This window comes from Telopea speciosissima, chromosome 7 (genome assembly GCF_018873765.1).
Source record: "Telopea speciosissima isolate NSW1024214 ecotype Mountain lineage chromosome 7, Tspe_v1, whole genome shotgun sequence".
In the NCBI taxonomy this organism is placed as follows: domain Eukaryota; kingdom Viridiplantae; phylum Streptophyta; class Magnoliopsida; order Proteales; family Proteaceae; genus Telopea; species Telopea speciosissima.
The window spans coordinates 54860333-54969659 of NC_057922.1; the positions used below are offsets into that span (position 1 = coordinate 54860333).

At 38.8% G+C, this 109327-nt stretch overlaps 3 protein-coding genes across 7 annotated transcripts; all 3 read right to left on the reverse strand.

Annotated features, from left to right (window-relative positions):
- Positions 1-22623: 22623 nt before the first annotated feature.
- On the reverse strand, positions 22624-28151 carry LOC122668703 (cation/H(+) antiporter 15-like). The gene is made up of 5 exons (XM_043865238.1): positions 27954-28151; positions 26806-27807; positions 23898-25215; positions 22893-23173; positions 22624-22749 (listed from the first exon to the last, which is right to left on the reverse strand). Exons 1-5 carry the CDS (start codon positions 28149-28151, stop codon positions 22624-22626), a joined length of 2925 nt encoding a protein of 974 aa, XP_043721173.1.
- Positions 28152-39416: 11265 nt separating this feature from the next.
- On the reverse strand, positions 39417-40523 carry LOC122668704 (probable carboxylesterase 8). Its single transcript, XM_043865239.1, has one exon. It carries the CDS (start codon positions 40467-40469, stop codon positions 39417-39419), a length of 1053 nt encoding a protein of 350 aa, XP_043721174.1. The 5' UTR covers positions 40470-40523.
- Positions 40524-47905: 7382 nt separating this feature from the next.
- LOC122666998 (ATPase family AAA domain-containing protein At1g05910) lies at positions 47906-96132 on the reverse strand. Of its 5 annotated transcripts, none has more exons than XM_043863138.1 (11): positions 96076-96132; positions 94917-95195; positions 88973-89077; positions 87012-88826; positions 86739-86927; positions 86469-86611; positions 78260-78505; positions 73498-73684; positions 49373-49438; positions 49032-49281; positions 47906-48432 (listed from the first exon to the last, which is right to left on the reverse strand). In XM_043863138.1, exons 2-11 carry the CDS (start codon positions 95133-95135, stop codon positions 48029-48031), a joined length of 3624 nt encoding a protein of 1207 aa, XP_043719073.1. In that variant the 5' UTR covers positions 95136-95195; positions 96076-96132; the 3' UTR covers positions 47906-48028. The 5 variants fall into 5 exon arrangements, with proteins under 5 accessions (XP_043719073.1, XP_043719074.1, XP_043719071.1 ...); XM_043863139.1 differs by having other exon boundaries at positions 94917-95144; positions 96076-96105; XM_043863136.1 differs by lacking the exon at positions 96076-96132 and adding an exon at positions 95586-95655 and having other exon boundaries at positions 94917-95144.
- Between the last annotated feature and the right edge of the window lie 13195 nt (positions 96133-109327).

The window sequence follows — 109327 nt, forward strand, 5'->3', positions numbered from 1 at the left end:
TTTCTCCGATTAAGGACCCACTGGATTTTGTAAAGAGAAACATTTCTTTTTGCCTTTATAGCTGTTCCTCCCTTCCTAAACCAAGGCTGGCGAATCAGATCAACCAAGAGACGTTTGAAGGTTTGAACTAAGAGATACGCTCCACACACTACTACTGAATTGGAATTCATCGATGAAAAGCCCTTCCACTCAAATCCACCATCAATTTCCCTAGTCCACTTAAAACATTACTCAAAGGTTTCAAACCAGATAGGATATTTTAGTTAGGATTTGGGAGGTGATGATGCTGGTGGTGGAGGAGGAAAGATAGTTATGGTGTTTTAGGTTCGGAGGCATCAAACTTCTCGAGTTTTATATTGAACGCCATCTTCTTTGCAGCCTTTGAATCGATCGTCGCTGAGCCACTTCTTGCCTCCCCAGATACCGATGATGAATCAAAACCAGCGATTGCAGGTCCATATTTGTTCAAACCTAATTTAAATCTGAACAAGATTGATTAATCATGCCTTTCGAGCTTATTCAAGTCCAGAAGCTCGTATACGATTCTCTCCAGCTTCTGCCATCTCGTCTCAGCGGTGGTGGACCATAGTGAACGGTGGAGAACTCTGATACCTGAAAGGAACTTCAACAGGGCCTAGTTGTTTGTCTTGGCTCTTACCAAAAAAATAAAGGGTTATTTCCAAATGCCTCCCTAAAAATGGCCAAATTTATAGTTGCCCCCTGAACTTTCACTAATTCCACGTGCACCCCTGCTTTCTAAACTAAGTACCACTATAGTCCCTGCCGTTAGACAGGGACGTTATGTTATAACGGATCTCAGTTTTTGAACATCAATGGACCATTCTGCCCCTTGATAGGGTAAAATGACCAAAATGACCTTACCTGGAGAAGAAAAAAAAAAACTGCAACTCATCTTCCCCAAATCGGTTAGGGTTTAGGGAAGATGAGTTCTTGAAGGCCATAGAAGGAAGAAAAGAGAATAAATTGTGCTTTGGTTTTTACCCAAGAGAAGGCTTCTTCTATTCTCTGTGAAAGTTGATTCTGGCCAATGTGAAAGATTGGCAGATCTCCTAGGCGTATTGCAGGGATTCCTGAGATGTAGGTTATGATATCATCTTTCCTTTCTATGAACCAAAAGAAAACCCATTAGTTTAACAAAATATGTTTGAACTATCAACCATTCCAATGGTAAATGTTTATTGGATCAATTGTAACTAATTAAACCCTAGCTAGCTAGGGATGTGAATGTTTTGGGTATTCTAGGGTATTTTAGCCAATTCCGATGAATTCGGATTTGGTTGAGGCTGATTCGACCTACTTGAATCATTGTAGAATTAATAATTAGAAGTCTAGTAACACACCTGAGAAATTTTCAAGTGTAAGAGGTAGATGGCCATGAGCATAAAGGAGGTGAGAATGATAGCGCAATGAAAACAGGGACGGTGCCATCGGCCAGAGCACAGCCACCGGAATATTCCTCCGGTCCCCAATAGCTACTGCCCATGACAATAAAGTGTCAGCCATATTACAAGTTGCAGGTGGTTCAAGCCCATCAAGAAGGTGATCAAATGGAGCTTCCATCTTGGTGTAGACAACATCAACGAATCCTTCTCTTGGGTAAAAACCAAAGCACAATTTATTCTCTTTTCTTCCTTCTATGGCCTTCAGAGGAATACTTCCAATACCTTAAGGGGCATACTTCCAATACCCATTTACCCAATTGGTCCCTCCATTCCTTTCATGTTACTTCAAGAACTCATCTTCCCCAAACCCTAAATGATTTGGGGAAGATGAGTTGCAGGTTTTTTTTTTTTTTTTTTTTTCCAGGTAAGGTCATTTTGGTCATTTTACCCTATCCAGGGGTAGAATGGTCCATCGAAGTTCAAAAATTAGGATCCGTTATAACATAACGTCTCTATCTAACGGCAGGGACTATAGTGGTACTTAGTTTGGAAAACAGGGATGCACGTGGAATTAGTGAAAGTTCAGGGGGACAACTGTAAGTTTGTTCATTTACAGGGGGCATTTGGAAATAACCCAAAAAAAAATGTTGTTTCTCTCGGCGGCGGTGATGGTAGTGGACCAAAGGAGGAGGAGAAAGGGTAAAAGGGTCATCTCACAAGGACCCAGGGTTAGTTTGGGTATTAAGAAAAAATATTACTAACCCACATCACTACTTGACTGTTCTAATCCAACGGTAAGGGTACGGTTGTAAGGTTTTTCCAAAATATAGGGGAGGTTTTTGAAATAGATTAATTTATGGGGGTGATAAACATAATAGATTCAAATTACAGGGGTGGTAAATGTAATTTTTCCAAACAAAAACAGGGTAAAACCTGGTCATACCAGTATGTTTCTCTTTCATCCCCTATAGAAATTACCCCTCTACCCTCCCCATCCCACACCCAATGGCTACTAACTCTAGCAAACCAGTGGTGTGTCCAACCCTCTCCAAAAAAAAATAAAAATAGTCAGATAGACTTATTATATTTCATAAGGGGAAAGTGTTTCCTATGGGAGAGTGTGGCTCTTGCGCATACAAGGCTAATGGAAGCACACACGGGAGCATCAGGCGGCCTGGCGATCATTTCCGCCTTTCATGGTTTGGTGGGATGGTCATTTTGCCCCTCCCTCTGTGTCTAGGTGTGGGCGGTACACTCCTCCCTACAAGAAACATTTCTCCATTTCATAATGGGAAAAGGTTGGGCACTTTGCCATGGTGCCCAACATGGAAAGACCCCGATGACATAGTGGCATTGGCCGAGGTGATAAAACCCATGGCCGAGCTCCTATAGTTAGAAGAATTATTTACTCTCTCTCGGCCCTATTCATACCCAAGGAAGTGGGGGGCATCTGATACACATAAAAATCGCCCATTGATGGGAAGGTGACACGTAGCAGAGGAGACTGAGATTTGAACTTCCCATAACTGGAATATACCTATTGGGACTGAACTCTCCACAATGCAAGGAAACGATCTACATGGAAACTTTTCCTACCAAGACTCTCCTCGCGTATCCGCTTCTATTCAAGACTTATATCAGGATTCACCTTCTTTTCAGGGATCTTCTACTAGGAATCAAACTTTTCCACCGCCTATCTTATATAAGTAGGGAGGTAAAACACAACGTATAGGATATTCAATTTCACGCACAAATTTCTTCAAGTTATTGTTCTTTCAACATCCCAGCTGTTGCTCTACGTTCTGACTTAAACATCAGAGAGTCCTCCCCGGAGTCTGCTCTGGTCCTCTTTGTTGTTCATGTTAATTTTGGTCTACTGTGTGCAGGTCTTCGCGTCGGTGTAGAATTCAACGACAACAATAACTATAAATTTTCTCCGATTCTTAGTTAATATGGGCCAAATTCCTGAAAATTAAAAATGCCCAGAAAATATCATAATTATGAAGCAGGGACATGGAAGCATGCATCAGTGTGGAAAATATACTCGATTAATAATTCGAATTAGAAATGTGAAATCATTCTTAAGAGTGTCATTTCCCTTAACCTAGAGAAGGTCATAAATCAAGGAGTCATATGCTACCAACAGCTGCCTAGTGCAGTTGGTGAGCTGTGGTGCACTTCATGCCCATGCTCACCAGGAGGTCTCGAGTTCGAGTCTCCTAGCTCGTACCTTCCCCCCTCCCTATCCCCCCCTAAAAAGTAATTATATATAAAAGCTCCCATTTCCAAAAAAAAAAAAAGAAAGACATATTTAATTCCTCTTATTAATTAATTAGAGGTCACGAAGAAAGTAGTCCCAAGGAATTAAATTCTAATCCCATAGCTAAAGCTAGTTCATAACCAGTCAAATTCAGCACCATAAGTTTCTTCAGCATGTGTGGCAAGAGAGGAATTTTAGATTGTTCTGTAATAAGATAAGAATAAGACCCCAAGTTGTTGCTGCAATTAAAGAAGATGTGCTTTCTAGGTGTGCCTCCATTTCTCTTACTGGGACTTACACCCCTAGAAATTAGCTTCTTGTTGATAGTTGGGGAATTAATGTGCATTGGATTTCTACTGTTTCGAAGGCATGTTCATGGTTTCGACCTCCTCAGTGTATGTTTGCTTTGCATTCTGATGGCTCTCTATCTCAAGAAAATGCAACTTATGGAGGGCAGATTCGTGAGGCTATAGGTCTCCCCATTATTGCTTTTGCAGGTGTGAGTGTAGATAGATCAGTACTTTCTATAGAGTTGTACGCTATCTTCTGGGGTATGACTTTATGTATTGAAAAAGGTTTCTATGACGTGTCTATTCGATCAGATTCCAAATTGGCTGTGGACTTGCTAAATGGAAAGATTAAAGGTCCTTGGGCATTACAATGGTTGAAGAGCAAAATCCACAATTTGAGTGCCTCTCTTTCTTCGGTGGAATATAAGCATGTGTGGAGGGAGTTGAATCAACCAGTAGATTACATTGCCTCCTTACCTACGGGTGATGTGGAGACTATTCTCCATCCGATTGACTTCCCAAATGATCTTTGTAAATTGGTTAAGGATGCTGATTTCTGTATCTACTATCGGTTGTAACTTTCTTGTTTTTGGCACTTTGGTTGATTCGGGGCCTATCCCGTTTTAGTTAGGGGCCTCCCATTTACCTCTTTAAGCCTATTTTAAAGGGGTTCTAGGTGACTTCCTGTTTTTTTTTTTTCTGTATATTTATTTTTTTATTTTAAAAAAAAATATAATTTACTTATCCAAAAAAAAAACTTGGACCCCCACTCAAGTCCACTATACTCTGCAGCTCTAGAAGCTAGTTGTTCAGCTCACCCCTTGTGCATATTGGTAGTCTCTTCAAACGCACTAACCTCGATCTCTCCAATAATATTATTTTCAGTGTTCTGCCTCCCTTAAGTAAATTAACCAACCTTCGCTTGTTACGCTTCCATACCAATGAAATCAGTGGTAGGATTCTTTAGAAATAGAGAGTATGAAGAATCTGGTTAAATTAAAGATGTAAACGGATATAATTTGGTCGGATAGTGGCATTATCATATTCATATCTGATAATATTCGGCCGGATTTAGATAATATCCTATTAGTTTTCAGACAGATTCAGATAATTTCCGGATAGTGATTTTTTTCCCTAAATGGATCGGATATGAATGCAGATCTTATACGAATTTTCTACTATCCATTGACATCTTTATCGTTTTGTTGATGAGGGTTAGGGTTGAGACTTGAGAGTTCAACAACTACACTTTCTTCTACTCTTCTTAGTCTTTGATTTTCTTACATTTTTTACTTTTGATTTTATCTTGAATTTATTTTAATAGATATGTGATTCCATGTATCACAATGCATAAAAAAATATATATAAACCAAAAGAAAATATAGAAAAAGAATCACATTATCTTAAGTTATAAAATTATAAAAATAAGAAAACAATAGACGGGCACTGAGATATATTTCAAACCTTTATTACCATCGGATTGCTAAATGAATCAGATAGTAATCAGTTGGATAGGGGGATTATCATATTCGTATCTGATTAGTTTTCGGATTCTCCTAAACGAATACGAACACAGATCGAATACGAATTTTTGAATATCCGTTGACATCCTTATGTTAAATTATCAATAGTTGGAATAAATTCCCTGGTACAATCCCCTCTATCCTTGCTAATTTAAGCAGCCTTGAATATCCATACCTCTGTGACAATGAATTCAATGGTTCAATACCATCAGAAATTGCAGATATGGAAAATCTAGTTGACTTGGATCTAGAGCACAACAACCTCAACGGTCCAATCTCTCATTTTTTGACTAATCTAAATAAACTGGAGAATCTCTATATGTATGAGAATCAAATATCTAGTCCAGTGCCATAAAAAATTGGAAATATAGAAAATCTGGTTGACTTGGAGTGGTCCAATCCCTCATTCTTTGGCTAATTTAAGCAAACTAAAGAAGCTCTTTTTGTTTGACAATCAATTATTTGGTCTAGTGCCTTAAAAAATTGGAGATATTGAAAATCTGGTTGACTTGGATCATCTCAAAACAACTCAATGGTAGGGATGTAAATGGTTAGCTGAAAATCCGAATCTGATCCGGAACCGTATCCGTTTAGGGACATTTGTATTCGTTTAGAGATATCTGGAAAAAAAATTGAATACATGGATAGAAATCCATCCGGAAAAAATCCGAATACTTAATAATAAAAAAAATTAAGTAAATAATGATCTTGAGGGTTTTTGAAGATTCAACAGGTTCTAGAATATGAGGAAAAGAGAATCATGATCTAAGAGATATGGATTGAGAGTGAATTGTATCCGCTAGGGAGAGGAAGGTCTAGGTTAAACAAAGGCAGAGATGTAAATGGATGGTCAAAAATCCGAATTCGATCCGCATCCGTTTAGAGGTATCCGTATTCGATCAGGAAATATCTGGATCCGATCACATCCAATATGTATCCTAGTCGAATCCGATCCGTTTACATAGTAGGTTTGATCTATATACTTTGCAGTTCTAGAAGCTAGTTGTCTCTCAAGGTCACTTGTAGCCTTCTTAGCCTCTTCAGCTCGCCCCTTGTATTTCAACACAAGTTCTTGCTTGAAGTTCTTTTTCCTCTCATCCCTTAGGTCACTTGTGCATCCATGTTCATCATCAGACTCTATGCAAATTAAGTCTTCACCATAATTACACTTACTGAACCTATCATAATTTGGTATAGTATTTCTAATACAAAGCAAAGCAAAGTAAGGCAAAGCAAAGCAAAGAGAAAAAAAAAAATTCAATCTTTCCCACCTCCACTAATGTGGTTTTTTGCCTAAAGAACCATGCCATTATCCTTGTTGACGGTTATTCCTAATCTCAATCACATGGATTTATAAAAACATCAATCCTTCCCAGCCCCATTAAATCCTTGGGTTGTCTAGAGAATCTAAGGCTGTGCTTGATATGCATTCTAGGTTGATTTTGTATTTTTGAACGATAAAAATAACTATTTTTATCATCCAAGAATTCAAATCGACTTATAATGCATTCTAAGAATGTATACCAAAGGCTACGGAGTATTTACATTTACTTTTCAAAATTAAAATCATTGTCTTTCCTCGAAATCTTTCGATAATTCTTCTTCTTGTGCTCTTTGTCCTCTCCAACCATCTCTGGGAGATCGACGTAACAAACATCACAGAAGCATAGTCAACTTGCCACATTTGATCTTTCATGCATGAACATGCAGAATAAACAAAAGTAAGAGAGAAAAATTAACAAAAATAGAATACCTTTTTTTTTTTTTTTTTTTGGTAAGGATGAAATTAAGTTAAACTATTGCATGATCTGTTTGTTAACAATAATAATAGGCCATGCTAGGTAATCCCTCAGTTCAGACACATTAATTTACCTCTAATTAAGAGAAGTGCTGGCCTCTTACATGATCAGTAGAAGAGAGGTGTCCTTTAATGTGTTCGTTTCTGGAATTAATATTTGAGGTCTAGGGAGGGGGTCTTACATGAGAAAGAAGAGAGCCAAATACAGCCAAGGATAAATTGCCAACGAATTGCTATCATGCAACGACAGTGCCACACCCTTCATCTATTAATTAATTGGATGAATACTGACGGCGGCAAATCATCCTTGGCTGCATTCCACTCTCCATCTCTTCATATGCAAGGCCTTTGGACCGATGATCACCATTGATCACAGCTTCTATTAATGATCTCTCAAGTCCCTAATGATGCATCATATATATATATATATAGGCAATTAATAAGGTCACTAAGTCCTTCTTGGACGATATATGCATGAGGGGTGCTCATATTCTCAGCATTAGTCTGATCAACTGAATTGGGTTCCATCACAAGTTCCAAATGAAGCAACTGACTTTCATGTCATCCAAAGGAAATGACTTTCTTTTCTTTTAATCACAAAATCATCCACATTTCTCAATGTATGAATCTTTCCTAATTTTGTCAGAGAAGGCCTTTACAGGTCAATGCATTGGGTCCCATTTTCCGGATTAATGGTGGATGAAGAGTATGGAGCTCTAGAAATGGTTAGTTGGCTATTGAGAGAGAGAGAGAGAGAGAGAGAGAGAGAGGGGGGGGTTGTCCATTTTGGTGACAACAAATACACCCTAAGCAAAATTCTGAATTTTTGGGCCTTAGTCCCTTAATCAATTTTGTTTGTACAAATATCTAAATCCTTCAACCTTTGGGTACCAAATGGTCCTTGTTATAAAGTGAATCATATCTCTTTATTATTAACTGTTCAATATATATATACACAATATGTAAATACACTTGGCTAAACAACTGGTGGAGATGTATCCTCATCAGCCCCCCTCAAGCACAATGGCGGTGAGCCGGCAATGAGCTTGCCTTTGAGCCAGGTAAAACGCTGGCAAGAGAGCTCTTGTGAGGACATTGGCAATTTGATCAACCATAGAGAGATATCCAACAGATAATTGTCAAGAGGTAACCATGTCATTGATGAAATGAAAATCTATCTCAATGTGTTTCATTCGAGCATGGAACATCATGTTGGCAGAGAGATAGGTTGCCCCTACATTATCGCACTAAATTAGTGGTTGTATCGATACAAAACACCAAGCTTCTGAAGAAGAGAGCATAGCCAAATCAGCCCAGCTGCATCAGAGGTGACAACACGATACGCAGACTCAGTTGACTAGCGAGAAACACTTTTTTGTTTCTTGGAACTCCATGAAATCATATTCAAGCCGAGAAAAATAGCATAGCCCAACATTGATTTCCTAGCATCAGGGCTACCCGCCCAATCGACATCGGCATAAGCCTGAAGAGCCAAAGAATGGCTGGGACGCATATGGATACCCTCAATGGACGTATGCTTAAGATAGCGAAGAACATGTTTGACAGCATTCCAATGCAAATAGGTGGACCGATGCATGACTTGGGCTAGTTTATTTATTGCAAAATTGAGATCTAGGCAAGTCATGAGAAGATATTGAAGAGCCCCAATTGTTAGATTAAATTGATCTGAATAGGGACAAAATCCCAAAAGCCAGGATCTCCATAGGGCGTTCAAGAACACAATCAAATAAATAATAGAAAATAGGGATAGAACCACTGACCTTGTTTCGCATCCATAGTGATGATGATTGCAGCGGAAAATAAAGAACAAAGATCTAGGTGCTTCCCCTCTATTCCCAAAGTAACTGGCCTGATGAGAATACCGAATGCGTAGGGACGACGAACACTGAATATCTCCCTCTCTTTCAAGAATGCACTCCTCAATAGTAATTGAGAATAATAAGTTGTGATGGGTAGAGGGGGGACCTAGCTCTCCTTATATATTAATCCCTATAGGGTCTGACTCTTCACAGTCCCAATAGGAATCTATCTGGCCCACTAGCAGAGTCCTCTTAGTATTTGGAAAACAGGCCCTTAAGCTATCCAGCATCGCCATGTCTGCCATAATACTCACCCCCACGATCGGATTTGACAATCTTAATAACTTTCCCCAACTGTTTCTCAACTTTAGTCCCAAAAATCTTGAACTTGTCAAGAAATTCAGACTTTTCTTTAATTAAGAACAGATAGCCATATCGGGAGTAGTCGCCTGTTAAAAGTGATGAAATAAAAAATTTCTACACAATGTGGCTGAACAGGGACCACTGATGTCAATTTGAATGACCTCCAATAGGTCAGAACTATAGACTACAGTTTTCTTCTTTATCTTGGTCATCTTTCTCTTACATCAGTCTACATAAGTTTCTAGATCACTTTCGAGAGTAGGTAGGATGTCAGACTTTATCAGTCTTTCCACTCTTGCCTTAGAAATATGACCTAACATCTTATGCCACAATGTGAAAGACCGTTCTTTAGGTAAGGGTCTTTTGGAAACAACGTTTTCAATGTTATGGAAGGCGTAGATATCATTGGGAGATAAACACAGTCTGTACAATCCATTGGACGTAATGCAGGAACCAACTTTATTTAAAACAAATTTATCATACTGTTCTTTATTTCAAAATGGTAACTACCAATGTCCAACACTGAAATCGAAATTAAATTTTGCCTGAAGGATGGCAGACATGGCGATGCTGGATAGCTTAAGGGCCTGTTTTCCAAATACTAAGAGGACTCTGCGATAGTTAGTCAATTTACTATGCCAGGAAGTCCTGAGAAAAATGGTGTCGCCGAAAGGCATAACCGCACTAGTGAAGAGTATGATTAGTAAGACAAATTTTACCTAAGTTCTTATGGGAGAAGTTTTTTGAAAACTACTCATTGTATCCTTAACCATGTAGTTACTAAACCCAGAAATCATCTTAGAGTTTGGGGGTGCCCTGCAGAAGTAAAACTATATTATCCGACTTTGAACAAGTTGGATCCCAGGACTACTCATTACTATTTTGTTAGCTACCCAGATCATTCGAAGGGATATAAATTTTATAACCCCTGCGGAGACACTAGAATTATGGACTTATAGGCAGTGAAGTTTCTGGAATTTGATATGGCCAAAAGGAATGATTGTTCTCAGACTATTCGAGATAGTGACATGGTTGGTACATTGGTACATGTTCTTCTACCTATTCAGACGGATGTGGGGCATACCACGCCATTAGTTACACCTGCTGGAGTTCAGGAGCCTGATATTGATAACTATCCTTGACATTCATGTAGCACCTGATGAGATTCCTCTCAATCAGGATGCGATTGAGGATCCTATCATTGATGCAGTTCTAGCTGAGATTTCTCAGATTCAGGGTGAGGCAATGGTAGCACCATCACGAAAATCCATCAAGGGGAGAAATTTAGAAATACCATCTATCTATGAGGTCTATCTGAGAGAACATGACTACGACATTGGTTGTGTGGTTGATCCAGTTACTTATTCAGGCGTTGTTTCTAGTTCTCAGTTAGATTTGTGGTTACATGTAATGAGAGATGAGGTGGAATCGATGAAACATAATGATGTTTGGGAGCTTGTTGAATTAAACCTGAGGGTCTTGCGGTGGATGGTTCAGACCATCTTGCGTGGACTCAAGAAGTCTATTTACGGTCTCAAACAAGCTTCCAGGCAGTGGTATTTGAAGTTTGACAGTGTCGTGACTTCATTCGATTTTGTGGAAAACAAAGCGGATCAGTGTATATATCACAAGGTCAGTGGGAGCAAATTCTATTTTCTCATATTTTATATGGATGACATCCTGCTTGCTAGCGGTGACCTAGGGATGTTGCATAAATGAAAGCAACTATTATCTAGGGAATTTGACATGAAGGACCTTGGTGAGGTTTCTTTTGTCCTTGGCATTGAGATCCATAGGGATCGTTCTCGTCGTTTACTAAGTTTTTCTCAGAGGGCTTATGTTGATCGTATTCAGGAGAGGTTCAGTATGCTGGATTGCAAACCTGAGAATGTTCATGTTCTCAAACTGAGCTCGACACAGTGCCCGAAAAATGAAGCTGAGAAGGATGACATAATGAGGTGCCTTATATTAGCGCACTAGGTAGTATCATGTATGCTCAGGTCTGTACCAGACCGAATATTACCTTTGTGATGGGTCTTCTTGGCAGATATCAGTCAGATCCTGGTCTTAGCCACTGGGTTGCTGCCAAGAAAGTATTATGGTACTTGTAGGGGATAAAAGATTATATGTAACATAAAGACACATTCCTGAACTCAAGCTAGTGGGTCATACAGATTCCGACCTTGCTAGCTGTGAGAATGATAGGAGATCCACATCTGGTTAAGTTTTTCTAATGGCAGGAAGGGTAGTATTATGGAACAGTACAAAACAAACATTGGTAACCACATTGACTATATAGGTAAAGTTTGTAGCATGCCATGGGGTTGCTACTCAGGTTATTTGACTCAGGAATCTCATAAAGTAGTTGACCATTTTAGATTCTGTGGATAGACCCATCCAGACATATAGTAATAACAGTTTTGCTGTGTTGTTTATAAACAACAATAAAGAACTTAGAGGGTCTAAGGACATGAAGGTCAAGTATTTGACCATAAAGGAGACAGTAAAGAAAGGTGACATTGCAGTGGAGCATATTGATACAGATGATATGGTTATAGATCCCCTAACCTAAGGTCTTCGCCCTTGTGTTTTGAAAGACATGTCATAAGCATGGGTTTAGGTGCATCATGGGATGCGGTTGGTTAGTGGGAGTTGTTTTGCTCCATTGTAAAATAAAGTTTATTTTCATCTGTAATTTTTACCGTGTGGTAAATCTTGGCTTATATGTATCAGTTGTCATTGCATGCAAAATTCTTTTGAACACTTGGGTGTTTCATTTATTGACATGATGTATATATATCTAGTTTTAAAGACTTAAGGAATGTGTTAACCTTAAGCAAGGCTGGGGCATTAAGTTATTAGCCTAAAGGTATGTCTTGTAACACATAAAGTAAAACTCGAGTTATTCAAGATGAGACATACAGATTCGTTAGAATCACGAAGTTTCATCTTGAATAACTCGAGTTTTACTTTATGTGTTACAAGACATACCTTTAGGCTAATAACTTAATGCCCCAGCCTTGCTTAAGGTTAACACATTCCTTAAGTCTTTAAAACTAGATATATATACATCATCAAAACCAACTACCTTTCCCAGGACGATGTCTGGAGTATCGATGACCTTATTTCTAGGGTTGTATCCGAGGAAGAGAAACTACTTGTTATTTCCAAATCCCATGAGAGTGAAAAGTCTAAAAACCATACTCATAAGTCTGCCAATAAAGAGTGCGATCGGATTAACAATTTGGGACCTAAGAAAGACTCTTTCAAGAAAGAGAGTGATCGCTGCTTCTTTTGCAAGAAGAAGGGTCCCATAAAGAAGGACTGCAACAAATACAAGACTTGGTTATCAAAACCCAGGCCATCAAGTAACGATTCTTTGGCTTTTGTTTGTGAGTCCAATCTATCATAAGCCTCATCCAGTACTTGGAGGCTAGACGGCGGGGCAACTAACTAAGTTGCTTTTACCATAGAGGGATTCATAAACCGAAAGAGGCCAAATCAGGATGAATCAAGACTTGTCATAGGGAATGATGGATATGATTGACGTAAAGTTCGTGGGAGATATCATTTTATTACTAGTTTCTAGTTTTAATTTGACTGTAAAGAATACTTTTTATGTACCATCCTTCAGGCGAAATTTAATTTCGATTTCAGTATTGGACATTGGTAGTTACCATTTTGAAATAAAGAACAGTATGATAAATTTGTTTCAAATAAAGTTGGTTCCTGCATTACGTCCAATGGATTGTACAGACTGTGTTTATCTCCCAATGATATCTACGCCTTCCATAACATTGAAAACGTTGTTTCCAAAAGACCCTTACCTAAAGAACGGTCTTTCACATTGTGGCATAAGATGTTAGGTCATATTTCTAAGGCAAGAGTGGAAAGACTGATAAAGTCTCGACATCCTACCTACTCTCGAAAGTGATCTAGAAACTTATGTAGAGCGATGTAAGGGAAAGATGACCAAGATAAAGAAAAAAGCGTAGTCTATAGTTCGACTGTTGGAGGTCATTCAAATTGACATCGTGGTCCCTGTTCACCACATTGTGTAGAAATTTTTATTTCATCACTTTTAACAGGCGACTACTCCCGATATGGCTATCTGTTCTTAATTAAAGAAAAGTCTGAATTTCTTGACAAGTTCAAGATTTTTGGGACTAAAGTTGAGAAACAGTTGGGGAAAGTTATTAAGATTGTTAAATCCGATCGTGGGGGTGAGTATTATGGCAGACATGGCGATGCTGGATTGCTTAAGGGCCTATTTTCCAAATACTAAGAGGACTCTGCGATAGTTGAGTATTATGGCAGACATGGCGATGCTGGATAGCTTATAAGGTTTCAAGCTGTACTTGCATCATGCTGATTATTGTACTGTTCATTGTTTAAATTTTCAGTCACATTTTCTGGCAATAATAACATGGTCACTATTGAGATTCTTACTGGGTCAAATTTTAAGAAGTGGAAAGAGGACATTATGTTTGCCATGAAGATGGCAAATGTGCATACGTCCCTTGTTATAGATAAACCAATGGACCTAACAGCTGATAGTACTGAGGATGAAAAATTTGTGCATTCGCATGGGAAAAGAGTAATCGCTTAGCTATACTATCTATAAAGAGGTCGATACCGGAACACCTTAAGAGTGGTCTACGATAAATGTCTTGCTAGAGTATTTTGGATGCAATTTCCAAGAGATACCAAGTTTCATCGAATGCTAAGATTGGGAGACTTCTGCAAGGGCTATTTAATATGGAATACCATGGTTCTGGGGGTGTTAGGGATTATATTGTTTGGATGATTGACTATCAAACCAAAATCAAAGCCTTGAATATTGTTCTTCCTGATGCCTTGATTGTTCATCAAGTTCTTAATACCCTACCTTCTGATTTTGACATCATCAAAACCAACTACCTTTCCCAGGACAATGTCTGGAGTATCGATGACCTTATTTCTAGGGTTGTATCCGAGGAAGAGAAACTACTTGTTATTTCCAAATCCCATGAGAGTGAAAAGTCTAAAAACCATAAAGAATCTAGGTTTTGCTATCGTGCGCCTGATGCTATTTACAGGCGATGCTAACGTGCGCCTCTCGGGTCGGGTCGACCCAATTTCTGACCCAAAACCCGACCCGTTAACCCAACTACTGACCCGAGTTGGGTTGACCCAAAACCGATTGGACCGGGTCTGAACCGGTTCGTTCGAACCGGGGTTGACCAAATTGATTTGGTTTGACTTTCGGACCGGTTTGACCAGTACAGTCAATCGAATTTGGACTTAAACTTTGACCGGGCTTTCTGGGGGCTACGAGACTCCGTTTGGGGTCCCGTTTTTTGCGTTGGCTCTGTTTTTCTGTGCTCTACACAGTGGTACCCTCTGTTTTGATCAGATATGAATATTGTAAATATTTTTGGTATTCTTTTGATGCATGCCCTTTATGTAATTTATCGGTTCGTTCTATTGGGAACCGAACTAATTTCTGAATTGCTGGAATACCTACCTTGATGAACAGAATTATTATTATTTTGTGTTAATTTTAAGACATTTAAAGCCCCTTATCATAAATTATAAAATAACACATTGTTTAAGGATGTAAGTAATTTTGGAAAATCCCGAAAGAGGGCTTCATGTTTTCGACAGGATGCAGCCGCCAAAGCGACCTTCCTTGTTGGATTTGTGAAACACCGGTCTTATACAGTTGTGGGATGTCCTTCAACGCTGATGTGTGGTCATACACCCAAAGGTGGTGGTCATGTATTGGTATTTGAAGGGGTACATATACAGTATGCATGTGAATAGGTTGACCCTAGAATTCTGCACACCCAAAGGTGGTGGATTTTGAAAGTTGAGCTGTATTCCCATGGCCACTGGTATGTAGGGACTTTTACAATTGCATATTGAGAATTCAGCCCAAAGGTGTTTTCACAACGATGTGTGTAAAATTCTCATTAGCTTATAAGGTTTCAAGCTGTACTTGCATCATGCTGATTATTGTACTGTTCATTGTTTAAATTTTCAGTCACATTTTCTGGCAATAATAACATGGTCACTATTGAGATTCTTACTGGGTCAAATTTTAAGAAGTGGAAAGAGGACATTATGTTTGCCATGAAGATGGCAAATGTGCATACGTCCCTTGTTATAGATAAACCAATGGACCTAACAAATGATAGTATCGAGGATGAAAAATTTGTGCATTCTGCATGGGAAAAGAGTAATCGCTTAGCTATACTATCTATAAAGAGGTCGATACCGGAACACCTTAAGAGTGGTCTACCTGATAAATGTACTGCTAGAGTATTGCTGGATGCAATTTCCAAGAGATACCAAGTTTCATCGAATGCTAAGATTGGGAGACTTCTGCAAGGGCTATTTAATATGGAATACCATGGTTCTGGGGGTGTTAGGGATTATATTGTTTGGATGATTGACTATCAAACCAAAATCAAAGCCTTGAATATTGTTCTTCCTGATGCCTTGATTGTTCATCAAGTTCTTAATACCCTACCTTCTGATTTTGACATCATCAAAACCAACTACCTTTCCCAGGACGATGTCTGGAGTATCGATGACCTTATTTCTAGGGTTGTATCCGAGGAAGAGAAACTACTTGTTATTTCCAAATCCCATGAGAGTGAAAAGTCTAAAAACCATACTCATAAGTCTGCCAATAAAGAGTGCGATCGGATTAACAATTTGGGACCTAAGAAAGACTCTTTCAAGAAAGAGAGTGATCGCTGCTTCTTTTGCAAGAAGAAGGGTCACATAAAGAAGGACTGCAACAAATACAAGACTTGGTTATCAAAACCCAGGCCATCAGGTAAAGATTCTTTGGCTTTTGTTTGTGAGTCCAATCTATCATAAGCCTCATCCAGTACTTGGAGGCTAGACGGCGGGGCAACTAACTAATTTGCTTTTACCATATAGGGATTCATAAACCGAAAGAGGCCAAATCAGGATGAGTCAAGACTTGTCATAGGGAATGATGGATATGATTGACGTAAAGTTCGTGGGAGATATCATTTTATTACTAGTTTCTAGTTTTAATTTGACTGTAAAGAATACTTTTTATGTACCATCCTTCAGGCGAAATTTAATTTCGATTTCAGTGTTGGACATTGGTAGTTACCATTTTGAAATAAAGAACAGTATGATAAATTTGTTTCAAATAAAGTTGGTTCCTGCATTACGTCCAATGGATTGTACAGACTGTGTTTATCTCCCAATGATATCTACGCCTTCCATAATATTGAAAACGTTGTTTCCAAAAGACCCTTACCTAAAGAACGGTCTTTCACATTGTGGCATAAGATGTTAGGTCATATTTCTAAGGCAAGAGTAAAGACTGATAAAGTCGACATCCTACCAACTCTCGAAAGTGATCTAGAAACTTATGTAGACGATGTAAGGAAAGATGACCAAGATAAAGAAGAAAACGTAGTCTATAGTTCGACTGTTGGAGGTCATTCAAATTGACATCAGTGGTCCCTGTTCAGCCACATTGTGTAGAAATTTTTTATTTCATCACTTTTAACAGGCGACTACTCCCGATATGGCTATCTGTTCTTAATTAAAGAAAAGTCTGAATTTCTTGACAAGTTCAAGATTTTTGGGACTAAAGTTGAGAAACAGTTGCGGAAAGTTATTAAAATTGTTAAATCCGATCGTGGGGGTGAGTATTATGGCAGACATGGCGATGCTGGATAGCTTAAGGGCCTGTTTTCCAAATACTAAGAGGACTCTGCGATAGTCGGTCAATTTACTATGCCAGGAAGTCCTGAGAAAAATGGTGTCGCCGAATGACATAACCGCACTAGTGAAGAGTATGATTAGTAAGACAAATTTTACCTAAGTTCTTATGGGAGAAGTTTTTTGAAAACTACTCATTGTATCCTTAACCATGAAGTTACTAAACCCAGAAATCATCTTAGAGTTTGGGGGTGCCCTGCAGAAGTAAAACTATATTATCCGACTTTGAACAAGTTGGATCCCAGGACTACTCATTACTATTTTGTTAGCTACCCAGATCATTCGAAGGGATATAACTTTTATAACCCCTACGGAGACACTAAAATTATGGACTTATAGGCAGCGAAGTTTCTAGAATTTGATATGGCCAAAAGGAATGATTGTTCTCAGACTGTTCGAGATAGTGACATGATTGGTACATGTTCTTCTACCTATTTAGACGGATGTGGGGCATACCACGCCATTAGTTACACCTGCTGGAGTTCAGGAGCCTGATATTGATAACTATCCTTGACATTCATTGAGCACCTGATGAGATTCCTCTCAATCAGGATGCGATTGAGGATCCTATCATTGATGCAGTTCCAGCTGAGATTTCTCAGATTCAGGGTGAGGCAGTGGTAGCACCATCACGGAAATCCATCAAGGGGAGAAATTCAGAAATACCATCTATCTATGAGGTCTATCTGAGAGAACATGACTACGACATTGGTTGTGTGGTTGATCCAGTTACTTATTCAGGCGTTGTTTCTAGTTCTCAGTTAGATTTGTGGTTAGATGCAATGAGAGATGAGGTGGAATCGATGAAACATAATGATGTTTGGGAGCTTGTTGAATTAAACCTGAGGGTCTTGCGGTGGATGGTTGAGACCATCTTGCGTGGACTCAAGAAGTCTATTTACTGGCCTCAAACAAGCTTCCAGGCGGTGGTATTTGAAGTTTGTGATGTCGTGACTTCATTCGGTTTTGTGGAAAACAAAGCGGATCAGTGTATATATCACAAGGTCGGTGGGGAGCAAATTCTATTTTCTCATATTTTATATGGATGACATCCTGCTTGCTAGCGGTGACCTAGGGATGTTGCATAAATGAAAGCAACTATTATCTAGGGAATTTGACATGAAGGACCTTGGTGAGGTTTCTTTTGTCCTTGGCATTGAGATCCATAGGGATCGTTCTCGTCGTTACTAAGTTTTTCTCAGAGGGCTTATGTTGATCGTATTCGGAGAGGTTGAGTATCTTTGGATTGCAAACCCGAGAATGTTCATGTTCTCAAACCGAGCTCGACACATGCCGAAAAATGAAGGCGAGAAGGATGACATAATGAGGTGCCTTATATTTAGCGCACTAGGTAGTATCATGTATGCTCAGTGCATGCGGACGAATATTACCTTTGTGATGGGTCTTCTTGGCGATATCGTCGGATCCTGGTCTTAGCCACAGGTTCTTGCCAAGAAAGTATTATGGTACTTGTAGGGGATAAAAGATTATATGTAACATAAAGACACATTCCTGAACTCAAGCTAGTGGGTCATCTGATTCCGACCTTGCTATTGTGAGAATGATAGGAGATCCACATCTCGGTTAAGTTTTTCTAATGGCAGGAAGGGTAGTATTATGGAACAGTACAAAACAAACATTGGTAACCACATTGACTATACAGGTAAAGTTTGTAGCATGCCATGGGGTTGCTACTCAGGTTATTTGACTCAGGAATCTCATAAAGTAGTTGACCATTTTAGATTCTGTGGATAGACCCATCCAGACATATAGTAATAACAGTTTTGCTGTGTTGTTTATAAACAACAATAAAGAACTTAGAGGGTCTAAGGACATGAAGGTCAAGTATTTGACCATAAAGGAGACAGAAAGAAAGGTGACATTGCGGTGGAGCATATTGATACGGATGATATGGTTATAGATCCCTAACCTAAGGTCTTCGCCCTTGTGTTTTGAAAGACATGTCATAAGCATGGGTTTAGGTGCATCATGGGATGCGGTTGGTTAGTGGGAGTTGTTTTGCTCCATTGTAAAATAAAGTTTATTTTCATCTGTAATTTTTACCGTGTGGTAAATCTTGGCTTATATGTATCAGTTGTCATTGCATGCAAAATTCTTTTGAACACTTGGGTGTTTCATTTATTGACATGATGTATATATATCTAGTTTTAAAGACTTAAGGAATGTGTTAACCTTAAGCAAGGCTGGGGCATTAAGTTATTAGCCTAAAGGTATGTCTTGTAACACATAAAGTAAAACTCGAGTTATTCAAGATGAGACATACAGATTCGTTAGAATCACGAAGTTTATTTCTCTAGTGAGCCTGTGCCACTTAAAGAAGAGAAATTTTGGACTGATAAACGAATAATACATAAGGAATCACTACGTGAGTATTATCTCGTTGCCACACTACCACATTGTATCCATGTTAGTAGAGTTGAGGGCTCTCGTGACCATGGAAGGCTCGTGTCGCTTGATCATAGATGCGATTACGCCATGATTCGGTGTCTAAAACTCTATGAGATAGGATTAACTTTCTAATATGACCTCTAGACCAATTTATTTTAAAAAATTGTGCACATAAAGTTTTCTTAAAGAGTTGTTAGCCTGTGATTTGTTTTGGTCAAAACTGTTTTTAAATCCTTTTAAAAATAAGGAATTTAATGTAAGTCCAAGTGAGAGAATGTTAGAATTTTAGTTCTAATAAAATTCTATATGGACATAATTAAATCCCTAAACCAGGCTAATTAGGGTTTTGGTCTAATAAAGTGAGGTCATTAAGTTATATTAGAAGTCTAATGTGGACTGGCTTAGTGTGGGCCAGATAGATTCCTATTGGGACTGTGATGAGTTAGACCCTATAGGGATTACTATATAAGGAGAGCTAGGTCCCCCCTCTACCCAACACAACTTTTTATTCTCAATTGCTATTGAGGAGTGCATTCTTGAAAGAGAGGGAGATATTCAGTGTTCGTCATCCCTGCGCATTCGGTATTCTCATCAGGCCAGTTACTTTGGGAATAGAGGGGAAGCACCTAGATCTTTGTTCTTTATTTTTCGCTGCGATCATCATCACTATGGATGCGAAACAAGGTTGGTGGTTCTATCCCTATTTTCTATTATTTAGTTGATTGTGTTCTTGAACGCCCTAAATTGATCCGAATAGGGACAAAATTGTTAAATCCGATCGTGGGGGTGAGTACTATGGCAGACATGGCGATGCTGGATAGCTTAAGGGCTCTGATACCACATGTTAGAATAAATTGATCCGAATAGGGACAAGATCCCAAAAGCCAGGATCTCCATAGGGCGTTCAAGAACACAATCAAATAACATAGTCATGTTCTCCCAGATAGACCTCATAGATAGGTGATATAGCTGACCTTCTCTCCCTGGTGGATCTCCGTAATGGTGCCACTACTGCCTCAACCTGAATCTGAGGAATCTCAGCTGGAACTGCATCAATGATAGGATCCTCAACCGCATCCCGAATAAGAGGAATCTCATCAGTGCTACATGAATGTCGGGGACGGTATCAATATCGGCCCGAACTCCGAGTGTAACCAATGGCACAAGATGCCCCACATCATCGAATAGGTAGAAGAATGGGTACCGATGTACCAACCATGTGACTATCTTGAACGATCGAGAACAGTCATTCTTTTTCGCCACATCAAATTCCGAAACTTATTGCTCGTGACTCCACAATCCTAGTGCCTCATGAGGATTATAAAATTTATATCCCTTCGAATGATCTGAGTAGCTGACAAAGTAGCAACGAGTAGTCTTGGGATCCAACTTGTTTAAAGTTGGATTATACAACTTCACTTCTGCAGGGCACCCCCAAACTCTAAGATGGTTTAAACTGGGTTTACGGCCGGTCCATAACTCAAAAGGTGTAAGAGGAGCGGCTTTAGTAGGTACACGGTTAAGGATATAAAGAGCAGTTTTCAAGGCTTCACCCCATAAGAACTTAGGTAAATTTGTCCTACTAACCATACTCCTCACCATGTCCATAAGGGTACGGTTACGCCTTTCGGCGACCCCATTTTGTTAAGGACTTCCTGGCATAGTAAACTGACTAACTATTCCAGAGTCCTCAAGGTATTTAGCAAACGAGCCCTTAAGCTGTCCAACATCGCCATGTCTGCCATAATACTCACCCCCACGATCAGATCTAACAATTTTAATAACTTTCAACATTACAGGTGACGTAGAGTTCGTGGGAGATGTCATTTTATTATTAGATTCTAGTTTTAAATTGACTTTAAAGAACACTTTTTATGTACCGTCCTTTAGGCAGAATTTAATTTCGGTTTCAGTTTTGGACATTAGTGGTTTCTATTTTGAAATAAAGAATACTATGGTTAATTTATTTTTTAATTCATGACTCTATGATACTCAGAACCATCAATCAATGGGGACCCTGAGTCCATAGTAACTTGTTAGCTAGCTGCCATTCATTCCAAAAAACCCGAATAGTAGAGTGACTAAGTGACAGTGAAGCAGCATGGAGATGGATCTCGTAAAGGTCGTTATTACTCTGGCCTTGATATAATATTCGGCCGGTCACTTGATCCTTAATCAAGAAAGAGTCAGGATAAAACTCAAAGAAAGTACGGTTATCAAAACAGAAATGTTGAATAGAGAGTAAATTCCTATGAATTGCAAGGACACATAGAACATGAGAGATGAAATCTGTGAGTCAGTGTAAATAGGGAAGTGAAACCAGAGTGTGTGATTGACAAACCTTGCCCATTCCCAATTATGTTTTGTTTAAGGCCACAGAATGGAGTACTGAGAGCTAGATTCCTCACATTTGCAGTCAGATGATTGTTAGAACCAGAATCAAGTAACCAAGTAGTGGAAATTGAGGAAATTGAAGAAGAGAGATAGACATTACCAAGAAATGCATGATTGAATCGTAGAGGGCATGAAGAAGCCAGATGACCAACGTGAACACAAGTCTGACATGGAAAATGATGGAGAGAAGAAAAAGAAGAACCAGTTTCCAAATTTTACTTGATGGACGAGGGCGAGAATTCTGATAAAAAACGTGGAGGATAGTTATGTTCATTGGACCACAGAGAATAAGAGGGATCCGGAGGCCTTGAAGAAGTGTAGCGGCCAGAAGGACGATGATAACCACAAACACGGATAACCACAAACACGGGGAAATCGAGAATTGACATAGCATCGATTGCTCTGAAAGAGAGTACCACCAGAATCAGAGAATGATTGAGTAGCATCAGTCGTAGATGCTACATTCGCCATCGTCACCACCGATGTAACCTCATCAGAAACAAAGTGTAGAAAACTCTCGTGACTCAGGAGTAGATGAATGAGATCCACAAACGAAACTGGTTCAACACGGAGACGTATTGATGTCGTAAAATCTCTAAAATCAGGACCTAATTATCGAATAGTAGAGAGAATAAGATCCTCATCTCATCACTAATTGGATGATCAATCACAACAAGAGAATCAGCTACAAATCGAAGCTTGAGAAGATGAGCAGCCACCGATGCAGAGTCTTTCTGTAAACGAGAGAGACGATCTTTAAGATCAAGAATCCGAGTACATAGATCCGAGCTAGGGTTTCCCAAACATGTTGAGAGGTTGGAGAACTAACAACAAGAGAGAGCGCCGTTTTAGACAGAGAAAAGACGATCCAGCTCACGATGAGCTGATCTTGACGATCCCATAGTGTGGCCACCGTAGACGAAGAAGAAGTAGGACAGACCACCGGGCAAGGGAAGCTTCCATCAACAAAACCAAGTAGATCGTAACCTTTCAGCACAGGAAGAAATTGTTCACGCCTTAAAAGGTAATTGGTTGAGGAAAGCTTCAATGGAAGATGTGGAGAGATGTTGAGAGCAACAATGGAAGAAGAGGAAGAGCCATTACCAACCAAAGAGCTCGCCGTCGGTGAAGAAGTCACCATGAGAGCTGGAGAAAACCCTAAAACAAGAACCGAGAAAGGGATACAAAAAGCTAAGCATTAAAGGGAACTTGATGAGTCAATCCTCCTGCATGTCTTGCTATTGAACCCCAGCCTTCCTTCCTCCTCATTAGTTGATTAAGTACCAATCCGCCTAAACTCCACTGACTACTTCTCTTGCCGATGCCAATCATGCTTGTCCTTTTTCTGCCTTTAGGGGGAGTAAATGATTTGATATCTCATCCAAGAGAAGGGGTTTTTGGGAGCATTACAACTCTTGGGAATTTATAGTCAGCATGTAAAATTAAATTAACAAAAACTGATTAATTTGAAAGAAAGAGTTCGATTGAGGGTGCAACTATGGAAAAATATGATGATATGAAATAAGAACATTACATGTAAGTGTAACACAAAATTGATTGTGGGATTATTAGAAGGTTCCATAAGATTGAAAACTTTGCTTATTGGTCTATTTAACATAAATTAATTTGCATTTGTATTTCCAAATTGGTGCCTTACTCTAAAATCTTTCTAGCCGTCTTGGTATACAAACATTAAATGAGTAAAAACTCTAGCACTCTAAAATCAATCTCTTTTGAAATTTATGTAAACAAAAAAAAAGAAATTGTAAATGAAAATGAGAAGGAACCATTGAAGAAATAGTCTATTATTAATAGAAAAGCTAGCTAGCTCCTAGTTGTGTTTATATCTCTTTTTAACACATTCTTTCCAAAGTCATTCTACTTGTTTCATCATTCTCATCCATTGGTACATCATGAATTGATAAGTCTCTCATATGAGATTTTGAACCATAATTTAGTAGACCAAAGCTTCCTCCTCCTCCTCTTCTACTAGTTTTGCTTTGATTACATATTTGTCTTTGTTGTTGCAACACTAAAATAGAAGATGTAGTACCAAAATCTGGTGAGGCCAACATATCTCCTATTAGTCCAAGTTCTGGGCATTCATTCCACTCAGTAAGACCCAAGAAAACTGGTGAATTTCTCCCTTGTCTTCTCCCTACAATTGTAAGATCATAACCTTCCTCTAGAATATCTCTAATCAGAACTGCTAATTTCTCCCCATCTGTAACCTCTTCCTCTCTATATTCCATCTGCTCATTCGTCCCATTGATCTGTTTATAGCTTTCCATCTTCTTCTTATTGATCATATTGATATCATTAAAGAAAATGACTGTGACTTTAACATGTCGATGAAGGGCTATACGTGAACCATAGGCAAAAGCTTCGTCATCATCAGGTCCACCAATTAAGAGAACAGCAACTCTGTAGATGGAAGCCCTACTTGTAACAACAGAAAAATGACCAGCTTGTATTATTGTTCCGCGATCAACTAATATACCAACAGAACAAGGTGCCCTCTTTAGAATGTTTCTGTTCATAGCCCTAAGACCATAATTCACAGAATTAATACTACCATCTATTGCCCATTCTTTATGAAATGGAACTATTATGATGGTTGCTCTCTTATCACATGCCACTTGACATACATCATCATGCATTGTAGCAACATGAGATATGGAAGTGAATTGTTGAATGTTTATGGAATCTTCATTCAATAACTTGTATTGCTTAAAAGCATTGAAGATCATTTGATCTGATCTAGAGCAAAAGATGTATGAATTAGTAATATTAATATTATTGGTTGTGTTGTCGTTGTTGTTGTTATTGTTGTTGTTGTTTCTGCTGCTATTGCTGCCATTATTATATGAGGGTTGTGCTTCTTCTTCATTGTGGACTACTAGTATAGGAGAAGCACGACCCACTAGTTCTACTAGTCTGAGAACTATGATCGAGATAGGATTCTCTCTGCTAGCATGTGAAACTTCTATAAGGTTGATCATGGTAGGTACATTCTCTGGTTTTCGAATGCAAACCAACATTCTAAGATCAGAATTGAGTTTCATGTCTTGTATGGTTCTTCTATTTGTTGGTGTATAACTTTGTGAAGGATCATGAAGGATTCTCAAAATTGGTGTTGTGATTGCTGTTATCAGTAGAATTGTAAGGACAGCAAGTGCATACTCTTCATCATCAAATATCTGTATTAGCACCACACACAAAAACAAAAAACAAAAAACAAAAAACCAAAAACCAATAAGCATCAATAAATGTTAATATCAAAGAGAAGAGCAAACTGCTTGCCAATTTAAATCCTTCTTTCGGATAATTTATATATAGGGCAAGAGATCGCTACTGGGTCGTGTATAGCGCTTGCACCAGCGTAGGGGTCAATGAGAGCAAGCGCAAGGGCATCAATACAGATGGGATTTTGGCGCAAGAGCCACAAGATCAAGCAAAATTCTTTTTCCCATATAGGGCAAGTATAAATTTGTTTTCTATATCACCATTTGTCAATTGGAAGAAGGAGACAATTGTGTTTTGTCCACAATGGGGGATTTCTTTTAGCAGTGTTGAGAATTTAGTCCCACATCGGCTACTAATTTAGCCCCAATTTATATAATTAGGAGTCCCTCCACCTATCAGTTCGAACTTTTGAGATGGAAACTGTACATGGTATCAATAGCTGCCCCATACACAAAGAATGTAGTAGAAAAATTAGGATTAAAGGATACCACTTTTATATGTTTTCTCTTAAAGGAATAAAAAATTTGCAAAATTAATTAGTTAGAGTCCAAAGGATATACTTGATATGTGAGCATGACCTTTAGGTTCTCTGCACACTCAAGTAGCAAATCAGAGCTTTGACAAATAAATCAAAGACCCTGGGAGAGTGAGGCATGCATGGGCATACATTAATCTAGTCAATGTAGGTAAATTTCCCAAATCTATCTAAATCTGATACATGCCTAATCCAGACTATAGCCTCTCTTTTCAATGGTAAAAATATTTACATATCTGTCCATGTGGCACAATGAGGGTTGGGGTGCCAACGGGCCGGGATGGGCCAGGGTTGCCCTAAACCCTAGCCCAACCCTGGGAGCCAACCTAAACCCAAACCCAAGCCTAGCCCAACCTTGGCATCAGAAAATGGATTACTTTAGCTGTGAGCCCGGATAGCAGGAATGTTCCTGCAACCTGGGTACCAGAAAAAAACTTTGTCCACAGAAAATGTCACCAATGACGGGTGGATTCAACCGATCCTCTGAATCCAACAATATTTTTGTATTACTACCCTATTAAAACTATGGGAAAGAAAACGCTACTTGGTCTCGCCGTGCATTGCGCAGCCCCTACACCCAGACATAGGGTCGCGTGAAATGATCTTTGGCCACACCCTTAGGATTTTCGCCTTTCCATGGGGGCACGACGGTCATTTCACACAACCCAGCCCAGCTCAGCCCTGTGTCTAGGTGAAGGACCTACTCATCGCACATGACCAAGGTAGCGTAGGGTTCTTTATCAGAATTAGAGAAAAAGATCTCCACTTGGTGGTGTTTCCTACGCCCTCTCATAGGGGAATGTGAGATGACGCCTCTGCCCCTAGGTAGATACCCAGGCGTGCTCACCCATTGAGTCAGACGTTTGTGTAGAGACCATGCGACCAAGTAGAGATCTCTTGCCCATAGAATTAACTAACTAGTTTCATTTTTTTTTTTTTTTTTTCTATTTCAAGAAATTCAAATAAGAAACAGAGATGATGAGCATAAGAAGGGAATATACATACTTACCGCTGCTTCATTCAATATCTTAAAAGTGATGAGTTCTGCTATGCCTCTACTGTTGAGCATGAGTCCCACCACCACACCATCTCGCATTGGTATATTGTAGTAGAGAGCTGAAAAGAATACCGCAGTCATCCTTGCCAAAAAACCAAGCAATGCAACAATCCCCACAACCCCTGCCACCATTGGCTTTATTGTAGACAAGTCTATGTGTAAACCACACATAAGGAAGAAAGATGGAAAAAACACAGCAGTAACCATTGTATCAAGTTTCTGATCTAATGCTGAACCCAATGGTGGACCTTTTGGTATAACCAATCCAAAAATCAATGGACCCAACATAACATTTTGGCCATTAATCAGACTTATAAGGCCAATTATAAACATCAACAACAATACAGCACAAAAATGTGAATCTTTCACTGGTTTTGCATCAGAAATCTGATTATCTACCCAATTCATTAATGGCCTTAGAACCAAGAAAATAAAGGCAACCAATGCAAATGATGAGAGTAAAGCCCATAATGGTATCAAATAAGAACCACCTCGAGAAATTCCAAGATTATAAGCAAACAATGTAGCTGAGAGACCAGCTAGATCAGCATAAACTGATGAAGATACAGCAAGGCGACCAAGATCAGTATTTAGGGTTTTGAGTTCAGTGAGAAGACAAGTTACAACAATGAATGGTATGAGACATTGTGACATGGCAATGTAAGGTAGTGAAGAAAACAAATGTGAATCTGAAGGGACATAGTGTCTTAAAACGAAGGAGATTATTAAGCATGAAGCCAATGGAAGAAGAAGGGTTGAGAAGCCTATAACTATGGCTTTCCTTCCTGCTTGTTTAACTATAATCAAATCCATCTTTACACCATAAAGAAAAAGGTATATCATCACACCAAACCATGATATTGTATCAAATACCAATTTAGCTTCTTCAGGGAATAGCATTGCTAATACTTTCTTATCGCGACACAGACCTGAAGGGCCTATTATTATACCTCCCTGCAAAACAGAGAATGATTGAAAGAAACATGGGTAATTAATTTTCAGGCAAAACAGAGAGGGAGAGAAACAGAGAAACAGAGAAACAGAGAGAGAGAGAGAGAGAGAGAGAGAGAGAGAGAGAGAGAGAGAGAGAGATTACATACAATGATCTGGGAGATGATGAGAGGTTGACCGAAAGGCTGGAGAAGGAGAGATGTGATTCTAGTGGTGATGCAAATTAAAGTGATTTGAAGGATGAAAAGAGGAAGTACGAAATACAAAGGGTTATCTCCAATAAAAACACCTCTGGAGTTGATGGAGCGTAAGGAATCGCATATTAGTGTATGATTTGCTGCTGGCATGGCCAAAGCAAGTTTGGAGAAAGAACAAGCAGAGATAGAGAGAGAGAGAGAGAGAGAGAGAGAGAGGTAGGAGAAAGGAATAGGAAGCTTAAGGGTGAGATTTGTGTGGGAACAGAGAGAGATAGAGAGAGTGAAGGAACGACCAGCGAAATAAGAGGTCATGCAATATCCTTGACTCCAACTGTAACCGTTAACGGTATTGGTCGTTAATTTCCTTCAACTAACTTAGACCACAAAACAAAACCTGAATATGAGAGGGAGATTTCTATAAATAAAAGTTAAGGGGGGCAATTCCTATGACTTCAGATCCTCAATTTGAATCCTCTGCAGCCAACTGCCCGTGCGGCCGGCATGCCCTCACACAGACAGGGCAAAATGACCACCCTACCCACGGTCCAAGCACCCTGCCCGGGTGGGTAGGGCGGTCATTTTTGACCCTGCCTGTGTGAGGCTGCATCCCGGCCGCACGGGCAGAGGCCATAGAGGATCATGATCCCAAATCCTCTGCATGTATATTCACCTGAACGTATGATTCATGGAGTGAGTCCGGCTGAGCTCCTCATACGAGGAGGTAGTTGTTTCTCCTTGTACACTGGTTACCTGCCATCTACACCACAAAACTGAATACTTGCTCTTATGTTTTCTCCTTTATGAATTGTTTCTTTAACTATTAAATTTAATTTCCTAATTTTGTTTCACGAGTTACTGATTTTTATTGTCTTAATTTCTCTTCTCCTCAATTTTCCTCCGGCCTTGTTTGTTTGACAGAGAAAAGTGGAAAAGGTAAAAAAAATGGAAAACTTTACTTTTTTCCCACAAACTACCACAAATGTGACTCCCTCAGTTATTCCCTCAAAATGTCTACATGTGTGTAGCCAATTTTGAAATGTCCAAATTTCAACCCAATGAACAACCCCTCCCATTCCCATCATGGATGTTCCCTAGCTTAAAGAAAGTCCAAATTGTATGTGCCCTTAAAACCCATAAACCTATAGCATCTAGGGATGCAAACGGATTGGATTTGGCTTGGATATGGATCGGATGTGATCAGATTCGGATATTCTCTAGCCGAATACGAATACCTCTAAACGGATTTGGATGGATTCGAATGTAGATTGAATTCGGATTTCAACCATCTATTTACATCTCTGCCTTGTGTAACCCGAACCTTCCTCCCCCTAGCGGATACAATTCACTCTCAATCCATATCTCTTAGATAATGATTCTCTTTTCCTCATATTCTTGAACCTGTTGAATCTTTAAAAACCTTCAAGATCATTATTTATTTAATTTTTTATTAGTAAGTCTTCGAACTTTTTTTTTGGACAGATTTTTATTAGAGTATTCAGATTTTTTTTCGAATATCTCTAAAAGAATACGAATATAGATTCGGATTCGGATTTCAGTTATCCATTTACATCTCTAATAGCATCTAATCTCCATGCCAATATCTATTCTCACTGGATGATTTTGTGGTTCAAATAAGAAAATAAAGTCATGTCCTTTAGAAGACATGAAAGTCAGTTGCTTCATTTGGAACTTGTGATGGAACCCAATTCAGTTTATCATACTAATGCTAAGAATATGAGGATCCCTCATGCATTTATCGTCCAAGGACTGATTGACTGACCTTATTAATTGCCTATTTATATATATATATATGTATGATGATGATATGAAACACTGAAATAAGATGGATCATTAGAGACTTGGGGTGGGAGGGGGTCTTCAGTAATAGTTGTGGTCAATGGTGATCATCGGTCCAAAGGCCTTGCATATGAAGAGATGGAGAGTGGAGTGCAGCCAAGGATGATTTGCCGCCGTCAATATTCATCCAATAGATGATGGCCGGGTGTGGCACTGTTGCATGATAGCAATTCGTTGGCAAGTTATCCTTGGCTGTATTTGTCTCTCTTCTTTCTCATGTAAGACCCCTAGACCTGAAATATTAATGTCAGAAACGAACACATTGAAGGACACCTCTCTTCTACTGATCATGTAAGAGGCTAATAAAGATGATCGATGGGACATTATTCAAAAAACCACCACTTCTTTTAGAGGTAAATTAATGTGTCTGAACTGAGGGATTATCTAGCATGATCTGGGCTATTATTATTATTATTATTATTAACAAACAGCTTGCAACAGTTTAAATTAATTCCATCCTGTAAAAAAAATAATAATAATAAAAAAAAACCTATTCTTTTCGTTAAATGTTTTTTTCTCTGTTTTGTTTATTCTGTATGTTCATGCATGAAAGATCAAAAGCTTGCTATGTCTTCTAGCAAAAAAACAAAAAAAAAATGATGTTTGTTATGTCAATCTCCAGAGAAGATTCAAGAGGACAAAGAGCACAAGTGAAAAATTATCAAAAGACATCGAGGAAAAACACAATGATTTTGATTGTGAAAAGTAAAGTAAATGTATATTAAGCGCTTAGTATACATTCTTAGAATGCATTACAAGTCGATTTAGCACTCTTGGATGATAAAAAATTTTTATCATTCAAGAATACGAAATCAACCTAAAATACAAATTTGTTCAAACTCATTGCCTGGAGTCCTAACAGTGTCTGTTTAACTATGAAAATTTGGAAATAAATGAAATCTGTAATATGTTGGGCTATTGAAATCCTATATCAAATTATGATAGAAATTTGTGAGTGATGAGTTGATAATTAAGAATAAATTGAAAGTCCCCTACTTGAATGGCCGACAAAACACTTGGTGTTTTGCATTCTTTGGCCTGATATGGTATGATTTCTATTTCAATTTTATGAGGTGATTTTTATTTCGGAAATTCCTTAATTTGATTTTTGCATCTTATTTTAATGAATAGAAATTTTGAAATAGCTGAGGAGTTGTTTCAATTTTGAAATTGATTTCACTCTTGCTCTTCAATGAGCACATGGTTAATTTGATGGGCAAAACAGTAATTTCATATTAAAAAGTAAAACACCATCCTTTCTTCTCCTAATGGTCATACCACGACCATGCCCCCACTGCCACCAACACCACCCTCTCCCAATGAAATATAGAGAATCTATTCTCAGAAATTGAATTACCAACTAGAATTTTTTATTTTTTTTATTATTTCAGATTGATGCAACCAAAACAATTTCAATTTCTTGACAAAAATCTATTTGTTGACTATTTCATGAAATCAATCTAAAATCGAAATAGAAATCATACCAAATATAGCCTTAGCTAACCTATGTGCCAGCTCTACCTCGTTTCAATATACATGTTTAAGGCACCGATTGGTAGCATTCAGTGTGAGTAATTCTTGAGGAACAATATGAGAACAAAATTATGTTTGACAAATCCAATTTGATTTTTTATGCTCCCATAAATCGAATCAGTCCAATTTTTAGTCTAGAATGAAGGGATTAGGAGGAAAACAAAAACTTTAATCCGCACAATCCGGATCAATTGTATATATCAATCATCAAACCAGCAATTTTAATAAAGGTATGCTCCTATATTTTTTTCTCCAGAAGTAATTGAACGCAAATATTGTGTTAAACGGATCTCTCAAACAAGGAGAAAAGTATGTAGTTTTGCTCTAGACTAGGAGAGTGAGTTGGGAGAAGAAGACGCAAAATTGTGGAGAACCCAAGGTGTTTATTTCATCCATTTTGAATCAAAAGTAATTGAAGGTAATCTCAGTTTGTACAAGAAGGAAGTGATCTCTTCAGTATAACTACATTGTTGATGGGGATATGAATACAAGATTCTATCACTCAATCTCCAAATCAAATATCAAGAAACGAAGTATCCTTTTCCTCCTTGATGACCTAGGCAACAGGGTAGAGGACCCAATGGGGATTGCCAAATTTTTTATCAAACCACGTAAGTAACATTTTTATTACTTCTAACCCTTTGGATACAAGCTTCATTGAATGTCTCTTTGACAATGTGTTTGAGCATGGTATGGCAAATTCTCTCACAAGAACCCCTCTCCTTGAGGAAATTAAATCAGCAACTTTTTCTATAGGAGCTTATAAGGCACCTGGATCAGATGGCTTTCAAGCATGTTTCTACCAAAAGTTCTGGGATGTCATTTGGAAGGATATTGAAGTCTTGGTCCATTCTTTTTTTGAAACCGGAAACCTCCCCCCTAGCTGTAATCACACCCTTTCATGCATGATTCCCAAAAAAGAAAATGCTTGTCATGCGAATGAATTTCGGGTTATAAGCTTTTGTAATGTTTCATACAAAATTATTGCAAAAATCCTGGCTAATAGACTCAGGCATATCCTTTCCAATTTTATTTCCCTTTTCAAAGCAGCATTCATTCCTGGAAGACAAATCATTGATAACATCTCTGTGGCACAAGAAACTTTTGGGGTACCTAAAGAGACTGAAAGGTAAAATTGGGTATATGCTGCCATAAAAATTGACATGGCCAAAGCATATGACAGAGTGGAATGGAACCTTCAACAAAATTTATTTCAGTTCCTGGGTTTCAATCTCAAATGGATATCTCTCATTAACTCCCTCATTTCAACAACTTCCTTCTCATTCAAGATTGACGGTAGCTCTTTTGAATTCATCAAACCTTCTCGAGGGATAGGCAAGGTTGTCCTCTCAGCCCCTACCTCTTTATCTTTGCAATGGAGGTCCTCTCGCACCTGTTGGCTGCATATAGAGAAATTGGAATGTTTAAAGGTATCAAAATTGCCACAAATGCCCCAAATATCTCTGATCTTTTGTTCGCAGATGATACCTTCATTTTCTATAGAGCTTCCGAGGATGATTTTCTGACAATTAAATCTATTTTGGATCTGTTTTCTGACTTTTCTAGACAACAAAATCAATTTTTCCAAGAGTGAAACTTTTTTTAGCAAAAATGTGTATGGTTCCCATCATTGGAACCTGTGTTCCCTCCTTAAAATGAAGGAAATGGCTCATGATTCCCTCTATCTAGGGGCTAGACTTTGCCATTCTTGGTCCAAGAGCAAGGACCTGACTTTCATTGTTGACAGGGTAAGTTCTAAACTCTCTCGATGGAAAGCAAATTTTTTATCATATGCTGGTTAAAAGGTTTTGATTCAATCTGTTTTACCATCTACACCTTCTTATCTTATGTCTTGTTTCCCAAGAATATTTGTTGGATTCGTTTTACTTAAGACTCTAGAATAATGACAATGAAACCAGGAAAAAAGGCCATCTGATTGGATGGTAAAAAATCTGCCAACCCACTTGCCCTGAAGGTCTTGGACTTCACAAATCAGCAACACATAATAAAGCCCTCATTCTTAAATTTGGGTGGAGGCGTCTCACTGATAAGTCTTCCATTTGGGCCTGAATCTTCAAGGCCAAATAGTTCCCCAAGGTATCAATTTTTTACCCTGAAACACTAGCCAAACGGGAATCTTGGACTTGGAACAGTATACTTTCAGTCCTTCCAGACCTAAAGAAAATGGTGTGCTCTCGGATTGGTAATGGGAAAGATACTCACTGTTGGTTTGATCCTTGGATACCATCAGAACTAGGTCATACTTTTCCCTCAATGAATTTTTTTAATTCAAACTTTGTGAATGTCAAAGATTTGATCTTTGATGGTAATTGGAATCAACATGCTCTTTCTTCTTGTTTCCCTAGTCATGTTATTAATAATATTTTGAGAATAAATATTTCAGAATCTAATGATCTTTGGAGGTGTTCCCTTTCTAATTCAGGGTTATTCTCCACTCAACTCGCGGGCAAGTTCATTTCTTCATCTAGTCAATCTTGCCCCATGATTATCAAATGGTGGCATTTTTTTTGGAAGATTAACATTCATCCGAGATTTAAAATGTTCTTTTGACGTGTCTTACATGTAGGACTTCCTGTTAAAGCTTCTATCTCGAAATGGATGGCCGTCGAGCTTACTTGTGTTTTCTGTGGTTCTTGTGATGAATCGATTGGGCATCTATTCCTATCATGTGATTGGACTAAGCGTATATCGGCATCTGTTCCTCTCGAATTGAGAACCGAGCATCTATCCAACCCTTCATTGGCACATCTGTGTGCTTCTCTCCTTTGCTCAAAAAGCTTTGACAAACAATCTGTAATTTGGTTTTTTATTTTTTCAATTTTTATTGTTACCTGCTATTTCATCTGGTCTATTAGGAACAAAGTTGTTAAGGGATCGGCCAAGGCCGATCCCATGCTGGTTTTAAGAGATGTATTTTGATAGATTGTTGATTTACATGTTCAACCCTTCTCTCATACTATACATGCATCCTCACCATGCACACACTCATCTCATGAATTGAACCAGGATTCTAACCCTGATTTGTAATTCCCTGGTTTAATTTGTCTAGGCATTTATGATCCTGAACTAAGATTAACCAGTTGGGCTTTTTCAATTTTGCTAGCTGGCCAGCATGTACGTTTTAACATTTGCAGGTAGTCCGACAACCACTGATGAGAATGAAGCAGAACTATACAGACTCTTGCAGAGGTGGAAACATGCTGTGAAGGCTAATATTAACCTCGAAGAAGTGTGGTGCAACAACAGAGATCTCTATTCTCTTTTTTATCCAAGTGACAAAATGTGTTTTACCCTGGAACTTACTTAAACAGTATTTTACTTTAGCTGAAGAAACTACAAACTTCTCTAGCGTTAGTTTCAAGTGGTGTAGTAACAAAACCTTCTATAATACGGTTTTGGGTTTGGCTAGGACTAGTTTCAATAGCAATTGTAATATTCCATATCCCAGTGATGTACCTATTTCGCTCTAATTAATATAAGGTTTTATCTTCATCAAACCTAAAAAAAAAAAAAAACAACATTAGAATTAAATCAGAGTTTATAGATCTAAGAAACTATTTTGTTTGAGATTAGAAGCAAGATTCTTCATAATTGTGTTATTTGTCCTAATAATAGCCAAAATAGGCATTTTGCCTCGGACCTTCCTCTGATTTCTCCTCCCCTCCAGTTTTGTTGTATCATCAGCTATTCTTATGGTTGTTACTACACCTGATTTTGGTGTATTTCCGCTTTTTCTAGTTGTTTTGCCCCCTCCGTTCCCTGTATCCCTCTATCCTTGGACTGTGGTGTTTGGTTGGGATCTTTTCCCTTGGATAGCCTTTTAAGCTCTTGATTTGTATTTGTTTTCCTTCTCTTTAATATATTTCCATTCACCCAAAAAAAAAAGTGCATAGACGTAAATTAACCTAATTAAAGGCATCGTTCTGCTGATGTAGTTATGCCCACCATGCATGGATGGAAATTAACCTAATTAACCCTTTTTAATAAAATTGATATAGAAATGGAGATGGAACTCATTTCTTGAGCCCAGGCATGACACAAAGCCAAGTAAGAGAACAAGGTCCATCAGAGGACCTAACATGTACATGTGATGAAGAAATCAACTTGTGTTTCACAAGCCCGAAGAAGATGAGGGAAATAAAAAACCAACAGAAAGAGCAACAAAAGGGACAATATCCCACACTCTCACTACAATAAAACACACTTGTAGCTATGGATAGTGTTAATAGCGGTTTTTTAAAACCACAGCTTTAAATGTCCTATAACAACGATTTTGTCATGTGCAGTACTATGAGATACTTATTACTGCGGTTTTTAATTACTGCGGTGTTTAAAAACCGCAGTATTAGATGACTTTGTAACTATGGAACAAATGTACATTTAAAAACCGCAGTAATATGGAATACATATTACTGTGGTATTTAAAATCTCAGTAACATAGGATTCTATAACTGCGGAAACAAAACCGAAGTTAAAATACTTATTATGGCAGTATTTAAAACCGTGCAACAAAAGACCCTGTAATTGCGAAAATAAAACCGCAGTTAAAAATCACAGTAATATAAGATACTTATTGTTGCGGAAACAAAACTGCAGTTAAAAATCATTGTAATATGAGATACTTATTACCTCGGTATTTAAAATCACAGATACAGATCCTATGACTGTGGAAACAAAATCACAGTTAAAAATCGAAGTGATATGAGATACTTATTGTTGTGGTATTTAACACCGCTGCAACATTAGACCCAACAATTGCGGAAATAAAACCACAGTTAAAAGTTGTAGTAATATGTGATACTTATTGTTACGGTATTTAAAAACACAGTAACAGAGGATCATATATAACTGCAGAAATAAAACCACAACAAATTACATTTCTCCCCCAACCCGCCAGCCCTAATTTCTCTTCCCCAAATTCAATCTCATCCAAACCCACCCAAAAACCATCTCCCCTACTCACTCTCTCTCTCTCTCGTAGCCCTGCAACCCTACGCACTCCAGACTTTTGATCTATTGCATCGTCGACACCGGTGAAGTTAATCTCTCTCTCTCTCTCTCTCTCCTTCTCTGAGAACCCTCTTGTGGCCATGGCCATATATTTCTTTATAACCATGGTTTTGAAAACCAGAACCATGTCATAGTTTTTGGAAAGGGTTTCTCACGCTGCTGGCATAGGAAGGAATTGAAACGCCAGACCCAATTAACGTTTTAGAAAAATGTATTATTCACATGGAGTCCCATTTTTTTTTCAAATTAGATAAAAATTAATTGGGCAAGAGATCACTGCCTGGTTATTCCCAATTCCCATCATGGCTGCTCCATTAAAGAAAGTCCAAATTTTGTGGGCCCTTAAAACCCATAAGTCTATAGCAATTTCGACCCTTAAAACCCGTTAGTCTATAGCATCTAATAATCTCCATGCCCATATCATGTCCCAAGCATGATCGGTGTCTCCTACCATCTCTATCTATCTCTCTCTCTCGCTCTCTCTCGCTCTCTCTCGCTCTCTCTCTTTGGATGATTTTATGGTTCAAAGAAAAGAAAGTCATTTCCTTTGCATGACATGAAAGTCAGTTGCCTCATTTGGAATTTGTGTTGGAACCCAATTCAGTCGATCAGTATAATGCTGAGAATATGAGCATTGTACTCCTCATGCATTTATCGTCCAAGGACTTACTACTGACCTTATTAATTGCCTAGCTATATATATATATAGGAAGAATATTCTCCGTGCTGGGGGCGCAGGCTGCACCCAGACACATGAGGGTGGGCGCAATAACCATCCTACCCCCTTGAATGACAGATCCATGTGTCTGGGCGTAGCCTGCGCTGCGGCACAGAGAACATGAGCCCCATATATATATATATATATATATATGATGCATCATGATATGAAACACTGAAATAAGATGGATCATTAGAGACTTGGGGTGGGAGGGGGTCTTCGGTAATAGTTGTGGTCAATGGTGATCATCGGTCCAAAGGCCTTGCATATGAAGAGGTGGAGAGTGGGAGTGCAGCCAAGGAAGAATTGCCGCCGTCTGTATTCATCCAATAGATGATGGGTTTGGCACTGTTGTATGATTGCAATTCGTTGGCAAGTTATCCTTGGCTGTATTTGGCTCTCTTCTTTCTCATGTAAGACTCCGGCCTAGACCTGAAATATTAAAGGATATATATGTACAATGATTTCGATTTTGAAAAGTAAATGTATACTCTTAGGCATATGCATTCTTGGAATACATTATAAGTCAATTTTACATTCTCAGGAGATAAAAAAAAGAAGAAGTTGTTTTTATCGCTTGAGAATGTGAAATCAAACTAGAATGCAATCGTTCGTTCAAACTCACCGCCCAGAGTCCTAGCAGTGTCCGTTTAATTATGATACTTTCGGAAATAAATGAAATCTGTACTATATAGCGCTATTGAAATACTATATGAAATTATGATAGAAATTTGTGAGTGATGAGTTGATAGCTAAGAATAGACTGAAAGTCCCCTACATGAATGGCCGACAAAACAGTCTGTGTTTGCTTTCTTTGCCTCATTTGGTATGATTTCTATTTTGAAAATTGTTTGATTTGATTTTTGCATCTTATTTAGTGAAATAGAAATTAAATGGAATAGACATTCTGAAACAAATGAGGAGTTGTTTCAATTTCCACTCCTTGGATTTGGATACTTTATATCCATTCCTTGTGTTTATCATGTCCATTATCTATCTTATGTATTTGGATTTCCTTTGTTTGGCATTGGGCGTGCATAAATGAATAGCCTTTTTCTACCAATAAAAAACCCTTTATTAAGAGTACTTTTAATTAAATGGTGTAGTGATGATAAATTTTTATTTCTGTTAAGAGACTTTTAAATGGTGTAGTGATGATAATTTTTTATTTCTGTTAAGAGAATTAGCTTATAAAGGAGTAGTAGGAAAATGTGAAATCTCTCCAAAGGACAATATTGTAAATATTCCTTTTATTTTCATCAAAAGAAAATTTTTTAAATTGAAATTGATTTCACTCTTGTTCTTCAATGAGCACATGGTTAATTTGATGGCAAAGCAGTAATTTCATATTACCCTTCTTCTTCTCCTAATGGTCACACCATGACCATTCCAACCACCATCCTCTCCCAAAGAAGTATAAAGAATCTATTCTTAGAAATCGAATCACCGATTAGATTTTTTATTTTTTAGATATTTCATATTGATGCAACCAAAACAATTCCAATTTCTAGAAAAAATATATTTGTTGACTTATTTCATGAAATCAATCTGAAATCGAAATAGAAATCATACCAAATATGGCTTTAGCTAACCCATGTGTCACCTCTAGCTCCAGCTCGTTTCAACATACATGTTTGAGGCACCAATTGGTAGCATTAGTGTGAGTTATTCTTGAGGAACAATACGAGAGAAAAATTATGTTTGGCAAATCCAATTTGAATTTATGCTCCCATAGATCGAATCAATCCATTTTTTTAATATGAAATGAAGGGATTAGGGGGAAAACAAAAACTTTGATCCATACAATCCGGATCAATTGTTTTAGACCAAAATTAAACCCTCACTTGACTTCTCACACATCCCGACTTTACACCCTCGAAGGAATCCTTCTCATCAGTCATCATTGAACTCGACTTCTCACCCTTAAAAGATAGTTGATTACCAAGTAAGTACCTCTCCTTCTCATCTTCATTATCAAAGGAAAATAGGATTACAATCACTCGTTCTCATACCTTTCTCAGATTAATTATAGAGAAATAACCTTTACTACTATATATAGCGAAACCCCATATAGGCAGTTTAGGAACAACATACACCCTCTAAGAAGAGATGAATGCAACATCTGAAGATTTAAACAGAAACAATAGAAGAGAAGTTACAACAATATTTGTCTTTTTCCTTGCAAGGGCAACCCATCGTTTTATTTTAAATAAGAATAAGAGAACGCTGCTTGATCATGTAACCCTTGCACCAGCATCCAATGAAATACAAATCATTTAAATAGCTGACTTTTTGGAATCAACAGCAGAAGAATCACCAATTGTTCTTCCGGATGAGTAAACGAACTCTTTAACATGGTCCAACAGTGTCTGAGCTTTTGCAGGGTCAAACAGCTCAACCGCATGAAAACCGGTCTCATCGAACCAAGCCACAACAGTCATCCCACTCTTCTCCAACATCTCAACAAACACCCTTTGCCGGTCTACCAACGGGTCCCCACCATAACCCCTAACCAACCACTTCTTCCCTCTCAGACTCAGCAACCCATCCTCGCCCACCCGGTCCAACCGTCCCAACATTGGGTTACAATACTCATGATTCCGATCAGACCCAACCGGTAATGCAAGCTCCCACATCAAGTCATTGGACGGCAGCGATAGGATCTTGTCATCCTTCAGCCTCAGCTCTGATCCAGTCCTCTCCAACCCTCCGAAGTACGGCTGGTTCAATATAAACCCTTGGATCTCCACCGGTTCAAGATCTAATCCAACGGTCCTCAATGCCGCCTGGTAGACAATGTTTCCACCGGAGCTACTCCCCATAAGATAACACGAATTGAAATCCACGTGGTCCCTCAGCCACGGCTCACCATTGGATCTGTCCAATGCCTGTGCTTGGACCCACTGGATCGCTTCCACCGCATCGTCGTAGGCCGCAGGGAGACGGTGTTCGGGTGCGAGACGATATTCTACGGAAGCGATCACTGCGGGGAATTCACGGGCCATATGACAACATGACAGGTGGAAAGGCCGAGAAGCGGCGCTGAAGAGAATGAAACCTCCACCATGGAAGCAAATAATGAGAGGGAGTGCACCGCGACCGGTGGAGGAGGCGGTGGGGAAGAATAAGCGGAGCCAGGTGTTGGTGGTGGCATTGAGAGGAATGTCTTTGGAGAGGACCGAGTCAGGTGAGTCCGAACCGGATTCTTCACCGGTCGGCGGCGAGTTAGGGAAGATGTTGACTCGGGTGAGCGTACCGTCTGGGTTGAGAGTGATTCTGAGTTGCTTGTAAGGATCGATGGAGCTTGGTGTTGGAGGTTCTTCTGCCATGTTTGGTGGCTCTTGCGTTTCTGAAAGGGTGTGGATTGTAAGTGGGAGAGTTGAATAAAATATCTTTCTCATCTGAAATCACATCTTTCTTCCTACTTCTTCTGCGCGTATTAATTAATATAGCGCCTTTACCGAAAAAAAAAAATTAATATAGCGGCTGCATTTAAGGGTCCGTGTATATTAAACGTCAGATTGGTATTTAATTAAATATGCCAATCTGACAGTTGAGAATTGTTGTTCTTTTCTTTAAAGTGGATTCCGATCAAACGTTGTTCGGATGGTGACATTAATTTATTCACCTACACAAACGACTTTCTTAGATGACCACATGAAGACATTAAATACGGTATAACAAGAGGATTAATTATGGCCACACAAATTTGCAATAGTCATCAACAATTTTTTTAATCCCAACACCCAACAACCCCATAGATTGAAGAAGATTTTTGCCACAATTATTGGAATCAGTCAATCAAATGGATGACTTAAATTAGAGAAATACTTGGGCTTATCAAATGATATTCGTCGATCAAAAAACTGTGCTTTCTGAGATGTGAAAGATAGGATTCTCCAAAGGATTGTGAATTGAAAACTCTTGTTAGTAGGGGTGTAAGTTTGGCTTTGTCAGTCCAACCCTGCCCTGAGTCCGAATAGGCCTAATTGGATTTTACAATCGTGGGCTAAGGTGGGTTAAGGTTGAAATTTTCAGGCTGGGGTCAGGGTCGGGCTGGGCCAAGGTTGAAGCCATAGGCTAAGCCCATCCCAACCCGGTCCTGTGTTAGGTTATGTTTTATAATTTATTGATTACATTTTACAATTTTTTATTTAGTATCTAATTATCTATTGGTTTATCCAAAAAAAAAAAAAAAGAAGGCTATTATTTACTGACATAAGTATTTAAAATTTTAAAATTAGACTAAGTTTTTTAACCCAAACACATGAGACTGGTCAATTAGGGCCAACCCGGCCTGATCAGGGTTAATCAGGGCTGGGATGAGATATCTCAGCTAGACCCAGGGCCGGGTTGGGTTTGGGATGAGCTAAGAAGACTCAAGGTTGGGCTAGGGTTTAAAAAAACCCGACCCTATTTCACCCCTAATTGTTACTCACATGATGTGAAGTTCTAAAAAAAATTGTTGCTACTTCTACTCCACAATATGCAATGACACATTTTAAGCTACTTAAAAGGAATAATTATCACCTCCAATTCGCAGGTACCTCCAATTTGCGGGCACCAACCATATGCCTATTGATCCGGCTTGTAGTCACTGTGGTTTCGTCTTGAAAGACCGTTCACAGCCTTCTCAGATGAGAATTTGCGAGGGCAGTCTGATTTTGCAAGCCCCCTTTCTTATCGGGTACCTACTGATTTGCCCTCTGTTCACCTCTTGATCCACGGATGGAGCACCATTATCTCACAAGGTAAGCTTGTTAGTAATCATGTCATCGGCCTCACATGGGGAGTATTTCAATTGCAGTCAATATTTTTTTATCAACTTCCTTTATGTATGTTTCAAGAGATATAAACCATGTCGCTGATTTTCTTTCTCGGAAGGCCTTGTCAGTCTCGTGTATGAAAATCTGGCCACACATTCCACTCCTTGGCTCCTTGACCTTTGTAACAAAATCCCCCCTCCCCCAAAGTTCAAGTTTTCTTATGAAAACCATGCCTCAACGCTATTTGCAAGGAATGTAAACATGAAAAACTAGAATATCTTGCCCTATGATTCATGCACAAGCTGTGGACAGGCAAGTGAGACAGTGGAGTATGCTCTGTTAGAATGTCCTCTTGTCTGATATAACAACCCGGATTGTAGCTATGTTGAATGGATAATCCAAATCAAACAAAAAGGGGACAACAACAAATTTTGCAACACATACACTATATATATATATATATATATGGTGATATGGGATTTTGGAAACTCAAAATCTTTTATTGTATCTAGCCCACATTTTGATGATGGATATCAATGAGAAATAAGAATGTAAGTAGAGGAGGTTTTGGCTAAAATCCTAGTGAACCCTCTATCTACTTCAATTTAAACCATGAAAGTTTGGAGGAATTCCATAGAATTATCTCAAATGCTGATTTTTTTCACCTAAACCAAAGGCAATGGGTTTTTCAGCATGTCATTAGCATATATACATACACTTGTCATTTGATCTCAGGTTCATTAAAGAAATCCATTTAACAATGATCCTAATCGTATGCACTCATTATATTGTGGAATCGTTATCTTCTCCTGTTTGTTGCCCGGACAGGACCATGTTGTCCCCTCACATGGGGGAGCAAAATGATGACCTAACCCCCTGCCCGAACACACTGCCCGGGCAAGGTTAAATCATCATTTCACGCCCCCATGTGAGGGGACAGCACGGTCCTGTCCGGACAGCAGACAGGAGAGGAAAAAAATTCTCTTATATTGTGGGTATATTCAAAGTTTGTATAAGATTTGTTTCTTATGATGGGTTAGGAAGCTTAAGTCTATTGTTGAAAATGAATTTTGTCACCCAAAATAATCCTCCAAACCTTGAACAAAATTCGGCCCAACTTGGCTCTCATAAGTCTCCCGGTAGAAAATGACTACTTTGCCACTGAGGTGACTTAGGTATCCAAACGTTATCAAAACGGGCTAAAATTTGTAACAAGACTCTGCTTTAACATTTTGCGGGAAAATGTAGAGTTTGGTGTGAAGAGTACTGTTTAACCATCATTTTATCAAAATAATTATTCTATGGGTCTCTAGTTTTAAGCACAGTTTTGACTATGTTCCAGGCCAAACTTGTAGTTGATCTGTACATCATTGAGTAGTATTCTCAAATAACTTTTCTAATGATATATAACTAATAAAAATCCGTCCATCGGATTTATTGGAATCATTGTCCGAAGTTCAACCAAAAAACAACTTTTTTTTTTAATAGATTGGATCTTGTGTGGATGAATTGGATCTTAACAATCAACATAGCAAATCAAAGAAAAGAAAACGCGGTTATTGCTCTTTCTTTTGCAAAAGAAAATTAAAAAATATATATATATATATTGAAGCTAGGAATAAATGCATCAAAGCTCACAACAGCTCGAAGACACCACAGGTTCACCCCAAAAATGTCATTTCCCAGCTGATATAAATGTTGTCTGAACTATATTTGGGTCTGTTTGTAAACAATGGGTGTGTGCATTTGTCCTTGACTTCTCCTTGTTATTTTATGATTTGATTTTAACATAACAATTACAATCTTTGATTTGGTAAGGAACTGGTGGGAGTGGGCTTCATAGATACCATTCTCTCTTTGTGAATAATTTTTTTTTTGGCCAATCAAACAAATTGAAATATTATTGAAAGAAAGAAGAGAAAGACCTCCTCCCAGATAAGAGAGAAGGATTTAGACAAACAAAGAAGGGACGCACCCTTATAAAGGATATGAGCCTCCTTATTTAACTTCCCAGCAACATGTAGAAAACCTACACTATCAAAATTACAACTAAGCTTTAGAATATCAGAGACAAGAACATCAATAACCCAGCTCGAGTGGGAAGTTTTATTCGAGCTAGCAACTAGACTATTAGCATCAGAAAACACTATGACTGTTGGAGTTTTTCAACATAATGATGTTGGGAATAGTCCCACATCGGAAACGTAAAGGTGAATACTTGAGTATATTTAATAAAGCTCTATCTAATGTTTAAGTTAATAAACAAGGTGGATGCTACGGTGTATGTGCGAGGACTTTCTTCCGAGCACGCACGAGCGGTGTGGGTTGTAGATTCGTTAGTGGTGCACTCACTACGCACTTAGCACGCTTCGAGCAAGATCTGATCTAGATCGTTCATTTTGATCTAGTGATCCGATTTGAATCTGGATAAGATCAATGTATACAGTTGATCAACAATTATGACTGTTATATTGTTGGATGGCTTAGATCGTACACGATCTAATAGACCAGATTCAAAGATGAAAGAATCCATCTGTTGGGAACAGGTGCCAAGTGGCTTATTAATATCCAGAGATATTTCAAATTTGAGATATATCCCAAAACGTTCTCTTCTTCTCCTCATTCTCAAAGTTGTTGTTGCAGGGAATTTGTTTTGCTGCACGAGCAGATTTCTCTGCTTCTGGCTTTTCTGCTTCTCAAAAGGCTTTCTGAAATCGTTCTTGGCTTCATTTGTGCAATACGCAGCCAAGATAATCAACTTTGTTTGAGGCTTCACTGTGTCTTGGGAGACAATTAGTCTGCAACTTATTTGCATCAGACTGTAGGGACGAATTTCGTCTTAAGGAAAGCGACTCTATAATGCGCCTTGAAGTTTCAAGCCAACTCCTGTTCTAACAATGACTTTCTTTAATCCAAAGCTTTGTGCAAGTAGAAGACCATCTCTCACAGCCTCAGCCTCCATTGCCATTGTCGAAGTCTACATTCCTTCAATTTTTAATGCTTTTGAAGTGCATTATAGCTGGGTTGTTTTTTGTTTAATCAAATACAACGATGAAAGTAAGCCCGTACGTGAATATGTGGTTGGTATTATGAAATCAGAATGTGAGTATAAAGTTTGTTGTAACCAATATGAGTTTATGATTAATTATAGTTGTAAGAAATTTGAGACATTTGGCATTCTTTGTTGCCATGCTTTGAAAGTTTTGAATGTGCTAGATATCAAGTGTATTTCTGCACAGCTTATATTTTGAGGATATGGACACGGGCCGCAAGAAGCATGGTAGTGCTAGTCAATGAAGGCAAACAGGTTGAAGAAGATGTTAACTTAGATAGTTCACAATGATATAGGCGTCTATGTCTTGAACTTGTTATGATAGCATCACAAGCTTCAAGGTCAGCTAAGGGTTATGCTTTGGTAAAGAAAGTTACAAAAGAATTATGTGTCTAGCTTGATAGTATCGATGTATCTGATGGCTCAAAAGTGGTTGTCTCTGATGAGGTCCCAAATGTAATGTTTGCAATAGGGCTGAAGAAAAAAGAAAAGTGTAAAGGTGGTAGTAAGATGAAGAGTTTGAGAGAAAAATAAGGGGGGGAAAAAAAAAAGAGACGTAAAGAGACAACATACACTGAAGATTCACAGGGCAATCATTTAGCTCTTGCACCCACCAGTGGTGCATTTTTTCAACAGATGGATGAGAACATTAGCTTCACTTCAATGTTAACGGTAAATGTGACCATAATTCTTTTGTTATAGTTTATTTCTTGAATTTAATATTTTTTCCATTATTGCCTTTGTGCTGAGAACCTCTGATCATGATCTTTCCTTAGCCTTATCTTCTCAAGCATCAACAAGACATGTTCACTAAACAACAAGATTAAATAGCTCAAGATTCACTTACAAGTAGAGTACACATGTTCTCACTTATATGTAGTGTTTTAAACATCTCTTATGTTTTTTGTAATATTATTGTTCAAACATTAGTTATGGCCACTTTATACCCTTCTTATTTGTAACATTTCATTCCCCTATTATAGTAGTACATTCATAGTTATCTCTATCTTTTATTCTTTTATTCTTTTTTTTTTTGGCCTGTTGATCTAACATGTATTTTTTTTAGGTAGAAACTTAGCCCAATGTAGTTCAGAGCAGCTGGGAGGCGAGAAGGGTATGACTGTTTGTATCTCTGTCTCGCTTTTATGTATCTTGAGATCTAACATGCTTTTTTTTTTAAGGTGAGTCATTAGCTCAAAATGGTAGAGCACCTGGGAATTATCCAGGGTATGATGGTTCAAATCCATCAGGATTCATAAATACACTTAGATACTTATTTGTCTCTAATATATTTTTCATTATATTGATGATAAGAACTATACCAGTACTATTAAATTCTTAGATCTGAGCTGTAGATACTCTCATTCATTAGATTGTTGAACAGCAAAGTGTTGCTTTCTTTGTTAGGAATACTTATGCTCAAGGTTGTTTGTCTAAGAAACATGCGTTTGGTTTCAATCGACACTTGCCTGGACTGTTACCTAACTTCAAATGGAATGAACTAATAAGACCTGCTATAGAATGAAATAACTGTAGTGAAGCTCACTTTTTACTGTAAAGCTATTTCATGATTTGGAAACTATTAAGCGCAAACATAAGTTTCAAATTGTCTTTATCTTTGAACAATGATATACTTATTTGATGGACCACAAAGAGGGGGATGGTTTAAGTTTCTGTCCCTCATGTGGAGAGACTAACTAAGAAAGCATTAATTGTGGTGCAGCAAAGTTCAATTGGTCTTCTTCTGTTATGTATGTCTCGAATTCTTGGATCTGTTTTGAAGAATGACCCGCTCTGACATTTTTGGTGGCGACCCGATGGATCGACCCGGATCCGATGGAGGAGTATTATGTTCTTTACCCGCTTTATTGTAAAGACGAGTAAGATTTGGGGTTTTTCGTTTTAAGGTTTCTGGGGGAGAGCAGCAACGCCGTTTTGGGTGTTCTTGAGAGATCTCCATTATAATTTTTCTCTGATTTGCATAGTGAATCATCTTCGCCTTCACCCGTGGATGTAGCACACCATATTGGTGTGTGCACCACGTTATATCTCTGTGTCCTCTTGCTCTGTTCTTGTTTCTTTTCGTGTTTTTAGTTGGTGTTTGCTATAACATCTTCCTTCATTAATCTTAGAAATTAAAATGGACCAAGGTTCTTGCCCTGAACTATCTTCTTCTGGTCTGAGCTATTTTGAATTAAACATATATGACCCACCTTCTTTAAAGAGAGAAACATGTGCTGAGTTTAGGCTTTTCTCCCCTGCTTTTCCTTTGAATTATGAGCAGGGGAGAAAAGCCAGTCTTCAGTTCAATCCATTCAGTTAAAGGATTATCATATTATATCAAGAATAGAAGACCACCGATCTAACAGTCACAGTTCAATCTATTTTTTTTAGAATGTAATACAATAAAAATTAAATTACAAAATAGTTATAAATATTACCACTTGCTGTTCAATCTCAATGCAGTTGAGCAAGTTGTTTAGCCTTTTGATTTATTCAAGATGTCTGGGTGGTTGTTTCAATTTTTTAACTTTTCTTTAGGCAGCCTAATCTTGTTTATTTCCTTATATCCAAAATGACAACTCTGTTTCAAGGTTAATCATACACTCTGTTTTGCTGATTAATAGAATTTATTTTCTTGATTAATAACTGTTTCAAGGTTAATCATATTGCAGATTGTTCGTTTAATACTTAAGTTGTTATTTCTAGAAGGCAGGTTATCTATTTCTATTTTGTAATTGGTAAGGAAATTGTGATGATGATGCTGCTGTTTCTTCAGTCAGTCAATCTTTCTTTTTTCTAATTTTGTTTTAGTTTTCTTCTTTGGATTCTTCTCCATTTAATTTTGACTGGGTTCGTCAGATCACCCACATCCTACATTACTATTTACTACACCTCTAGTAGAATTAAGGACGGGAAAGAACACACATACATATGTATAGACAGAGAGTTGAATCACTCAATACCTAATCTCATTAAGACTAAAATCCCGAAATTATACATGAACTTGGTTAACCTCTGGGAAAAACCACTAAGAATGAAAATTATAAGAATCAATGGAGCTTTGGTATCAGAAATTTCCATGGTCTTCTGCAAACCTCAACAAAAATCTCAAAATTGAAGCCCTGAAATCTTCCCCAGCTTTCAGTTTGGTTTCAATTACACCTTTCATAATACGTGTGTAAAGGCTTTCAAGCTCTGGTACACCGTATCCTTCAGTGCGATCCACCAAACACTGCTTGAGAGACTCAACCTGGCTGGAAATCTCTCCATCCGACATTACAGCATCTTCTTGGGATTTGCTCTCCCCAGAATAACTTGAAGCATTTGTGAAAGTGTCCAATGGTTCTTCATCAGCCAAAGATTTCTCTGGTCCCTCGACCACACCATTTGAATCAGGTTCCTGAGAAGGGGCTGGTTGAGAAGGTGTTGCCTTTGACAGTCCTGGATCTGCAGACTGTGACTCGTCTTCTATTGTTGATTCAAATGTATATGGTTCAGAATTGAAACAAATTTTTAAGCAAAATAAATAACAATGATAATTAGAAATAAATAGAAACAAAGCTACTATATACTGTGTGGCGTTACATGCTACAGAGATAGGAATACTGGAGAGGGCTCTCTATCACTCTCACTTTCCAGAAAGTTGCTGAGATGGGACTCTTATAACACCCTCACAAACATGATGTATTCATTTTTAATTGCATAATCTCTACAATGATATTTATCCCTCCTCACCCCCACCCCCCCCCCCCAACCCAACCACCCCCCCCCCCCAAAAAAAAAAATTTATTTACAAGGATATTCAAAATGGACCTACTTCCTGATTCTGCTAGATTTATGAAATTGAATTTTCTTGATGTCTAACTACACCTAAACCTTCAACCCAAAAAAACTAGATTTCTACCCGTCACTTCTGATAACATATACTTCAGACATTTGAAAAGACCCCTACAGTCTCTACTGTCTGAATGCTCAAGTAACATTTTGAGTTCTAACCATCACAATAAAAGATCTATTTCATTTTTTTAGCATTAAGAAAAACTGACAGAACCCAAAGGAAGAGTCAATACCAGCTTTCTCAAAGTCTATATTCTTCTTTGTCCGTTTCAATACTTCATAACTTTGAGTTACATTAACCTCAGGTTGGACATTACGAAGTCGAGCACTTGCTCTGGTAACAGCCGTGTGCTGAATAATGGGAGAATTAGGGAAGCCAGTGCCCCCCATATCATCTGTAAAGTGGGTAGGCCCCCCTTGGGCTGCAATCTTGTCACAGAAAGTAACTAATGCTGGGTCCATCTGTGATAGCATCCCATGCACCTGAAAGAAACACAGTTAACAAAAACACAGCTAGAGAAAACAAATCAAAAATCTAGATCAAAACCACTAGAATAGGGGAAAAAACTCATACTGCATCTCGAAGCTCATGAGCTCTGCTGACGATCCTAGCTCCGTTGTAATCATCACCATTGTAGGCCTGAACACAAGCACAAAAGAAAAACATCAAAACACCACAAAGGATAGCAAATAGTGGTAAAGATAGTTTGGATAAGTCTACAGGATCCAGTATGATGTAGATGTCAGTCAGACTATAATTCCCAATATTCGAAAAACCAATAACCCTTCCAGTAAAATTTTAGAAAGTCAAGGCAATCATAGTTTAGAGACATATAAAAGATCGGAAGCATGTCCACACACAAAAGCCCTGAATTACTGTAGTCAATGGTGTTTATACACATGTTTGTGTCATCAGTAATAATGAACTCTTATGAGGCAGCTGAGCTGGTGTGGCCATGGTCGCTAGATGTTCTTCCACCTCGCTCATCCTTCACATGGGAAGTCTTAGCTCAAGGGGCAATTGAACATTGGTAAGAGGATAACACTTTGACCACCCTCTTGAACTAACTGTGAGAAAAGGATTAGGTTTTGTTGAAATGACAAGGCAAGGTGTTAACATGGATGAGGATGACAGCACTGTCAAGGTTTCTCCAGAGGAGCTCTCATAAGTTGGACAGTCTAGATAGGGATAAAGTGGAGAGGTAAGCTCGAGGTCCAGTTCACCCATGCTCATTTAAACCAGATTTGTATCTAGATAAAAGATTCATCCTAGAATCAGACTAGCTCTGGGATGGTTGGACGTGTGGGATATTTTAATTAGCTAGATTAAGCTTCAATATCCAGATTGTATCTATATTAATGAAGCAGTAGGCTCTTGGGTGTATAATGATCCACCATTATGGATCTAAATCAGATCTGGATATGGAAGTGAATATGGAGCCTGGATTTAGATAGGTCTGACCCAGGTCTAACCCATGTGTTCCAAGACTAGATAACCGTGCACCACCCCACCCCTCCTTGTTGGATAATGCCTGCTGTGTCTAGACAGAATAAATCTAAAATGGTTCAGATTCAGTTCATTGACCAAGGACTGATATCCCTCTGGATACTTACCATATTTACAAGAATACAAAACATTTAAGATTGACAAAATTTATGCCAGCCATCAGCATCTATTCAATCTCCTAGATGGCAATAAGCCCTAAACCTAACCCTTTTTATAAGTATATTCTAGTACAGTTCTAAGCTAATGATAATATTTGTTATTTAAGAATTCCATAACATAATACTGTTTTTTTTCCTCTCTATTGATTGGAAAAGAAGTTGTTATCTCTGACCTAGTTTTGAAGGTGAGTATGATCCCCTTAATTTTGAAAATTGACAATAGAAGACCAAATTTACCACATAAGAAAACGTTTCCATTTATCTGCCTCAAAATAATAAAAGATAGACCAAAAGAGTTTACTCTTACAGAGTTTTGTGCATTTTAGGGTTTAGCTTTCAATGATGACTATTTTTGTCAAATAGAAATGGAAAATTATCAGCGCCACCCCTTGACGTTTGCCTATATTTTAAGGCACACCCACTAATTACCATAATATCAGTGCCACCCCCTGCTTTGCCAAACTAATTCCACAGACCCCCTACCGTTAGTTAAGAACTGTTAAGTGGTGATGTCAGCTTTTTAATATTTTTTAAAAGACACTTTTGCCCTTCTTAGTGGGCGAAGTACCTAATCTACCGTTCCATTAAAACACCTACAAACCCTTCTTCCTCACACCCACCGACAACCTTGGAGAATCCACTGCAACCTACCATTTTCTGAAGAGACCTCCTCCAGCGATAAAAACAGTTCGGCGTCAACCGACCACCATTGCCCCACTCTCATCTCCTCAGCAACCACATCCAGATGAGAAGCAAAGGCTGGAACTCAGCAAGAGGCTTTGCTTAGAAACTAGACAAGTCAAGTTCTGGTTTCAGAACTGCTGTACTCAGATGAAGGTAAATTATTGCATGCCCTTTATCATCTTTTCAATTTTTTCTGCTTTTACTTTTCGATGTTAGTTTTGTGAACCAGACGCAACTCGAACGCCATGAAAACTCAATACTGAGAACTTGTCAATTAGGGATGTGATGAGGAATCCAACCTGCACCAACTGCGGTGGACCGGGAATGCTAGGCGAGATCTCTTTACAAGAGCAGCACCTTAGGATTGAGAATGCTCGCCTAAAAGATGAGCTTGATCAAGTGTGTGCCCTCTCTGGGAAGTTCTTGGGCAGGGCAATCTCTCCAATGCCCAACTCCAGCTTGGAACTCGGTGTTGGAAGCAATGGATTTTGTGGGTTAAACACCTCGGCCGTAACGTTGCCTTTGGCATCTAATTTTGATGGTGGTGCCACGGTTTCAGTTTCTGGTGGCTTGGCTGTTGTGCCTTCCCCTATAACTATAGTTGTTGCCACAAACCTTGAGAGAACTGCTGCAAAGTTTAGGTTCGAAGAGATGAGAATGGGGCAATGATGATCGGAGAGTCGTCGGAGAGAGATGGTTTGGGGAGGAGTGAGATAGTTCTAAAAAGCTTCCTTCCATCCTTCCCTTAAATGCAATTCCTCAGCTTCTCTCTATCTTCAAGGTTTAACCTTCTATGTTTATTTCATTGTCTTCGGCCCTCTTCCATTGTGACTGTCTGCGTTCTAACCTTTGAAAAAGACAACTATTCAATTCAAATTCACCCAATTTTTCGAAGCTATTGAACTGATTTCAGCAACCCATTTGTGATTTCTTAAGTCAATCTCGAGCTACTATTCTGATGTTTGTAGCTTCTGATTCTCCATCTTCGTCCCCCCATCGTCTTCTTCTCCACAATTCTTTGCTCACCTTCTCGTTGTCGTTCTCCAAAAAATGTTGGATCCTTACTCTTAAACATGAACTAAAGTAAACCTCTGTTCACCCCCATTCGTAGGATCTATTATTAGATTAAGAACTAGAATGGAGAACGCCGGGAATTGGGAGCAGAAACCTTTGTTCAATGAGCTGAAGCAAGGGAGGGAACTAGTGAAGCAGCTCCAGATGCATCTTGATCCATCCTATTTTGAAGAGACTCGTAGGCGATGGGATGGGGTGATTGTATGCTGGTTGTGAAGTCTCCAACGGCAAGAAATGATTTAGGAATAGATTTTTTATGTTTTTAGTGTAAAGGGTATATTGGTCAAAGGAATTTCATATGTTAACACAATTCAGAAATGGGTAATGGTTGATATTATGGTAGTTAGTGGGTGTGCCTTAAAATATAGGCAAACGTCAGGGGGTGGCACTGATAATTTTCCAATAGAAATTTAGTTGAAAAAGCTAGGAGAAACCTAATCAAAACCAGGCCCACCAAGACCATATATAACTCATTCCCAAAAACCCATATCAACGGTAGAATCCTACAAAGATAGAGTTCAGATCTGCTACCCACATGGGGACGGGTGGGGACAGATCTGAACCCTCCATGGGGGTGTGGGACCCGCCTCTAGGGAGTAGGACCCACACCCCTTGGAGGGATTAGACCTGTCCCCACCCGTCCCCATGTGGGTAGCTGATCCGGATTCCAAAATATGCTAGGAGTTTCTTGGGATGGATATGGATACCCCCCCCAACATTAAAGTCCTAAATATTCCCTGATTTCCCAACTGATCAGCACAGCTCATTTGCTGACCAAGATATAACCAATGTGTTAGGTTTTAGAGTAGAAGAAGAAGAAGAGAGAAGAGAGAAGAGAGAAGCTCCAAGAGAACAAAAACGATTTTTGGGTTATGAGAGTTGTATCTCAAACTAGAGACAAACTAGTTTATATTGAAAAGAATAGATAATTACACATAGGCCCCTGGCCTTATACAAATGTCATAAAGAACATATAAAAGATGTGGTTATATACAAATATACCCCTGACTACTATTCTTAACACAATGATGTTCATAGTTTCCAATGATTTCCCATCATAATGCTAACACTTATCAGCAATTACTTTTCTTCTTCATATCTTTATTTATTTCCATTTAAGTTTCTTAAAATAATCTAGGTCAGAGAGAGAGAGAGAGAAGGGGACGAGGCATGATTATAGAAAAAGCTTGCAGGGTCAAAAGGTTGATGTTGCCAGAACTTTTAAGGAGTTAATCCCCTCACCGCCCTAATCTCCGAAAACATTACTAAAAAAAAGTCTACACATCATCAGCATCATTGACATTTCTTCCTTACCATGTGGAGACATGCGTGGATCCAAGTGATAGTGGTGCAGACCATAGGCTAGGAAAGAAACTAGAATAGCACAAAGGCAAGAACCACACTTAGAACCAGGATCAGATTACGAAATTTGAATAATTTGACAGATTTTGAGAGGGGGGAGGGGGATACCAGTTTTCTAACAAATTACCAAATAGAACCCAGAGCTGTAATTAAGAGTAAATAATTCTGAAATTTCAGAAATAAGAAAGAAGTATGGGACAGTGAACAAGAGGAGTAAAAGAGGCATAATTGTCAAAATCCTAATCAGCCAGAACTGTAACTCGGGGAATTGGATCAAATTGTCCTAAAGGAGTGAATCTGAATATAAAAGTATGATTCAACATGTGTTTAGAGAGAACAACTGGACTGATTAGTGTAATTCTAAAAAAGAGCAAGGGTAATAGATATAACAGAAAAGAACTAATAACTAAGAACTAAAGAGAGAAATCAAGAGGGTATGCAATTAGAAAGTCAACCACAAAATCTCAGATTAAACTAAGTAAAAGTGAATGAGACATAACAGATTAAAGCAAGCTGAAATTAAGTGAGAAAACAGGGAAAGCACTAGTAGCGAAAGAAGAAGAAATAAACGACAATGAGAATAGAATAAGGGATGAGGGAAAGATCACACCTGAGAAGAGATGATCAGAACTAGAATTAGAAGAAAAGAACAGTTGGACAGATCTGGAAGACCCAGTCCTGTATGCAGAGTACAACAGCACCAAAACCTCAAATAACTTAAATTCTTTACTCAAATCATACTTAATTGATTGGGTGGCTGTATACAGATATATAAACTTTCAGAATTTTTAATTCAACTCACAATTAGACTCCTATTCATACTCTCACATTGATTTTACTTAAGAGACTCAAAAGTCGAAACAGAACTCCATACCTGCTAATAAACATCCCATTCTAACTCAAACTCTCTAAATTTGACTACTGATCTCGTTTACTGACTTCAACCCCACTTAATGGGCTTATAATTTAGGCCCATTACAATGAAACCCATAAAAATGAAAAAATCCCAACCTATACCATAACTATCCAAAACTCAAGTTCAGCCCATCGGACTGTCGCCAGCACCTTACAGGCCTCCCAAGCTTACACCTAGGCCTCCATACGGGATCATGATGATCCAACCAGTCTAATGCAACTGCATCAGATAGAAGACCGCATAAACATCTTGCTGGTCCAATTTCAGCCCCAAAAGATAACAGAAGGTGCCCCAAAAGTGAGTTTAATGAAATACCACTGTAAAAAAACCACTTGTATATGTGTGGGCCAATTTCAGCCCCAAACTATTAGTTGACAACACCAAAAATGTTTCATTTGAAATAGCAGAATTGTAAGGAAGGTACAAAAAACAAAAACCTATGAGCATGAGTTACTGTGCAACATGTACAAAAACATAAAGAAAAACATGAAACAAGTCTCTCCGGGCAAAAAAGTTCAAATTTCCAAGATATTATTCCAGTCAGATCTAGGTCCTGAGGAGTGAGACCAGAGAATTCCTTTGTAGAACACGCCCATTCTGCCAACCTTTGAATAACTTCAAATGACAACCTTATTTTATCTCATTTCTTGTCATCAAACCTTTCGGTTTCTTTGCTTCCAGATAGATCACCAGATAGCAAAAGGGATCATATTCCAAATCACTTTAGCCTCAGGGGATAAGATAATATCCGCCACTTCGTAAATAAGTATTTCAGCTTAGGGAGACCAAGATCATATAAACTAAGGACATATGTCCACAGGAACAAAGCCAACTCTAACTTCAAAAATAAGTGCTTAGCAGTCTCCTCGTCTTCATAGCACAAACTACATCTTCTAGCCAAGCTGAAAGCTCAACTCTTAAATTGCTCAATGGTAAGAACTTTCTTATGAATTAGCACCCAGACAAAAAATACAAGTTTTGGCAGAACACTGCACCACCATATCAGATCCCTGTCCTTAATTTCAGAGACTTCACCACTTGAGAAGTTAAAGTACTTGACCTCTTAAACCAATCTTCCACCTTTTATATTCACTGGAGACATCAATAAATATATTCTAAAAACATTACACACCCGCCATATGCCCCATGGGCAGGAAGATAAAAATATCCAACAGCATTTGAACCCCACAGCTCAGCTAGCACTTGAAGATTAAACAGTTCTAGCCAATGTTACTCAGGTTTGGGTACAAGCATGGTTCAAAATTTCGCGATATATCGCCAAAATTTCGGTAAATTTCGACGCTACCGAGACGAGATGGGCTTCCGAATGAAAAAAGTTTAAATTTCGTAGAAATACTTGTGTATTGAGTAGTATATTTCGGTATATTTCGTAGAAATACTTGTGTATTGAGTATTGAACTATTGACTATTATGTAGTTTATGAGTTATGACTTATAAACTTATGCACTTATGACTTCATGAGTTTAAACTAAAGGCTACATTTGACTTTATTTTTGTTTTATTACTTTGTTTAAATTTCTTCTTATGTCTTTTAGTACTTAAACCGTATACTATTTATACATCAGGGTCTGACCGTATACTATCAATCAAGCATGCAAACCCACAACACCACTTTGAGTTCATTTTTTTTGCAATATGAAGGTTTAAATGTGTTTATTTAGCTTAAATAAGGGTGTACATGAAGTATCAGGGCTTAATATGGCCAAAAACCCACCGAGATGGAGTGCCGAAATATGGCAGAAAAAATACCATATTTTGGCAAAATTTCGGCATATTTCGGAAATCTCGACCAGCCCGAAATGGCGAGACGAGACGAGATTTCGAACTATGGGTGCAAGATTGAGTATGGTTATGTACCTAGGAGTCAAACCCACCAGATCCTAAGACATTGGATACAGGGATATGTCTCCAAAAAGGGGTTTCGGTGAGGGGTTCTGGCTGCAGTGGGTTAAAAGAGGGAATGACAGATTCCTTACCTGTAAAGGATATAAAACTTTTAAGAAAAGGGTAAGTTAAAATATAAAAACATGGATGAGGGGTCAAGTACAAATTTCCAAACTAGGACTTAAATATAAATATGAAGTTTAAGTTTTGGGCAAGAGATCTCTACTTGGTCGCATGGTCTCTACACAAGTGTCTAGGCCAATGGGTGAGCACGCCTGGGTATCTACCCAGGGGGCAGAGGCGTCATCTCACGGTGCCCTGTGAGAGGGCATAGGAAACACCACCAATTAGAGATCTTTTTCCCTTAAGGTTTTTACAAAGACTAGTATAATTTACAAGTTTCCAACTCTCACCTTTAAATTTTGAAAATGTCATCTTCCCGCATTGGGTTGCTCCACTGCGATTTAGTGGTTGCAGGTTCGAGTTGGGAAACAGCCTCTCCGCGAAGGGGGGTAAGGCTGCATACATTATGACACACCCCAGACCGCATAGTGGCGGGAGCCTCATGCACTGAGTATGCCCTTTAGTCATTTTCTAACAAAATTGTTTAAATTTGCAAGGCTTCAACAGTTTACATCTGAGTCCACCATAAACCCTGAAAAAAACGCTCCAAATCATGGAGCTAGGGTGTCCCAGCCACCAACCATGAGCCCTGATGACAGTGACACAGAAAGTAGTTGACAAAGGTGTAAGTGTAGCCACAGGTATGTTACCAATCGCATCACCCTCTTCTTCTCCCTTCTCTTCCCCCTCTTTCTTCTTCGTCTTCAACTTCTATCAGCTGCAACTGCTTCAGTTTTGCAATCTTTGCAATGTCCTCTGCTGTGACCTCTCTCTCACTAACATAGTGGAAACAAGCCATGTCCGAAGCAGACTTTGTAGGATCTGACACATATCCCATACCCACACTCCTGCCGTGTTGTGCTAAACACACATGCTTCAGGGTGAACAGCTGTGTTGGAGAACAAAGGTTCTAGCTTTGTTTTCCACCCAAAAAAAATACTATATCTGCCCATCTCCCTGATCAATTTTTTGTCTGAGGGCTCAGCGCAGGGGATCGGCAAGGCCTCTCACATTCCGTGTAAGAAGTTTCATGAGGATGAAGGGTGTTCTCTTTCTCTCGGTATCTCCCTCTCTCTCACGATTCTATTCTGCCCCTTTTCATTTTTTGTTTTTTTTTTAATCTCAAATTGTTACATCTGGTTTGACTAATAAATCCCAGCTTCAATCGATTTCAGAATTTTCCCCCCTTTCCACGATGTAATTCCTAGATAGGGTAATGTAGTCCTAGATTGGTAGAAGACCAACTAGGTTAGATGGAATAGGCAGCAAGTTAGATTTAGGGTTTGGGGCTTTTGGAAAGTGTAAAGTGAGGGGATCTAGGATTTAGAGTGGAGGTATAGGGGTGTCCTTTGGATCGAGTTTCCCTATAGGGCAGAGGGAGGTTCGATCCAATTTTGGGGCAGAACTGTTGGATAGTTTGGTCTGTGGGCAATTTAGGGTTTTGGGTTTTAATTTGGAGATGGAGGATCTAGGGTTTGGATCTATGGAAAGAAGCAGAAGTATGGATCGAGTGTAGGGGATAGGCAGGGGGTGTTGTGGTTTAAATTTGGTGAATTTCTAATGGATGGACAAGTCTGGACAAAATTATGGTTGTTGGGAAATTAAAAACAAAAGGGGGAAAGCTAGGGTTGGGGTTGTAGAAGATTAGGAGAAGAAGTATGGGGTTGGGGATACTTCCACACTTACTTGCTATGACAGAAAGTAATCAGCAGTAACTTGTACTTGCAGAAGCTTTAATAAAAATGGGATCTTGGACAGAACTTGAAGACGAACCACCCGGGCTTCACCATAGTTGTCACGGCGTCACGGCGATCCAAGTCGGTGGAGGGGTGTCACGTCGATATATCGACATGTCGCCCGCCATGGCGTTGCCATGGCGAGCATGTTGACCATGTTTTATTTTTTTATTTTCTCTATTTTTAATGGTTTAATAGATGTATACTCAAGCCATGTTTTATTTTTTCTCTATTGTTTCTCAAGTTTTAAGGATGGCAATCTTGTAATTAAGCAGAATCTAAGAAAGGGCATAAAAGGGTTTTGATTTAATGATTAAGGGTAAACTTGGAGGGATGTGTAAAGTATGGACAAAGGGGAATAAAAGAAGAGAAGGGTACTTTAGGAAAAAGGCAAAAATAAGGGTTTGTAATAACCCACGATCGGATTTATGGTTATCTTCAACCTTACGACTTCAGCCTAGGACGGAAAAGGCAAAGTACGAAGGAGATAACTCCTTCAACTCTTCTCGGTCCAGTCTAAACCTTTAGGCAAAGCATCGCCACATCATGTTCTATCAATTCCAGCAAGAACTCATCACAGAAATCAACTAAGCAAGGAGTATTTAATTCCTGGAATCAGATCTAGCGACTTCTTAGTTGCAAAACAGAGACAGAGAGACAGGAAGAAGAAATTGAAGAGGGAAAGAAGAAATAAAGAAGAAATCGAAGAGGGAAAGAGAGATAAGAAGAAGAAATCAAAGAGGGACGCCATGGCGTAGGTCGCCACGCAGGTTCTCCAGCGCCAGAACGCCATGGCGACGCCATGACAACTATAGGCTTCACACCGCAAGGTGTCGATTGGATCAGACACCAATCCCACCAGCTTTGATCACACACAAAGCAAACTTTCACAGTGGAAGAGAAGTTGCAGCAGCTTGCAAGCAGTTTTTAATTTTCAAAAGTGGAGAGTGAGTTGCTCCATGGTTACTATTGCTTTATACAATGGCCTAAGGGCCTTACTCCTATTCAGCCTAGGAATACTCCTAACCGGCTACACTATTCCACCTCCTCTTCTAATTTCTTGTGAGTGTGAACCCAAAAGAATAAGAAAATACAATAAATTAAAAAGAGGTGACTTAAGTCACTTAAATTGAACCATTGGTTCAACCAGGTTGGGCCAGTTCAATTTAAAAATATAAAACACTGAAAAAAAAATTAAGTATAGAACTAGTACTACTACTAGTACTGATTCTACTTGGGCAACAGCTTCATGTTCTTCTTCTTCTTGCAGAGGTAGTGCTTTTGCTCTGCATCATATGGTGGGGTCCACCATTGACTTGAATCCAAAAATATAAATAAAAGCTTATAACTCTCACCTCTCTTTGCAGCTTATAAGACTTGAACTCAAGACCTCTCACTAGCTTACGTCACAACTACCAGACTAACACTTCAATTGTTCATTAAATCTAAAAAATCAATTTAAATATAGAGTTAAAGTACTCTTTAATTTTTAAATATCTCATATACCTATATGCCAACCAATACCAGGTTATTACTAAGATCAGATTCCACACCTAATGGAATTATGAGGAAAGAATAATCGTGAATTTATGCAATTGCCCCTGAGGTGTAAAATTATAAAAATACCCCTAGGCATAGATAATTAATTATTTATCAACACTTTCAGGTTTCCAAAATTCTGGTGCATTATATCCTCCACTTCTAAAATTTCGTCCTCAAAATTTCACGTACCTCAATCATCAAACAGAAGTGGATAGTGAGTTCTCATCTTGTCCTCGCGCACCCAAGTTGCTTCATGCATTATGTGGATAACCCAAAACGAGCGAAAGATCCAGCATATACTTCTTCAACATTGATACGTGAAATACATCATGCACTCCAGATAAGGCAGGCGGTAGAGCAAGCTCATATGCCACCGGTCCCATCCCCTTGAGGATTTCAAATGGTCCAAAGTATCTAGGGCTCAACATGCCCTTTTCTTGTTTTGAGGGTCTTTTGGGGTTTTTCTTATCATGGTGTGCAGAAAGCACTGCTGCACTTGCTTATGATGAAACATCTTGTTGAAAACAAAATATGAAAGACAAGGGTTTTCTCATGTTTCCAAAGATATGGTAGTGATCTGCTGGAATCGTGGAGTTTTACTGATGTGTTGGTGATCTGTGGCCTTGCCTATGTCAAGAGTTGTTGCTAATACATGACCTGTGGCTGTTCTGCTCCCTACTTATGCTCTATTTTATCATTCCTATTCTTGATGAGATTTATCTGATTAGCAACATCTAATCAGCAGATTTAGATCATATTTTGGGAGATTTATCCTTGCCTGGAATGTATACTTTACTGGAGTTTTATCCTAATCTGCCTTATGGATAAAGAGATCTGTTGATTCCTAATTTTTTGGGCTTAAAGTTTCTAAATCTGATTTGTGCCCACGGATCCAGATCTGACCCTTGGATTTCACCAAAATTTTCGGCACATATTATGATGATTAAAAGGTCTTGACCTTTTTTTTAAAAAAAAATACACTCAGATCAAACCTGTTGATCTTGAGTTAAGCAATGTCTCTCATTCTGCCCTGTTTCTCTTCCCTTCTTGTCTATTCAGATTATGGTTTCCTACCTTTGTCGCATCAAATCATTAGTTGTGTGTGCAGAAACTTGCTACTTGTGGTACTGCAATGGAGTTTATGAAATCCAACTTATATGTGACCGTAGATCGAATATTAATCCTTTCCAGAACCATCAGATCTCGTTTCATGCAAGTTTCCTTAAACTGATATTTCTGTGACTTGCTCACATCTGAAGATCCATACATCAGATCATGTTATAATTTTACAGAGCCATTCTACATGTATATTCTAACCTTCAACCATAATTCCAGCAAGATCAAACGTTGGTTTAAGTCTGATCTAAATTTTAGCTTGAAATATAGTTTTCTTACTTCTCTGTGGCTGGAATTTTTGAAGTCCTCTTCTTGCGTTATGAAGACTGTATTGCCAGTGATAAATATGCTGCTGATGGCTGCAGCTGGCATACGCTAGCACAGCTCCTATTTCCTCTTTGGCTCCCATGTCTGTAATATTTTCCTCAAGTAACTTGACATGTCTGCTTCGATTCCCCTTGACTGATGCTTCTAGACCCTCATCTGGTGTATTGACCTCCCCATTGTTGTTAAGTTGTCCAGGCACAATTTTTTGGATGGGCGCCTTGATCGCCTAGGTGCCGCCTAGGCGCCTTGTTGTTGTCACCTTAATTTTTTTTTTACCTCCTTGACCGCCTTGGTTCGCCTAGACGCCGTGACAACTATGGATCTCCATGCTTCAATAATACTGGACCGGTATTTCTAAACCTTTATCTGGCGTATTATCATGGACCCACTATATTCTGTAAATATGGAATTGAATTCTTGTAATTTATGAACCTTACACTCACTTTTGAACCACTTTTTATGCTTCTTGAAGACTTAAAGCTGAAATATGACAATTACATTACCCCTCCCCCCCCCCCCCAAAAAAAAAAGAAGCCTAGGTGCTTTTAGGTGGTAGCGGCTGTTTTTACAGTAGATCTTTTGGAAAAATCTCAGGTTGACAAATTTTCCATTGCATGTCTGAAACAGAAGAGGTAGCTATGGATGCATCTTTTCCCCAATCATTTTTTTCAGGTTACTGACTAATATTTTGTGAACTGAATGGCTAACTACCTGAGATACTAAGACCATGTCTTTTTTTTTTGGTGCGCGTATGTGTGTGGGTCACAGGATCAAGTTTGAAAACAGCCTCTCTGTGAAAGCAGGGGTAAGGCTGCATACATTATGACCCTCCCCAGACCCCGCAGTGGTGGGAGTCTCGTGCACTGGGTATGCCCTTTTTTTTTTGTGTGAGTGTATGTGATGAGTGTGTGTGAATTGTAAAAAACAAAGAAAAAGATTTTATAAGAGAATAAGAGAAGAAAGTATGAAATAGCCAAATTTAAAAAAAAAAACACACACACACACAAAAAGGGCATCAATAGACTTGATATTTAGAAGGGGGAATGGAAAGAGGTTAGCAAACTTATCCTCCATCCAACAGGTATCCTATCAACTTTAGGGTTTGGGATTAGATGTTCCAACAATCCCACATATTGTTGTTTTTAAATGAGAGTATACCTATAACACATATAAGTGGAGATATTGTTGGCCACACCAGCATGTGTTGTTGTCATTGTTTTCAACACACTAAGTCAGCAGATTTGTGGTATGTGCTTAGTGCAGTGGGCAGTAGATGTAGAGATGTGTTGATTGATTGTGTAGCAGTGATACAGGACAATCTTGGACTACATTGGACAGACCCAACTGGTGTACTACATTGGACCGACCCAAACCCAGTTGAACCGGGTCCAGTTTGAGTGTTTGGATCTAGTAGGATTTTAGGAAGGTTATTTTATTTGGGAAAGTACTATGTAATTTTTTATTTTAAGGTAGTTATTAGACACGTAGGGAAATTTCCAATTTTAGTTTTATTGAGTTTCTATTTTAGTCAGCCTGGCTTTAGTAAGTAATTAGGAGCCTTTATTTTTGGGTTTTACAAATAGATGTTTTGGGTTTTACAAATAGATGTGTAACCAACGTATTGGGGAGATTATGCAACAATGAATTGAAAAAGAAAAGTTAATTTGTGCGTGTGCGCACATTCCCCCCCCCCCCCTTTCTTCTTCTCACGGCTTCTTCTTCCTCCCCCCTCCCCTCTGATTTCTTCTCAGATTTCTCCTCTCCTATTCTGTCCCCCATTAAGCAGTCTGTTAAATAAATGAGGGCAGAGAGCGTCAGAGCATATGGCAGTGTCTATGAGCTTCAGACAAGGTCAACTACTACTATGGAAGAGCAGAGCAGAGAGATGAAATTGTATGGGCTGACATGGTTGAGCCTGGTTGACAGGCAAAGCATGTTGATGATGTGGCATATGGTCAGCTAGATTGGAAGATCAGGGACGCTATGGAGATGTTGCAATCACCTTGGGCATTATGTGAAGCTACATGAGGACGTCTACAAATGAAGTAGACTGCCATCCATGTGTTATGGACAGTTGTGAGCTGGACACAGTTGATAGCAATGTGTTGGCATAGCTGAAGAGTTGGCAGGAGGGCTGGTATAGTTGGCATCATCATGAGTTGGCATTTAACAAATGTGTTTAGCATGATGAAGAGGCAGGTTCAAGTCCTAGAGTGCATGAGGTGATGTTGCTTGATGGAGTTGAGAAGGTGGATGCCTTCGTTAAAGTGAGAAGATTTCAGGTTTCATGGTAGGGCAGCAAACTAAATGAGTTATATCTTCTCTTATATTGGTCGGACCATGAATTGGTAAACATAAGATTTCAAGGAAATCAAGTCAGCTTTCAATGGCAACTGGAATCATGTTTATCGGATGTTTGGGTTGAAGTTATGGTTCGAACATCAGGAATGACATGAGAGTTCAGAACCCTGTTTTTGCTTATCCAGCAACTTCAAGCCCAGCTTTAACGATGTTATGCACATTCTGGGTTGAACCCCAAATAAGGAGAGTTGTTGTCCTTCAAGGTATCTTTAATGCATCGCAAGAGTCGAGCAAAAATCAGGTCAGATGAGGAAGTTATAGGCTGGACAATTGCTGTAGTACATATTGTTTCAGAACACTGTTTCAACATTGTTTCTGCAAATGCAGTAACTTCACAGACTTTTTGAGCTGTCCTCCATTGAGAATTTTTTAAAGTTCAAAACTTGAGAAAGTTATACCTCTGAGTTAGCTTTTAACCCATTTAAAAATCAGATCAATATGGCATCGGGTGAGAGAGTTATGACTTGATCTTCAGACATGGTGCGTATGTTTCAGGAAGTAATTTCTGCATGAGTCGGATTCAAGCTCAGTTTAGGGATCCGTGCACTGAACCTGAGTTGTAGGTAATATTATGAGAAATGTATCTTTTGTTAGTCATCTTTCTTGCTGAAAGCAGGAACTGGGAAAGGGCAGACTCCCTGAAGAGCTAGGCACTTGGCTACAAGCTGAGAAAAGAGGGTTAACCAGGCTATAAGTTGGTAGGTATAGAAACTACAGAGTTATTTATGCCGAGCCCTGAGCTCTCCCATTTGTGAAAAAAGAATTGGGTAAATCGGAGGTCAAACAAAAGAGAGATGGTCTGGACAGTGAAGTTAATTCAGTTTTACAGAACACTGTTTCTACATGTTCGATGACTTTGAGCTCCATTTTGACCCCCTTTCACTGAACCTGGGTTGAAGCTCAAAACATGTGAAATAGAGAGCTTCAAGTCTACTTTCATATGCCTCAAGAATCGTCTCAATCCGAGTCCGATCGAAGAAGTTATGATCTTGAATGTGAATGCAGTAAAGTGTAACCAGAATACTCTGTTTGCACATCCAGTAACTTGCAGCACATTTTTCGAGGTCTTCCTCACTACATGGGTTGAAGACCTTGTTGGATTGTATGGGCCAGAATACCGTGGGGGTATTCTAGATGTTTTCCCTTTTACTGTGTCTTTTCTCTTTTATTATGTCTCTCATGTATGTGGTTTAGTCCCACATTGCTCATGTAATTCTGTTCTCTGTTTTTCATGATTACAAATAGATGTGCTTGGGATGATAATTAATCATCCAAGCCTTATGTTCTAATTTTGATCCTCTCTACATAGTATCAGAGCAGGTTATGAATTAGGACTCCACCTCTCCCATTCTCGATCTCATTTTTCTCTTCTCTTCTCTTCTTCCCTTTCTCGATCTTCCTCCCCTTTGTTTTGTTCTTCTTTTTCCCATAGGGCAGCACTGATGAGGTGATCTATTGATCCAGTTGCTGCCCTCTTTTTCTTACCTCATTCCATGATATCCAGATCTGATCAATAGGGTGCTCGGTCTCTTTGCTGCGAAAATTGGAGACTTCAGCCTTCTTTGGACAGATTCAATCTATACTACAAGGGATTTGTTCACCATATTGGAGCTCAAGAACTGCAGCAGATTGGTATACAAGCATCTACATCAAGTTGAAGACCCCTCAAGATCGATATTTCTTCACAATTACAGGGTTTTGAAAAACCTTGACAATAGTCGATCTTGAGGTTCCACCTATCAGTTGGTTCTGATTTTTTGAGGAGTGATTCTCCCCTATTCAAGGCACACTCAACTGCAATTTCAGCCTCATCCACTCACTTTTTGGGCTTCTTCTCCTCTAATCTATTTCAGCACCATCAGGGTTTTTTTCAAAACCCTGAAAAAATCGATCTCAAGGTTTTCTCTGTCAGTTGTTGCTGATTTTTGGAGACATTTATTCTATCATTACCAGAGGGCTCTCATCCCATTTTCAGCCCTTAACTTGAAGGATTTCTTGGGTTTCTCTTCACAACAGCCCCATTCTGCGATTTGGGATTCTCTACTGTCTTCATGGGTGACTCAGTGGATTCGACTGCTACTTCTGTTGGTGATGGACAAAGCAAATCAGATTATCATACCTTTCCTCCTAATCCAATCAAGTTGGATGGCACTAATTACTTACTTTGGTCTAGGTCTGCTTCCTTTGCTATTGCTGGTCGTGGCCTTACTGGTCATATTAATGGAACCAGTGTTATGCCAACCGAGATTGGAGCTGCTCAAGAAAAGTGGCTTGCCAACAATGGAGTTCCTATGTCCTACCTGATTGGTTCTATGACTACAGATCTGCAGCATAGTTTTCTTCTCCTTGACACAGCCTCGGAAATTTGGGCTGCTTGCAAGGAAACCTACGGACAGCTTGGCAATGATGCCCAGGTATATGAAATCTAGAAGAAGGTCCTTCACACTACTCAGGGAAAATTGACAGTCTCCAAATACTATGCTACTTTGCGCAGCCTTTGGCAGCAACCATAGTTGTCACGGCGTCACGGCGATCCAAGTCGGTGGAGGGGTGTCACGCGATATATCGACATGTCGCCCGCCATGGCGTTGCCATGGCGAGCATGTCGACCATGTTTTATTTTTATTTTTTATTTTCTCTATTTTTAATGTGTTAATAGATGTATACTCAAGCCATGTTTTATTTTTTCTCTATTGTTTCTCAAGTTTTAAGAAGAAAATTCAGAAACCGAAGAAGAAATCGAAGAGGGAAAGAAGAAATCGAAAGAAATCGAAGAGGGAAAGAAGACGGAAGAAGAAATCGAAGAGGGAAAGAAGACAGAAGAAGAAATCAAGAAGAAATCGAAAGAAATTGAAGAGGGAAAGAAGAAATCGAAGAGGGAAGAAGAAATCGAAGACAGGAAGAAGAAATCGAAGAGGGAAAGAGAGTCGAGGAAGAAATCAAAGAGGGTCGCCATGGCGTAGGTCGCCATGCAGCCCTCTCGGCCAGACGCCATGGCGACGCCATGACAACTATGGGCAAGAATCGGACCACTTTTCTGACTTTCACCCAAGTACAGCTGCTGATATTACTTCATATAAGAAACATGTGGATAAGATCAGAATTTATGATTTTTTGGCTGGGTTAAATGTGGAGTATGATCAGATTCGGGTTCAAGTGTTGGGTCACAAACCTTTTCCCACACTTGAACAATCCTACGCACTGGTCTCCTCTAAATAAAACCGTAGGGCTGCCATGTTGCACCCTCCTATTACTGACAGGTCAGGCCTTCAGACTGCTACCCCAGCTGCTCTTGCACCCATAGGCACTACTACTACTGTTTCTACTACTGGTACTATTGCTTGTGAGCATTGTCACAAGCTGTACCACACCAAAGACAAGTGCTGGAAACTTCATGGGAAGCCAGCTGACTTTGAAGCTAAGAGGGCTGCCAAGAAAAAGCCAAAGAACAAAGCCAACCATACTGAGTCTGTTACCACTGCCCCTGCTACTGACACTAGTCTATCCCAGGACGATTTACAGGCATTCCTCCGTGTGCTAAGGACTTTCGCTGCTGCTACCTCTATTACATCCGCTGCTACTGCCAATTCTTCGGCTCCTTTAGGTTCACACTTTGCCCGGTCAGCATAGTTATCAAGGCAGCAAGGCGACCACGGCGTTTAAGGGCCTTCCTAAGCGCCTTGGCGATAGGGCGGCCACAAGGCGTCGCCTTGGCGAACAAGGCATTCTAGTATTCTTTTTCTTATATAACCATTTTATTTGGTACAAATAGCATATGAAAAATTATATAATTCTACTTTGCTAAATAAATATTAATAATTCAAACCAATGCAAGATATTCATCAAAAAAACAAATTAACAAACTAAGTTCATCATATTATCATAGAAATATAGCATATAAATGTGGAACAACATTATAAATTATTAAATATAAAGAATAAAGGGTTGCTAATACTTACCTCTATGATGCCAAAATGAGTGCCTAGGCAGTAGGCCCTAAGGTAGGAACAGCAGCATAAGAATTGCTGGTGGGGGTGGAGAAGCCACACTATCATATCATGATTTCGACAAAATAACAAAATGACGTCTATGATATGTATTCACAGGTCCACATTGTCTCAAGATGAGGATATATCATTCAATTTATTATAGGAAAAAGAAATGAGGATGGAAAAATAAAAAAGAAAAGAAAGAAAAGAACATAGTGCGTCACAGGGAAGGAGAAGGAAGAAAAAAAATTGTAAAGGAGGAGGATGAGAAGAAACAGAAAAAAAATCGATTATCAGTAGGCCTGGGCAGTAGGCCCTAAGGTAGGAATCGTCGATGGGGGCGAAGGCTGGAGGAGCAGCAGCATAAGAAAAAAAAAATGAAAAATCGAGGGGACAATGGGACATGGAGGCGCAGCAGCAGAATAAGAAAAATAGAAGAGAAGAAGAAGAAGAGTAGAAGGTTACTTACCTTGCTAGAAACGTGGTAGTCGAAGGAAGCTTCGTCGGAATCAAAGCGGCTGGCAGGAGAAGACCACTGCCGGAATTGATGGAGACTTGGAGTTGTTCCTTCACCGCAGGTTTTTTCTCCCAAACCCAAATAACGAAGATGAAAAGTCGAGGGTTTCAGTTTTGGACTTTTGTTGAAAAAAAGAAGAAAAAGTCTTTTATACCCTTGATAACATGTATCTCAGTTTAGATAATACATACACCAGCCAATGAAAAGTTAGTAAATAGAATAAAACGTATCTCAGTGTAGATATTCCATATACACTTTCAAATAATAAGTTAGGAAATAGAATAAAAAAATAAATACATAAAATAAATTTAACAAAAAAAAGCAACCGCCTTGGTCACAAGGCGTCCTAAGGCGTCGCCTTGGTCGCCTAGGAGACACCTTGGTAACCAAGGTGGTCACCTTTCTTACATACCATAAGGCCCTCCACCGCCTTACTCCCATATTTCCACCTGGACGCCTTGGCAACGCCTTAATAACTATGCCGGTCAGGTATTCCATTTGGTGGTCACTGTGCTTCTGTAGCTTCCCGTCCTTGGATCATAGATTCTGGAGCTATAGACCACATGACCAGTTCCTCTAGCCTGTTACATCGTTATTCTCCCACTTCTGAGAAAGATAAGGTCAAAGTAGCTGATGGTTCCCTTTCCTCTATATCGGGAAAAGGAATCATCAACTGCACTTCCTCTCTTCTGTTATCCTCTGTGTTATATATTCCTAATTTTACTACTAACCTTCTTTCTATTAGTAGTATTACTCGTGATCTTAATTGCAAAGTAACTTTTTTTCCTTCTTATTGTGTCTTTCAAGATCTGGGCTCTGGGAAGGCGATTGGATTGTATAAAGTACACGGTGGATTGTACCTGCTTAATGATGGTCGCTTCACTCCACCACCATTACCTTCTCCGCTACACCAGAACTCCTTGGCATCTTCTGAACTTTACCAATGACACTCTAGGTTAGGTCACCACCACCCCTTAGGAATTTTAGCACATTTGTTTCCTAGTTTAGTCACCCAACATACTAAGGATGACTTTTTTTGTGAGGCTTGTGTACTGGCCAAACAGCCACGTTCAAATTATCCAATTTCAAATAAAAGGAGTTCTTCTTGTTTTCAATTGGTGCATTCTGATGTTTGGGGCCCTAGTTGTAAAACATCTATTTCTGGTCATCGTTGGTTTGTCTCTTTTATTGATTGTCATTCTAGGAACATATGGGTATATCTTTTGCACACAAAAAATCAGGTTTTTTCATGTTTTCAGCATTTTCATAAAATGGTCCCAACTCAATTCCAGGCTACTCTCAAAATATTGAGGAGTGATAATGGAACCGAGCATACAGAATCTCAATTTCAAAAATATTTGGCTGATCATGGCATTATTCACCAGACTAGTTGTGTTGATACCCCTGCCCAAAATGGCATGGTAGAATGGAAAAACCGCCACTTGTTAGAGATGGCCAGGGCCTTGATGTTTGCTAGGAATGTCCCATCTCAATATTGGGGAGATGTGATTCTCACTGCTATCTCATCAATAGATTACCTACTCGGGTCCTTGACTCCCGTAGCCCATCTGATGTTTTACTGGGGAATTCCTCCTTTATTGTGCCTCCCAAAGTGTTTGGTTGTGTGTTATGCTAGAGATACAAAATCTCCAGGCAACCTTGAACCTAGGTGGCTACGTTGTATTTTCTTGGGTTATTCTCCAACCCAGAAAGGTTATAAGTGTTATCATCCCCCTTCCCGCCGTACTTTGGTTAGTATGGATGTTGTCTTTCATGAGACCCTTTCCTATTATTCTTCACTGCCTCTTCAGGGGGAGAGTTCTAGTGAAGATGTGCATTTTAAGATTCCTCCTTTTGAGGTTCTTGGGCACCTACGGGTGTTGCCTAGCCACCCACGGCTACTGCCCAGCCTCCTTTGGCTGCTGCCCAGCCTCTTTTGGATGCTGCCCATCCTTCTTTAATTGATGCCCAACCTCCTCTGACTGTTGCCCCCTCATCTTAAGAGAATCCTTTACAAGGGGAGACCATAGAAAAGAGTGTTTTTAATGTTCCTATTCAGGGGGAGCTGACTCCAGTCCAGAGAACTATTGGTGAATTTTAGAAGAGGATTGACAACTCCAACATACTCACCTATAAAAGGGGCAGGACCAACAAAAGGCAGCTTTAATCCACTTTAGCACCAATACCCATCCAGTTGCCGGCTCCAGATCCAGATCCTTCCTCTCCTGGTAAGCCCTCTTCTTCCGACCTACCTATTGCTCATCGCAAAGGTACTAGGACTTGCACTTTACATCCCATATCTCGTGTTGTTTCTTATAGTTTTCTTTCCCCTTCTTTTCGTGCATTTGTATCTTCTCTTTCTTCTGTTTCGATTCCTAAAAATTGGCAGGAAGCATCTACAGATGGAAAGTGGAAGGCAGCAATGTTGGAAGAAATGAGAGCACTACACAAAAATAATACGTGGGATCTTATGGCTCTTCCTCCAAGGAAAAAACCAGTTGGATGTAAATGGGTCTTTGTGGTCAAACAGAAGGCTGATGGTTCAGTGGATCGATATAAGGCACGTCAGGTTGCAAAGGGGTTCACTCAAACTTATGGAGTTGACTATCAGGAGGCATTTGCACCAGTGGAAAAACTCAACACTGTACGAGTGTTATTATCTTATGCTGCAAATCTTGGGTGGGATCTTCAGTAGTTAGATGTAAAGAATGCCTTCCTCCATGGGGAGCTTGAGGAAGAGGTATATATGGACATTCCACCAGGCTTCTCTGATGACAGGACCAAGGGCAGGGTCTGTAAATTGAAGCGTGCCCTTTATGGGTTAAAACAGTCACCTAGAGCCTGGTTTGGCAGATTTCACAAAGCTATGATTTCAGCAGGTTATAAGCAGAGCAATGTTGATCATACTTTATTTATCAGACGAGTTGGTGACAAGGTAACTCTTCTCATAGTCTTGTGGTCACTGGTAATGATGGTGATGCTATCAAGAATTTAAAGCTCTTCCTTGGTCGTGAGTTTGAGGTAAAAGATCTTGGACCTCTAAAATATTTTCTAGGATAGAGGTTGCTCAATCTTCGAAGGGCATCTTTCTTTCTCAAAGAAAATATATCCTTGATCTATTGACTGAGACCGGGCTGCTAGGTTGTCATCCTTCAGATACTCCAATGGAAGCTACTACAAGACTTAGGAGAAAGAGGGTGAACCTGTTGACAAGGAGGGTTGCTATCAGCGATTAGTGGGCAAACTAATCTACCTCTCTCACACACGACCTGACATAGCGTTGTTGTAAGTTTGGTGAGCCAGTTTATGCATGATCCCTATTCCTCTCACATGGAGGCAGTCCGTCGTATTTTGCGGTATTTGAAGTCTGCTCCAGGAAAAGGAATCCTTCTCTCACCCAATGGTCACTTAAAGATTGAAGCTTATACTAATGCCAATTGGGCTGGTTCCACTGAAAGAAAATCTTTCTCTGGCTATTGTTCCTTTGTGGGTGGGGAACCTTGTCACATGGCGTAGCAAAAAGCAAAATGTTGTGGCAAGGTCCAGTGCTGAAACTGAATTTCGTGCGATGGCATAAGGAATTTGTGAACTTCTATGGCTTAGAGGATTATTGCAGGATAATGGTGTTGCTGTCCATCTTCCCATGATGCTTTATTGTCACAATAAAGCAGCCATGAGCATTGCTCATAACCTTGTCCAGCATGATCGTACTAAGCATGTGGAGGTTGACCGACATTTCACCAAGGAGAAGCTCGAAGCAGGACTCATTTGTGTTCCCTTTGTGAAGTAATTGGCTGATGTGTTCACTAAGGGACTAAGTGGCAAAATGTTTCTTCCTATCTTAGTCAAGTTGGGTGTGCATGATATATATGCTCCAACTTGAGGGGGAGTGTTGGATTGTATGGGCCAGAATACTGTGGGGGTATTCTGGACTTTTTCCCTTTTATTATGCCTTTTCTCTTTTATTATGTCTCTCTTGTATGTGGTTTAGTCCCACATTGCTCATGTAATTCTGTTCTCTATTTTTCATGATTATAAATAGATGTGCTTAGGATGATAATTAATCATCCAAGCCTTGTGTTCTAATTCTGATCCTCTCTACAGATCTAAAAATAAAAGTTGCAGAACTTTGAGTCTTTTTTCCAATGCCACCAGAGTCAGCTCAATCCATATTTGAAGAGTGAGAGATAGCCATTTTTCCAGCAATGCACAGAAACTGGTCCAACCACACACAGTTTGACCGGGACGGAAAAGGGAAGAAGAGGAGAGAAGTGAGAGTGGAAGGTGAAGCTTCAATGGGGAAAATCCTAAGCTATCAACCCTTCTTGAATGCTACATGCTCAATCAAATGCAAGAAGATTTATGGTTGAGAAATGCTTTGACTATCTAGCTGGGATTTGAGAAGAGAAGAAGAGAAGAAGAAAAGAAACTCATTTTGAAGAGGAGAAAGAGAGGGAGAACTTGGGAGAGCTTCCATGTGTTTACCCTACTGTTATTCACCATTCTTGAGAGGGTTCTTGTTATATTGATTGTTCCAAGAAGATGACTGAAGAATCCATTGAAGATTTGGCTAGGGATTGAGTAGAGAAAAAAGACTTGAGAGAAAGAGAAGAAATAAGAAGAGAAAAGAGAGAGAAGAGAAGAAGAGGAAGGAAGAAGGAAGACAAGGGAGTGCATCATTGACCAGAGACGTCCGTCATCAGCAACTCCAGAGGTTGCTAGTACTAGATAACTTGTACTCACCATAGGCTAGTTATTTGATTAAATGCCTAAGTGAGTTGTGGTTTGTTTTGGGAGGGATTTGCACATTGTATGAGCTGTAACAAGGGCATACATTTATAAGCCCATTTATTATTTGTATTACGGGTGCCCAGTGGGCGCTGGACAGAGAGGAGTTGTAGCTCCTTGGTAGTTGTGGCTGTCTAAAGCCAGGATGGTTGCACCTTCACAGTTGTAGCTGTGTAAAAGCAGGGGTTGTGGAGATTAATCTCTTTTGAGACGTGAGAAATATTTCCTCTTTGGTATTCATTATTACCAAATTCAAACATATAAACAGACTAATTCAGACAATGCCCACGTATTCTAACATTATCCATGGCAAATCAGAAATGGACGCAATTCAAACAATGCCTACGTATTCTAACACTATACATGGCAAATCAGGGGAATGCCCTCTCTCTGATCAGACTCTCATAATCCAAACTGAGCCTTACAGTATATGGTCTGGCATGTTCATTTGTTCCCAAGAAAGATTGTGTGATCAAACATTATCATTTGGAGCCTGTTCCTCCAATATATTACACATAATAAAAAGAAAACTTAAAGAGTAAGAAAATAGAATTAAAGTCAAAGGAGTCAGACTGGCATTAAAGACTCACAAACCTTTGCATTGGTCAGAATGAGATCAACATCTTGCAGGAATGCTGGACAGGTAATGTACTGCCCACAGTCTACGCGATGCAGCAGAGTAGCCATGTCCATGGGATTCTGGATTATTGTGCGATAATTTGGTGCATCTTCATCCATGACTGGATAATGGAACACACTAAATCGTTTATCATATAGAATCCTGCAGCAATAACAAAATGACAATGGGAATTCATTAAAAGCCAAAAAGAGCAATATAGTTCTTCCATCATCCTTTCTACATCAAAAAGCTGAGACTTTGAGGCTCATTTTATGATGGTGCTTATCCCACGCAAGCATGCAAAGACAATTCCTGACTGAAGAAACACCACCAGTGAAAGGTCTTACAGAAGGTTTTCTTAAGAAAAGATAATTTCCTGAATAAAACACTATCCATGCTTGTGATATTGTGGAACAGTAAAATCAGCCGACAAGCTACACTGCCCAATCTGAAGCCTATTTTGCTAGCAAGAAAATTTAAAATAATTTTGACTACAATATTTTTCAATTTCTAAGAAGAAAAGATATGATTAATGAACTCTCAAAATGAACTTACAACAGATTCCCTGATATAAAATATGATGGAGGAGCATGACCTATTCCAAGTGATGGCAACTTAAAAAAAGGAGGGGGCGGAGGGGGGAGGGGGATCATATGCGTTTATCTAACTAAATAATATCAGTTTGCAATCAATCTACTTTAGTTTAATAATTTCCACAAAATTGTGTTTCATATTTTCACAATTACAATCATCGTAAGTTGTGATTACTATGAAAAGCAAATTCAAAAATTATAGTTTACTAGGAGAATTCCTATGGTTTAGAGTATCACGAGACTCCGGGCGGACGCCCAAACTGGATAGGGATCAGCAGTTGCCGATATGATTTTTGGACACTATACCAATGTGTTTCAGCAACCAGGAGATCAGACCTGGGTCAGTCAGGTCAGCCACTGTGGATTGCTTGCATCAAAATACAGAAAATGAACAAGAGAGAGAGAGAGAGAGAGAGAAAGAGAGACAGAATATGGGGACGGAGAATACAAAAGCAAGGCAGAGATATTAGAGCTGCTGCTCATAAAATCCCAGATGATGGGCAGGGATGTCAAGTTCAAGGTTGCAAAGGACATCAAAATCACTTCATGGAAGGATCAGATCACCATCCAAGGGCTGGTAGTGAGCCTCATGCTTGTCTGCATCGCCATCATCACCTGCAAGCTCAACCTCACCATCATTTTCATAGTCTCCCCAAATGCTGCCGACACTGCCTTGCATGGTTTCTTCTTTGTCATGTCATGGGCCAGCTTCCTCTCCTAATTAGGCTTCTACATTTCTCCTTTCACCCTACAGGAGAAATTAAACATGGATTTGAGCCATCTTTTGACAATCTCAATCTCCCAAAAGACAACCTCAGCAATAGGATCTTTCGGGTGTTTGCCAAGGTAGACAAAAAACAGAGATTCAGAGAAGGATTTGGTCTCTCTCACTGATGAATCCAACTTTTATGTTACTTTTTCCACCAATCTCTTTTATTTATTTTTCTAGCTTTTTAATGATTTTTTTTCAGATATATATAAATAAATAAATATATATATATTGCTACGTATATCGAGTAGCTGGTCATCGTCCGTTCTGGGTAGTGGCACAACCACAGCTAAACAGTAGAATTGTGCTTGCTTCTGAGAGTGTTTTTTTTTTTTTTTTTGGCTGCTGTGATGAGTAACGAATTTATTAGCAAAGAGAACAGCTAAAATACAAGAAGGAGGTGCGCATAGAAATAATAGATAAATAAAGATAACAATTCATAAAGGGCAATTTTCCCCCCAAAAATGCTTAGGCGATTAGCCAACTCATCTGTCAGCTTATTTCTCTCAGCTTCCCTGAGAGATACATTCTGATGCAAAATCAAGATTTTACAAGCAGTACAAGCGAAGGAAGAACAAGAAATCAGATTCCAAAATACAACTGTGACATGAAAGCAGAAATCTGACTGCCACGACAACCAACCTTACAGCAGATCTGGCTGTCATGACAACCTATGATTCCAGCTTTCCATCCAGTTTCTGATTCCTGAACATATCAGGAACCTTATCCTAACAGCAGTTCAAATCATGGGATTAATAAGGGAGTCTTATTATCCTTTTTTTTAATTATTATTGTTATCATTAGTAAATGGATTAGGTTGTTGAGTTCAAGCCTGTTTGGTTTGTAATTTTTTTTATTATTTCCAGTTTTCCTGGTTAGTTTCTATCTCTTCCTTGACTAGTCGTTTGAAAGAGTTAAAGTTTGTTTCAGCTTTGGATCCTTCTTTCCTTATCTAGTCAGATTTGATTGCTACTATCGTTTAATCAATTCTAGTTGGATTAGAGGACAAGGGACTGAGCTATAAATACATGTGAGGCCCTCAAGCCGTCCCACCGATTTGAAGTAAATACAAGTTTGAATTTTCTGAGTTCTTCGGATTCAGTAGCATACCTAGTGGATTCTAGGTGGGGTTTAAGTGGATTCCTAACCTGTCTATCATTCTATCTTCCTCTCAATCTTTTTTTTTTTTTTATCTTCCTTTCAATCTCTCTGGCTAGCAATCAAGGTAAGATCTGGACACTTCTATGCCCTACGGCTATATGTTTCCAGTTATTTCTCTCATTGGTTTATTGATTGCTTGATCTGCTATATATTCTGTTCAGTTTACTCTCAGATAGCTCATATTAATTTCTATTGATTGGTTCTCTGAGATTCTGATCAGGCTTGAAGCTGTTAGAGGCAGTGGCCTTGGGATGCAGCAACAGTGAGAGACCCTGGACTGAGAGAGTCCCCTATCACCCTTGCATATCCCGTTCTTCTTACATACCCTTTTATGTTCTTCTTTCCTATGTAAAAGAAAAAGAGAAATAAAACATTCTGTTATTCAATTTTGTTCTTCCTTATTTTATTGAACCTGCTGCAATCGATCTCCCACTGGTTTTTTCCCTGGTTCGAGTTCAAACTTGCATTACAGAGTTTTGTTATGTTTTGAAGTCGGATGTTCACCACATAAAGTTGATTCCTCGACTTTCCAAAACTCGAGGTTGAGATTCTTCAAGACGGGGAGAACTGATGCAATTAAATAGCCTAAATGGGCTTATTTTATTGGAAATAAACTTTGGCTTGGGTTATGCAAGTGTTGGGCCTTTGATCCATTGTGTTTTCATTTTAATAGACCTATAATATAGGAAGAGGCTAGGCATACGGGATTAGTTAAGGGTCTTTATTTCTTTATTTTAATTCTTATTAAGTGTTTTTTTAGTTAGGCTGGATTTGGTTTCTAGAAGTCCAGTCCTGTTTTAAGTCAGTTTCCTTCATTATTTTAGTTTCCTAGTCAAATTAGGCTACTTTATTAGTTAAGGATTGGTTTAGGCCTTTCCCTTTTATTGTTTGAGTCTGTTTTTGAGTCTTCTATATGAGTTTGTAGGGGGTTCAAGGTCCAGCATTCACATGAATTTGATGAATAAAATTTGGCTTTTGTTTTTGGTTCTGTGGTGATTCAGAATGCTCCTTGTTATGGTGAGTCAACATGCCCTGTTGTGGTGATTCAACAGATGGGTTGGAGGTGAATCTATTCTTTATTTGATTTTCTTAAGGTACCTATTATGTTCCTTATTCTCTGCATTCTGTTCAATCTTGGTTCCTGCGATACATCAGTCCTACTCTCACAAGGATTGTTGGATATAAGGTGTTCTACAGTACTAATTTAAATCCTGATTTCAGAAAACTTCATTCGACAATACCCTCATTCATATTCTGTTTTTAAATCCTGATTCTGTTGCTTAGTTGATACGGTCCTACTTCAAGTGGGATTAAGTTTGATTACCTGAAAGTTGAAATCAATATCTGCACTTCACTGTTCTGCTTAATCTGATATTGATAACAAAAACTAATTTTCTGTTGGGCAATTCAAATCTGTGATCGGATCAGCAATACAACTCCTGCATTGACTGGGTTTGACCTATCCCAGTTTCACTAGGACTTGTCCACATCAGTAGATCTGGCCATCAGATCTGGCTGGAATTTTCAGCATAGTTTCCACCCTCTAAAAGAGCTCGACCAGACTTACAGTCTGATCTGTTTAGTAGATTAGATTTTATGCAAGTTTCTCTTAATTGTGGAAATTTTTCACTCGTCATCAATTCTGTTTTGGTGCTGATTTTAACTTCAATTAGAACCACATTACTTGGAACTTCTCTGTTTTCTGGTTCTTGTTCTTATAACCTGCGTATCCAATTTTCTCTTCTTCTGTTTGAATTATTTCTGCTAGAAGTCTAAATCCCATTATAATCACTAAAGAGGCCATGTGAAAGACATGCTTCAACAAATGAGCAACTCTCCAAGGCCAAATGGCCAATCCCTTCCCCTCCATCTGATACCAGCTAATAATATTGGCCACCTCCTTCCATCAACATATTAGAATATCCTGTTCTGAATGCCATGTCCAATCCCACTCAAGGCTCAACAATATAATCTCCCCTCTAGTGAAGTCTACAAATCCTTCCAATCAGATTCCTGACCACTCCAATTCCTGATGAACCCCAAAGAACTTCCACCAAAGTATGACATTACATAGACTGATTACTCATATTGTGTAAACAATATAGTCAAAAATGAAAAGATAGGAGAAACTATTAAATACAATACACTATTCTAATGAGGATTAATTGACTAACTTTAGTAGAAGAGATCGAAGCATAGGAAATGTAAACTAACCGATTGCAGACATCTCGAAGACACATTCGTAGTCGACGGAGGGCATGCTCCTCAGCTTCTGCCTTGGCTTTTATTTCTGATGGCTTTGGACCACTCATGGCCTTCGGTGCCTTGGGGAGTTCAGGAAGGGATGCTGGCTCCTTTGATTTGCTTGTTGACCCTTCAGAAGGGATGGAGAGAACAGCTTGGATCAAACGGTCAAAAAACATCACCCTATCTTGTATTCTTGGTTTGTCCACTTGATACCTGCCAGCAAGAAGTATATTGAAACATTAACTCTGAGCCTGACTATTACCATGGATATTATCTGCATAAATGAATTGAACATAAGCTGCAAAAGGGAAGCATGAAGCATTCGCAAGGTATCAGCAAATGAACAATAGAAAGGACTTCAGCCACTTCCACATTAAGAAATAGGTTGCTTTCTCTAGAAACAGCAATTTTCACATGCTCATGCAAAGGAAGAGTCCAGCCACTTTCCCTTTCAACATTCATAAAGTAGGTCCTGTTTATGTATAAATTAGCTTTGAACTGGATAATGAACAATAATAAAGCTGATATGTATCTTATTTGGTATCACATTGATTACTCAATGGACAACTAAGCTTAAGTGCTTCACGTATTGAAAGATTATACCACATAAAGCACAGACCAATGCTAATCTTTTAGCCCTAGGTAGTCAAAGCCTAGCCTTACTAGGCTCTAGAATAGCACAAAATCAAGGACCACCAACCCTTCCATATTTCTACTTGTAGAAAAAAAAATACTACATGTAGGGCTGTCCATGGATCAGATCATGAGCCACTCCCACCAAAGCAGATAATATTTACATAGATCCTTGAGATCAGGATCTCAAAATGTAATTCAAAATCACATCAAAACTCAATCCCCCACCCATCTGATTCGACAAGATTTTATATTATTATTATAATTAAAAATCTGTGTTGAAATCCGTGAATATTAGCTTAGTCAGTGTGACTACAGCCATTCTTTATTTATAATATGAGAAGGAACATTCTGGAATAGGTACAAGGACAATATTACCCCTATGACAATTTTACCCTTGAACCCATATTACAACACTCCCCCTCAAGTTGGTGCATACATATCGAACATGCCCAACTTACTAATAACAAAACCAAACAACTTACTACTAATTCCCTTAGTAAGAACATCGGCCAGTTGTTCACTAGACTGAACAAATGGAATACAAATTACTCCTTTCTCCAACTTTTCCTTGATAAAGTGCCAGTCAATCTCAACATGTTTAGTACGATCATGTTGGACTGGATTATGAGCAATACTGATTGCTGACTTGCTATCACAGTAGAGCCGCATAGGAAGATCAACAACCATACCAAGATCTTAAAGAAGCCCCTTGAGCCAGAGAAGTTCACAGATACCTTGTGTCATAGCCCTAAATTCAACTTCCGCACTAGACCGAGCAACCACTGCTTGTTTCTTGCTCCTCCAGGTAGTTAAGTTTCCTCCAACAAAGGTACAATATCCAAATGTTGATCTTCTATCATCAAGATTGCTTGCCAATCTGCATCAGTGTATGCTTCTACCTGAAAATGACTATGCGGAGAATACAAGATTCCTTTTCCAGGAGAAGACTTCAGGTACCTTAGAATTCTATATGCTGCCTCTAAGTGAGAAGAGTAAAGGGTCATGTATAAACTGACTCACTACACTCACTGCAACTGCAATATCAGGTAGGGTATGGGAAAAATATATCAACCGACCAAATAATCTCTAATAACTACCCTTATCCACACTCCACAGGGTCACCATCCTTACTCTTCAAGTGTGTGTTGGGCTCCAGAGGGGTATCGGCAGGCTTACACCCAAGCATCCCTATATCATTCAAAAGGTCAAGAGTATATTTTCTCTGGGAAAGAGATATACCCTTGGCTGAATAGGCAACCTCTATTCCCAAGAAATATCATAATCGACCCAAATCTTTGACTTCAAACTCTATGCCTAAATAAGTCTTCAACTTCTGAATTTCTTGTGCATCGTTTCCTGTGATCACTATGTCATCCTCATAGACGATCAGAATTGTGATATGCTGTCCCACCTTTTTTAAAAACAGCGTGTGGTCAGCATTGCTTTGCTTATAGCCATTAGCAATCATGGCTTTATGGAAGCGACCGAACCAGGCCCTTGGTGATTGTTTTAGGTCATATAAGGCTTTCTTCAACTTGCATACTTTTCCCTAAGCAGATGGAGTAGCAAAACCCGAAGGTACCTGCATATAAACATCTTCTTCCAATTCTCCATGCAAGAAGGCATTCTTGACATCGAGTTGTTGAAGATTCCAGCCTTGATTTTAATGTAGTCCTAGATAGGTAGGAGACCTACTAGGAGCCAGGTAAATCAGAGTTTTTAACTATACTGGCCGAATGGGACAGAATAGATAAACTAGGGCAGAATTAGGGTTAGGGTTAGGGTTTTGAGCTAGGGTTTTATTTGGTAATGATGTGCAGGTTTTTGGGAGTCTATTAATGTAAGTTTGGTTTGATTTGGATGAAGTTGGAAATATAGGGTTTCGGGTTAGAGGCCTTGTAAAAATTGGGTGTTTTTAGAATCTAGGATTTAGAGATGGAATCTGGGGAAAGTGAGTTGGTCGAGTGTTAATGGCAGTATTGGGAGTGAGATGAAAATAAAAATATCAGATTGTGATGGGTGGTTAGGTCTAGGTTGAAGTTAGGGCTGTAGGGATTAATTAGGGTTTAAGGGATTATAAGGCTACAATGGAGAATTGAAATTAGGGTTGTTGTCGAGTAAAGTATGAAGGCTGTGGATGAAGTTTGATGATGATTGATGGAGGGAATAAGTATGCTGGTTTGATGATCTGAATTGGATAGATGGGGAAGGTAGGTTTAGGTTAGAGGATGAGAAGTAGAAGGGAATAACTGAAATTAAAATAGCTTATTGGTTTGAAGAGATCCCCAACCACAGCAGCTTGAGCAATTGTGAGACAACCTCCCGATCTTCACGATGCAAGGAGTCGCAGGAGTCCACCTACCCTTTCCACCTTAATAAACCCACAAGGATGCAACACTCTCAAGGAGCAACAGCAGCAACAAAGGCAGCAAGCATAAAGTTGAGTTTTTATTAATCAAAATTCGTATTCAATGCTGGCCTCCCTTACAAACTTATATAGAAGACTCAAAAATAGACTTAGACACTAAAAAGGAAAGGCTTAACCCAATCCTTAACCTATTAGCTAACTTAAACTGACTAGGAAACTGAAATAGACTCAAAATAGAGTCCTAATCCAGCCCAACTAAACAGTTAAAAGAAAAACTAATAAAATCACTTAAATTGAACCACTGGTTCAAACCAGCTTTGGACCGGTTCAAATTAAAACATTAAAAACATGAAAATAAAACTAAGTATAGGGCTAATCCCGTATGTAACCTATGTACCCATATTTTAGGCCCTTTAAAGTGGCCTATTACATAGAAAACCCATGGGATCAAAGGCCCAACATGCCAACCCTAGACTTATTCCTAATAAAATAAGCCCATTTAGGTGATGAATCTGCATCAGCTTTACAGCACAAGAAATAATCACTCTTACTATGTTCATCTTTGCCACAGGGGCAAAGGTTTCTTAGTGATTCCATGGGTTTGGGTGGACCCTTTCACAACCAGACTTGCCTTGTATCTTTCTACTGACCCATCTGACTTGTGCTTCACCACAAAGACCCATTAGCAACCAACGGGTTTCTTTCCTGGTGGAAGAACCTGCAAATCCTAGGTTTTATTTTTCTCCAGGGCATGCATTTCTTCACTCATTGCCTCCTTCCATTTCTGTTCGGCTATTGTTTCCTGCCAATTGTTAGGAATAGAAACGGAGAATAACGAAGAAACAAAAGCATGGAATGAAGGAGTTAGAGAATTATAAGAAACAAAATTGGAAATTGGGTGGTGAGTACAACTCCACTATGGTTTTCGAATAATAATGGGTAAATCAATACTAGAATCAGGAATAGACTTACCAGAGTGATGACTAGGAGCAGGACTTGGAGCAGGTACTAATTGTGTGGGAGCAGTGGCGGTGGTCTCTTTGTGCCAAGTTCCACGAGGAGGGAAGTATGTTCCCCGAGAGAACTTCTTCCAACTCTTTTAATTCTCCAGACTCCCCCTGAACTATAGGTCGCCCATTCTGTCCTTGCTCCTGTTCCTGACTGGTAATCCCATCCTCTAATTCAACAGACAAATCCTCTATGGTAGGAACATACACATCCAGGGGAGCAATTAAAGGTACATCTTCATCACTTGGAATCTCCCCCTAAAGAGGTACTAGCGGTGCAAAATAAGCTTCAGACTCCCGAAAGACCACATCCATGGTCACAAACAATTTTCTAGTTGGAGGATGGTAGCACTTAGACCCTTTCTGGGTAGCTGAATATCCAAGAAAAATACACCGAAGACCTTTGGGATCAAATTTCCCATGGGGATGGTGGTTTCAGGCGAAAACCACACAGCCAAAGACCTTTGGAGGGACAACAAACGTAGATGATCCCAATAAAACATCCAAAGGGAAGCGACCAGCTAAGACACGTGAAGGAAGCCTATTGATCAGGTATGTGGCGGCGAGAATGGCATCGCCCCAGAAACGGGGGGGAACAGTCATGGCAAACATAAGGGAGCGAGCATTTTTAAGTGTCTGTTCTTTCGTTCAGCCACGCCATTCTAAGTCGGAGTATCAACGTAAGACGTCTGATGTATAATACCATGAGAGTCCAAATAGTTGCAAAAGCTCCATCCATGTATTCCTTGCCATTGTCAGACCGTAAAATTTTCACCTTTGCATCAAATTGAGTTTGAACCATCTTGTGAAATAGACGGAAACAGGTAAAAACATCACTCTTGTTGTTCATCAAATATACCCATGTAGTGCGACTATAACAATCAATAAATGTAACAAACAATCAAAAACCAAAAGTAGAAACACACCGGGTGGGTCTCCACTCACACTTCTACTATCAGAAATAGGGTAAACATCCTAGTTTGCTTTACTAGAGTGCAAGCATCGCAAGAAAATTATTGGGATTACATTGTTTGAATAAACTAGGAAATAAAGTAGACAAAACACTCAATGGTGGATGCCCCACACGGCGATGCCACTTATTTAATTCAAGTAATGCAGAGGTAGAATCAAAAAGGCCTGAGATGTCAATGCTATTTGCGAACTGTCAAGCACGTACAAACCACCAACCACCTTACAACATGCAATCGTACAACCCGTTGCCAAGTCCTGGAACAAACAATGATTGGGAAAAAAAGTTACTTTGCAATCTAAGTCCCTAGTTAAACTACTATTGGATAACAAATTAGTAGAGAATTTAGGAACATGCAATACAGAAGAAAGACAAAGAGAAGAGGTGCACTGAATAGATCCCTTGCCCGAGATTGGAGAAAGAGACCCATCAGCAACACGAACTTTGTTATGGCTAGATACAGGAGAATATTTGATAAAAAGGGAGGAAGAACCTGTAATATGGTCGGTTGCAACATAGTGAATGACCTTAGAATCGCATATGACCGAGGTGCAATTCCCACCAAATGAAATACCAGTAGAATGAGTGGTAGCGAAGTCGGATGGTAGGGAAACAGCCAAAGCAACCAAAGAAGGAGACCCAGATGAAGAGGTATCCAAATGTGTCATCATATTCCGGACATGTTGAAGTTCTTCCACAACTTCAGAAATAGAGTGGTCAGGAAGCTGCTCTTTAGAAGATGTCTGGTTTGCACGGGCATTATTGGTACGATTGGATCCACCCTTCCCCCGCCCACGGGTATCTGCAGGACGACCAAGAAGCTTCCAACATCGGTCCTTAGTATGCCAGTCCTTCCCACAGTGATCACATTTAATAGGGGGACGATCACCAGGCACATGAGCACCACCAGAAGTGCAAGAAGAGTTCCCACGAGAAGCACTCTGAGACCCAGAAAGGAGAACCGATCTCTCTTGGTTGACGGGAGTAACCATGGCTGTCCAGCGACTATCTTCCGCCGCAAGGACTATCTACCGCCGCAAGAATCGCATAAGCCTGCTCAAGAGTAGGTAGAGGATCCCGATTCAATATAGTTGCCCGGATCTGATCCAATAGTATAATAGAGAGGTATCCACCTGGAACAACCCTAAGAAATCCACCTTAGGGCTGACAAATCCTTCTCAATGCAACATGAATCCACACAGCATACAAGGAAGAAAAGTTCAAAACTTATTGTATAAAATCATTCTTGTAGCAGGGATACCTGGCTATTTATAATGCTCACACTCTTATCTAACACTAAAAAACAGGAAATTTCTAGCTTCATTAAAACTTGGAAAATAGAAATTGAACTGAACTTCTAATATATATAGAAACTCCAATAGACTTTATTCAGCCTACCTCAAATATAATGGAAAATAGAAACAGGGCTCTTTCGACTCAAATAGACTGAAGTCAGCCTTTTTATATAGAAAACAGAAAATAGAAGCTAAGCTGGAAAGGTTTGCGACAGCCTTACTCTTTCCCACCTGCTTTATCACCCAAAAGATGACCCAGTTTAGAGATCATAGCTCTTCCAAAAATCATGTCAAAGGGCATATGAGGCGTAGAAATCAATCATGCTTGATGAACTCATCCGACCCATCTCCTACATATTGCTAGTTCTATGTTAAGTGGTCCACACCTATTTCATAATTTACCCTTTCACATAATTTGTGAGCATGTACTGACAAAGGGTTGAAACCCTGACAGCCCAAGAGCGCAACAGAGGTGTAATTGAGATTACAGAGTTCCTCTTCCATCCTACATCATAGATTAGACTTGTTTTGTACGTAGAGCTTTGTTTTCTGGGGGATGCTTGATGTATGTTGCTATCTATGTGGGTTGGAGTGTCATTAACCTGTTCATATAGGGCAGGCTGCTGGTCTTGTGGATATGGGGACTGGCATATTAGTTTCCTCGTCAGCCATCCTTTTCTTTTTGTATATTTCTCTCCATGGCTGTCTCAAGCCATAGTTTAAGGAGAGCTACATTGTTAAATGTATTATCCTTTTTAGGTATGTCTTTCAGATTTTCTTTCTCACATTTTAACATGTTCCTAGTTTCCCATTAAAAAACAAAGCAGCATCATAAGGATACCAAACAGCACTCCCGGCTGGCCAGCTAGGATCAAATGAACAAATAGTCTGGAAGCTACACACACACACATGGAGAGAAGAAAATCCTTCAACCAAGTGGGGAACAAGGTGGAGGACAAAATACTTTCCATGAAGGAAAGCTTAACTCAGAAATAGGGCATAATTTTCCCTCAACAAGATTCCTTGAGCTTAATTCCCAGAAACATTATTCCCCAATCTCTTTTTTTTTGGTGGGGGAGGTATGGACAACCACAAGAATTTTTGCACGAAAAACAAAAAAGCACAATCAGGGGTGTACAATAACAACAATACACACAAATCAAAGAGGCCTCGGCCTAACTATAAGACTATGAACTATGTGATTGGAAAAGGGCTTATATACAATACACTTCTGTTCAAGCCCCTCTAGCTAGGTAAGCAGCTAAATAATTGGCTGATCTCATCCTCCAAGAAAGTTAAAAGTTGCCCAGTTCTATGTTAGTCTTGTTCTTTCTTCTTCTTTTTTTTTTTTTTTTTGGGTTTATTTATTTTAACTTTGGTTCCTGGTAGGGGTTATCATGTTCTGGGAGGGCAAGGAGCAGTTATGTCATGCACGTAGTCATCCTTTTGATTGTTGGTCAGGTATGATGTAGGAATGTAGGATAGTAGATAGATGGTATGAAATGGTTTAAAACATCAATAATGGACAATCCAGAGCAAGATGGTCAAAAATGTTCTATCGGTACAAGTCCAGAAGAATCCAGAGCAATCCAATGAATGATCAGAGAATTGATCCAAAACAATCCTCTGATAATGATTTTTTGATCCTTGATGGCCTGGAGTGGCTGGGTTTTCTTGTTTGGGATACAGTGGGGTACTTCTTCACATCTACATCTGGAGTTGGTGTAGATTGGCCAACTGTATCAGTGGGGTTTCAGGATGCATAATTTGGATCCTTTCTTTAACCTCTTTCAATCTGCTTCCCAATTTCCACAACATTGTTCTGTTTGTTTCCAATCAAAATGAGAGAGAAAGGAGTCCATTCACATTAATGAACGTCATTAAATTTGATAGAGCATACACATTACGATGAGAAAATACTGCACAAGGATTCCCCTCCATATCCGCAAGTGGACGTGAGCATGTTCCAAGCAATAATATGGGAAAGTCTGACGGCAATTCCTCCAAAAGTGTCACAAGGACTGCCCTAAGCTGCTCATCTGCCTGAAATTTCAGCCAATAATAAAAAATTGTGAGGATAATATAACTAATGAATTTCCAAAACTTTGTTTTACACAAATTATGGTTGGCATCAATTATGAATGAAACTGTAGGTCAACTATCTACTCACATTCTCCCACCAAAGGTGGAACTGAGGTAAATAAAGAATAGAGGGTGTGGTTCTCCTTGCTTCACCAAATATATGTACCAAGGCCTCCTCCGGCGTCTTTGCACTAGGATCAGAAAGAAGAGAGGGGAGTCCAAGTGAATGAACAGGGAATTTCTCCAGTTCATGTAAAACCGCAGGCCCAACATGGTCCTGTTAAAGTATTAAGTAAATTAAGAACATGATTTCCATTAAGAGCAAAAATTTTGAAATACCAGAAGATTCTAAGGTAATTACCAGGCCCATGCTTTCATCACCACATATTAGAAGTCTAGGCCTGTAGACAAGAGGAAGTGCAGATCCATAGGAAAGAATAGAAAGTTTGCTCATATCTGACGAAGATGTGAGAGTAGGAAAAATTTCAGATACGTGATCCATGACTTTCTGGAGATGTCTTAGTAAACATGGCGCAACAATTAAAGACAATGGCCTTGAGTGTACAATTGAGCCTCTATGAGCAGCAGGAGTAATTGTTGACATGGCTTCTAAGAAATGATACTTTTCGACCCTTACTGAATCAACATCAATCAAAAACTTGTCATCACTAGTGTAAACTTGAGGATATTTTTCACGGAAGGCACGAATTGCAGCTTCTGTGCACAGGGCTTTTAGATCAGCCCCACAATATCCTACACAACTGGCTGCAAGCTCCATCTTTAGCTCCTTTGAAGGTGGTTGCTTCCATTTACGTGTATGAATGTCCAATATCTGAGCACGTGCCTCACAACCAGGTAAAGGAAAATTGAATTCACGATCAAACCGACCAGGACGACGCAGGGCTCCATCGATGGCATCAATTCTATTGGTTGCTCCAATCAAAACAACTTGTCCACGAGAATCAAGACCATCCATCAAAGCAAGCAGAGTTGATACAATTGAGTTGTGTATCTGCTCTTGCTTGCTTGACCTAACAGGCGCAAGGCCATCAATTTCATCAAAGAAAATGATGGATGGCTGATTTCTTTGAGCTTCTTCGAAAAGTAATTTCAGTTGCCTTTCAGCCTCACCAACCCATTTGCTGAGAACATCTGCACCCTTACGCATGTAAAAGCTGACCTTCTGACCAGCCTTTGATGCAGCACAAGCTAACGCTCTTGCGATCAGAGTTTTCCCAGTGCCAGGGGGACCACACAACAAGACTCCCCTTGGAGGAGTGATGTGATAACTTGCAAAGAAATCTGGGTACAGCAAGGGAAAGAATACCATTTCCTTCAAAGCATCAATGTATTCTGAAAGTCCACCAATGTCATCGAAACTTACACTTTCATCAACTTGTAGAGGTTGAATATCTGCCCCTCCCTTAGAACTTGGCCCAGCAGTTTGAACACCAGAAGTCAGAGTAGCAAAAGCATCACTCTGGTGACCCCAACCAGATGCAGCTACATTCAATCCCCATGCTGTTGCCCCATGCATGTCCAGTCCACTGAAGAGCCAAGGTGGCCCATTTCTACTTCCACCTCGTGCCCAAGGAATAGCAGGGCCTTGGTCAAGCTCATCCACGAGAAGTGAATCATCTGAATCTTCAGCCCTAGGTAGGCGATGCCGCTTATGAACTCGTGAACCACCCTTCCTTACATCTCCGCTACCCTTGGTTCCCATTCCTTGGTGCAGAACTCTGCGAGGGGATTGCTGCCTTTGTTTTCCCTCCTTTTCTGGCGATAACCTGCGAACCTCTGCACGATTTCGAAGGTCATATCGTCTCCTTCCATCCTGTTCTTCTTCACCCTCTTCGTCATCACCATCTTCTTCTACTTCATCACCACCCTCACCATCACCTTCACCCTCACCCTCTCCATCCCCCTCATCCTCCTCAACATCCTTCCGATTTTCAGTTTCATCTTGGTCAACCTGATCCTCAGAACTATCCTGATCATCCCCAGATTCTTGATCTGATTGATCTCTTTTGACTTTCTTCAAACGGCGAGGTCGTAATCCTTTGCGACGAGGAAATGATTTACTTTTATTGATCTTTTTATGCCTTGAGGGGGTTGACAATTCTTCTCGACTTGCACTGTTCTCATTCTTGTTTCTAGTAGCACGGTACTTGGGCCTCTGAAACAAATCACAGGACTTCAGTCACAATCAATTCATCATATTCTAAAGTAGTGCGACACCAGTCAAGCCTCAAGCTCCTTAGAAACCAAGCTAATAACTAACCTCCATAAATATTCCATGCTTGGGAGAGTATAAAATCTCACCATTAGGTCATTGTCTTCTGTATCAGAACTGTCTGTGTCGTAGCCTTCCAGATTTACAGACATCTTCCTCTTTCTAGTAGATCGACGAAGGTTTGTTACAACTGACTGCAAACAAGTTACAAGTAACTATAAGAAACTCAGGGGATTCCACATTCAACAAAAGGCAATAAATGGCACATCCCAACCACAGCCAAAAAGAAAACACCTTTAACCGATGTCTGTAAATAATAGAAATAAAAAATGAAATGGCAAAGACGCCCTGGTAACTAAAATAATACAAAGACAATAAATATAGCCATATGATTCTAATGTATCAGGAAGATCATTTAACATAAAAGAAGACATGGGCAGTTCTTTCCAAAAATCATGTTTTTTTGTACATAAGAAGGCCAGTACATGCTGGGTACAATATAAAGACTCTTGAGATGAAAAAAGAGAAAAATCCTAGAGAAACAAAAGTATGGCATGTGAAGTCAATACTAGAAGCAGTCATTTTGATCTGCTGCTGCAGACTAGCTGGTCCATTAACAAGATGGTTGATAACACCATCATTGCACTAACCTGGAAGGACTCTGCAAGTAAACTGCAATAAACGCCGAATGAAAGATAAGCACACTGCATTCCACTATTGCAGGCCCTCCTCCAGGAGAGAGAGAGAGAATTGGCAGGCATTAAAAAAACCCCCAAAGATGGACCAATGCAGAAAATAAACTAAGCATTTCTAACTGCATGTGGTTTCTCATCTAGTCTATCTTCAATTTCTTTTATTTTTGGGTAGCAGAACTTTTTTTTATGGAATTTTGAGCTTAATAATTTTATTTAGGGTTAAAATTGAGTCTAACTAATTCTAATATTATGTTTTAAATTGAGAAAAAAAATTATTTCCCAGTGGACTTCCATATATTTTAGAAGAATATCTTCAACCAATTACTTGTAGTAGAATCTGAAAGCCCTTTATGTAGAATTATTTGGGTAACTATCGATTCTTCTAATCCTGCTTCTTTTTTTTTTCATTGTCAATTATGACATAACTATTTTTAAATCCCACAATTCATTTTCTTACCTTATCATTTTCAGATTTTCTTCAAAAGTTTATAAACCCGTTCCCATTCTTCAAGTTACAACCATAAATTTCCACACCTATTTTCGTTATAACCTTCCAGATATGAGGTGATGAGTGTAGCTGCCCAACATCAATTCGGTATTAGAGCAAGGCTCCATCACAATGTTCTGAATGAAAGGTCCTACACTCCTTTAGATTCAGGGATAGCCATGGGAATAAGCTTTAGGAGGAGACATTGCATCACCAGTTGAATACAGGTAGAGGCCTGCAGTATAATTTGAATCAAACTAGTAAAAGGGAAACAAGTAATATGGTTGATGCTAGTTTAATTACATCAACCTATTTAAAGTTGAAGAGGAAATGTTCCAGAACAATTTTAATACTATCAAATCAGAAAAGGTAATGTCATGATTGAAGAACATAATGCCAAAAAATCAAATCTCAAGTAAAAAATGTAAAAACAAATTTCAAGGGAGTATCCAAGTTAAGAACATTGTAGAATTCTGAAAGAGTATGTTGACATTGAATTTAAAAGATCATTATATTGCTGCCATTGTATGGTTGATTGCTCCATTAGCAACATAGTACTGTGGCACTGAGGAAGCCTTAGAATCACACAAGTGTTTCCTATGATTTGGAGAAGAATTTTTACAATGTTAATGGAGCAGCTGCTAGAAAGAAGAGAAGTGGTTAGCAAGCCTGTCTCTGTTTATAGTTAGAGTTGTTAGCCCAAGTCAGGTCGTGGGGTTAGTTTAGGGATTTGATTTATTTGTTATTTTTCTTAGTATGAAATTAGTTGGAGTCTTTGAGCTGTTAGGAAATTAATTAGCATGGTTGTCATGGCGTCCCCTAGGCGTCCAAGTGCCCTTTTCAGCTTTACTGGAAGGGCGCCGCCTAGGTGCCTTGTTTTTTCCCTCCTCCAATGCCTAGGGTCACCTATGTGCCGTGACAAGTGTAACAGTTTCAAATCTGAGACAATCAACAGTAAGAAGAACTGTGGAGAGAGAAGAAGAAGAGAAGATAGGCAGCAACACACTACAGAGAGGAGATAGGGCAGCAAAGCACTACCGATTGGAGAAAGCAGTGAAATACCCCAATCAGTAGTCACAAGTATACTATATAATGTAAATTAAACTACAAAGGCAATAATACCCTCACACATACGCACCCCTACTAACTGTACCAAACATCAAATAAAACTAAACCACAAAGGTATGACAAGCATACCCCTGTGGTAATACATAATAAGCTACTATTAACACTACCCCTCAAGCTAAAGCATAAATATCACTCATGCCCAGCTTGGATCATCCTTTAGAGAAAAAAAAAAAAGAAAAGGCAGAAATGATGCCTTGGTAAACATATCGCCCAATTCCAACCATACTAACTCAGCTGCAGTATGAGTCATAGCCATGGAACTAAAACTCTTGAGTTCGAGATCTCGGTTTTTCCCAGGGTCGAGACAAGATGGCATACATAACAAAAAATGCAATATCTTGTCAAGATCTCGACCCAAGATCTCGGGTCGACCCAAATCTCAACCCAACTCAGCTTATAAAACTTCCAGATCTCGAGATATCTCGACTTGTCTCGAGCTATCTTGACCAAGAGACTGTCCCATGAGCTGCTGCCTCTGGTTTTTCACCATTTTTGAGCTGGATTTCGTCGGAAAAGCTGCTGCCGGCATCATTCAGCTACACCACAGCAAGATTAGTGCATGATTTGTGGTTCTTCAAATCAATTTCTTCAAACTTTTGAAAAGTAAACCATTTTTTTCCCAAAAAAAAAGGTTTAAACCTTGGTTGATTCAAGTTAATTTAATATATGTTACATAACTTTAGCCGATCTATCACTTTATGGGATTATAGATGTAACATGTTAAACAGAATGATGTATTGTACACTTTAACATTTCTAATGCTTATTTAATTTGGTTTACATTAATTGAATGTTTTGATTGCTTTCTATTACTAAATTATGTGTAGATATGGTATTTTAGTACGTTGTTGCCTACCAACCTAGGGTCCGAAGTGAAACTCCTATTTGGACTTTGTTTTTGCAAAATCAGATAGTGCCTTCGTGTTTAAATGACCTAAAATAGGTTGCGTACCAAGTTTCAGACCCAAACTAAGTCTAAAACCCACCGAAACCAGCCTTCAATTTTTTTTTAAAAATGCACCAACTCGACCGAGATCTCGAGTCAACTCGGTTTTTCCCAAGGTCGAAACCTGGTCAAGTTCTGAGTTTTAGTTCTATGGTCATAGCTTAGCACTCCACTTCAACACTTGATCGCAACCATGGTTTGTTTCCCCAGAGTACTTTTAAGATAACGTAAAATCTGACAAGTTGCTTCCCAATGAGCCCGTTTGGGCGTCTCAATAAACAGACTGATAACTCCAACTACAAAAGAAATATCTAGTCTAGTTACTATAAGATAAATAAGCTTTCCCACAAGCCGTTTGTATTGATGTTTATTTGTAAATTACCATCATTAGCCCCAAAATTTTGATGTGGATCCATAGGTGTATCAACAGGTTTAGAAATTAACATCCCAGTCTATGATAGAAGATCCAACACATACTTCCTATGAGAAAGATATACACCTATGCTACTCCTCACAATCTCAATCCCCAAAAATTACCTGAAAACTCCAAATCTTTCATCTGAATATTCTTTCATAAATAAGACTTAGCCTCATCAATGAATGTCACTAACAAAATGATCGAATTAAGGCTGGGTCAATCCACACTGAATAAAAACTATGCTGAATTTATTAAACCAAGCTTTAGGAGATTGTTTCAGACCATAAATTGCTTTATGCAGTTTGCACACTTTACCAGTATTCTCCCCCTAAGCAACATATCCAGGAGGTTACTCCATATAGACCTCCTGGAGCAAATCACCATACACAAAAGCATTTTTAATATCAAACAAATACAACGGCCAATCAAGATTAACAACAATAAAGATAAGCACCCGAATAGAACTCAATCAAGCACAAGGGGAAAAGTCTCAAAATAGTCAACACCATACATTTAAGTGTACCTTTTTGCCACCAACCAAACCTTAAGCCACTCAACAAAGCCACTGGGGTTGTACTTGATAGTATACACCTAACGACACAACATGACCTTACCTGGAGGGAGATCAACCAATGTCTATATCTTACGAGGAGTGATCTGCCATGGCTTGGGTATGGAGCCGCCTTCTTCGAATCAAGAGAACCTCAACATTGGAGGTGGTGGGGGAAACAATTATATAAAGACAATAAGGAAGGATATTTTGGCGAAAGGAGGAAAGATGCTGACAATTATATAGCGTCACTAAGTCATCGTCTTCTACCTCGCGACAAGAATAGGGAGCGGTGAACCAGATCCACTTAAAATTGAGGGAATTCTCTCCATAATTGTTTAAGGCGATGGAAAGGACAAAAAACCAAGTCGACACCAACAAGGCGACAAGGCGTCGCCTAGGCAACCAAGGCAACACCAAAAGACAAGGCGAGAGAAAGGCGTTGTCTCCCAATTAAAGTGAATTTTTAGGATTAGGTAACTAATCCAATGATATCTCCAAAACCCAACCAACAATCAGTCAAATAAGAAGTCTGAAATTTAAAAACATCTACCTGAATCTAAGCTTGGTATTAAGAAAAAAAGTTGCAGGCTTGGTTCTCATCACAGGAGGGATCTTAAGGGTTGAAACTCAAGGGTTTTGAGTCGCTTGGGGTGGAGGAACTCACACCCAAAATACCACGTCAAATGGGATCGAATATGATAGATCGACCAAATACTTATGGGCTGTAACTATCTTCCAAAACAGAGCACAGTAGCAAAACAGAAATAATAGAAGAAAAAAAGGAAGGGAGGGTAAAGAAAAGACCATACCTGATTAGGAGAATACAGATGCGATTCAAACCAAGACTATAAGAGGAAGGAGAGAGAAAGCACTCAAACAAACTTGCACAACAGCAACACACAATGTAGCAAAATTATTCCAATCCAACAGCATATCTCGGAGAGTGTTTACAAATATAAGGGAAAGAAACAAAGACTCCTAATCAGACTCTATTACTGAAAGCAACTCTAATTCATACTTCCTATGTTTCTATTGTTATCTACTTCTTAGAGAAAATAAAATCCAATAACATAAATAACACAAAGTATGCTAAATATCTCTACAAGATCAGCCCAACCTTGCAACTGCATCCCAGATGGTAGCCATGTGCCCCTGGAAGTCTGCAAATGCTGCTCAATCACTCATAGCAGTTCAACTTCCTATCTGAACAAGGATATACCAGTCATTCAAATAAGAAAAAAGAGAAAAAAGGGGAGTAACCACATAGCTCCATACATTATACACAGTCCACGAGCTAAACGTGTACAACATATTCTACTCCCCAATATTCTCTTTCAACTCCCTCAGCTCCTCTTTTAATGCAAGAGGCACAACTTCAGTGGAACCCATCGAAAGAGCAGTCATCACATTCCTTATTTGGTTATCAAACCAACTTATTAGATTATCCAGTTAGATGTTTTTTAATATAATACTTAATAAACATGATAATTTTGCAATAGGAGAAGATGGTTTGTTAGACAATCATAACGTGCAATGCTCTTCTACAGCTCCCTTGTCTCTTTCACAAGAAAAAAAAAAAAACATTAACAAAAGGAGAAAAAAAAATAAATAGAAGTGCTACTATCAATAAAAGGTTGGCAATCATCAAAACAAAATGGAGAACATTCTTGGAAGTAGTAGTTTACGGTATGAGACAACATGTTTATGAATTTCTCATTCTGCATACTAAACAACATTCTCATCTTAAACTGTTCAACTGAGTAGAAAATATTAGAACATACAATGAATTAAAATCAGAAGCACATACACTGGGGTTGGACGTTCGCATTGGCCGATTCCCCGGGCACAACATCTTGGCAATCTGAGAAGCTGTCCGTTTCTTGGTTTTATTCTTTTTGCGTATAATGGTGGGACCATAATATAGGTATGTGCGACCATACATGCTCGGTCGCCTTCGAAGCCGATCACTTGTGCGGACAGGCCTAGCCTCTGTCCCATCCCCTTTGCTGGAGTTCTTATGATCCATATGAAACAGCTAACATTGACAAATGTTTCCTTTCTAATTACACCTTGAGCAATAAAACTCCTAAATGGAGAAATATAAAAGATAGATGCAACAATAATCAAAAAATCTTGATAACAGCTCCAAAATCAAAGCCAAACAAGAAACATCAAAGCTCTGAACATTTATAAAATTAACCCTAGGTAAACCTAATAAACAATAATTCTACAAGATTAAATAGGAAACTGATAAAGATACACGAATTCATGATGAAGCATAGAACCAACGACAGTTTCAGAGACTGAGACTGAGACAGAAACATTACAAGAACCTCCCTGTTTGATCCAAACTTGTACGACCTCAAGAAATAAATAGTGATTGTAATAAAATTGGAAATTGAAATCAGTGATGCCTCTGCAAGGTATATCAATATTGACGTGGATAAAGGACAAAGAAGGAAATAAGGAAACAAACCTTAAACCAATTTCTTGATTTTTTTTTATGATCCATACAGAACAGCTAACATTGTTAAATATTTTCTTCTAATTACTCATGCAGTAATACATCTCCTACATGCATATATTCAAAAAGATAAAAAGCAGCAATAATCAACAGAACCAGATTACGGCTCCAAAACCAAAGCCATACAAGCAACATCAAAGCTCTGAAAATTTAAAAAGTGAAACCCTAAGTCTAACTAATTGACAATATTTCTACAAGATTGCAAAGAAACAGAAAAAAAAAAAATTCACAATTTCAAAATAACGCACGGAAAAATAACAGTTTCAGAGTCTGAGATAGATACTTCAATGACCTTCCTTGTCCGATCGTAGAATGTACGAGCTCAAGAAGTAAAAAGTTATTCTAATAAAATTGAAAATCGAAAAAAGTGATGTCTGCAAATTATATCTATATTTGCATGTATAAAGGACAGAAAAAGAAATGTAGGAACAAAGGAACTTACCTGCAACCACCATGAGGTACTAAGAACTGAAGTATGGATAAGAAGCTACAATGGAGAGAAAGAGGGACTTAGAGAATATGAGAGGGAAGCAGAGACGGAGAGAAAAAGAAAGAAGGGAAGGAGAGAGAACCAAAGAGAGCGAGCCAGAGAGCTCTGTTCGCTTCTCTAAGAACAGTGAAATGGAGTGCTTATAAAAAGAGGAACCTAAAGCCTTCTCTGGTCGGGAAGAGAACAGAATTACAGAGAGCACACGTGTAACTCTATAACTCGTGAGGAAAATATAAGTTCTTACTGGCTTATAGAGGGAAGATGTATATGAAAATTTTCATTTTGACGTGTAGCTTAATACATATTCATTAAAACTAAGCATTATCCAATTCAAAGGGTGAAAATATGAATTTGAAAAAAAAAACCCTTCGATTTCAGTTTTTTTTTCTTGGAAAAAGGTTTTGAGATTTGGATCATCTCCAATGAGCATCCCCGCCCATCAGTGCCCAATGAAGCATCCAAGGGCTGGGCTGCCGTGCACACATCCTAATCATTGGATACTTCATTGGGCACTCATTGGGCGACCCCCTCTTTGGAGAGGATCTTGATCATAGGTTTCGGTAATAAAAGGCCACCAAGCTCACTAGTGGTACCAAACAGCTCCATGACGATAGGCCACAGGCCAGATTTGGTTCCTCTGCAAGGAGTTCATAGCCCTGGGAGTGCCTAGGGACGCATCCAACGGTTGGGCTGCCTCACACAAATCCTGGCGTGCACCAAGTCAACACGCCAGGATGTGTATGCGGCAGCCCAACCGTTGGATGTGTCCCTGGGCGATGGACTCCCTAGAGAGGAGTTGGATCCCCACAAGCATCACTCGTGGCAACCAAATAGCTCCATTCTTCTTCTGTGTTTTTTGTTTTTTTATTCCAAGTGAAACGGTTCCTTCATTTAAATCATTGAAGACAATATTTTTGTCATCTATGAATCTAGAGACACAAAAGAAATTAGGCATTAAGCTTAGGGATAACTATTTATAAAGAGGTTTTCAACTAATTTTCTTTTTAACTTTTTGTCATAAAAAACAAATATTAATTTTTTATGTTAAACAATATGGGTCGGGCCTATGGGCGCCCACTTGGGGCAGCTGCGAGACCCACAAACCCACTAGGGTTAGAGGAGGTGGGCCACATGGTGGTCCCCCCACCACTTATATATAATGAGTAAGAGAGGGAGGCTGCGTACAACAAATTGTCGCAACCCTCCCTTTCCCCTATCTCACGTTCTCTCTCCCTCACACTCTAGCTCTCGTCCTGCTCTCTCTGTGTTGATCACGCCTTTGTGCGTATGTGTATTGCTTAGGGATTTCATCTTGTTCCCTTGGATTTAGAGTGTGGAATCTCCATTAGAGAAACCTAACGAGTTTGTGGATCATTGTGAAGCTTATGACATCAGAGTTCGTGCGGATCGACGCGTAGGGCAACTGGATCGTTTCCATTGCCTAGAAATCAACATCGAGGTAATTCTAGACCCAAGTTATTTCTATTTAATATTTAAGAACTTAAATAAATAAAAAAACATTAACAAATAAGAGCTCTAGCAATAATATAACGTATTATACAATCGGATGGACTTTAAGAGGATTCAACATAGGGGTGCAACAATATTGTCATGAACTCAAACACCTATACTTAGTGAGGCCCATGACACCAGATTTGGTAGGGACCGCATAAGGAAAACTTGATATTCATTTATGTATTTATCAATGGAGCAAGCAGCTCAAAATCGTATAAAATTTTAAATACTTTGATCACTACATAAAACCGTCAACAGCGAAAAGTCCTACAGAATTAGATGGGGTACCAAACATAAACTTCTTAACCATTACTCCCATAAATCCCCAACTAATACTATCATATAGGGAAGTGACACTTGGCATCTAAAAACAGCCTAGAAATAAAACACTACATCAACAATACATTCTTAACTATTCACGACCTTATGTACACCAAAAATAGCAAAGATCTGACCCTTCAGTTGGTCTTTTCTTGCTCTGCAATTAAGTTTCCTTTGTTTTTCAAACCTTGATCTCGATGGGGCAGGGAAGGGGTATGACTCAACAGTAGAGTGTCATCTTGATGTGGTGAAAGTCATCAGTTCGAGCCTAATTATCTCTAAACTCAATGTAAGTTTTTCTATTTTGACTTGCTCCCCCGTCGTGATTGAAAGTTCATACAGTTATTGTTATTATTTTCAGCTGAATGGACCAATTAAGTGTTAATTAAGGTATACACATTCTACGTCTGAATTTCTATTTTTAGCTGAATGTGTGCGGTTATCATTCTTTGGCCATGGATCCAAGTATGCCACAACTGCTCTTCGTTTTTAGATCATTGTATGCCTATTGATCTCCATGTCTTATAGTATGTGTATCTTTCTTTCAATGGTGTTAGAGCCAGTCATGGAGATTGATGGACTGCAATTTTTTTTATTCTTTGTTTATATGGCTTGATGAATAATGAATATAAAAAAATGGCGGCCATGCCGGAAGCCATGGCTACAAAATTTCACCGCTTGCAAAGCTAGCGTGTTTTCAGCCTGCCAAACCCTTCTCTAATCTCTCGAATTTGATGGTAACCAATCGTTGGGCTGTAGTTTGCCGGATTTTGGGGGGCTTCCGGTGGTGGCCTGATTTGGCTATTGCAATCGAGAGAAAAAAATCGGTTGATATATGTGGCTGCAAACCCTTCCTCAAGGCGGTCGATCTTTTCTTGGACCTTCATGTCTATAATGGGTATTGACATTGCTCTGTTCTCTACAACCACCATAACGGCATAAACTCTTCCCTTTCTCCTATTGTTCACAAATTGAGTTATGTTACATTCTATGTGTAGAAATCTATATATTTTCCGTTAATGTTATTTGTTTTCTTTTTGTCTGCCATTGGTGATGGGACACCTGAGTGAAGCCCAAGTGAATTTTTATCTGTTGTTGTAACTGGAGCGCTGCTGTGCGCATCGTGCAGAGGCCATGTGTGCACAGTGGGCCCCACTGTGCACACATGGTCGCTGTTGCGCCGCACGATGCGTATAGCAGCGCTCCACTTACAGCAGCGGATAAAGGTCCAGCCCAAGTCGGAGGAAGAGTGCAGTGTGCATGTTCTCTTTGGGCATGGTACATTGTCAGGCAATCTTCGTTACTCTCCATCAGAGTTTATCGAGCACTGATCGGATGCCTATGGCGAGCTTGGTATGGGACTTCATCTCTAGAAACTTCAACGCCTCTTCCAAGTTGTTTTTCTTCTTCTTACCCTTTCTCTTCACTCCGTAGGTAAGAGAAAAATACTTTTTTTTTTTGTCGGTGTTTTCTTTTTGGTAAGTGAAGAATGCCTTTTAGGAAACTCCTTTTTTAAGAAATAAAAAAATAAAAAAATAAAAAATAAAAAATAAAAAACCATCTTAAAGATATAAAGATTTAAGGGATTCGACTCCTCTCTTGCGAGTCCAGTGCCGAGAGAGTGCCCAATGAGGCATCCAACGGTACTGGGCTGCTAGGGGCATGGGGATGTGTGGGCCTGGTGCACATCCCGACACACCCAACAGCCCAGCATCATTGGATGCCTTACTAGGCACTCCCTAGGCGCTTGTAGGAGAAGAGCCTGATCCCCATGAAAGTGACGAAGTTGGTATTTTAAAAGTAATAGTCAATGGGACCCACTGAAAGATCTCTTCTGATATTTATTGGGCATGTCTAATTTCATGAAACTATTTAAAGGGAAATACACACCAAGAGAGAAAGAGAGGAAGTTTTAGGTAGTGTGATCATGGCCATTAAGGTAGGTGGCTAGTTGGAAGATACAACAACTATACATGTTGTTCATCACATCGATCAATCTAGAGTTCTGCAGTGAGTGTCTTTCAATTCCATCTTCATGTGTCTTTACACCATGTCCTTGCAGATAAAAATTAATAATAAGAGAAAAAAACACATTGTAATGGGACTTATTTTAAATCACCATGTTATGAGCTTTCTAAAACTCTGTTAGGTTTGGATTTAAGTTTCTTAAGTGATTTTTATTTGGGCTTGGGGGTTTAAAAACTTGTGGGCTTATCTACTTACTTCCATCATACTTTTTAATGAAACCCAATTATGAAGCCTAATAAATGGATCATAAACTGTTTATGTAAGTGAAATCAGAAATTGTTTGGTTTTGATTTAATTTATTGAAATGATTTCTAAAATCTGGTTATGGTTTTTTGTGATTTTGAGTCAACCTAGGGTATTTGACATGCTCTTCAGTGCCATAGAGTCTATGACATCCAGTTTTGTCATGAAACATTGCATATAGCCTATTTAACTCCACATGATGATTTATAATGCCACGAGAACATCAATTCTTATGAAATTTCTTTGAATTTATATACCATATGTGTGTTTAATATAATTTTGCTAGAAATTCATTGAAATAATATGGACCATTTGCTGTCATAAATATAGGTTTATGATTGCTAAATTTTAATGTTGCCACATATTGATTGTTAGGGTTTATAGTGGGTCGCTTTTGTAGCCTTAGGCTACTAGAATGTTTCATTTCAAATGCTGAAATAATTCACCTTGTTGCTTGCACTTAAATCTTAATGCTTGGCATTAGTAGCAATCCTTGTCAGTGGAGTTTAGGGATGTAAATGGATATTCGTAAATCCGTATTCGATCTGCGTTCGTATCCGTTTAGGAGAATCTGAATCCGTCTGAAACTAATCGGATACGAATATGATAATCCCCCTATCCGACCGATTATTATCCGATTCGTTTAACAGTCCGACGGTAATAAAATATCTGAAATATAACTCTGTGTTTGTCTAACCTTCTAAGTTACTTTATTGGATTTTGTTATCTTATTTTTATAAATTTATAAGTTAAGATAATCTGATTCTTTTTCTAGATTTGCTATTGGTATATATATATTGTTTTATGCAATGTGATACATGGAATTACATATCTATTAAAAAATCAAAAGTAAAAAATGTAAGAAAATAAAAGACTAAGAAGAGTAGAAGAAAGGGTAGTTACTGAACTCTCAAGTCTCAACCCTAATCCTCATCATAAAAACGGCAAATATGTTAACAGATAGTCGAAAAATCGTATTCGATCCGTATTCATATCCATTTAGGAGAACCTATATTCAAAAAATCACTATCCGAAAATTATCTGAATCCGTCCAAAAATCGATAGGATATTCTTTGAATCCGTCCGAATATAATCGAATACGAATATGATACTGCCACTATCCGACCGAATTCGATCCGTTTACATCCCTAGTGGAGTTTCATGATTTGAGTGATGATGTTTCCACTCAGTGGGCTAGTTGCTCAAATTGTGATATCGCTATTGTAGACACTAAATTTTGTCACCTTGTAAGTATGTTAGCAACGATGATTAAAGCCCGACTGCTCGAGTGATGACTGTACAACAAAAAATTACCATTTTACCCCTACCCCATTTTTTGTGACTAGACTGTCCCAACTAGAGCCAAAACCCTTAGGATAACCTTATTTAATCATTTTTACGTCCACATATGAAGTTCCACCCAAATCCGGTAACTTTTGTGAAAAATGAATATTTTATCCTTGGTGTATTTCTCGATATCCGAGCCGTTCGATTTGACCTGAATTCATTTGGACGACCTTATTTGGTCATATTGAACTTTCATGTAAAGTTTCAACTTTTGAAACAAGAATCATTTTACCCCTTACACGGTCCTTAGTATCCTTGCACGTGAAATTTCGTGTAAATCCGATACCATTTGGGCCTTGATCAGCGTGAAATGACATTTTTGCACTTTTTTGGATTTCTATGCCATTTTTGGCAAAAATCTGGGCACATCAGCCATACAGATAGAAAGTACGCATTGAGGCCTTCGTGGTGATATGTGGGGCGTCAAAATTGGCCACCCGGTTTGGGAGATATTAAAGTTTGAACATGGAGCTTTAAAATGGAATCTTAAAATATTTTTTCAAAGGAAAAATTCGGGTTAAACTGGTTGACCCAAGACGGGTTGAACCGAGTCGAGTCAAACCGACCTGACCCAGGCTAGTTGGATTGTGGGCATGCCACTAGACCCACTTCCACACACTATGCATGAATAGTGCACACCGTCCAAACTCCCCTATTTGGTCCGCTGTCGACAGTCCTTTTAGTCATTTTGACAAACAACTAGTGGGCTATAAATAGCCCGCCTTGGAACTCATTTTAGAGGAGCTTTGATAAGTGATAAATTCTGGATAAACTTTCTCTGGAAATCCCTTGTTGCCTTCTTTCAATACTCCCCAGTCTCATCCCCAAACCAATTATAGTTTATGAGAAAATATTAGCCAAATAACCGCCACTCGCAACATTTCATTGTTTCTAGCCACCATTTCAAATAGTGATTTACCCTACTTTGGTGGACTTCCCCAGTTATTGGGGATCACCTATACTGAGCCTAGCTCCTTCCACATATCTAGGGTAAGTTTTGTATTTTTTTTATTTATTTTCTATTTGTTTCGATTTTTATAATGAAAATGGTCTGTTGTGAGAAATGTGAGCTTAAAAAATAGTTAATTTGTTTCTAAAATTCTATAAATTATATGATGTCTCTCACCATGCTTGATGTTCACTAATTTATCAGAGATCCAAATCCTCTATTTTTTAGACATTTATGCTCCTGTGGAGTTTTTAGTTTTTTGCAACAGTGGGACCCATAGGATGGTATTTGGGTTTGGCCACTGACAAGGGTGTAAATATCATGTTTAGCATGGTATATCACTTCTTTGGTTTGGGCTGATTCGGACTTGTGATATTTATTTTGTATTCTCTTCTTTTTAATCAATGAATTTACATTCTAGGAAACATGAAGAATTAAAGAAATGCAAGAAAATAATAGAATGTTCTTTATATTATGTTTAAATTTTTAGAGTCATTAGCCAATGTCTTTCTTGCTTAAATGATTTTTGTATGTGTTTCTCATGTATGCCTTTTTCACTAGGGGTATAATGGTAATTTTATAAAATAAAAATTGAAAAAAATCAGAATTTATTTTCAACACATACTGTTTTAAATTGTTTTAAAAATTTTTCATGTGCATACATGCGTATCATGTGTCATAACCATGCATAAAAAATCATTTTTGTCTCGGGGGTATTTGGTAATTTACCAAGTGCAGGCCCAAAGTAACACTCCAGTAACCTTATTTGACATATTTAATAATATTAGGATGTTTAATTACATATCAAATACTTGATATGACTTAAAAGTGCCGGTCTAGCACTTTTACCATTTGACCCTTTAGGGGTATTTTGGTCATTTTGTGATTGAATCATGTTTAGGGCCCCAAAAATATTCTTATCACTTTCTTTGCATGTTTTAACATCCATAAGCATGTCTTAAGCATAAATTTCCATTTTCATGAGTCTTTCATGCATATTGCCCTAATAGGGGCAAATTAGTACTTTTTACCATTTTGTGTTTTTTAGCATTGTATATATTTTAATGATTCACAAGCATGTTGTTAATGATTTTTAATCATGTTTTAATCACTTGTGACATTTAAATGTGATTTTATACATTTATACATATTTTGGCCCTCTAGGGGCATTTTCATAATTTTACCATTTTGACCCTTAAGCCACATTGTCCATCAAATGATTGTCCGTATCCATGATATAATCGTATACTTAGGGTTTTATTATGTATAGTTTATCATGTTTTTACCAGAGTTAAATTTTCTAACTTAGATAAAATACATCAATTAGATTAATTAAGATGTATACTGTACATATTCACCTAACTTAGGGGTGGTAATTAGGTTGAAAGCATTAATCTTAATCAGTCTAATTAGGTCCATATATTGCAACAAAGATAATCAAAATCTTAAAAAAAAAATAATTTAACTAGATGCATAATACGTATAACACAACAATATACAACAGAGTTTGGTCTAGGAGGACCAACCATCGGTCGAGTGCTTGCTAGATGCCTATTATCTTCCCAACCCGTAATCTGACACTTACCCAGAGATCTGAAGCAAACCATCCATTGTGTCATTAGAGTTAATTTAGTATTCCTTCGGTGAAGGAGGGGCATCATTTGTGGGTCCTAGACCCCGATCTAGGTGGCGACTCCCTATCACATCACAACAACATCGCCTCGTGCCACCCACTCGCCCGCCACAGGTGCATCCAGGTCGGATTGATTTTCATCTAGTGTACCTACAAATGTAGATAGTGTTGTTGTATGGATTACAGTTAAGGAAATCATATGGCGAACGAAGTGCTCTTGCCCCCACATATGAGTCTTTGTTTAGTCGATTTCGCTTAACAGTGTGAGGGTGACGTTTTGGGCTTCACAACTTTGGGGGTTCTTGTCTTGCTACCACAGATGATGAAATCTTTTGAGCGGTGTTGTTTCAAGCTTCTCGCCTTGCATGTGAAATAGCCTATTGCATGTTGACGTTACTTGCCACCACAGGTGTGATCACAATGACACGGGATCTTTCCCCAGCTTAGTTTCCTCTACTTATTGAAAATAAGATTGGGATAAATTTGATTAATGGCCCAATGAGTCAGATTTAATTTCTTTTGAAATATTGATATGTCTTTTGTTCTTGCATATTATATGTTTTGGTAAATATTTGTGATTATGTTTGCCAACTTTGACTTCCCAATTGTCTTCCATTAATATCTTGAATGGTTGTTCCAATTTTGAAGAAATGAACAACTTCTTTAATGCATATCTGGCTATTATGAGAATGGACTTTTCTCTTAGAGTTGATGAGCCTTCCAAGCCAGTGTTTGATCGCTCTGTTAAAGCTAAGGCTCTTATGAAGAGTGGGTGGAGTCAAATTGGTTATGCATGTTGATCATGAAACACATTATAGTTAAGACAATCAAGAAAAGTGTCACTCTAATTGAGACTGCTAAGGAATTTCTTGCACTTGTAAACAAGAAATTCACTATTCATGATGAGGCTGACAAAAGCACTCATATTGAGATGTTTACATCTAATTGTTATGATGGTGTGAGTGTAGTTTATGGTTGTATCTTCAAAATGACTATGTATGTCAACAAGTTGTGTGAAATGGGGGTGAAAATTCCAATACGTTCTTTGTATGACAAATTAAGCGGTCATTTCCGTCTAGTTTGATCCTCTTAAGACCTCCTATAATGCTCAAAGTTAGAATGGGGACTTGAAGAGATGACCTCTATAACTATACAAGGAGTGGAGATTTTAAGGGAAAGTGTAACTTCTATAGGAAGGTAAGACCAAAAAAAAAAAGAATAATTGTTTTGATTTTAAGAATTGTCTTGAAAAATAAAGTTACCCTTACAGTTGTAGTATGTTTTGAATCAAATCTAGTTGTTGTTTCTTCCAGATACTTGGTATGTGATAATGGTGCAACTATTCATATTACGTTTTCCTTACAATATTCAGAAGCAAACTAAAACCAAATGAAGGAGAGAAGACTAAAATTGAATGCATAAAATAACTAGATTATATTTAGCTTCGGGCTTTGTTTTAGAGTTGGATGTTATTTATTTAACAAGTTCTTGTACCCATGCCTTTACTGCAATCGTCTATAATTATTCAAATTCATAGAGAACATGTAATTGTGCCCATTTAAGAACTTATGGAACTTGCATTGGTATAGCCTACACCCCTATTTATTAATGAAATACAAGATACGCCTGTAGTTGGGGTTCCTTTGAGGAGATCAGAAAGAGCTCATAAGCCAACTATATCTAATGCTTATGAGTTTATCTGCAAGAGCATGAATTTGATGTTGACATGAATTTTGATCAATTTACATTTAAATAGGTTGTCAATAGTCCAAATTCTTTGAAATAGATGGATACCATGAATGATGATTTAAATCTGTGGTTGTTAATGATGTATGAGATTTGGTTGAATTGCCCGAAGAGAGTAGACCAATTGGTTGCCAATAGATTTTCAAATCCAATTGTGGTGTCAAAGGTGAATTGAGCGATATAAAGCTTGACTTGTAGTCAAGATTCTCAATCAAAAAAAAGGAAGAAATAGATTACAAGGAAAATACTATAGACCAGTGCAACTATACCAAGATAAGTGGGAGTAAATTTTATTTCCTTGCGCTTTATGTTGATGATATCCTTTTTGCGAGCATCAATGTTGATCTTTTACATGAGACAAAGTAAATAATATCTAGCCATATTGATAAGAAGGATCTTAAGCCTTTCTTGTTTTGGGGCATTCAGATACATTGTGACAGACCCTGTGGCATTCTGAGTTTGTCTCAAAAGGCTTTAAGGTTACGATTTTCCATCCTAGGACTTTGCACTATTGATTCTTCATCTAAGCCACTGAGGTTGTTATGTGACAATTCTACTGTAGTTCATTTATCTCATAACAACAAGAATATTTTAGGCTCCAAGCATATTGATGTTAAATACTTCTTTATTAGAGAGAAAGTCCATGAGTCACAGGTTTTCGTAGAGCACATTACTGCAGATAGCATGATTGCTGATCCACTAACTGAAGGGCTTAACCCCTAATATCTTTCATGAGCATGTTACTAATATGAGATTGATTAGATCCTTTGATGCATTTTGTTAGTGAGAATTTTCTTGTTTATGTAATCAGTCAACTGACATCTAGTATCTTGATTAATTTTATTCAAGAGATTATTTATGCATCATTTTTGTTTATTACGTGTGCATACTTGGATATTTGTCTCCTTCAGACTATTGAGGCTATGCGGTGTATTTACTTCTTTTAGTAACTGAAGTCTTTTGAAAATACACACATTATTTACTAATAGAGCCTCATTTAGTTTCGAGGGGGTGCTACCGTGCTAGTGATTTGGGCCATTTTGACCAAGTACCAAATGAGCTTCATTGGGTGAAGCATTCGCGTTTATATGACATTTATTGGTGAGATCTTAGTATTTGTCTCATTGGACTTATTTAGTTTTGCAACCCAATCCAATTTGGAAATAGTTATATTGATCACTATTTCATATAATTTCTATACCACACTTTCATACTGTACAATCCAAGTTGGTGAGATTATAAGCACTTTGATGAGTTTGGTCTCATCTCGTTTTAGATATGATGATCCGTATGGTTGGGTGTTTGCAGTTTCATTTGGACCAAGGCATGTTGCTTAAGGTGTATACTCCATACAATACTTTTGTTTGTGGCCACATTCGTCTAATCCGGAGAGTCATTTTAACAAAATGTTTTTAAATCTAAAACTTGTGACATAAGCTCCCCAAGTAGGAGATTGTAAGATTTCCTTTAAGGTGGGTTATCATAGTCACCTTTCTGGTTTTCAAAATCGGATTGGTAAGTGTTGACTACTGCGGAGTTGGCTGGCTTAGTCCAATAGTGGAAAATGATCACATATGGAATATTGGACTAAGATTTAGCACACCTTAACGTCTTTGCGCTTATCCCTCCTTCTGTTAACAGATGACCTCACGTTCTTTGTGAAGGCCAACTCCGAATTTGTTATGGCTAGCTTGGGTATCTTAGATGAGTTGGCGACTTTTTTCAGGATTGCACCTAAAAAACAGCAAAATCCTCCATTATCTTAGGAGGAACAATCCATTCTAGCATACTGCAACATTTGGAATTGACGAAATATTCAGATACCAAACTTCCTATTAGTTATCTTGGTGTACTTCTGATTTTTGGAAAATTAGCATTGGCAACTTGCACTCCAAATTTGGACACAGTGAGACGAGACTTGAAGGATTGAAAATTCATTTCTTAGCTTATGTTGGTTGTCTACAATTGATAAATTCGATTCTTCAAGGGAGCTATATCTACTGGTCCGACATATTTGGTATACTCGATAATATGATTTGTAAACTTGAATCCATGTTTTTAATTAAAAAACAAACTTGAATCCATATTCTGGAATTTTCTTTGCTCAGGCCCACCAAATCTAGAGAGGAAAATACAATATATTTCTTAGGACCTGATTTGTACACCTATAATGGAAGGAGGTTAGGCATCAAACACATCAAAGACATAAACATGGGGGGAAAATCCTCTCCAATTCCCTAAAAGTGCAGTGCAGTGCGGTTTAGGGCTGAGAGCTTGACACATGGAAGATGTTAAATCCAACGATACCGAGCTCGAGAAGAAAAAAAAAAAAAAACTAGGTCAATCGAGCTCGGCGCCGTTGGATTTAACATCTTCCACGTGTCGAGTTCTCAACCCGAACTGCACCGCACTGCAATTTTAGGGAATTGGAGAGGATTTTTTTGGATAAACATGGTGGGCATCGTGAAACTTTTGGAATTGACTGGATATTCAGATACCAAACTTCCTATTAATTATCTTGGTGTACTTATTTCAGGAAAATTAGCTTTGGTGGATTGTACTTCAAATTTGGACATGGTGAGACGGAGGCTTGAAGGATGGAAGACTCATTTCTTATCTTATGTTGGCTGTCTACAATTGATAAAATTAGGTTCTTCAAGGGAGCTATATCTACTGTTCCGGCGTATGTGGTATCCCCAATAATGTGATTTGTAAACTTGAATCCATGTTCTGGCATTTTCTATGGTCAAGTCCAAATCTAAAGAGGAAAATACATTATGTTTCTTGGGACCTAATTAATTTGTAAACCTAAAACGGAAGGGGGTTAGGCATCAAATACATCAAAGACATAAACGTGGTGGGCATCATGAAACAAATCTAGTGGATAACCTCCGGAAGGAGAAGCCTTTGGGTGAGGTGGGTTCAACATAGATATCTAAATAATGATTCTATATGGACTGAAACCCATTCAAAATTGTTCATGGGTTTGGAGGAAGATATTAAAATATAGAGATAGAGCTGAACCATTTGTTCACACTCTTATTGGTAATGGCAGAAATGCGAGATTATGGGTTGATAAATTCGGTTCTTCAAGGGAGCTATATCTACTAGATATGATGTTGGCTCTCATAGAATGGTTCTAGTTCATGACATCAGTAGGGATGGACATTGGAGACTTGGTCATGTTGTATCTGTGGATTTGAGGGAGGTTTGGCATGATCTTCCTAACATTTGTAAACTGCATCCGGGATATCAGGACTTGGTGGTTGAAAGGTACCTCTTCGGACCTCTTTACTACCATATCAGCTTGGGAGATTGTTCTTAATCAATCTTGACAAGTTGATTGGTCTAATGTGGTTTGGTTCTCATGGCAATATTTCTCGACATTCCTTAACTACATAGAGGGGGATTGTAAACGCTTT

Bases quoted from the DNA above. Each gene is read 5' to 3' on its own strand.
- LOC122666998 (XM_043863136.1), bottom strand. From the start codon at position 95,621: ATGGATCATAAAAAAAAATCAAGAAATTGGTTTAAG. The intron at 86,928-87,011 runs GTAATTACCTTA...ATACTTTAACAG, and splicing joins GTGATGAAAGCATGGGCCTG to GACCATGTTGGGCCTGCGGT. The intron at 49,439-73,497 runs GTTTGTGAGTCT...GCTTGTGTTCAG, and splicing joins TCATTCTGACCAATGCAAAG to GCCTACAATGGTGATGATTA.
- LOC122668704 (XM_043865239.1), bottom strand. From the start codon at position 40,469: ATGGCAGAAGAACCTCCAACACCAAGCTCCATCGATCCTTACAAGCAA.
- LOC122668703 (XM_043865238.1), bottom strand. From the start codon at position 28,151: ATGCCAGCAGCAAATCATACACTAATATGCGATTCCTTACGCTCCATC. The intron at 27,808-27,953 runs GTATGTAATCTC...TCTGTTTTGCAG, and splicing joins TCATCATCTCCCAGATCATT to GGAGGTATAATAATAGGCCC. The intron at 22,750-22,892 runs GTGAGCTGGATC...TCTCGTTTACAG, and splicing joins ATCGTCAAGATCAGCTCATC to AAAGACTCTGCATCGGTGGC.